Here is a 116,426-nt window from a genome sequence, read left to right as displayed (position 1 = left end):
CTAGGTACCCTGCACTTCCATTTGCCAACTCTGGCAACCTTGTTCCTAAGGAATTGAAGGTTGCTGTCTGCCCAGAAAGTAAACACTAGAGAAACCTGCTGGGTTTGGCTGGAGAAGGCTCACATATCTGACCCAAAAAGATGAAATCATTCTACCAATGTTCGAGAGGTTATTTTTAATTGCTTCTCATAGTTTACAAGGGAAAAGATCAGAGTTGCTGCTGTAGGGGAAGAAAAAAAAATCTTTTACCCTTCTAGGTCCTCAGCTGGGGCTGAGTAACAAAACAGATGAACGAGAAAAACGGAAGTCGGTTAGCATGTACATCTCATATATGCATGGGAGAAACTCTGGGATGAGTAACTCAAAAGGGTGGTTACAACTTGGGTTTAAAATGATAACGATTGACGAATTTGGGCAGGCAGCATTCATAGACAGAAAATGGAAGTGAGGTACTGTCTCACGGTCTGATCAGTTGGCAGCTTGTGATTGGCTGACACTCAGCTGCTGTGATTGGCTGAGACTCAGCTATTTGTTACAGGTATATTCCTAAATTAGACTTTTGGTTCATTTACTTATCAAGCTAAATTGCAGTTCATTGCAAAAGGACTCAAGGTACAGGGACAGCCTCAGGCCAAATTTAGTTTAACAATATACCAACTTGGCCTAAAACAAAAGAAAGACGATTTGGGGCTTCTGGGCTGGGAAGATAACTAGAAAAAATATGGTAAGAAAGAGTAAGATTTATTAGGCAGATTTAAGCCAGTGTCTTCTCTATTGACAACCTTGTGATTTATAATCATCCTTCTCTTTCTGGTACAGAGAAGAAGTCTTACAAATGGACATTCCCTTTATCAATGTAAATCCGCCTTACAAAAGAGAAACTTACATTCTGTTCTCCGAACTTCTCCTGTGTCGTTTCTCAAAATGATCAGCTCAAATAATCCTTATGCTAAAAAGGCATATTTGGAGGTAGCATATTCTGGTCTCAATAACATTGCCAATACTATAGTGTGACATTAATGGAGATTTCACAACACTGGCACATCGAGACATCCATCCTAACGTGTAAAGACTATGTTACATTTCTGTGACCTCTGTTCCCACTCCAAGTGGCACAAGGAAGCAACTTTCGATTGATCTCTGCAGACCATATTCCAATCACCAATACATCAAAATGTATTCAATAAGTAATGTTGCTGATCAAGCATCACCCAGAGAGGAGGTTTTTCAGATAATTAAATCTTACTTTAACACACCAAAATTTCTTATTCTCATTATTTTAGTGCAGTTCAGATTCTCTATATCGTTGCTAATTTTTTAGTCTACTTTTACAATTAATTTCAAAGAGAGGGGTTTACAATCTCCTACTGATTGTGGCTTTGCCAATTTTCCCCTTTAATTCTTCCTACTTTTGCTTCCTGTATTTTGAAATTTTACATCTGCATTATTAAGTACAAACACATTTAGGATTATTGTGTGTTCCTGGAGAAATGACCCTTTTGTCATTATGAAATGTCTCTTTTTATCTGTTTATAATTGTTAAATGAAGTTTCGCCGAAAGCTGCCTCCTTACATATTTTAACTTGGCCTAAAGGTTTCTTTCTACAGAGTGAACTGTAAACTAACTGGTTGTGTAAACAGTCTGTAACCTACTCTTGCAACAAATAGCCGAGTCTCAGCCAAGCAGAGCATCTGTACTTCAACCACTCACAGGCGGCCAACTGTTCAAACCATGTTCAAAGAGGGCAAATGTGGAGATGTAACCAATCCAGCCGCATCTGTGCCTCACTTCCGTGTTCTGTACATCACTTTCCTTTTTCTGTCCATAAACCCTCTCCCACCATGCAGCATTGCAGAGTCACTCTGAATCTATTCTGGTTTAGGGAGGCTGCCCAATTCTCCAATCATTCTTTGCTCAATTAAATTCTGTTAAATTTAATTTGTCTGAAGTTTTTCTTTTAACATATTCTTTGTCTTGAAATCTACTTTGCTTAATGTATACACAGCCACACCAGCTTTCTTAGGCTTAGTGTCCCCATAATATAGCTTTTGGATCCTTTACTCTCTACCTGTCTTGTAGACAGCATATGGGTAGGTCGTGCCTCCTTATCCATTTTGACAATTTGACTTTTAATGGAAGGTTTTGCAGCAATTACTCAGATGGGTAAGTTTAAGCCTTCCATCTTGGTATTTGGTTTCTCTCTGTCCCATTTGTTTTTTCATTTCTCTGCTCTCTCTTTCTTGCCTTCTTTTGTGTAGTGTGTGTTTTAGGATTTCCCTATAGCTCCTCTGTTGATTAATTGAGACCTGAAGCTGAGACCATTAGAAGAAAACTTTGGGGAAACACTCCAAGACACTGGTCCAGGCAAAGATTTCTTGAGCAATACCGTCAAAGCACAGGCATCCAAAACAAAAATGGACAAATGGGATCACATCTAGCTAAAAAGCTCCTGCACAGCAAAGGAAGCAATCAACAAAATGAAGAGACAACCCACTGAATGGGAGAAAATATTTGCAAACTACCCATCTAACAAGGGATTAAGAATCAGAATGTATAAAGAGTTCAAACAGTTTCATGTTTAGGTTTAAGTATTTTATCCATTTTGATTTGACTTTTGTATATGGTGAGAGATATGGATCTAATTTCATTCTTATACATATGGATATCCAGTTTCCCAGCACCATTTATTGAAGAGACTGTCCTTGCCCCAGTGTATGATCTTGGTACCTTTATAAAAAATGAGTTCACTGTAAATATGTGGATTTATTTCTGAGTTCTCTACATTGATCTATGTGTCAGTTTTTATGCCAGTACCATGCTGCTTTGGTTACTATAATTTTGTAGCATAATTTGAAGTCAGGTAATCTGATTCCTCCAGTTTTGTTCTTTTTTCTCAAGATGGCTTTGGGGATTCCATATAAATTTTAGGTTTATTTAGAAAACAGTTTGATTATTGAATAAGCATTACGCCAGAATATAATACACATATCACAGGCAACCCATAAAGAAATTGCAAAGACAGAAAAATTCTCACCTTTTTATGGAGCCAGTCAGAACATACGTGTTCACAAGATAAATGATAACTTGTCCTCAAGTAGGGTGGCAATTGTGTTTGCTAAGTTCCTTTATCCAAAGGATAATAAAACTTCTTAGCACTCTGTGACAGGTAGCTAGGTACAATTTGGAGCCAGGCACCCATCGTGATGGGGAAACAGGGGTGCTATCTTCTGTGTTTACATTTCAAAGAGATGGTCCCAAGTCCTTCAGAAAGACATTTCTGATTATAAAGCTTTTAAAGGATCATTTACTTTTTAAAAGGTTTGTATGTCAAAGACAGAGGAGGAATTAACAGTGACAAGTTGTAAAGTAAATGCTCAAGGAAAGGGGAGAAGGGAGAGAAAGTCTCTTTCCCTTTTTGCACCAGAGAAAATTCAACTTTTTAAGACGCACATGTTTCTCCATGTGGAGATCCTCTGGAATACAAAAATAAGATGGAATAGCAGAAGCACAATTATCTAATCTTGTGCACACCCAAAACACCATTCCTCAGCATTAGAGTAACTGTAAGTGTTATATGCTCCATGGCCACAAGATGGCACAATGCATGCAGTGAAAGAGGTAAAGTCAATCAGTATCAAAGATAGAAGGAAAAAAAATAAAGCAATTTAATAAATTTATGAGCAATGCAAACTCACAAAGGCCAATACCTTCCTTCACAGCTGTGCTCCTCCCAGATAAAGTGTGATAGGCTTCAGGGCAGCCTGGGAAACGAGGCCCAGATTGTGGAAGTCTAATAAAACCTGTACTGCTCTTTGGTGGCGAAATACAAAATGTCTTTCTTGAAGGTCATTATTGAGCCTGTGGTTCCATTAAAAGTGCTGCACTTTGGAGGAAATGACACTGGCCGATGAGTTTACAAATAACACACTGAGCCTGGCGTGGGCCAATCTTAAGAATAGATGTTGACTTTTTCCACAAAATTGATTCAGTGAAACAAAGATTTGTTGAATTCTCACTATGTGCAGAACACCGTTTAATAGCTTTAAATTTATTCAAAGATGAGTAAGACAGACCCAGCCCTTGCCCTCATGATATAGTGGAGGAAGTAGTTACAAATAGCTTATTCTGAAAACCGAGCTGGCCTGTAATAAACAAGGCATCAAAGATAGAAAGAAAATGCCAAGGTTGATTGGAGAGATTCAGTCCTCTCTTGATTAATTCCTTCTTGCCATTCCCAATCCCTGCAAGTTAAAGGGGAGAGGGAATATCTAGGAGGTGTTCTGAGAGGGGTGGGCTTTTAGGAAAAATTGAAGATTAGTAAACAGAAAGATCAGCTAGATCACAGGCTCATCTCACACAGATGAGGATGGCTGGGGTATAAGGAATTAGAGACAGTGACCCCTGCAGAAGGCATGGATGAAGAAGTAGGGACAGGCCACCCCGTGGAAGACTTGGAAAAGCAGGCTAAGGCCATAGGACCAGACTATGCAGTAGAGAGCCCCAGAACATTCTGAGCAGGACAATCGTAGGTGCAGAGTTTAGAAAGAACCCTCAGCTGGAGCTAGGAGATTCTGAAGGAAGAGGGTGGGGGAAAATTGAAGATAACTCCAACCAATGTGAGCGTTAAATATTAACCTCTTTTTTTTCCCCTCTGACTTTCATTGATTTTTCCATGTGGTCTCAGTACCTTTTTCCTTGCTAAAAAGTAAATTTTAAATGTTATGTCAACAAGGTCGCGGAACCAGCAGAGAGGCAAGCTATGATTACGGCAGAAGTATTCCACCGAACAAAACTGGAAGACAGCATTTGACAAAACGATTTTTTTTCCTGACTTGTGAAAACTCTTACAAAGTCATTGAAATAAAATGGAGTTGTTTACTTCATGAATACGTTACATGTAAAAGTACTTGAAATTAGACTATTCCAGAAAACGGTTGACATGTTTGTTCCCATAATATTAGTAATTTGGTATCACTTTGGTCTCTTTTATGAAATTGTGAGTTCTCTGAGCCAAGAGCTTTACCTTTATTCATTCTTGTATCCTCAGTACATAACACAACGCTTTATATGTGGCAGGTGCATAATTATTTTTTGTTATTGTTGAAATGCCCTGAAATTAAACTGAATAGTATTGAAATTGATTGAATGGCATATGACATTTTCCCCAACAACCTACTGGGAAACTTTTAACACACAGCAAATTTGAAAGCATTTTCAGTGAACACTTATATTCCCACCACCAAGATTACACCATTAATATCTTACTATTCTTGTTTTATTACATTTCTATTTATCTATCCATGTCTTTATCCATCCATCAATCCATCTTATTTCTTTTGATGAATTTCTTTTTTTTTTTTTTTTTTTTTGAGAGAGTCTTGCTCTGTCACCTGGGCTAGAGTGCTGTGGCGTCAGCCTAGCTCACAGCAACCTCAAACTCCTGGGCTCAAGCGATTCTCGTTGCCTCAGCCTCCTAAATAGCTGGGACTACAGGCATTCGCCACCACACCCAGCTAATTTTTCTATTTTTAGTGGAGACTAGGTCTCACTCTTGCTCAGGCTGGTCTCGAACTCCTGAGCTCAAGTGATCCTCCCACTTCAGCCTCCCAGAGTGCCAGAATTACAGGCATGAACCACCTCGCCTGGCCTCTTTATGAATTTCAAATTAAATTATAGCCACAAGTATACATCTCCCTAAATACATCAGTCTGCATATCATTAACTAGAGTTCAAGATTTGTCTAAATTTTTTTCTTCTGAGGTAAAATTACATACCATGAAATGCATCAATTTTAAGTGTACATTTGCTAAATTTTGACAAATGTCGGTATAGCCCAAACCCCTTTTAAGATGTGGAAATTACCATGACCCCAGAAAATACTAATGCTTCTTCCTGCTCAGACTTCACCCCCACCCCCCCAGAGACAAAAAAAAATTTTATTTTTAAAATGTTTTTAGGTTTGCCTCTCCTAGAACTTCATATAAATGAAGTTGTATTTCTTTCACACAGCACAATGTTTCTGAGATTCACCTGGGTTGTGTGTACAAGTAATACATTTCTTTTTGTCAGTTGTATAACTATGTCAAAGTTACTTGTCCATTTTCATTCTGACAGACACTGTGGCTATCTCCAGTTTTGTCTTATGAAAAATAAAGCTACTATGAATATTCCTCTTCAAGTATTGGTGGCTATATGTTTTCATTTCTCTTGGGAAAATACCTAAATTGCTTGGTCCCAGGGTAAATGTGTGTTTAGATATTTTTAGAAGCTCTTTTTCACAAAATGCCATCCTCACCATGCTTGTTCTCCCCCAGTTTGGCAATTTAAGAGAAATCCCTGGGTAAGAGCACCCAAGGGTCCATTGGATGCCATTCACCTCACTCAAAATGCTAGAGCGTCAGAGAGGCCTTTCCATTCCACATGATACACACTCAACCAATAGCTGATTAGATGAGAGAGGGGTGCCCAGCCCAAGAGTCACCATCTATAGTTGTCTAGAAGCCCAAGAGATAGACTGGTTCAAAGATCTGCCCACAATGGGAGGATGGTGAAAATTGGTCCAGTTAATTCCTTTACCTAAGAATTTGAAATAGAGACACTGGAAAGAGGCATTTAGTTAGAAGTGAACACAGAAGGAAAAAGACACAAACAAAGCATTCTTCACATTTCTTTGACAGCAGCTAAGTTAGTGGTTAAAGAGATAGATAGAGATCCATGCTTTTCTAAGGAATGAGCTTTTCCATCTAGGAGTTTCTCTTGCAAATGAAGAGAAATAAAATTTCCACATAATCTAGAGCATTCTAAGGAAGGGTCGTGAAATCCGCTAGGTTGTTGCTAGTACAGGACTTAAAGTCTTGAGGATTAGAAGAATCCTCCTACTCAGTCTACAGCCAAAAGCTGGAATGAAATGAAAATAAAGACAACAATTAAAAGGAATATTCTCTCTTTCTCTCTCGCTCTCTCGCTCTCTCACACACTCCAGTAATAGTCCCTAAGCACAAATCAGGGGATTAGAAAAAGAAGTAGAGTAAACCAAGAGAAACTATAAAGGAACTAAAAAGAACATAGAGGGAAACAAATTCTCTAGCCTGTCTGCCACCAGGTGCATCCTGTGGTCATTCTAATGCTCCATGGAAAGATAACCAGATTCTTTAGCCCAGCTTCTAGGATTTTGCCTCAGGATGTAGTCTTACAATTATAAAACATCTATGTATGAAGATGTTTATTACAGTGTCATCATATCAAAATTGTAAGCAGCAGGTTATTGATAGGGTTCATTCAAAACCAGCTCTGTGCAATGTTACATGTGGATTAATGAGATGCTTTCAAGTTACAAGTCAGAGATACTCTCAAACTATTTTTGGTAATTTCAAGGATACAAGGGAACATGGATTCAATCCACCTACCTGCCCACGTGACCTTTCTAAACTTGTGTGTCACTTACAAGGTTTATTGACCCACTTTTCAGATGAGCAAACCAAAGATGAAGCTCACGGGACTATAGCACACCTGTGCACAGGAAAAGCTTTCAGACACAGTGGACTTTGTCACTCAGGGGTTCTCACCCTGATCAAAAAATACGGCACTGCAGGCAATCATTAAGAGAGGAAAATAAATGTGCATTTCCCTTTGGAATAATAACACTCTGAAGCCTAGAGACAATCTGACACATGATAATGGTGGTGGTGATAATACTACTACTAGCAGTATCCAATATGCACCGGGTTCTTTCTATGGACAGGCACAGTGTTAAGCACCATTTTATTATTGGATTTTATCCTCACAACAATCCCAGGGATCAATCCTATTATTTTCTCCCACTTTATGGAGGAGTGAGTGAGGGTTAGAGAAGTTAAGCAATAGATAAAGCTGGTGGTTTGCCTCATGGCTTTTGCATGACCAGGCAGTTACCTCTAGCTAAAGAAATGATGACATGAACAAGAAAAAGCCAGCATTGAGGGCACTTGGGAACCTCAGAAAACTGTCTTGTTCGTTGCCTTTTCCAATCCTTGCATTTGTCGTGACAGAGAAGAGCTCTTTAAAAACAGTTCAAGAGCCAAAGACATAGAAGTGAGTTTCTTTCTTCCAATGCCCTAAACTATTTTTCATCACTAAACAAAAGCACAGGGTAGAAATTTCCATTCACCTATGGCCAGCTAATCTTGAGCTGTCACTTAGCAACCGGATAACAAATGGAGGTCAGCAAAGCCCGGCTGATTAGCATTCTTTTTTAGTCGAAAGATCACAGTTATTTCAAGGTCCAGCCAACAGCTCTGAGGCTTACAGGGGCTGGAAAGGTCAGGCAAAGTTGCTGTTGGTTTTGGTTTGTTTTTGTTCTTTTTTTTTTCCTTCATAGCAAAACAAGTTTTCTTTGTTCATTTGGTTTATAAAAACTCATACGATCTTTGAAAGAGAACAGATCTCAGACTGTGGGGAGCGGGGGAGTCCCCAGTTTGAATCACAGCGAGACCTTGAACCCTTTGCTCAGCCTCAGCAGCTTCTGGGTTTTCCACCTACACAGAAATCCACACCAGCCCATGGTAATGAAGAGATCTATAAAATGCTTTGAAATCTCCAAAAAAAAAAACAAAAAGAAAGAAAGAAAATTGTCAAGGCTAACTTTCAACAGTGGAGAATTCAACAGCGATGATTTGAAATAAGTGAGGAAAACATAGTCTCAAAGACAGGTGAAGCAAGATTGGAAGGTCAACTAGTCCTGTCCTCCCACTGAAAGGCAACTAGCCCTCTGCAGTTTCGCTGAAAAAATCAACTCACAAAAGGTAGATTAACTGGAGAAAAGGCAGCCAAATTTATTTAATGTGTATACCCGGGAGCCTTCAGAATGAAGACCCAAAGATACAGAGGAAATTGTCCACTTTTATGCTTAGCTTTAACAAAATATGGAAAGCCTTGTAGAAATATGATTGGACAAAAAGGGTATGATCTAGGCCGGGCGCGGTGGCTCACGCCTGTAATCCTAGCCCTCTGGGAGGCCGAGGCAGGAAGATTGCTTGAGCTCAGGAGTTCGAGACCAGCCTGAGCAAGAGCAAGACCCCGCCTCTACTATAAATAGAAAGAAATTAGCCAAACAACTGAAAATAGAAAAAATTAGCCGGGCATGGTGGCACGTGTCTGTAGTCCCAGCTACCCGGGAGGCTGAGGCAGGAGGATTGCTTGAGCCCAGGAGTTTGAGGTTGCTGTGAGCTAGGCTGATGCCACGGCACTCTAGCCCAGGCAACAGAGTGAGACTCAGTCTCCAAAAAAAAATTAAAAAAATTAAAAAAAATTTAAAAATAAAAGGGTATGATCTAATGCTAATAGACCAAGTGGAGAAGCCCAGCAAGGCCTGTCTGTCTAGATTCTTCTTGGCCTCTCCGAGCAGCATTCCTATGGGGGTCTTATCACCTACAATCAAACAGGGTAGGTCAGATAATTTCCTTATGACCATTTGTACACAGGGCAGAGGGAAAGCCAGAGTAGTATTTTTACGTTTTATGGATGGCTTTAGGGAAAAGGGATTCTGCTTTCTATGATGCACCTTGGGGAGGAAGGATTAGTTTCTATGGCTCGCCTTGGGGGAGAATGGGACTGAGAGACAGGAGTGCAAGAGGAGGTCAGAGAAAAACTTTTGCTTCTGCAGCCTTCATTTTGGGGTACTATTTTCTGAGCCCCAACAGGAGGCACCTTCCAACAAATGAAAGTTGGGGGGACGCCACTATTGTCTTTGATTATCCACTCTCAGGATTCACAGCTTTTGTGTCAGGAAGTTCTACCTTAAATCTCACTGGAATCCCTCTTGCTACTGTTTCAAGCTAATCTCTTGTGCTCTTCATAAAGGAGGCATCAATCTTTCTGAAGATTTGTCTTAGTCTTTTATTTACTTAACATGCATAATGAATTTGCAAGGACATTTCTCTTCTCCAGGTTCAATTTTTATTTTTATTTTTTTATTTTATTATTATTTTTTTTTTTAGAGACAGAGTCTTGCTCTTTTGCCCAGGCTAAGGTGCCGTGGCATCAGCCTAGCTCACAGCAACCTCAAACTCTTGGGCTCAAGTAATCCTCCTGCCTCAGCCTCCCAAGTAGCTGAGACTACAGGCATGCGCCACCATGCCTGGCTAATTTTTTCTATATATTTTTAGTTGTCCAGATAATTTCTTTCTATTTTTTAGTAGAGACGGGGTCTCGCTCTTGCTCAGGCTGGTCTCGAACTCGTGACCTCCAGTGATCCTCCCACCTTGGCCTCCCAGAGTGCTAGGATTACAGGCGTGAGCCACCGCGCCCAGCCACAGGTTCAATTTTTAAATCGCTCACTAGAAAGATGTTCACTGGGCCTGGCATTAGGCTAAGTCCCGGACAGAGAAAGACTGGCAACACGGTCCTGGCCTGCAAGGAGCTTATGTTCTCATGGGGTGAAGTAGCTATTTAAAGAAATAATGGCAGCAGAATGTATTGTGTAAAGTTCCGATATTCTCAGTTTTTGAAACTTTGCATTTTGACTATCAGTCCATTCAAAATTACCTTAATTTTTTTTTCCACTTCCAAGTTTCAGCTGTACTTTTATCACTGAAATCCAATTATTGTTTTGTTTCCGCTGATGGGTGCGGCGGTACCGCAATAACAGAGTGAGCATGCCACCTAGGGGCAGAGCGAGATAAAAGGGACACCAAAAACTGGCCCCTGCCTACCTGTGTGCCTACCTGGAGCGGATGCGAAGAGTGTATATTTCCTAGCTTCATGGTACCATAAATTATGAGATGTGCCATTGGTTTAACAAGAGGAAAAAAAGACCAAAAAAGGGAACAAGTACAACAGATGTATGAATCATCTGAATTTTAAAATGCAAGGGGAAGTGGGGGGGGGGCAACTTAAGGAAATACGGAAGTTGGTTTTTAACCACTTTCCTTTCTAACAGTTGGCAGCTGATGGTGAATGATGCCTACAGCTAATGTCGGTGACTTCCACACACCAGTTCCCTGCTATCTGCTGAATATTTCACAATTGTCCTGAGAAGGGGATGTCATTTTCCCCCATTTAACACCTGCAGAAAGCAAAGCTTAAGGAAGGATCTAGATACCTTTGACCTTAGATGCAGGATTTAAACTCAAGAAGTTGACTTACAATGCCTACAATTGTTCACTCTCCTAAGCTTCCTTCTGGATTTCCCCAAACCCTGGGGCTTCCCAGATGCCTTCCTTGAACTTGCTCCCAAGCACAGGGACAAGGTGAGATTACTCTAATTATTGGCCTTTCCTGTGTATTCCATTTCTGCTCCTTACTCCTGGGCCATACCCTTGAGCCTGTCACTCCTGGAACTATTCTACTTCAGAAACTTCCGTGTTAAGTCCCTGTTTTCCCAGGGTACGGCTCCATTCTCACCACTTCTGCTCTTTAACTTTCTGGTGACTTCTAGAAACCTTTTCCTCCCTGCTGGTAGAAGCCCTCTAGGTCGGTCTGGGATAGCACCCTCACAGCATTGGCATGGAATTCACGAAGCCAGGATAGCTTCAGAGGGGGACATGGAGATGCTGAGAGGACAGGTGGACCAGCAAAGACCTAGGGTCAGGAGATGAGGCCAGAGACAGTGGCCATCTCATGGACGGAGGCAAAGGTCAGGGGCCTTGGAATTTAGCAGGTCCCAGCACACTGGCCCAAAGGACCATGTAGAATTAGCCACACCTCAAGGGAGAGCAGCACAGGGCACCCAGGGACAGCAGGAGTAGGGGGTAGATCTCCCTGAACCCAGGGACATTTTAGGAGGAAGAGGAGGGAAGTGCAAAACACCTTAAGTCAACCCAGAAACGATGGCTTTAAACCCGAAGAGACAGTTTCCTTGCTTTGACAAGTTGAAGCAGTGGTAGAGGCGGGGCTCCAAACATCAGTTACAGAAAACAAATGCCCATGAAGGCCAACTTTGTGTACATTTGAGTAGCAGCATGTATCAGTCAAGTTCTATCCAGGAAAGTAGAGCCACCACGAATATCATGGAATAAGAGATTTAGTGCAGGGATTAGACCTGATGCAATTGTGGAAGAAGCTGGAAGGCCAAAATCTGGCAGAGGGAGTGAGCGTGCTGGAGAAGACTCACCATTCAGTCCTCCTGAAGCACTGGCCAGGTGGGCTGATCAGAGCTTGCTGGGGACCAGGGCAGAAGGGCCAAGTGCTGCTCGGCCCCTGAGATGGGCAGGAATGGGGGGCTTGGCTGTGGGGGTAGGGGGCGTTGGCCACTGCAGCTCCACGGCCAGGAAGAGCTGGACACTGAGAGGAATGGAGTGAGGACGGGCTGGGACCCCCTGGGCATCGCTCATCTGTCTGGCACGCTATCAGCCTGCAAACAGCCCCAGAGAAAAATGGCCACTACCTCCCTTCTGCCTCTCCAATCTCATGCCAGTGTCTCTTCTGGTGGACTCTGATTAGGATCCATAGAGGGATGAGGATTCTGAAAAACCTAGCTCTTAATGTGGCCAGAGCTGACTATAGAACAATCCAGCACACTGTGTATAAATTTCAATCCTGCTACAGGATGCATAGCTTTAAAGTTATTAGACATATGAACACATAGCAATGTCACTAGCATTGGTTGAATTCAGAGAAAGCCGTGGGAAATGTGGACTCTGAGAGTGGACCTGATATATTTTCTATCTAAGATTCATTTTGAGGATTGAACATTTGCCACGTGGTAGCTGGCAGGTGACAGATTCTCTGATGAGCAATGTCACTCATAACCTACATGTGCTCCATTACTAATACCAACATTTCCCCCCAACCTTTGTTCTTCCTTAGCAGAGAGTTCTCACCCAGGTCCTGCCACCTCCACTTACAAACTGTGCCAGGAAAGGAAATACCAGCTTCCTGTTGGCCTCACATTTAGGGTTTTCAAGAATAGTTCTGGTGAGTCAATAACGTTTCTTTCAATCAGGATGGAGAGCAATTGAAAAGGTTGGCTGTGATGTGAAATTGCAGCGTGGTTGCAATTTCTTTATATTTTCCAAACAAGACCTGAAAGGCTCCCGAGAGTTAAAATGCTGCGGCTGGTGCTGGCCTTCGCCCTCACGACTGCCACAGGGGACCTTCTGGCTGATAAAAGCGGAAAATGCCAGACACTGGCTTTCCTACCCTCGCTTGTGGCCAGGACCTGGCTTATGGCCCAATGTGGCCTCACAGGATCAGAGGGAAAGTCATGAAAATGTGTCCCTGATAAAAAGAGATGTCCTTTTCCTGCCTCAGGTTGCTACAGAAGGTATGATAGGGACAGCTATGTTGGCCATCTTGAGAGAGGCAGAAAAAGCCAAGAGAATCCCAGGGAAGCTGACCCCAGACCTGTGACACCTCTGCCAGGCTGAGAAAACCTGCAACCGCCACCTCTTGGCTCCTTTCATGCGAGGTGACAAGCACCTGTTGGTCAAGCCCCACTGGGGCAGGCGTTCCGTTAGATGCACACTCACACTTTCAACATTCCCAGTTTTGCAAGGAATGCACTGCCCTTCCCCAGGCCCTTGAACTTAGCTAGGACATCCGAGCAAAACCCACTCAGGGCCACATAAAACCCCAGATGTCCGGCATCTCCATGCTTTCCTCCAGCCTCCTGTGATTCTCAATTCCGGATTCTGCCGCCTCCTGGCTTTGCTGCTTTCTCTCGCCAGAGATTTAGCTCTGAACTTTGGCTTCTGCTAACTGTTGATCATCAGGCTTTGGATATATTAACATAACTTGGAGCTTTGTTCTCCTTCAGAATATGAGGTTACATTTCCTGCCCAGTGTGTCCTCACACCCCAGCCCTGACACTGCCCACCAAGCCTGTCCCACCCCACTCCTCAAATGGGCACAGAAAGCATGAAGGAGGCCCTGTGGGGTTTAGTCCATGAGACTGTGGGTAACAAAGCTTCAGGAGAATTTTTCTAGAGTTACAATATATTTTCCCCTGTGGAATTGCTTAGAGTTGAATGTATACACATCAAAAACGGGGAAGTTTAGGCCAGGCGCCGTGGCTCGCGCCTGTAATCCTAGCACTCTGGGAGGATCACTCAAGCTCAGGAGTTTGAGACCAGCCTGAGCAAGAGCGAGACCCGGTCTCTACTAAAAAATAGAAAGAAATTAACCAGACAACTAAAAATATATATAGAAAAAATTAGCTGGGCATGGTGGCGCATGCCTGTAGTCCCAGCTACTTGGGAGGCTGAGGCAGGAGGATCCCTTGAGCCCAGGAGTTTGAGGTTGCTGTGAGCTAGGCTGATGCCATGGCACTCCAGTCCAGGCAACAGAGTGAGACTCTGTCTCAAAAAATAAAATAAAATAAAACAAAACAAAACAAAACAGGGAAGTTTGAAAATCAGATGTAGTCCTAAGAAGAAATCAATGCTCAAAGAGGGAATAATGTCAAATTCATTAGAGTCCTAGACTCCTTCTGTATCATCTCCAGGCAGGTATTTGTTTATGTGGCAGTCCTCTGCAGTAATTATTGCAGCACTACTGATACCTGCCAATGGATAGGGCATTTGATGAATAATTTTTATCCCACACATGCTAGATGTTGTCATTATCAATATAGAGAATGTAATTAAATTTCCACAATAAGCACAGGTGAGAATTTCACTGCCATCTATCTCAAAGCTAAACCCTAATCTCAGTCATTATTTTTAATATCTAGGAGTTGTAATTAAGGTATCCAATTGGCCTTGACTTTTCATTTAACTATGCTTCACACTAAAAAGTAAGCAGGACCTTGGTGCATGAATTCTGTTAATCAACCTTCTTGGTTGGGGACCTCAGTCTTGCGTTCAGCTCTGACATTAAATACACTTGCACACAAATTATTCTGACAGCCTTATTCAGGCAGAGAAGAATGGGGCCTGGACATGAAACATTTCCCCATCACCTGCATCTGCGCCAGTCCCTGATATAGAGTCAGGGCTCCTTCGTCTATACCACTAGGAAAGAAAAGTGTCTGCTACATTTTATTTTTGCCTTTGCTTACTTCCATTTCTTTCTTTATTTCCACTATTAGCAACTGAAGAAAGGAGTATTTTGATTTGATCGCCCAGGAAAATCATTCCCAAATGGCCTCAAGACCATATTTTTATTTTCATTTAAAGTTAACTAAGATTATTGAAAAGAATGGAAAATAATAGGAAAAGGAAAAACCTAATGGCTTGGAACAAAACGTATTGCCATTGCTAATACGACTATCTGGGGGAGTTCTTTCTAGAAAGGTTCTTTTTTATTGAGGCAAATAAAAGTTAAATCTTAGACGAGAGAAGAAATGGCTGTGTAAAAATAGGAGCAAACAGAAAATGAGAATCTTGCCCATCTCAGCCCTCACATAAAGGAAAGGGGCAAGACTGAGCCAGCCGAGCTATTGGGAAACAGTGACGGATTCCACAGCCTGGCTGCCTGAATAGCCAGGGCCACACATTAACATTCAGATGTTTCCCTCTTGGTCCGCATGTGGATTAAGTCCCCTGTCCTCTCCCCAACCCCAAATCAAAAGTCTTTCCTAACAGTTCTCACCGCTGTGCTCCTACACCTGGCGGCGCCCTGCAGAGCACTGGCTGTTGAGAAGCTGTCCTTTCCAGAGCCAGCTTTAGGGGAAGGAACAATGGAACTGAAAGTCACTAAGAAGCTAGCCCGTGGCCAAAGTGCCATGAATGGCCTGCCATGTTCCAGAACCCTCCATTCGAGACTTTTCTCGAGGTTAAGGCTTTGTGGTTGCTGATGGCTCTGAGGGCAATCAGGCTCCTTGAAGCCTAATCAAGTCTGGGGAGCCCATGGGGACATTGTATGGACTTGGGCCCTGAGAGGTCCCGAAGCCCCAGACTTCTGCCAGTTATATGACATGGATTATTCCTCGTAAATGAAGAAGTATGTGCTCAGAGAACTGAGAGGTCCCTGTGCATGGTAGGTGAAGCAAACCAGAGTCTGCCAAAATGAATGAACAAGTGTAATTGGAGAAGTAGAGATTATTCTTAAAGCTGAGTCAGTCATTCTAGCTGCCAATCAAAAACCATTTCTACCACACAAAACTCTGCACACAAATATTGATAGTAGCTTTATTTCTACTTTGACATAGTTGATGCCAAAACTTGGAAGCAACAAAGATGTCCTTTGAGAGATGACTGGGTAAACAAATTGTTGGTGCATCCGTACAGTGGAATACTACTCAGCAATAAAAAGAAATAAAGCCAATCTGAAAAGGCTACAGACTGTATGATTTCAACTCCATGCCATTCTACAAGAGGCAAAACTATGGAGACAGTAAAAAATGAGTGGTTGCCAAAGATTGGGAGGTGGAAGGGTCAGAGGGAGGGGTGAATAGGTGAAGCACGGTGGGGGTTAGGGCAGTGGGACTACTCTGTATGACACTGTCAAGGTGGATACATGTCATCATACATTTGTCAAAACCCCACACCACACAGAGTGAATGCTAATGTAAACTGTGGACTTCAGTTGATAATAATGTATCAATACAGGCTCATCAATTATAACAGATGTGCCACACTAACTAACACAAGATGTTAGTAACGGGGGAAGCTATGGGGTGGGGGGTTGAGGGGATATATGGGGATAAATGGTGTATAGGAGATTAAAAACCAGGGGCTATATGGGATGTAGCACGTAAAGAATAAGACCAGGGTGAAAGAAGGCAACACACTGAAAAGAGGTTTTATGAGAAGGTGTCCAAGCGAAGACAGGAAAGGACAGACTGAGAGCTGGTTCTTTTCACTGCTTTCCACACTCTGTTTCCTCCAATCTATACTTACTTCTGTATATTCTGCTCATTTTTTTTTTGTAATCCTTAACCTATTCTTTAAAAAAAGTAAGATCTACCATTTAAAAAAAAAAAAAAATCTAAAAGTGTCTCTGTTGATGGTGCTCTCATGGATTTATTTAGTTAAGGACCTTTCTTGACCTCAAAGAAAGTATAACGACCTTGAGGTGGTGTCCTTGAGGTAGTGATCCCTTCATGGTGTGGGAAAGGCATCCGTGAGCAGAGAAAAGATGAACTTGGGAGAATGTATTCTAGTTGTAGCCCTAGTTTTCTCGCTGAAGGTTTGTGTGGCCTTGAGTGTATAGTGTAGGTTCATTGCTCCAACCTGGAGTCTCCATTTCTCATCCACAAAACACAGGTTAGAAGAGTAACCATCTCACAATCTTTGCAGGTCGTTGCAAAGATTAAATGTGCAATGCCAAGCAAAATAGCAAGCCCTCGATAAATGCCTGCTAGGTAGGTGTTGCTCTAGGCAAACCACTCACTTCCCCGAACCTGTTTTTAATCTGCAAAGTGGTATTTGGTGACTGCTAAGGCGCCTTCCAGACCAGACATTCTAGATTTCCACAATTCTGCAGCTAAAAAACAGGGCCTGGCTGAAAGAAGACAATACACTGAAAAGAGGTTTTAGGAGAAGCATTTCTATTGAGAAAAGGAAACAACAGACTGAAAGTTGGTTCTTTTTGTTAAATTCCAGACCTTGTTTCCTCCAATCCTTACCAATCTTCAACCATGTGGAAGAGGAATCGGAAACTCTGGAAGACCAGAAGCTTGTCCACACACCAAGAGGGTGGTAAAGGCAGGATTTGGATCCTTCCTCTACACTACTTCCTTATTCAGGCACAGGACACCCCAGCTTGTCTTCCACATGGAACAGGGGAGCTGTGGAAATGCTGGGAACAACTTAATACGATACAGCTAAGATTTTCCCCGCAAGAACAGAGAACACTGAATTCTGCTAATGAATGAGAAAAACCCCGGAGGTAAACAGAGATACAAACATCCAAAAAGGTTCACAGTCACAATGACAGCCCAGCAAGACAGCCCTGAACGAGGAGTCTGCTCTGCATTTTAGAAGAGGAGTGTTTTCTGAGAGCCTCTCACTCCGGGTTCCCTGCCCATCCGACAGTTCCAGCCGTAGAGCTCACGGGAAGCCACAACGAGAGGACAATTTTCCGGAGCCCTAATGGAAAGACACGTCCCCTCCTGTGTATACATCATTCTCTTGTATGCACTGTTTTCACCTTCCCGGTCTGGCCCCCTGCAGCCCACAGAAGACTTGAAATTGCAACCCTTATACATTCAAGTCCAGATTATCCTTCTTAAAGGGAATCAACCATTGTTGAAATCCCCAGATAATCTCTCAACCTCATTTGCACCATTTTTTTAAATACAGCTTTTTCAGAAAGTCCAAGCCCTAGACTGAAAGAACAAGCAAAGTAAACTCAATGGCTTTGAATGTCAAATCCCAGCCAAAAATCCAACTGAACATGGTGTACCAGGGCCCCAAGAATGCTTCCTGTTTCCCACTGGCTCCCAGCTCCCAAGCCCATTCCTCTTCAGAAAGTCATGGGCCTGTGCACACAGCCCTGGTGGAAGGAAGGAGGCCCCCTTCCAGGCTGGAGGACATCTCGGCGAGGGCAGCGGGCACAGTGCAGCCTCCTCCCACGAGCCTAGCTCAGAGCACAGGCTGGCTGCCTCAGAGGTTTGGATCTTAATCTCTGATTTGGCTCCAAAAGCTGCTTGGGCAACACCTAGTGCAATAACTACAGTGCAAAATCAGGAAGTACCTAGCAGGAGAGAGCCAGAATGGGTTTCCCGAACAATTATACCTGTGAACTTTAGGCCCTGGATAGTCAAGAGGGCCCAGGATCCCACCTTCATCTGTTCTCCCAGCTAAAGCAGGAGCAAATCCCATTGGACTCAATATACGCTTTTGTGGAAGAGCTCCCTGCTCAGTGCTTCCCCCCAGTGCCTGCTAGAAGTACTAGCAAGCCACAGGAGGCAGCAAGCTAGCAGGGTGGACAAGGGGGAGGGGTGAGAGAGAAGAGGGAAAGGGAAGAGAGAGAGAGAAGGAAGGTGAAGGAGTGAAAATAGGTTCTATTAATAGATAGGCAGAGTCATGAACATTTCAGTGATGGAACTCCCCTCTTCTTCTCCCTCCTTCATTTCTGTGTCTTTGAATCTTATCGTTTATTTTGGGTCCCCCTAAAAACTCTCCTCCATGAAGTCTTCTTCAATGCAGCCTAACACGGACATCTCTCCACTTCCCAGGTGTATAGGGCAATTTCCGTCTGAATCACCAACCAAGTGCTCTATTATGTGCTTCTGATCTCAAGTGTATAAACCCAGTTTCTGACACACTCTCCCAACAGGAGGGTTCACTTGCTCGAGGACAAGGTTATGCTAGAAACTTCTCCCAGCCAAGATTGCACTTCCCCCTCCAGATAGGCACTGACTCACGGATTGAACTCCCCCCCTCCCGCCCACACACTCTCATAGATGCAGGCCCTGGCAGGACATCCCTGCCAAAGCTCCCCTTTAGGACCAAGGGGACACTGTGCTCTTGTTCACCATCTCTTGGGCCTCCAGAGTCTGAGGGCACAAAGGTATGGCAGAGGGCCTGCCAATTGTTGGCCTAAGCATTTAAGGTGATCTGAAGTTGATATTCTTCCAGAAATGTGTTAATACTTTTCTAACACACAAGTACACACTTCATTTATAAAATACAAAGTTATTTCAAGGCATAGCTGACTTTTTATTAACTTTTTGTCATAGATTTTTTTTTAAATGGATAGATGTTAGAAATTCAGGTCCCAGAATTTTTTTTTTTTTTTTTTTTTTTTTTTTTTGAGACAGAGTCTTGCTCTTTTGCCCTGGCTAGAGTGCCGTGGTGTCAGCCTAGCTCACAGCAACCTCAAACTCCTGGGCTCAAGCAATCCTCTTGCCTCAGCCTCCCGAATAGCTGGGACTACAGGCATGCGCCACCATGCCCGGCTAATTTTTTCTCTATATATTTTTAGTTGTCCAGCTAATTTCTTTCTATTTTAGTAGAGACGGGGTCTCACTCTTGCTCAGGCTGGTCTCGAACTCCTGAGCTCAAACAATCCACCTACCTCGGCCTCCCAGAGTGTTAGGATTACAGGCGTGAGCCACCTCGCCCGGCCCCCAGAAATTTTTTGTCATTAAAAAAAAAAAGAATTTCTATGTCATAATAGAAAATTTCGTAACTACTGATCCAGGCACCAGATGTTATTCTCTGCCTGATTCACACAGCTGGGCAGTACAGTGCTAGCTGCAGCCCGGAATCCAGGCTCTGCATTCATGAACACACAGTCCTCGAGTCTGCTAAAAATGAGCTTCGTGGCCGGGCGTGGTGGCTCACGCCTGTAATCCTAGCACTCTGGGAGGCCGAGGCAGGTGGATTATTTGAGCTCAGGAGTTGGAGCCCAGCCTGAGCAAGAGCGAGACCCCGTCTCTACTAAAAATACAAAGAAATTATCTGGCCAACTAAAAATATATAGAGAAAAATTAGCCGGGCATGGTGGCGCATGCCTGTAGTCCCAGCTACTCGGGAGGCTGAGGCAAGAGGATTGCTTGAGCCCAGGAGTTTGAGGTTGCTGTGAGCTAGGCTGATTCCACGGCACTCACTCTAGCCTGGGCAAAAGAGCAAGATTCTGTCTCAAAAAAAAAAAAAAAAAAAAAAAGCTCTTCTGAATTCACAGAAGCTCAAAGATTAGGGCGAAGTTTAAAGGCTGCTGATGCAACCGTCAGCCTTGACCAATTTGCTGGGATCTGCAATCAGACACAATCTAGAAATATGATTTAAACAGTTCTATCTCAGTTTAAAATAAATACCAAAGCCCAGTTCCAATCCTTCTTTCTCCCCAGTGAGGATTATTCAGTCTCACCCTTGCATGGCTAGGAAAAGGTGAGAACCAACCTTCATTACATTTCACAGCATTAAGAGACACAACCAAACTCCCCTTCCCCCTTGACCCAATTCACTACCTTTATTTTCACAAACTACCCGGTGTGAGTGACAGCCATCCAACAAAGTGAGTCCCACTGAAATAAATGGGGGCATCATTTGAATGCCATACTAATTTCTTACATTTCTATATGCTTTGTAAACCAAGAGGCAAACTACCAAGTTAACTAATAAATATCCAAATTCCGATAAACTTACTTATTTTATTTTGACAGTATTTGCCTTCAAAAAATGAAATAAGTCTTACACTGAGTTATGATAAAGTGATTGCTATCCAAGAGGCTGGAAGCTGGAACCAGACTGCCATGAGCTTGCAACTTTCTCTGTAAAGTGTCCACAACAAACAGAGCCAAAGATTAAATTGCTTAAATAAAACTTAGGGCAGGTCTGCCGACCTCCCCCATCACCTCTACCTGACTGGAGCAAAGTTTATGAACCACTGTAGGCCACAAACTGTGTTGTGCTTCTTATCCGTCGTTGCACTCAATCCTCCCTGATAGGCAGATGCTATTCTTGTCACTGTTTAACAGATAAGGACACTAAGCCTCATAGATTGTGTAAGAAAACCCAGGTAAATCGGCCAGTACAAGTTTTACTCAGGCAGATTTGGACTCAGAGCAAGATTTTCTGAAAAATCCAAAGCCCATGCATTTTCAACTATACTACATTGCCTATCAAGTGAAATATTATTTCTTTGCCCGCCAGCCCTCATTACAGTCAGGGTGCATGTGGACAGATTTGGGTATGGCCCTAGTGTAAGAAAGTGGGGAGATCCTTGGAAGGCATAAAAAAATGGTGGCACCAAAAATTCAAACTGCCCGCTTTACACAGGAGTCTCAGCTGGGTTTTTTAATCCACATTTCCTCAGCTGACCCTGCTAACAAAGAGATTTCAAAAGTCAAATATGCACAGACGTGTTCCACTTACTCGTGTATGTAAACTTTTAAAAAACTGGGCGCTAAGTCACCATATGGAGCTGCAAGTACAGATGCTGCGTCTACCGCCGTGGAGGTCTCCAGATGGAGGCCGGCAGTGAAGGAAGGACCCCAGGGGATGGGCACAGTGCGAGATGAGGCAGGTTGCCTGTCTCAGGAGCTGGCTTCAGCCCCACAGCACCCACAGGAATGGAGATAAGAGATTGCAAAAGCTGTGGGCTGCCTGCAACTGGCTGTCAGGAAAACTGCTAATCCAAGTCAGCCAGCAACAGCACTAATCTTCGTGATCACTTTAGAGCAGTTCTCAGAACTACGCAGCGGGGAGAGGGCCAAGTGGGGTTATACGTGACTCAAATGAAGCTATGGATAAATTAATTTTGGTTTTGTATGCAAACATTTGTCCCAACTGAAGAATTAGAGTGTTGGCATGAATATGCATTAAAAGAATAGAAGGGAATTGTATTGACTACACACAAGCAGCTAATGACATAGTTTACTTCTCTGGAAGAATCAGCACTCATTTTCAGGGTGACCTTGTAGTTTAAACTCTTCAAATTGAGAGCACAATGAACAAGCTCCTCTAGTAACTAAAACATGGCAGCACTAAGTCACTGTCTGGGCAATTCTTTTGCCTGTTGAAATCTGGGTTGATCATTGTTTGTGCACCAGCCTTCCTAAGCTACTAATATCTGCAAACAATTCTTTCTATGCAAGTTAAAGAGAAACCACATGACATAGCTCATTCGCTTTGCCTCTCTCAACACAGAACTTTGGCACCCGATTAATGGAGGCAAGGAGGTTCCTGTTTGCCTCATAGACACCTGGCCAAATGGACTTGTTCCTGAGAAAGGTTAGAGGAAACCAAGAGTTGCCATGCACAATGTCACAAGTCAGCCTAGCTCATTTAATGAGCTGAGTCATCCCTGAAGCTCTGCCCTGCTAACTAATACCATGAAAATTTGCTCTTGTTGTCTTTAGAGGTGTTCAGGGTGCCATGGGATAATATGACTACAGTTTGAGATCAACTGACCCCAAAATTTTATCTTCTAGAGGAAAAAATAAAAAGGTCCAGAGAGGTTAAGTGGCTAAGCCAAGGTTACCCAGCTAAAAAGGTGACAAAGCTTTTAAAGAAACCAGACGCTAGATTCCACAACCCAACCTCACTCCTGAGCATTAGCTGCATCTAAGACAATGGTTTTCAAACTTTTACATCAGAATCACCTGGAAGGCTTGTTAAAACACAGATTGCCAGGCCCCAGCTTCAGAGTTTCAGCAGATTCAGTGAGTATGGAGGGGCATCCTAGAAATTACATTTCTAGCAAGTTCCCAGGGAATGCTCTTGGTCTGGGGCACACACTTGGAGAAATACTGATGTACGACGTGTTGTAAGGAAGGAGAAGAAAGTTGCTCATCTGATCCCAAAAATACAAAAATTTCATCTAAAAACTCAGAATTGGCCAGAGTGCAGTGGCTTATGCCTATAATGCCAGCAATTTGGGAGGCCAAGACAGGAGGATCATTTGAGGCCAGGAGTTTGAGATCAGTCTGGGCAAAATAGTGAGATCCTGCCTCTACAAAAAATAAAAAAAATAGCTGGGCATGGTGGCACATGTCTATAGTAACAGCTACTGGCGAGGCTGAGGTAGGAGGATCACTTGAGCCCAGGAATTCAAGGCTACAGTGAGCTATATGATCATGTCACTGCTCCAGCTTAAGCCACAGAGCAAAACCCTATCTGTTAAAAAAAAAAAAAAAAAAAAAAAACCCTCAGGATAAAGAAATTTGTTCTAGTTTCTAAATCTGTTTTAAGCTATGTAAGTTAGGCAAATATATCTTCTAGGATGCACATTTTAGAGACAATTAAATATCAGGGGAAAAGGTTTCTGCCCGTCTTGCTGAACCATAATAAAGGAACTTTAAACTTGATTCTGAAATCAAAGATGAAGAAATGAATCCTCAGGCAAATACAGAAGCCCGTGGCGAATGACTTGGGTGGCAATGGAAGTTCGGCACAGAGAGTGGGCAGGGCAACAAGGGCATGGTCAAGGGATGGAACGAGGAGTGCCAGGGCTCAGTCAGTCTGGCTCAGTCTGGCACATGAGATCAGGAACACAGGAAGATGGCACTTGGATTGTCGAGCTGTAATCAGAAATGCCGGAAGTCAGCTATAGAGAGCAATGCAAGTGTTGGTTCACGAAGAAAGAAAGCAAGACCTGGCCAGATGCGGTGGCTCACGCCTGTAATCCTAAGCACTCTGGGAGGCCGAGGCGGTGGATTGTTTGAGCTCACGAGTTCAAGACCAGCCTGAGCAGAGCAAGACCCCGTCTCTACTAAAAAAATAGAAAGAAATTATATGGACAGCTAAAAAATATATATATAGAAAAACTTAGCTGGGCATGGTGGCACATGCCTGTAGTTCCAGCTACTCGGGAGGCTGAGGCAGTAGTATCGCTTGAGCCCAGGAGTTGGAGGTTGCTGTGAGTGAGGCTGATGCCATGGCACTCTAGCGCAGGCCACAGAGATTCTGTCTAAACAAAAAAAAAAAAAGGCCGGGCGCGGTGGCTCACGCCTGTAATCCTAGCACTCTGGGAGGCCGAGGTGGGTGGATCATTTGAGCTCAGGAGTTCGAGACCAGCCTGAGCAAGAGGGAGACCCCACCTCTACTAAAAATAGAAAGAAATTATATGGACAGCTGAAAATATATATAGAAAAAATTAGCCGGGCATGGTGGTGCATGCCTATAGTCCCAGCTACTCGGGAGGCTGAGACAGGAGGATCGCTTGAGCTCAGGAGTTTGAGGTTGCTGTGAGCTAGGCTGACGCCACGGCACTCACTCTAGCCTGGGCAACAGAGTGAGACTCTGTCTCAAAAAAAAAAAAAAAAAAAAGAAAGAAAGAAAGAAAGACCTGGCTGCAACTGGAGGTGACTCCATTCATTTATTATTAAATTATTCATTAAGCATTTACTGGCCATTTCCTGAGTGCCAGGCCCTGCACTAGGTACTGGGACATAAATGATAAGATGTTTCGCTTAAGAAAGAGAAATTGTGAACACAAACTATGGATGGAGCGGCATAAATGTTTAAGACAGGTATAAAGCACTTCACAGGAAAGTAGGAGAGTTAACTTCTGCCTGGGGAAACCTCTACTTGAGGTTTCTCTTGCTTTTATTACTGGCTAATGGTTGGTTTACCCCACAGCTCTATCCTTGGACTTCTTGTTGTTAAAGTCTACTTACTGGTGACTTCCAATGCCATAATCCAACTCTCATGCTCATGATCTTGATCTCCATCTCCAGCCTGGTCCCTTCCAAACTACATCTCCCAGGCTGTCATGTCCAGCTGCCCTCTGGGCATGGATGCCTGCGTATCCACCTCTCCACCTCAACATGTCCAAAACTAGATTAATTTTCTTTCATATTTCTAACTATATAAGCTAATGGTTTTACTATCTCAGCACTCTTCTGAGCTAAATAAAATACTTGAGTCATTCTTGGCTCTTCTCTCTCACTAACTTTCCATTCCTGATGTCAACAGAATCTTTTATTTCCACCTCCATAACTGTCTCTCTTCTGGACTTTTCTCTCTACAGCCACTGCCCTCATCGACACTTTGCTGGTGTTTTCTCCTCTGGACAGTTAGCAGTGTGAGGGGGAATGGATGAGGAAATGGATAAGGGTATAGGGTGGCAGATCTCAGGATCTGTCCAGAACTCAGCTGGGTTTTGAAGGACCATAGCAATAAATAAGGATGGAGTAGAACCAAGTCACAGCCATCCTGAATGTCAGGCAAAGGACATCAGACTTTATTTGGCTGGCCACAGGGAGTGAAAAAAAGCTTTAGAAGAGAGAATGTGATATAATGAGAGGTATGCATTAAGAAGATTAATTTGGCAGTAGCTTATAGAAAAGATTATATGGAAAATAGATTAGCAGTAAGAAGATCAGCTGGAATATAATTGCAAAAGTCTATATGATTAGCACTGAAATTTTGAACTCAGTTGGGAGTTGTGGAAGCAGAAACTAAGAAATGGGGGAGGGGGGATAGGGAAGATCCATAGGAAATAGGACATCTCCAAAACACATAGTAATCAATCTGGCCAAAGTCAAAATGAAGGAGAAACTTCTACAAGCAGCTAAATGTAAGCAACAACTGACCTACAAAGGAAAGTCCATCAGGCTAACAGCATATTTCTCAGTGGAAACCTTACAAGCCATCTTAAATCTTCTTAAACAGAACAACTGCCAGCCCAAACTCTTACATCCTACAAAACTTAGTTTTACGTATGATGGAGAAAGTAGGTCTTTTCCAGACAAGCAAACACTGAGGAAATTTGTCATGACCAGACCTGCCCCGAAGGAAATACTCAGAACTATGGATTAGCACAATAGATACTCACCAGTGTAAAATCACCCACAAAGGCTAAGCTCATGACTCTTATAAAACAATAACACAAGAGGGGAAACAAAGGAACAAGGTACTACCCAGCATGACAAACGGAACAGCATTCCATATATCAATTCTGTCTCTTAACATTAATGGTTTAAATGCATCACTCAAAAGACATAGACTCGCTGAATGAATAAAAAAAACACAACCTAAACATCTGCTGTCTCCAGGAAAAATGTCTAAACCACAAGGACACACATAGACTCAATGTAAAAGGATGGAAAAAAATTCCACGCAAATGGAAACCAAAAGAGAGCAGGTGTAGCCATTCTCATATAAGATAAAATTGACTTTAAATCAACAAAGGTAAGGAAAGACAAAAAGGGTCAATTATATAATGATAAAGGGAGTAATTCAACAAGAAAGCATAACAATCCTAAATATATATGCACCTAACACATCAGCTCCCAGATATGTTAAGCAAATGTTACTAGAGCTAAGCAAAGAAATAAATGCAGCATCATAATAGACATGACATCCCACTGTCAGAGCTGGACAAATCATCAAAGCAGAAAATAAAGAAACACTGGACCTGAACCAAACTCTAAATCAAACAGACACCTATAGAACATTCTACCCAAAAACTATTGAATATACATTCCTCTCAGCAGTAAATGGGACATTCTCCAAGATTGATCATACCTTAGGTCATAAAACAGGTCTCAACAAATTCAAAGAAAAAAATCAATATCATACCATGTATCTTCTCAGACCACAGTGAAATAAAAGTAGAAATCAATCACAAAAGAAACACTCAAACCTACACAAACTCATGAAAATTAAACAACCTGATGCTGAATGATTATTGGGTGGAGCAGGAAATTAGGACAGAAATCAAAAGATTCTTTGAAATGACTGACAGGAAGAACATGAGCTATCAAAAATCTATGGGACTCACCAAAAGATTCCTCAGGGGAAAATTCATAGCCTTAAATGCATACATCAAAAAGACAGAAAGATTGCAAATTGGAAACCTAATGTCACATCTCAATGAACTGAAAAAGACTTTCCTTTTTAGCAAACTAAACCCTAAGCCAGCAGAAGGAAAGAAATAACAAAGTTAAGGGCAGAAACAAATGAAATGGAAAACAAAGAAGTAATACAGAAGATCAACAAAACAAAAAGTTGGTTCTTTGAAAAGATAAACAAAGTCAACATACAGCTTGCTAGATTAAACAGGAATAGAAGAGAAAGCACGTAATTAACCTCAATTAGAAATGAGAAAGGAGACATTACAACTGATACCACAAAAATACAAAACATCCATGCTACAAAAAAAAAAAAAATAAAAAAAAATCCATGAATACTATGAAAATCTCCATGCACATAAACTAGAAAACATACAGGGAATGGACTAATTCCTAGAAACACACAACCTCCCAAGACTCAATCAGGAAGAAATAGACTTCCTGAACAGACTGACAATGAACAATGAAATCCAAGCAGTAATAAAAAAATCTTCCAACAACAGCAAAAAAAGCCCTAGACCAGATGGATTCACAGGCGAATTCTACCAGACTTATAAAGAAGAGGTGGTACCCATACTACAGAAATTATTCCATAGCATAGTGAAAGAGAGAATTCTTCCCAACTTATTCTATAAAACCAGGATACATTGATACCAAAGCCAGGAAAGGACACAACAGACCAATATCCCTTATGAATAAAATATGAATTCAGCAGCACATCTAAAAAAAAATCTACCATGACAAAGTGAGCTTCATCCCAGGGATGCAATGATGGTTCAACATATGGAAATCGGCCGGGCGCGGTGGCTCACGCCTGTAATCCTAGCACTCTGGGAGGCTGAGGCGGGTGGATCGCTCGAGGTCAGGAGTTCAAGACCAGCCTGAGCAATGAGCGAGACCTCGTCTCTACTAAAAATAGAAAGAAATTATCTGGCCAACTAAAATATATATAGGAAAAAAAATTAGCCGGGCATGGTGGCGCATGCCTGTAGTCCCAGCTACTCGGGAGGCTGAGGCAGTAGGATTGCTTAAGCCCAGGCGTTTGAGGTTGCTGTGAGCTAGGCTGACGCCACAGCACTCACTCTAGCCTGGGCAACAAAGCGACACTCTGTCTCAAAAAAAAAAAAAAAAAAAAAAAACATATGGAAATCAATAAATGTGATTTACCACATAAACAGAAGCAAAACCAAAGACCCTATGATCATCTCAATAGATGAAGAAAAAGCATTCGACAAAATTCAGCACACTTTCATGATAAAAACCCTCAACAAACTAGGCATAGAAGGAACATATCTAAAAATTATAAAAGCCACATATGACAAACCCACAGCCATAATGTTGAATGGGGAAAAATTGAAAACATTCCCTATAAGAACTGGAACAAGACAATGAAGCCCACTGCTACCACTTCTATTCAATATAGTACTGAAAGTCCTAACTAGAGCAATCAGGCAACAGAAAGAAAGAAAGGATATCCAAATAGAAAAAGAGGAGGTCAAACTGTCACTCTTCACTGACGACATGATCTTGTACTTAATAAACCACAAAGACTCCACCAAGAAGTCAGACTCACAAGTCCATTTACTATATGATTCAACATTGCAGAACAGGCAAAGCTACAGGGACAGAAAGCAAGTCAGTAGTTGCCAGGGGCTGGGAAGGGAGAAGGAAATTCATTACATAAGTGTGCGAGGGAACTTCTTGGATGAAAATATTCTTTTGTTTGGGGGGTGGTTTTGTTGTTGTTGTTGTTACCAGACATGGTCTCACTCTATTGCTGGAGCTAGAGTGTGGTGGCATCATGATAGCTCACTGCAGCCTCAAACTCCTGGGCTCAACTCCTCCTCCCGCCTCGGCCTCCCAAAGTGCTACGATTATAGCCTCCATGCCCGGCTGGATGTAAATATTCTAACTCTTGATTCCAGTGGTAGTTACACGACTGCATACGTTTGTCAAAATTCATATAACTGTAACCTTAAAAAGAGAATTTTACTGTATATAAATTATAGTGCAATGTATCTTTGAAAGTATGAGATAATATAGGCAGACCTTTACATAATAGAAATTGTACTTTTAATAATCATTTGTTGAGAAAATACATGTGTGCCTGTAGACTCCAGGGTCAGCAATAACTCCAGAAGGACAGGGATGCGGGTAACCTTGACCCACAGGCTGGACCCTACAGATTACACAACTACATTAGCGTCCTGAGTGGCCATTCAGCCTGTCTATTTTCCTCCTCCAACCTACATCTTTCTCTGGGCTCGGTCTATCTAGATTCCATCCTGTTGCTTCATCACTCAGAATTCTCAGTAATCCCTTTAATACTCATTATTGGGAAGGACTTTGAAGGTGGTGAATTCCCAGCTCCAACCTACTGTGGAGCCCCTGACTGAGGGTCAGTGATCTTCTACAAGGACATGCTGGTAACCATGTGCTCACCCTACTCATGAGGCAGAGTCCTCCATCCCTAAATAACCAGAAAGGTTTATGTTCTGGCTTATAGGAAAAACTCAGACTTCTCGGAAGAGCATCAAAGGGCCTCCACAATCAAACTCCAAACTGTATCTCTGGTGCATCTCCTTTTGAGGGTTTCAAATGTTTCCCCACTCATATGGAAGAGGAATTACACTGTTCCTTTTCTCCTATGTAGATTGTATTTATCCTGGATGGTCAAGTTCAAATCCCATCTCTTCGAAGAAGCTTTCCGTAAGCCTAAAGTCACTTCCTCCTTCTGTGAATTATTGTCCACCTCGTCAGCTGTTGCCTGTTGAATGGGAAAATATGTTTTCCTAATAATTAAAGTATAAGCAACTTTAAGGCATATGCTTCTTGATAACTCCCACGGGGATGGCTAGGAGTTAGTGACCTACATCAGGAAGCTACTCAATAGTTCTTTCTTTTTAATTAGTTGATGAACTTAAAATATCTCTTTAGTCATATTTCCAAGGTCAAAAGAGAAAAGAAGTGGCCAAAATCTAGATCTTGAACCATGAACCTGGGTCTGGATTATGGCCACAGAACCAGCGCAGCTGATTCTGAGGGAGGTGTGGGTACAGGGATAGGATCAACCAAATAAAACCTCTTTAATCCCAGTTGGTGCTTCTGACCCAAAACCCAGTGCAGCCTCCTGGTAAACTGGGCTAAGCTACAGAGCATCATGAAGATGTGTCTGGAGAGGAAAGTGGTCTGTTCCGAACCACCTGTCCATCAGGCCACACCTGCTTCCTCCTTTCTTTCACAGACCATGGCAGGATGGGCCATCTGAGTGGCCCACAACCTCAGGCCTGTCCTGCTACACTAGCTGCATGAGAGCTGCAGGAGAAAACAAAGAGAAACCCAAAGAAAAGCAGCCAACTAGATAAAAGTCCCTTAAACTTCCTCTTCTGTCCTTATCTCTCCTCCTCATAGGTGGGGGTGGGTGAGCTTTGAGTGACTCTAGAAGCCAGAACTCTAACTTCGTCTAATGACTCTGTATGGATAGACTCCTTAACACATGCGTGACCACTGAGACAGATATGAACCCAGACCAATGCTAGAGTGTCTTGACTTTGAATCATCAGAGATACTGACGTTCAGCAAATTATGATAGATTCTGCCAGATAGAGACAGGGTGGGGCTGAGGTTGCCGTTCTTGATGGTATAGTCCCCAAATACAGAGTACGGCAAGCATGCAGGGTAAGAGTTGTGAAAGATTCTTTTACTGGGGAATTCTCAATTGTTGCTCCCAACTAGGTTGGCCCCTAAAATTCAACCACGAAACTAAAACTACAATTAATAATTGTAGTCTAATCAATATATCCTAGATAATGTTTGCCTTTATGTGGATGATTATGTACATGGACAAGGAACCAGGGGGAGACAAAGGCTTTTTCAGTGTTTATTCAACGGTCCCTGGAGGAAGAGAGGCTTGCTAGATTAGGCAGACACAGCAGTCCAAGCACGAGAAAACTATATGCTCCAGTGAAGCACAAAAACTTTTCTAGGTTTTCCCGCAGTCTGGATAAAATATTCTCAAAAAAATTAGCCAAGTCCCTTAGCTCCAGTTTCTTGCTTACCCAGCCACCATCTGACTATTAATTAAATTGGTATTATGGTTTTAAAATGAGTCTTTTATGATTTGCTTACCATTAATCAAACCCCCAGGGCTTATTCACTTCAGGGGGAGCTGACAAAATTGAATTCTTTAACCTGCAAAGATCCAGGGCCCCAAAATACTATTATTCCCTCTCACCCCCAACCAGGAGGCCCAGCCCAAGGGCTTGGCCAGCCAACTCTCCACTTGGGCTAATCAGCTTCTCACAATAATATCAGTGGGAATTTCAGTGTCAATAGACCACGGGCTAGCGGTTGACATGCATCCTCAGAAAATCAATGAAGAAGAAATACTTTATCTATTTATATAAAAATTTTTAATACGCTGAGCAAGAGCAAGATCCCATCTCTACTTAAAAAAATAGAAAAAATTAGCCAGCTGTTGTGGCATGCCTGTAGTCCCAGCTGCTTGGGAGGCTGAGGCAGGAGGATCGCTTGAGCCCAGGAGTTGGAGGTTGCAGTGAACTATGATAACCCCACTGCACTCTAGGTGGGATAACAGAGTGAGACTCTGTCTCAAAAAAAAAATTTTTTTTTTAAATAGATAATCCTGTCCATTATAAAGGAGAGGGCAGAAGAACCATAAACTAAAAGCTGGGCTGAGTTGTTCATTAACCACTGCACATTCTGTAGTAGGAGGAAGAATGTTGCCATTAAATTAGTATTCTTCACCCCAATTAAACATCTAAGCTATAGCCGCGAGGTCAGATCATGAAGAAAAAAACACTACAAGGCTAAGAAAAGACGTAAACGAGTAGCTTAAATGTTTCTCTGATGCTCCTTTTGTTTTATGGCCTTGGGTCCTCACTGCTGCTGCTATAGCCAGAGAGCACACAGTATCTATAGCAACCACTTAGGTCTCCAGGAATGCGGTGACCCTTGACCTTAATTCATCCCTCTTCATGGATCCCATGTAACCATCTTCTGAAAAGAGCTTTCCGGAACTCAAGTAAACACCGGAAAGGAAGACCTTCTTATCTTTGGGCGTGTGTGTTTAGCCCTATAACCCTCTCTCATCCCTCAGACAAGAAACACTGGACTTTTCTTGTATTTGTCATTGACATTTGTTACATGTAAGCATTCCTTCCACAAAGAATGCATTCCCTCTCTCTTTTTTGTTTTTTCCTTCGTGTTTCAGCCTTTCTCTTCTCTCGTCTAAAACACAGCAAGCCTCTTCTCCTGGAGCTGTCTCACTTCAACTCCAGACTACCTACATTTGATCTTTAAGCCTCTGCCCAAAGGTTTGCTTCTTTTTATATTAAAAAATAATCTCTGTCTCTGTAAGGTTTATCCATGACTTTCCAATCAGATTCATGATGCTCCCTGTCCTTGAAATTGCCTCACTTTCTCCTCACCCCCTCGTCTTGTTCAGATGCAAATTGTGTTAATGATTTCCAGAAGATGAGAGTTCAGAAAGCAGGCAAGTCACAATGGCCAAGGTCATGAGGCTTGGAGGATGCTCTAGGACAGCGACTTACAGAATCAACCATGAAACGATGTCAATAGGATGGAGTAGTGGGTAGGAACTAACAGGATGAGATGTAGCAGAGATAAACATACAAAAAGGACTTTGACAATGAAAAAAAAAAAAACAGAGATAAACTGGTTCCCATATTTAGGTTAAAATTCCTAAATGATCAAAGGACAGGATGTTGGCTAACACGTGATGATTTTAGATCATTGCGACCAATCGATCACAATGGGTAGTGTTATGATGAAGGAAGCGTCACAGCTGCTACAGTGACGAATGCACTCAGGGGACAACATTTGCAGCAGATTGCCTTTGGGAAGGGAGGCAACAGTGTCCATGTCCTGGGGGTTGACCTGATTTCATCTGGACGATGTGTGTGGTTCCGAGCACCACACTTGAGGAGGAACGTTGACCAATGGGAGTATGCCAGGAGAAGAAGGTCAAGGTGGTGAGGATTCCAGGAACTATGTCTGAAGAGGATTCAGAGAAGTGGGAATGTTTATTTGGCAAAAAGAAAATAAGCTGTCATTCACTATTTAGATGGCTGTCAGAAGATCACAAACTTTCAAGAGGCTGGGAAGGAATACAGATGAGAGAAACAGGACTTGTGTAAGAAAAGAAAAAAACCTCAAGCATGAAAGGCCTCTAGAAATGTTGCGTAGCCTCAGACTGGGAAGGGAGGCCCTGGGAGCTGTGATGTCTGCGAGTGACCTCCCGCTGAGCGTTGTCTCGTATGAATGTGGGCCTAGTCCTGCCATCTTTTCTGATTTCTCAAGAGAAGCCAGAAATCCAAATTTTTATGCAACATGTCTTGCTTTTTAAGTTTAGCCACTATTTCAACATGTTTAAAGCCCATGGTTGCCCGTTCACAAGGTCTATGGAGACGATGCTTGGTTTCAACAGAGTATAGTGCTAAAATGCATGGGTGGGTGATTTTGCTTGGGTTATGAAAGAACTTTCAAATATTTCGGATTCATAGTCAGAGAAAAGTCTCTCTATCCTGGTTTTAAGCAGTAGGAAATAGTCAAGAGAATATTGGATGGCGATATAGGAGAGGATTTTCTCAAATCCTTAAGCATAGATGTTGAAGCAAATTATATTAATGTTATGTTTTCACACCAGAATCGTGGTTTACAGTTTACAAAATGTTTTAATATCATCTCATATTAAAAGTTATTAGAACAGTCCTTTGAAGTAGAAAAGTAGATATTTCTATTTTATAAATGGATAAGCTGAGATATTAAATACCTCCTAAAAGGTCACCCAGGAAATTGGGCAGCAGAACTAAGATTGGGTGACTCAGGTCATCTAACTACAAATTCAAAACTCTCCCCACAACTCCCCAAAACTCTCTTACTTCCTAGTTAGACTCCAAGGCTATAAGATTGCATTCCTAGGTACGCTTTCAACTGGGTTTGCTTATTGTTGCTTTCCTGTGGTTGACCCACTCTCTCCAAGTCTTCTGCGCATTTCCATATTCCTGGAAGGCCTTTCTGTCCCTTCTACTACTCCCTGAAAGGCCTTACCCTTCATTATTTCTTGTTGAGTTTCCTCCAACCTGACTGTCACTTATGGGTATGTTCCTCCAATTCTCAGTGCTCCAAACTAGACTCACCCTTGACATGTATTTGTCCCAAATGTTCGTCTTCTCTACATCTTCTACATATTTGTCTTATGAGGACAACACACTGTCTTAATTTATTCATGAACAAAGCCACACATGCATGTGCACATATGCACACACACACACACACACACACACACACAGGAGTTGGTACTTGATCAATTAATCATAAAGTTAGTATAGTTTCTAGACTTGTAGGTTGAACAGGTGGAAAGGAATCTGTTGCCAACCATGGCCTGTAGTTCTCATAGGCATCTCCACTTCCTTCCAGAAATTCTGATTCTTACAAAAGCCAGCCGATAGTCATGTCCCTGCATGCCCAATGCAGAAGAGACAGTAAAAAAAAGACTTGTTTCTCCACATTTCAGGCTCATTCATACCAGTTTGAAATATGTCATCATTCCTTGGGTTAAGATGAACCTTATCTGGGCAGAACACATACTCCAAAAAAAGGGGGGGTAAAAAATTGCTAAGAAATCGCTGACTAAGCAAAGCTTCCAAATGACTTAGTTTGGCTAAAACACAGGCTTTTAAAACTGTGAGCACTGCCAAGGGTTTTTCCTTGTTGACCCATCGGCCATACATCAAGTGCAAGGACATTTTCTAATGCACTGTAGTTAAGCCTGTGCAGCCCAATGTCTCACATGAAATAAATTATTACAACTTGCATTTGTCATCTAGAATAAAAGACAAAAGTGTATACAAAATGGAAAACATACATAGAAATAGGTAAGGGGGGGGGGGGAAATCCCAAGAATGTTGCTGCATGAAGCCAAGCAGGGAGAAAACTATTTTTGTTTTGTTTTGTTTTGGTGATCTAGCGGGTCAGATGACCTAGTAAGAATATTTCGTAGAGCTAATGTTCTGATGCTCTAATCTCTCTAGACAAGGTTCATATTTGTGTGGGTTACTTATTCTCTCTTTGTTGACTAAGTCAATAATCAGAATCAGCAGGTTTGGAGTCAGATTGGCAGGGATAATGCGGTGTGGCTCAGGAGAAGTGAGTATAAAAGCCCCAAGCTGGGAGCAGCCCTCACAGAAGTCCACTGGTTCGTGGCAAGATGGCTTCTCATGGTCTGCTCCTCCTTTGCCTTGCTGGACTGGTGTTTGTGTCTGAGGCTGGCCCTGCGGTGAGTGTTTGATTCTGTAAAGTCTCTTTCATATATTTAAGGGGAACACTAGACAAAGTAGACGTGACTCCTTCTAGTTTTGCCAACCAGCTTTTGTTACTAGGGCAAGGGTACCCGGCCTTTATTTTTATCATTAATTCAAACCTCAAAAAGAAGGCAGTTCTGCAGAGCTTACTGAACCGGGGCTTGGGCTCTAGGCACTCTCCTTCATTGCTTTGGTGCACTGGGTTTGCAATGCCTGGTACCTCAATTACCTCAAATAGATGATACAAATAAAGATATGATATTAATTAAGCTGTTAATATTGAATTTTCAGAAAAGCATCCCTTTATAAAATTTATTTCAGGGTAAAACTGCATGAGATTATATTCTGGCCCTTTAGCTAATGAAAATGTATTTATTGATTCATCTTTGAAAGGCTTGGGGGACAACATTCTAGGCAGACATCTAATTCTTAAATCCTCTAGAAGAATTAACTAATACTATAAAATAAGTCAGAAAGTACTCTAATGTTATTTTACAACAACTAGTAAGAGGGAATTACTATAGCAACAACTGACTAAAATGATCTCAGGAAAAACTATTTGGTCCTATGTATGGAACATTACATCTTTTCAGTAATTCCACTCAAATGGAGAAGTTAACAGAGCAACTGTTCTCAGAGGGCCTATTTTCTCCCTCAAAATTCATTATCCACGTCCCCGGTCAAATGACTGGAGGCAGAAACCATTCTTGCTTTGGAAACAATTATGTCTGTGTTATACTGAGTAGGGAAGCTCATTAATTGTCAACACTTAGGTTCCCGGTAATGGGATCAGTGTATACTCTCTGTTTTGCTCCAGATTTCTGACACCATAGAGACTAAATCCTTTCCCACTGACCAATGTTGTTAACTTCTCACTTGTCTTCTCTACGGCCAGGGCGCTGGTGAATCCAAGTGTCCTCTGATGGTCAAAGTCCTAGATGCCGTCAGAGGCAGTCCTGCCATCAACGTGGATGTGAAAGTGTTCAAAAAGGCCGCTGATGAGACCTGGGAGCCATTCGCCTCTGGGTGAGCTGCCAAAGGACCCTGCCATGGGCCTTGGTTTTATTTTCCCATTCACCCCTCCACTTGCTAGAGAGAGGCTCACACCATCTGCTAAAGAATCTATTATACAAGTAGATCAAAAATGTGGGCAGAGGTCCAGTGTGCCCTTAGAAGGATGCCCCCTTCTTGCTTTGCTTAGCTGGGAGGCAACCAGGAAGTTGAACATCATTTAGGGCAATTGGTAGGAATTGGAGTCAGTAGCTTCTCTCCTCTTAATAGTGGTTTGCATCCCTTTTGGATCAAAGACCTCCTTTAAATAGGTGATGAAATACAGACTCCATGCCCAGAAAAATGCACATATACATAGACATACAAAAACATATGCGTAATATCAGGAGTTTCACAGATTCCCTGGTGCCCCTAGGCAACACTCAAGGTGAGAGTCTTTATCTTAGAATTTTAGGAAAGATGTACAATGTGTATCAACTTATTAATGAAAGGAAAGGAATTGAAGGACAACACTGACAAGGCACCTGTCTGTAGTATATTTGGATCACCCAGAAGCCAGGGCTTTTGTCTAATGAACACTTTAGCGCACCTACTATGTGCAAGTCTGTGGGCTGTCAAGCTCAGTTAAAAAAAAAAAAATAGAAGAGAGGGACACATGAGTCAAAGTACAGCCACAGACGAATCTCATAGTCACCCAACATCATGTGCAAAAATGACTTCTCACCTGCATTAGCCACTTCACAATTTTCATGGAATCTCTCTACCTCCACTAGCAAGAATTTCAAAGAAAATACGTATTGATCAACCTAAGCAAACTAACCGACAGTAAGAGCAACCAGGAAACCCTCACCAGCAAGCAGAAGAGGAACTGCTAAGAATCTATGTCTCTTGGGAGAAGAATTTCTGTTGGGTTTTAATTGAACCCCAAGAACCACATTACGAACCATCATTGGGAAGATCATTTTCTTTGGTGTGGTTTTAATTGAACTTGTATTTGTTAATTCATTTATGTTTATATATAACGCCAAGCATAACATGGAAAGAGACTGTTCTAAGTGAGAGATCAACTGGATACCAAAAATATTCAGATGTTGTGAATCTTTTTCCTTGTGCCATCCAAAAAAAAAAGGAAGTGAAAAGAAGGGGGCAGGGACATGAACAGAGTTAGTAACGACAACTTCTATTTTTGGCTATGTCAATTTTTGCAGTCTAACAGGGATCAATTTCTAACATTCAACTATTGAGCTGGTACTTATGTGGAAAAGGAAGTTGCCTAGTATTTGTTATTGGCAAAAAGGTATCAAAGAGGTTAAATATGTGAAAGCGAAAAGAGTCAGATACAGAGGTTCTTTTCCTACTTTAGATATCCCACTATGTGCACAGACGATACTATCTCTGCAAGGTACCCTCATATCACAGGGGCAAGGAGTGAGACCCCGCAGTCCTGGGGAACTGCAGAGTTAGAACAGCTATGGCCACTGCCAGGAGTAGTCATGAACTTCTATCCAATCACCAACCCTGAATCCCAAGGACTTTTTCTTTAAGTAAACATTATACCTATATTTTATTCTCATAAAAGAAAAAATCTACAGTGAGCTTTTTAAGATGTTTTTTACAAATTTCTTGCCATTTAACTTCAGACAGTTACTAGAGTTTTCCCCCTCCTGACTTGGTTGAGGAAAAATATATATAACACATACACACAAACGTGCACGTGTGTGGTGTCATTTTGCCAGGCCATTAATTTCGTTCATGCCTAACTTAACCCAGACTTTTACACCTTGTAGGAAAACCAGTGAGACTGGGGAGCTCCACGGGCTGACGACTGTTGAGAAATTTGTAGAAGGGGTATACAAAGTGGAATTAGACACCAAATCCTACTGGAAGGGACTTGGCATCTCCCCGTTCCATGAATATGCAGAGGTGAGTGTATAGACCTTTGAGTTGTTTTGGGTTTTATTTTTAATTCCAGGAAATGCAGTTGGCACTTAGCATGCCATGGCAATGTCATAAGGAAAGTGCTGAATGACAACAGGTTCCCTTTCCTGTTCTACAATCGGAAATCCACGACACTCCGAGAAGCAAACTTTTTTCTGAGTTGTTGAAAACTCACTTAGTACCATGACCTCAACTTGCATGACACTATTTATAGTCTATTCATTCCATTTCATCTGAATATTTATTTGTTTTCTGAATAAATAATATGTTTGAATATGAGGCAGCCCTCCGGGCCCAACTTAGGATATTATGTAACAAAAGAGAGATGAGCCATTCTATTTCTCTAAAACCTGAAAAATTCTTCATTCCAAAATACATCTGTCTCCCCAGAGGTTTGGATAAGCAATTCTTGGCAATGCACACAGAGATAATAAATTTAAAATAATGATGACAACACAATAGATACCATTTACCAAGCACACGTCATGTGCCAGACAGTATTATAAATGTTTTCTATATTTGACCTAGTTAATCCTCATGAACAACCCACTGAGAGCAGTCCTATTATTATCCCCATTTTACAGATGAAGAAAGTGAGGCACAGGGAAGTTAAATAACTTGTCAAAGTTCACATGGCTCTTAAGTAGAGGAGTAGAAATGTTTACAAACAGGGTCCAGGCTGGGTTTAGCCTCAATTCTGGTTTCTAACACAGTGTGCCTCGGGAAGCTTTTTCCCTGTGAGAAGCCAAGCTAAAAAAAATAATAATAACCCACATTAGTAACACACTCTCTTCTTCCACTTATGAGGCGTAAGGATCCTCAGACAGGGATACATGGGCCCAATCTCCCCATCTCTCCTTTGTCTTAATTTCTTAAAGCATTTAAAACAGATGGCTGTCAAGGAAATAGAATCCAGACATGTTGGTCAGAGTTAAAGATCAACTAATTCCATCAAAAATAGCTCAGCATGAAAGGGAACTATTCTCTCTGGCTTAGTCACGGATGAGACTCAATTGACATAAAACCGTTCTCTTAGTAGACGGTGTTACCAGGGAAACTATAGGGGCCTGTTTGACTTCTGGGGCCCACAAGTCACCAAGAGAGCCCTATCTCTCAAGAAGCACATCTCTGGCTAGTCCTCAGCCAGGCACCAAGGCAGTGAGCCCAGTCGGGGCAGGTGTAGAGTTTAAGTGGCACCCACCACGAGACATTTGTCCCTAGAGTCTCAGCCCCTACCCTTGAGCACCGGATCCGCCCCCTGGGACCCTTGTTCTCCCTGGGCCTCAGTCCAATGAGACCATCTGAAAAGATTCACTGTCTATACTGCCCACAGCGTGTTGCTCCTGTTCATTAGATCTTAGCTCCCTTGTCTGCTATTCACTCTTTTAGTATTCATTCAACAAACATTTTAAAAATAAAAACCTTCCATGTGTTGAGCACTCTGCTAGATGCCAGAGATTCAGAAGGGAAAACTCATCCCTGCCCCTGGAATGAAGCAGGCAGGGACTGACACAAGACAGATTGAACAGGACCACGAGCCCAACTCAGGACCTGAATGGATACGGGGAACATGTGGTGGATAGAACACCCTGTATTTCATCGTTTGTTATACACACGCAAACATACTTCTTCTTCATGTTAGCATATACGTGGAACAATGGGAGAGAAATCTCTGTGCTTGGAGACAGGAGGCTGGCCTTCCTAATGTGGTTCTGTCACTATGTAGACTGGGGCAACGCAACAATTCAAAAAGATGGTCTGAAAAATGGGAAGAATGTTCCTTTCCAGCTCCAAAATCCTAGGTCTCCAAGTCTGCAGTGGGATTCGTAGTCACCATTCTCAGCAGGTCTTTGATCACTGAATGCCAGTTCTGACCTTTTCCTCAACTTTTTCTAAAACCAAGAAAATAGATGAGAGCCTTTAGGCTCACTGAGATTTATTTCCCTCTGTCAGGCTAGGGCCACCCTGACTTTTGGTGTGAATTTGCAAAACAAGAGACCTGATCCTACAGGCAAAAGTGAAGAACTCTTGTTTTAAGGACTGCACAAGGCTCCAAAGGTTTAGCTCGCCAGCAGATTTGGATTTTTGCTTTTTGTTCAAACTGTTTTTAAGAAATGAGAGGAATACAATAGAAACTATTAATTTGGCATTGGACGTCCAGTGGTCGGTCCGTCTGCAGCTCACATTTTCCATGCTGAGTTGGAAACAATCTGTCTGTCTCCTCCCCTAGGTGGTGTTTACTGCAAATGACTCTGGCCTCCGCAGCTACACCATCGCCGCCCTGCTCAGCCCGTACTCCTACTCCACCACAGCCGTGGTCACCACCCCCGAGCAATGAGGGACTTCTCTTCCAGTGGATCTGAAGGAGGGGCGACAGGATTCTGTATAACCAATTTTTACTAAAGCAGTGTTTTCACTTCAAAAGCTATGTTAGAAACTTGGGCAGAGACAATAAAACATTCCTGTGAAAAGCACTTCTCATTTCATTTTAATTTGATTTCTTTTTTAATTTCCTCATTGTTTTCTCCAAAAAAAAAATCCAAATTTTACAGAGAAGCCAAGGAGTTCTAAAAAGTCTCAGGGCAGCACTCTGGGCGAAATCCAAATTTCCAATGTCTTGCAAGCAAAGCGCGTATTGAACATGATCTGCAGCCATTAAAAATACACATTTTGAAGATGAGAGTGCTTTATTTTCCTCTAACCTTCAGTGAACAGCAAAAGACAAATTCTAAGGGCCAACTTCTTTACTCTGGGCATTTCTTTTAAGTGCTTTACTGATTTCAAGAGCAGGGCAGCTCCAAAAGGACATCCCTGCAGCAACTCAGGCCCTCTGGTTCGGCTCAGACCGGCTTCATCCTGTGCTCAGCTAAGTGAGAATCACAAAGAACCCTCCCACACCCGTTTACTTACACTCATCCCAAACCCATATATGGACAACCAATATGTGCCAGGCACTATCTTAGGTGCTCTGATCATAAAGAATAGGACCTAGTGCCTGAATTTTTTTTAAGAGCTCACAATCTTTTGAGAAGGTAACTATCTCATCATGGTTTGACAGAGGTGATGGGTCAAGGCACACAGAGGGTTTGAAGGAGGAAGAAGCCAATAGCCTGGAGAAGTCTGAGAAGGACTCAGATTAGGTGTCACTTAATCTGAGTCTTGGTAGGTTGTCAGGTACAAAAGGTGAAGGTATTCCAGGTAGAGAGACTAGAGTTTGCAAGGCCATGCCAAGTGGAGCAATTTGATAAGTTAAGGGAAGAGCGCTTCAGAATGTTGAAAGGTAAGGGTATTGAGGTGGGCTAGATTGGGCCACTATAACAAAAACCCCAAATCTCAGTGGCTACATGAAGTCAAGGTTTATTTCTCACTTGTGCCAGGTCCAACATAAACATTCTTGTTCTGGGGACTCTTCAGGGTGGCTTTCCTTCTCATGGTGACTCTGTGACCCAGTTTGATTTAGTCTTGTGGCTTCAAGGTCACCCTGGTGACATCTAGCCAGTGGACTAAAAGAAGAGAGAAAATGTGGTATTAGCTTTCTAATGAAAATGTGTGGTACAGTGTCACATGAGTCCCACTGACATCTCACTGGCCAGAGCTAGTTACGTGCTCCCCATCTGGCTGCACTGAGAGATGTGGTCCCTGGCTGGGAGTCATTTTCCAGAGCAACTTGGCATTCTGGAAGAGAAGCACTAATCTGAGTTGGTCAACAGCCAAGTTTGAGGGTGGTGGGAAATGAGGCTGGAGTGAGGGCTGCCTTCATCTGCCACCCATGAGAGCTGTGAATTTATTTTAAAGGGAACAAGGATCCCTTGAGGGGAGTCTTGACATCAGTCATGCCCCACGTGTCTGAGGCAAGGACAGTGTCTGCTTGCCCAGCATCTCCAACCAGGATTCTCCAGCAAAACCTGAGTCAGGCCAGGTGCAGTCGGCTTGCAGTTGCATCCCGGCATTCTCTGTCTTCACATGGCCTTCCTGCCTGTGTGTCTGTGTCCAAATTCTCCTCTTATAAGGACAGCAGTCATGCTGGATCAGGGCCCACCCTAATCACCTCATCTTAACTAATTGCATCTGCAAAGACTACTTTTAAATAAAGTCACATTCCCAGGTGCCAGGGGTAAGGACTTCTACATGCCTTTTTTAGGGGACACAATGCCACCCATAGCAACGGCCATGAAAGGACATAAGCAGAAATACTAACATATAGCAAAGACAAAGGGAGAAAAAAACCATTTCAATAGAAGCAGCCTGGACAGAGGGCAATCAGGGACCAGACAATAGATTCCCCTTATGCCAACATGCTACATAGCCTCCAGTAGGCAACATAATCCAGGGAGAAAGGAAGAAGACTGAGCATTAAACTGGAAGTCAAACTGAGTTGGTTTCAATAGATAAGATTAAGTTTGCTGATACCATGAGGAGTTGCGGGCAGGAAAGCTACATTCAATTCAGATATACATATATACAAGATAACTGTCAAATACACACACACACACACACACACACACACACACACGATATTGTTGCTGCAGTATTGTAGGCTGGTGATTGTCGGAGTGGAAAGGCTAGGAGGTGCACGGCACAGGTGGAGAAAGATTTCTCACACAGAGGTTAAGATATGTAAAAGTAAAACCTATTTTATCCTTTAGAAGGACACAGAGAATGAGAGAGAGAGAGAGAGAGAGAGAGAGGGGAAGGAGGGGGTGGGGAGAGAGCAGAGAGACCACATGGCATCCCAAAGAAAGAAAAGGGAGATGCCAGCAGCGAGGCCAGGTGGCTTGCTGCTTTTATGGGGACAAAGAGAAAAATAGTAATTGCTGTGGAGTACTTAGCAGGCAGTCATAAGACCGACAAGTTGTCCATCTTTCTTGTTTCTTGTGTTCCTGTAGACTTGGTTATCTCTGAGATGTAGTCAGGCCTGTCACGGGGGATGTGATTTTTGCCTCTGATGGTTTTGGGCAGGAAAGTAAGACCTAGAGTCTATCCCCTTGCTGTCTGCCTGGGAGCTTCTCAGGAACACCTTACGCCATAGAAACAAATTCTAAAGGCGGAGAAAGATTGACACATCCTTTCTGGCCTCTTTTTGGATGTTTGTGGAAACAGAGTCCCAGCAGGGGGCCTACTAGTTTGGGACAGAAACAGCAAAGAATAGGGAGAGCTCAAGATTGATCTCTAACTGTTATTAGAAAATTGGGAGAGTCAAGGCCATCCTAACAGTGATGACAGAGGGTGGGGTTCAGCCAGACGTGGAGAGGAGAGAATTGTGTCCACACACCACAACTCGAGTCCCCCAAGGAACACGTCTATGCAGTTGAATCAATTGAGTTTATTACTCTTTCCAGCAAGACGAAACATAAACCATAGGAAACCACAAGGCATCTCATCAAGAAGACGTTAGAAATAATCTACCACAGGATTTGGGCTTTGGTTGGGTAGTTATAGAGAAGAGTCTGAGGAAGTGGAGGTTCACTCTAGATTGGATGTTGTCAGAAAGTGGGGGCAATTCTATGATTGTGTGGGGGCGAGAGGACACTTCCCTTTTCCCCCAAAAGTTCGCTGAAAGATCAACTCACAATTAAGGCCAATATATAAGAGAAATAGGTTTATTTACTGTGCGCATGGGGACAATCACAGAGTGGTTACCCAATATCCAATGTGGTACAGAAATTTTTATACCCTCCTTTTAGAGGGGAGGGGGAGCTGAGGAATATAGGTAATTCTGTTTAGGGAAAATAAATTGTTGTTAAGGAGAATAAATGGATAGGGGAAAGAGATTGACTTGTAAATGATTTTCTTTGCAAATTAAATTAACCTGAGAGACAGGTGTTATATTTAGAATGATTTGGGCCAGGTCTGGTTGCATTCTTGCCCTTCTTTCTTGCAATATATATTGAGACAACAGGGACGGAAAGGGACTTCAATTGTTCTTTTGATGGGTTTGTCTGGTTTATGCAGACAGAGAAAAAGCCCCTTCCAATGCCTGTTGATCTCTAAGGGCCTTTAATTCAAAATACTCTTTATACCAAGGCGTCATATTTTGGGGTAAAATTTCCCGAGCTCCTTCATTCAGGTACCTCAAATGCTTACCTGCAGGAAGAGCAGGCCAGAGCAGAGAGAAAGGGGATTGGTAAAGCAGCCACACTTACTCACTTTAGTGACAGAGAGATGTTTGGTATCTTGTGGGTTTCACAGGGATGTTGTCTTTGTCTTACTTTGTCACGGTCTCAGAGCACCCTTGTTTGATGCTGATGTTCTGTGAGATTATGTCCAAGGGAACAACACAGCTCAGCTATAAGAGCCAGATTAGCTTGTAATAACACCGAGGCCAGTTCTCAGATGTCAGGATGTTTTGTATTTTCCTCTATTCCTCTATGTCTAAAGAGGATTTAGAATAGAAAATCAGCAGATAACTGGCAATAGCTTTGCTGTGGGCTGTGAGAGAATTAGAGGAGTCTGTGGAGTCTCAGGCTTCTATCCCGGCTAACAGTTTGAATGGATGAGCCGGCAACTGAGCTCAGGAAAATGGGCAGAACAGATTTGTAGTAAGAGATAATGAGTCCAATTTTAGCCACACTGAGCTTGAAGTAATCAGGCCAGTTTTTAATCTCATCACTTCAAAGTTGGCATTGTGTGCACACATGGCCAGAAAACAAAAATCACTAATATCAAGTTATCTCCCGAAAACAAGGATTCGCAAACATTAAAATACCTCCTGAAACACTTTGATAACATCTGACAAACAAGAAAATTCAGGGTATTTATGCTTCAAACTCTATTTTGTCCACCAAGAAACAGCAGAGGCAGCACTTCCTGAGAACTTTTATTTCTCACCCAAACCCTCAGTTTGACAGCTAATTCCTTCCTTTGACTTCACGGTTCATACAACACACCCACCCTGAGCCCCACTACTTCTTACTGCCTTTCAAAATGGAAATAAGCTTAGAATGAATTCCCTTTTCCTGGCTCCCCATTCTCTCTGGGTTAGAACTGCCCCAGTTAATTTAAAAGCAAGGCAGATGGTAATTCATCTTGGGCAATCAGTGCAAATGCTGAAGGTCTGTTCTGGAATGACTATTAGCTAGCAAGGAGAGATGGCCACACGCAGGCTTTCTTAAATAAACACTGGAGGTGTGGCGCTTTCCTCCTGGGCTCAGCAGTCACCCACCTGCTGTTGCTGCCACTAATGCCACTCCCCAGGAGGCTGAGGGCTGTGAATCTGGGTCTAAGGCATGATGTGGAAGTGCAATAGTGGGGTTCAAAGAGAATCCTGAGGCTGGCAGGAGAGCCCCGGGCAGCTGCATGGACACGCACTTGTGCTGAGTTGAATGACTACTACTCTACAGGCGTCACCTGGAAAATGCATTTGGAAAAGATATTGGACTATATTCCCAAGTATCTGGAGAACAGTGCCTAGCACACAGTCAGCGCTCAATAAATATTTGAGCAGGATGGAGCAGCCTTCCTTCCAAATATTGGGAAGGTGTAGGCCGGGCGCGGTGGCTCACGCCTGTAATCCTAGCACTCTGGGAGGCCGAGGTGGGCGGATCGTTTGAGCTCAGGAGTTCGAGACCAGCCTGAGCAAGAGCGAGACCCCATCTCTACTAAAAATAGAAAGAAATTATATGGACAGCTAAAAATATATATAGAAAAAATTAGCCGGGCATGGTGGTGCATGCCTGTAGTCCCAGCTACTCGGGAGGCTGAGACAGGAGGATCGCTTGAGCTCAGGAGTTTGAGGTTGCTGTGAGCTAGGCTGACGCCACGGCACTCACTCTAGCCTGGGCAACAGAGTGAGACTCTGTCTCAAAAAAAAAAAAAAAAAAAAAACAAATATTGGGAAGGAATGAATGAAAGGCTTGACTCCTGGTTGGCAAATAGTTCTCATCTCATCTCTTACCGACTCCACGGGCTTTACCAGGGTGTGTTTTCCTCTCATATAAACCATGACCCACTAGTATATGAGAAACAGACCAATTTTTGGGGGAACACTAGAAATACCAGCTCATGAGGGTTACCTCGTTCAAACATCGAGCACCAGGTTCTGCATCCTTGGATTGATTTCAACACCTTAGTCACTCAGAATATTTAAAAATAGAGCCACTCTATTTAAAGGGTCCTTCTTACAAGGGCCAGAACCAAAAGGATAAACATCTCTTCCTGCAAAATGATTAGAGCCTATTGGAAGGGTTTTGATTCAGGGTCTTGAAAGGCAGAGACCCTCTGCTGTTCCTGGCCTCCCTACAGAGAGGCAGCAAGGGACTGCTGGGGTAGTTGGGGCCTGCACACGGAGTAGGGGTCCGACTTGGGGATTTGGGGCCCTCACGGGGAGTCAGGTCTTGTTTAGGGAATTGAGGCTTTGCCAGGAGTCAGGACCTTGCCTGGCATTCCTCTGTAAAGAGGCAAAGCGCAGGAAAATTCAGCAATGCTCCAAAATGAGTATTATAGCCACATCACCATCAGCCATTCCATTCATTCTTCTCCCATTGAGTAGCAATGAAAACGATCTCACCCTAGCTCCAGGACGAGGGGAGTGGGAGTAAGGAGCTCACTGGTCTAAAGTGATCAGTGAAATATCATCTTGGCCACGGCATTTAGTTAAGGGGTGGGCAGGGGACCTACAATGGCCCAATCAGAGGGAAACCCAGGACTTCTGTCTTATGCCTAGACTGGACAAACGCAGCCCTGGCAGGTGCGGGCAGCCATCCTATGACCATGAGGCTCGTGATCCTCGGGAGGGAGCCAGTTCCAGGAAAGTAGAAGGTGACTCTTGGTGACACCGCTGAGCAGCTGAAGCATTTAATATTTCTGGAATTTTCACTGGCATTAATCAATTTAATTAATCCTTTTTTAAGTGAGTTTGATTCAGTTATTTTGTTACTTGTGACCAAGAATGTCTCAAATGATACAGCTGTAAAAATATTCATTGTCTCTTGGTAAGATAAAAGAAAGTACCAAAAAAAATCAGTAATGCATCTAAAGTGGGCTTGCTCCTCACACATAATATTGAATTGAAAGACTCAATCCTATGATTTGTTGAGAATAAAATTGTCAGAATTTTTTCAAAGGTAATTATTTTATTGAAAGAACTTTAATAATGTTTAAGAAATTAAAATTATAGTAACCCACAGCTTTACCACAATAGAATGTTTTTATTAATACAATATTATAAAAATATTTATAGAAAGTTGCAATCACAATGGGAAATTATTTTTTATGCTTTAATGCTTTTATCATGAACAAGTTCCCATGTTTGTAATCTTTATAATTTTTACTTTTTGAAAAAATTATTGTTTACTGCAACTTAATTATACCACCCCCATAATGTGATATATATACTTAGTTTCAACTTAGTTTTTTGTACTTGTAGTTAGCATTGCAATTAACATATTTATGAAGCATATAGCTTTTTGCTTCTGTTGAATTTGAATTAAGTGAATGACGTAACATTTCTAGGAGTCTATAACTCCTAGATTAAGTGAGGCCTTGGGGTATCAAAACACCTGTGAAGCCCTATCTCCATTAGCACAAACTGTAGTATTTTAGACAGATTACATAAGCTTTCTTTGCCTTATTGTTGTGTTTTGCTTTTTCATTTGTGAAATGGAAATAATCACAGCGCCTACTCCAGACAACCCTACACACCAGTTGTCATAATACATGTAAAGGGAATTAAAACAATGCATGGCACATAATAAGCTCTCGAGAACTACAGCTATTACTATTTGGAGTAATATTAATGCATCAGCACATTAATGTATTAAGTTCTATGACACTGCAGTCTTCCCACTTCCACTTATTAACCATGTTTTGTCCCTTTAATAGATATACCATTTATCTCATGATTGCTTTAATTTTTATTTCTTTTATTACTGAGGGTGACCATTTCTTCATGTATTTATTTTTGTATGTATTGTCTATGTCCTTTAATAGACAATTTTATAAAGTATGTCAAATAGTCTAAAGAGCCTGTGACTTACTAATTTATATAGACACATGTGCTACTATAACACATTACCACAAATTCAGTAGTTTAAAACAACAAAATTATTCTCTTACTCCTCTGGAAGTCAGAAATCTAAAATCATAGTCTTGGCAGGGCTGTGTTCCTTCTGGATGCTTCAGGGAGGATCAATATTCTTTCCTTTTTCTGCTTCTTGAGGCCACTTGCATTCCTTGGTTTGTGGCCTCTCCTTATAAGGACGCTTGTGATTACACTGGGTCACCCAAATAACCCAAGATGATCTCCCCATTTTAAGATCCTTAATTTAATTACATCTGCAAAGTTCCTTTCATCACGGAAGGTAACATTCACAGGTCCTGAGAATTAGCATGTGGACATCTCTGAGGGGCCATTATTTAGCCTTCAACAGCACATGTGTATTGATTCATTTGACACATATTTATTAAGCACCTACTCTGTGCTCAGGTGCCGGAGCTATAAAGGTGTATGAAGACACAGGGTCTGTTTACAAGGAACATTCTTAGCAATGGAAAGGGGGAGGGTAGGAAGGGAAGAAGGAAGGAAGGAAGGAGGGAGGGAAGGAGGAAAGAAAGTGAGTATTGCCACAGAAATATTTAAAATCCTATGTGATCATAATAGGAAAATGTGCTCTGATTCCTGGGGGGCCTGGAGGCTTCACAGAGGAGGGGACAATTGTGTTAGTCCCTAGAAGCTAAGTAGGAGGCACCAGGCAAATAAGTAGGAAACAGCCATTCCTAGATGGAAGACTAAATTGCAGAGGGACAAATTTGAGACAGAGAATGGCAATATTGAGAAAAAGGCAAGCAATTCGGTTTCGTTAGAGGCTGGGGCATTTCCCAGTGATTGGCAGAAGATGGAATGGCTATGTCAAGAAATGAAAGAACCTGTGGGCCACGGGGAAGCTAGTGAAGGTGAGAAGGGTAATGAATGAATTGATCTGATCAATATTTTCTAAAGCCCGGTCTTGTGGCTTGCGGACACTGAACGAAGGAGCCGGAAGGTTGCTAGAATTGCCCAGCGGAGGGGTGGTAATTCCACTTACATTTTTTTTTAAATTGATATCTAATAAAAAGTAAAGGAAACGAACTAGATGACTTTAAAGTTCCCTTCCTGATCTAAAATGGTATGTTTCCTGATTCTTATTCAATTTGTTCCCCTAATGGGATTAGGAATTATGATATTTTAGCTTCTTGGCCTAGAGGGAAAAAAATTACATTTACTTCCAGGAAATGATTTTTAAAAGAAGGTTTTGGATAAGTAGCTACTAAAAATCATTATTAAAAAATTATTTCCTACGATGAATCCCATTATGCATTTGGATAGCTTTTATTTCCTTACAAAAGTACACTATAGGAGAAATGCCTCGTACTTTTTACTTAGAAGCAGTAAAACCCTTCAGAGTGCAGACTTAGAACAATGTGGTTTTTTTAAAAGTTCAATAAAAAAAAATCCTCCTTTATATGGCTGCAGAGTGCTCCATTGTGTGGGTGACCAGAGCTCCAACCAGTCCCCTCTGGACAGACATTCAGGTGCTTCCAATGTTTTGCTACCCTCAATAATGCCTCCAGAAACGTGATCCTATGTTGTTTGATACCCATAAGACGTGCCCAAAAGATGATTTCTGGGACAAGAGGTAAATGTTTTTAGTTACTTTTTTGGATATTGCTAACTGGCCCTCCGCAGAGGTGGTGACATTTTGCACCCTACCAGCATCATTTGAGAGTGCCTGGCTCGCCACAGCCTACCCAACAGTGTTTGTGAAACATTTGGATTTTTGCTAACAGGTCAGAATTGATACTTAGGAATAATTTCAATCTGCATCTCTCTTATTGTGAGTGGAGTTGATCATCTGTCATATAAGACATTAACCTCTTTTTTAATTAAATTTTTAATTTTGAGATGATTGTAGATACACATGCAGCCGTAAGAAACAATTCAGAGAGACCCGTGTGCATCCTGTACCCAACTTTATCCTCCTCCCTATGGTAACAGCCTTGAAAATTATAGTATGATGTCACAGCTGTGATATTAACATTAGTCCAGTCAAGATACAGAACAGTCCCTTACCCTTCTTGTTATGTTACACTTTTATGTAAATTGGATAAGGTGGGGTAAATTCCATTTACTCTTCCCACTGATGACGAAAAAAACAAAAACAAAACCAAAAAAAAAAAACGCGAGTAACCTACCAGAAGACTCTGAAAAAGGTGAAGATGCCACACTGACTAGTGTCATCGGGACTTAAGGAACAGCCCAGCTGTGAGTTCCATGAGCCTCTTCAATATCCCAGCCTCGGTGCTAGAAACGTCTGCACCCCAGAAATGCCAATAAAAACGTTTTTTAAAAGCTTCCAAGAAAAACGTGTTCTCTGTGGCATAAGAACCTAGAAAGGAGCGGCCCTTTTAACCACACCTGTCTGTTCTCCGGAAGCGCCGCTGGAAAGAAGTCACACCCCGCCCTGCCTCGACCTGTCCCCGATTCCTACACCCTCTCCTGCACGCAGCCTCAAGTGGAACTCTGGGAACTTCTCTTCTTTTTATTTGACCTGTCCAAGGCATTTGCTCATTTTTTTAATCGGGTTTTCAAATAGGTGATAAAATATTTAGAGGGAAGAGGGGGTTGGCCCTTTTGAGAAGCGCTGGGCAAGCATCTCCCTTCTTGGCTGTGGGCTACAGGGGGTGGGGAGTAGGGAGAACTGCCTCTCAAGCCCCCGAATGCCCCAGCACTAAGCACAATGCCTGAGATATAGCGGGTGTTAATATTAACAAATGCCAAAAAAATACTGGGGTTGGAGAGGCTAAAGGCAAGGCTGCCAGAGTTGCTAGACAGCCTAAAACACTGTATAATCACCCTATGCAAAATGACATTTATATCAAGGTCAACGGATAAGAATACACTGAAGGGGAAATCTGGTTACCATAGTGACCCTGTTCTGCTGGAACAAAAGCATTCACAGGGTTTCATGAAGCCTCTAGGGAAATTAATAGCTGTCATGATTTTTCTTGATCCTAACAAAGATGGCGGTGAAGAAAAGAAAAGAGAAGGAAGAGCAGGCGATGGAGGCGACAAGGGAGGGGCACTGTGTAAAGAACCATAGAATAATCCTTGGAAATTAGATACATTTTAGAAGCTTCCAGGGATCGAAATTATGTTCCAGGCATAAATTCTTTGAAGCGCCAAACAGGTGTTTTCAGCATCTGCTCTCGAAGACAATCAAAATATTAGTGTTGTGAACACTGTTTATTTTGTGGGAAGCATGACTTCACTTTTCTTTGATTCTTTTCAATTTAATAAAAATTAACTTGCAGTGAATCTTTGCTACTTTTTCTTACTCAATTCTATTAATTTTTAAACGTGGTAAATATTTTTAAAGTTTAAAAATATGCTGAATAAAAAAGATACATTCGTAGGCGAGTCACACATTTTGACGATGGCCCTTGGTAGTTACAATTAAGGCATTGATCCTACTTAACACAATCCAGTGGGTACGAGGTACCTGTATTAATGGGGCAGTAATGAAGAATGCTGTGAAGGTCGTCCCTATTAGCTGGCAAACAGTGTTCCCTTGACAGAATCATTTATTCATTGAACACTGCGCTAAATGCTAGGAGTACAAAAAAAAAAAAAAAAAAAAAAGACTAATTGCTACTCTCAGAAAGTTTACAGTCTTTGAAAGAAGAGAAAATTTGTTAATCAAATAAATGCAATAGTGCATGTTAATAGAGTTTATGTACTGTAGGCAGGGGTACAAGAAAGGGAGTGGCAAATTTTACTTGGGTTGGTCAGGGAAGTCTTCCAGAGGAGCTTATTAAATGAGTCGTAAGAGCTATAGAGTATTTATACATCCTCTGGTAGGTAAGGTAGAAAAGATGGTGTGCAAAGGCAAGGGGCATGATGCAGGCCACTGTGAGCAGTGCACAGGTGGCTTGGGGATGAAAAGGCTGGAACATGAACAAAAGGTGAGGTGTCATCCTGGAGAGGCAAACAGAAGTCAGAGCATGAAGGGCCTGGTATAGAAACAGATACTTGGCTGGACCTTATCCATAGACAATAGGCAGCCACTGGAAGATCTTAAGCAAAGTAGTATTTCAGAAAAGACACAATTTCTGGAAGATGGATTCAAAGAAGATATAATCTTGAAGTAAGAAAAAATTAACTGAAGTGGGAGGATCGCTTGAGCCCAGGAGTTTGAGTCCACCTTGGGCAACATGGTCAGACTGTCTCTCTCTAAAAAAAAAAAAAAAAGGAAAGAAAGAAAAGAAAGGAAGGCAAGGAAGGAGGAAGGAAGGAAGGAAGGGAGAGAGAGAGAGAAAGAGGGAGGGAGGGAGGAAGGAAAAGACTAGGAAGGATCTGGGCAGTTGTTGAGGAAACAAAAGACCAGAAGGACTGGCGAGAGGATTAGGAGGTGGAGTTAACGGTGACTGCGCAGAGGAGAAAAAGGGGGCCTGAGTCATAGATTTGTCCCTTGCATTACTAAGTGGATGGGAATACAGAAGGAAGACTAGGGTTTGAAGGGGGGTTTAATAAATTCAGGTAAGGACCTGTAAGTTTTAAGTTTCTGTGAACAAACAGGTGGGGATGACCAATAAATTGATAATATGGGTCAGGTGCTAAGAATAATTCTGAGCTGAAGATAAGGGCTTGGGAGTTTCCTGCACATATCTAGGGGGTCCATGTAGCTAAAGCTTTGGAAGTACAAGAGATCACCTGCTGCAATTGACTATTTCATTAAAATTCAAAAAATAAACAAATCTGGTTCCCTTCACAAGTCACATTTCAAGTTCTTAAGAGTCATACGTAGCTACTGACTACTACATCAGACAGCACGGATGTGGAACACCTCCATCATCAGAGAACATCCTACTGGACGCTGTTAGAAAGTGAGTGTTGATCCAAAGAGAGGAGGAGGGAAAATGGAAGGCAGAGGAAAAAGGATCTTCCAAAAAAAACCTGAGAAGAGGATAGGTGAAAAGCCAAACTCAAAGCCAAGACAGGAGAGAGTAAGCAGGAGCTCAGGCACATGGAGGACATTTGACTTCTTGGGGCATGAAACTGAGTTACTGAATGCCTTCCATGAGCTACTGATACATACTGCAATCAGTGCTTTCCATGTTGTCTACTTGAAATCACACTGTCCTCTGAGGAAGGGGACCCTGATTCCTAATTGCTACGTTTCTTCTCATGACTACCCCTGACAAATTTCAATTGTGCACTTTTGCCAGTTTTACTAATTATTTACATATATTATCATGTATAGGGTAATCACTGACTTCATTTCCTAGTAGAATTAAATGCATCATTCTTTAAATGTGATCCAAGACAATTTGCATGGAAGAAAAGCTTGTTAAACTAAAGCTGAAAAACTGACAGTACAAGCCAACGTTAGTTCAGTTTGTCAGGCACTGTGTAAGTGCTCCATGTGCTCTGTTAGGGTGAGGTGATCATTTCAGTGATGCTTGGATAGCTACTATCATCCTCAATTGAGAGATCAGGAAACTGAGGACCACAGAGGTTAGACATTTTGCTAATGTTTCACAGGTAACAATAGGGGACCCCTGAATTCAAACTCAGATCAGTCTGATTCCAGAGTATTTGCTCATAACCCCCACCTTCCACAGAGCCCTCCTTAAGCAAAATCTTTAAGCAAATCCTTAAGGTCCATTGTAGAAGAACAACCATCTCAACTACCCTTCTGAAGTGTTTTATGTTTACAGCTGGGAAATATGTGGAGAAAAACTGCTCTCACAAAAATGCTCATGTAACCTAACATTACATTAGTGAAATAGAAAACCAATGTTTGCGGAGGACACAAACGAACACCTCATTTGATAGCATATGGTTCTTCAGGTGTTTCCATGACATCATTTTACATGCAGAGATGTAAACTCCTTGAAGGTTGGTAATGTCTGATAACTCGAGATCTTTCAGAGCACAAACTGATAAAATTGGTAAGACTAAATTAGCAATGGTATTCAAATCCACCAAAATATGTTATAGGAATGTGTTGAGAAGAATGCAAGTTTTATTTTTCAAATTGTACATTTTTCTTTTAATTGTAAAGTGATGAATCACTTTTTTCTGATGTCACTTAAAGAGCAATACAGTATATGAACCTAAGAGCAGCCTCCTCTAAATAAAACAATTCTGGTCCAGAATAGATCCATAATCTTAAATCCATGTGTTTAAAAATAGTGCAAACAATATATATATATATATATATATATATATATATAAAAAATTAAAACATTGCACACACTAGAAAAAAAACTTTTCCTTGGGGCCATGGTGTTTTAGTATGAAAACAGAATAAAAATTTCAAAAACAATATGATCTTAATTTGTTTTTTTTTATTGTTTTCTGTTTGTGAGTTATATGCAACTTGAAAAATAGTCCTCATGGCTCCCAAAGTGAAGAGATGTGTGAGTTACATATGCTTCACGAGTCCCCAGGCTCAAAACTAGTGTGAGTTAAATACAACTCACAGGGCAGTTAATCCGTTAAGTTAGCATGTTTCACCAGAGGACACATTAATACCATAGGTAGAAACTTGGGGCAAACTAAGTTAAATTTTACAGCTTTAAATGACTTAAATGATTATGATTGAATAACTGGTTCATTTGTGATCTATAGTGACAATATCTCTATAAATCATACTATGCATAAATCAATTAATACTTAAAATTCATTACACAAATAATAAGTTGATAAGTCATGATCTCATAATCTAGTCCTGAATACAAATCTAGTCTGTAGGTATTTTTGAGATTGGAATCTTTGCCTTAGAGATTGTCACTACTACTTGACACCTGAAAAACAGGAAGTGAATTGACCATAACAGCCTAGACTAGTTTATTATAGTTGTGCAGAGAGAAAAAAATTTATGCTAAAAATGAATTCTTAAATATTCATTTTGATACAATGGATACTAATTGTACTAATGAAAAATATTTAAATATTGCTTTTTTCAGGTAAAAGGTATGAGGTGATCTCTAAATCTATGTAAGCTGTGGTTTCCTTATGCTTATGTTGCAACTCTAGCATCAACCAACCAATAATTCACTTAAAATTTAGGGTAACAATTAAAAACAGGGAGGACAAGTAACCCAAAAAAGTTCCTGAGAGAAAATAATTACATCTTCACACAAGGTCTTTAGAACATTATATTTCATAAAAGACAATGATAAAAAAGTACAAACATTTCCATGAGAAGCAAAAAAAAAAAAAAAAAAAAATGAAAGTACAAGAAATTACTAGCACTTATTTTAGTGCATTTAATGTAGAAGCCTTTCATATCTTAATAAATAAAATAATCTTAAGTACACTTCCTCTTTCTGATAAACACAATGATCATATTAGTTCTCTCAATTGGCATACTTGCAAGGCCAAGGCAATAAATCTAGAGTACTATTCATCTTGAAAATATATAAAGAAATATAATAGAGACAAGCAAAGGCCAAGTAAAACGATACAAAATCTGCTTTCACTTTTAGGGAGCCTCCAGAAGGAGAATATGTCTGTATTAGATACTTTTCAATTTTGTTTTAAAATGGTTACTAATATCTTGGCTAGGAAACGAGTACAGGCAAGTTTTTATACATGATTTTGAATTTATATAATATTATAAATAAGGTTTTCTTACTGAACACCTTGTCACAAAATACAAACAAAAAATTTAGATTTAAAAAAATACTCACTAAACCCGAATTTTGGCAAAGAATGACTATCTCCACTGTGAGTTAGACTTAATGTTACAACAAATGTATGTACTTTTCCTGTTTTCTTTTCTACAAACGGGCCCATTAATCATTACTTCTTTCTCTAGTTGAAAGGCACTATATAATTTTCCCAGTAGGGCCATAGGGAACTCCTAATAGCTCTAGGTCCACATATATAGGTTTCTTGACTTTGAGACTAAGAAATACAACAGATAAGTTATCAGAAAATGTCCTCATAATTTTAGAAAGGTTTCAATTTGCTTGACTTGATTTGTTTAGAAATGAAATAATGCTCTTTCCATACACATACTTAGCATTGCACCTGATCCAGAACAGGCAATCAACACATGTTCATTAATAAATCCACCAAACATACTATAAGAAAATAGTTTGTATTGGCAACGTATTTGTTAATCTTTATGGAATAGATTTATTGTCATACAATGAAGACAACTAGGCAAAGCTCTGTCACTCTTATGGGAACATAGTAAGGGTCACTGTTTATGGGTGAAAATAATTTTAGGTTTATACTTAAAAAGCAAAACCAAACGAAACAAAAAGCAAACTAGTGAGGTGGTTTTCACATGATAACATACTATATTCAAAACTGAAAAAAAGCAAAATGTTTGCATCTCATTCCTAAAACAAAAATTAATGTCAGACATAACTCAAGAAAATAAGGCAGACACCAGTAGTGCTGCGTTTTCTTGAAGCTGTAAAATGTACATCTAAATCAAAAGATACTAAATGCAGACAGCTCCACATTAAAAAGAGAAAAATGTTTCTCTTATAATAAGACTCAGAAACAGCCCTAATTTTGCCCCACCACTAAGACATTTTAAGTATTATTGGGTTAATTATGCTCCTATGCCCCTACTACCTTATTAGTGATCAACAAATGTTAACATTCCCAATCTCATCAACTTAAAAAACTACATTGGTATGAGAGACAGAAAATGAACAGATACACAAATTAAGTACAAATATCTTAATTTTCAGAAGGTTTGATTTTTCATTATTTTGAGTACCACAAGAAAAACTGACAGATAAATATTTTGGAAATATTTCTAAAAAATAAATATGGAAAAATTCTGTTTGGTATCATAATAGAGAGGCTATCAGTTCTCTCAAAGCATAAGAATTTCAATTATTTTATGATTTGGTTTGTGGTCATTTGTATTATCAATATATTGCCATAAAAAATGACACTTCGATATCAAACTTACAACCTGAGATAAATGATCATATTTCTATTTTAGGAGAACAATCCATGAGGCATATGTTATTTAAACATCTCTCATATATAGCTTTCTATCGTTCTTCATGTTGAAGATTCACTTCATATACAGTTTTTTTAAGTTTGTAAAAATATCTTAAGATATTTTAAGGAATCTTTTATAATTGATAATTTTCAAAGTAAGAATATTGTTTTGTTTGCCTATGGAAAACTTCAAGCAAATTTAAGATAAATGTACTTGACATCAGGTAATATGAAATGTTTTCACAGAAGTGTCGTAATATCAGTGCACTTAAACAACTGATAAGGTATTTTAAGATAATTCTACTAATTATACTTTTAATGAGGAAATTTTAATAATTAACACTAGAGATGTAATTTCTTAAAAGTGAAAAAAATATAGTTTGAATGAAACTGGTTGACATTTAAGGGTCCCTTCCCAAAGTGAAATTCTATCTCTGAGAATTAAAATTTGCTTTTATCTACTAAGCATTTATCTTCATAAAAATAGAACATTTAATTTCTTATCTAATAGTATAATTCATTTGTATATTATAAGCACTACTGGGTTTTCCATAGATCATTCTTTTTAAAAAAAAAATGACTTGATTTCTTTTTAAATGAAGATACTTTTTTTGGCTCTTCTGAACTGGAAATAATAAAAGTGCTGTTGATTGTGAATTTAAAAAAAAATACAGCATATAAACACACAACCTTGGGAACATTTTTTGAGGCACAAAATCCCTGACACTTACACCAGAGGTACATGAAAGACATTTAACATAAAGAGGTCCTTTATATCATGTCACATCACAACTTTTAAGATTTTCTTGGTAATACTCATGCAATATGCATAAACAATATGGTTGTGATTTATAGCAAAATCTGATGAGGCTGCAAGCAAGGAAAAAAACAGGTAATCCTGGCAGGAAGAAAAGCTGTTTAAGTCCTTTCTTCTTTCCCTTTAAAGCCCTAAGAAAGCTGTGACTTCTTCCACACGAAAGGCAGAGTTCTAAAGCTCAAAACTAGTATAACAGTTTACTGTATTAGTTGGCTGTCAATTATTGACAGTTCCTTCATTTCACACAAGGATTAACCTTTGTTTAGTGATATAAGTTTACAGTGTTTTTTCCCATGCAAATAAAAAAATGTCTATAAAAGTCCAATAAAGGCATAACCAATGACATGCAAAACTGCAACACATCTTATTTTTCAACAACTTGAACACCTTAATTTATATCACATATGTACAAAATATGTCTAAATGGAAATAAAAGCATTCTCTTGAATTAAATTATAGATTTTAGTATAAAAATTTTCTCTTTGTAGGGAGCTCTCAACTTCCAATCTTCAGCAATGGCTTCCAGTTTCTGCAGTGCTCGCCATGGAGTGTGTCTCAAAGCAGAGAGGATGGGTGGAAGAAGGGTGATTGGACATAGTCCCACGCTGTAAACATTGAGGACTGCTGGCTCTTCTCCTTCTCAGAGAACAGGGCACCGTGACACATCCAATCACTGACCTCCGTTAAGAGTGCACTCCAAGTTTATGATCCAGCATGGTGGTCTATCTTGCCATGAGAGCTACTTCTTTTAATAGTCTTCAATTGGAGCTAACTCTGGCGTGAGGTTTACAGATACATTTGTATACAACCTATCAACCAGTATTTTTGGCCTATATATTAAATTGTTCAACCCATCGATGTACTGACGCTCTTTAGAATACCTTAGTAATTTATACCTATAGTGTTAGAGGAAAAAAACAAAAAAGTAAGAGAAACATATTCAAAAGGAAAATTGATGAGGAATATGCTCAAGGTCATCTTCTAATTAAAGCATTTAAAGCTCTTTACAATTTCTGGTTCTTGTGCATAACTAGAAATGTCTAAACCATTATTCTAAATTAGCAATTTTACTAGTCAAAAAATGCCACCTGAAAAAATTATTTTGCACCATTACAACTTAGATACCCTTAAGAAATAAAGTGTGTTATGGTTTATATTAAGGAAACACTTTCTAGATAAATAGTTAACTGGATTCTTTAATATAAATATATGTGTGTGTATGCCATGTCTTCAAAACAAGCACCAAAAAAGTGCTTCCCTTCCATAAAGAAGATTCTCTTCAGCAAAAAATGCTTTCCTTGCATAATGAAAATTCCCTTCAGCAGATATTTTTGGGTGCAATACAGTTTTATTTCTCTTTCATATATTCAACAGCTCTGAAGCCTTGGTATCTGAAGATGATATTAAACTTACCGTCCTAAAAACTGGACTTCACCTCGATGGTGATGAGGAATAGACTTGTATTTTCCTATGTCTCCCTCTGGTCTGGTTACATTATATCCAGCATAGTGAACTCTAAAATACAACATATGGAAATGAAAATATAAAGAAATAAAATCTCACATACAGGCCGGGCACGGTGGCTCATGCCTGTAATCCTAGCACTCTGGGAGGCTGAGGCAGGAGGTTCACTTGAGGTCAGGAGTTTGAGACCAGCCTGAGCAAGAGTGAGACCCCATCTTTACTAAAAATAGAAAGAAATTATATGGATATAAAAAAATATATAGAAAAAAATTAGCTGGGCATAGTGGCACATGGCTGTAGTCCCAGCTACTCGGGAGGCTGAGGCAGGAGGATTGCTTAAGCCTAGGAGATTGAGGTTGCTGTGAGCTAGGCTGATGCCACAGCACTCGCTCTAGCCTGGGCAACAGAGCAAGACTCTGTCTCAAAAAAAAAAAAAAATCTCACATATAAATGGATTACGTGGGTTCAATTTTAAAGTGCAAAAGACTGCTCTAACCTCTATGTTGCCAATAATTTCAGAAGGCAGTCTTAATGAAAAAAAAGAGAAACACAAATAGGATTTAGAAACCTCAAAAACTTCCCATCCCAAAGAATGCTTTCTTCAAATAGACAAGACTAAGATTTACCAAATAGAAATAAGATTTATAAAAATTCTATTATTAAGCAATTTGTACTTCAACATACCTGTTCCAAAGGTCATCATCTTCTCCTCCCCATCCCCAGAAGGCATTAGGAAAACCATTGATCTTTCTAAATTGTTCCACTGTCAGTCCACTTACACCACCAAAAAACTCTTTATATGGAAGACTAAAAAAGAAAGCAGGAGATAGCATTCTAAGAATGAAATCATAACAGTTTGCCTTGTGAAATCAGTTTTCTTTCAAGTGCTTTGCAAAACATACCCATTTCCCATATAAACAATTATGTTAATTAAACAGTATTCTGGAAAATGGAAAGTACACCAAGAAACAAAACATTTTTATATTCTACTGAAACAGTATATGTAAATGTGTTATGTCACCCACATAATAAAACATTTGTGGTAATTGAAATTTAATATTTAATATATAAAGAAGACTCAAAACTCAAAACCCAGTGTTCAAAAATTGTATATTTTCACAAAAGTAAACTTAATTAAATACATCAATAACTGTCAATGCATGTCAAATGTTGCTAAACTAGTAACATTTAAAAATTTTTTAATTATAAATGCATTATTTATTATATAGAGCAGGATAAATATAAACTACAAAGGACAACTCTTAGCATTTAATTTTGAAATGACTAGCTGCCTATTCCCATAATGATCTTATCTGTCAGGATTATACTCCCCAAATACTCATGGATATTTACAAATATATTTATTTTTAATGTACTAATATTTAGAGAAATTACTGTATTTTTAATTTGGATTTTCCTTACCCTTCCCTAACTCATTGTCTAAGGAATTTGTCACACCATACAATGTTTCTAAACTAGACTTTTAATTATTTTAGTTGCTAGTCTAGATATAGACTGGTTTTCCTACGTTGAGGTAGCATTTCTAGATCTATAGTCCTGAATAAATTCCCATGTCCTGAAATGTTCCTGCCTCTCCACCTCCCCCATCTCTGGATCTAATTTGACTCTAGTAGGCTGACCAAAGCCAAGTTTCCAGAGGGGTTAAGAACCAGATCATGAACCTTGATGGCTTCCTCCAAGGTAACCTCAGACGTGGGGTACAGATAGGCAGATAAAAGGAAAAAGGTTTTCTAATGATGACAATTTCTAGTGAGAAAAAAAACATTCTTTTCTTTTTTTCCTGTTTTTTTTTTTTTTTTTTTTTTGAGACAGAGTCTCACTCTGTTGCCCGGGCTAGAGTGAGTGCCGTGGCATCAGTCTAGCTCACAGCAACCTCAAACTCCTGGGCTTAAGCGATCCTACTGCCTCAGCCTCCCGAGTAGCTGGGACTACAGGCATGTGCCACCATGCCCGGCTAATTTTTTGTATATATATATATTTTAGTTGTCCATATAATTTCTTTCTATTTTTAGTAGAGACGGGGTCTCACTCTTGCTCAGGCTGGTCTCGAACTCCTGACCTCGAGCGATCCACCCGCCTCGGCCTCCCAGAGTGCTAGGATTACAGGCGTGAGCCACCGCGCCCGGCCTTTTTTTTCCTGTTTTAATGCTGATTCTTTTGCTCATGTCCTTGAGACTTTTTGTCTCTCTCTACTTTGCAGGGCAGCACCAGGCAAAACTGTGATGTGGGCACCATCTTCCTGTCCCAGGCAACAAAACAGTTTTCTCTTCGTGCTCTCTCTTCCATTAGCCAGTGAAAACTGGGATCTCTTTCCCAGATCAGACCTGCATTTTTCATGTCAACCTAAGTTACTATCTCAGCTCTGATGACTGCTTACATTTTAAGATATCTCCAGTTGGAGAATGAAAAGATTTATTATTAAGGGGAAGCTCAAGAATGCATAGTTTAGGAAGATACACAGCAGAAGAGAGGGCTTCCCGGCCCTGAACCATCACTAGAGGGACGAAGGAGCCAATATGAGTCTCGCACCTACCACACGGCAGGCAGGGGGCACACATGACCTCACAGCAAGCCTGTCAACGGATTCCATTATTCCAGTGAAGGAGGAAACCAGCCTTCAGAGATACAAGTAACCAACCAAGTCCTGTAAGTGTGAGAACCCAAATTTAAATCCGCATGTGCCTGACTGCAGAAACCATGCTCTCTTTTCCACCACACTACACTCAAATCTGTGTGTAAAGAAGTGCCCAGCAGGATGACAAGCCACGCTGCATCCCACCTCTCTAGGAAGATGGGTTGAAGTTGAAGATGATATTCTTGAGGCTCTTGAGCTCTCGCAGATTTAGGCATATAATACGACTACCAATTCAATGCTATGATTGTGCAAGTATGTCGTATGATTTCAGGAATGGTGCCCACTACTCACATATACATGTATTTATCCAGCTTTGCTGCAAAATGACGGGGCATTTCTCCACATCCGTAATAGTTACGGTCGTTTTCAGGCAGATGATCCACATCATGGAAGATGACGCAGTCCCAGATACTGTCTTTCATGGCCTCCTGGAAGCCCACGTTGAAGAGCATCGCACGGTTAAAAGGTTGTGTGCCAGTCTTCACAGAGCGAAGCCCAGAGCGAAAAACAGAAATGTACTCATGCTTTGTCATCTGACTTTTTCTATATGTTTCTAACTTCATGCATCATGGTCAAATAATAATAATGATAATTATACCCAAATCAGACAGACAAGTAATAAACATACTTTAAGATTTTCCAACATACTATTTAAATTTACTTACTGTATTATTTTATACTTTGCTAACATAGAAGAAAACATTATCATCTAGTCCATTGGTACGTCATCACATTTATATAATAATATATTTCTGTTTGGCCGGGCAAGGTGGCTTATGCCTATAATCCTAGCACTCTGGGAAGCCAAGGCAGGAGGGTCGCTTGAAGTCAGAAGTTCAAGACCAGCCCGAGCAAGAGCAAGACCTTGTCTCTACTAAAAATAGAAAAATTAGCCAGGTGTGGTGGGATGTGCCTGTAGTCCCAGCTACTCGGGAGGCTGAGGCAAGAAGATCGCTTGAGCCCAGGAATTTGAGGTTGCCGTGAGCGAGGTTGACACCACAGCATTCTAGCCCAGGCAACAGAGTGAGACTGTCTCCAAACAAAAACAAAAACCCCCGCAACCTTCCTATTAAGGGAGTTAGCTATGCTCCCAGCAAAAAATCGGGTCCCTTAGGCACGGGTCGTCGTAAAGGATAAGGAAATAGAAAATAGAAAATAACAGAATATAGAAATGAAAGAATACACAGAGACAAAAAGTACAGTTCTATGAAATATAGATTTATGAAGGGCGGGGGGACATCAGGAGACCCCACAATATGCCTGTGAGCTGTGAGGCCACGAGTGAAGTTTCACATCAGTATTTACAGGTACAGAAATCGGTTGCCAGGGGTAACAATTTACATAATAACAGGTAGTTCGTTTTAGGTTAAAAGTCTCCCAAAAGGCTTCTATAGATCCCTTAATTAACTCTATCTACAAACGATTACAAAATCTTTCGAAGACAAACTTCTAAGTTCTAAGATACAGCTATCACTTAACAGAAGGGTTAAACAGAGATATAGTGGCTCCATATTTCTTTATCTAGTTCTTGTGGATGGAGACACGTAGTCAGGAGTCAAGCAGGAACTGTCCCTTGGGCTAACTGCTTTTAGCCGCAGGCACTCTTTGATCAGCTCTCATCCCCTGGCTACATGCAAACGTGCTTTGTCGTACAAAGCAGGCGAAAACCACAGGTTTGAGGACTGCAGCGTCACCTTGGAAAGCAGCTGCCACTGATCTTTGTTTGAGATGCCCTCCTGAGGCGAGGCAGCTTTTGACATGCGAACTAACACGTTCACATATTCCTTCAGGGCAAAGCCCTGCAAAACTCCTGAAGTCATTTCTGTCTCTAATATAGCAATATTAATCTATAGAGCAACATCCTATATTACAACCATTTTACTTTATTTACTAGTAAAACTATATTAAGGTGAACCGGCAATAAACAAGTTTCATTCTGTATCTTAAAAAATTAAAGAGCATTTATTGATGTCTTAGCCAACAGTTCTCAAAATCATTTCCAAAATATGAAACAAGAAAGGATTACGACAGAAGTGGATGACACACAAGGTGCAGTCACCAGAGTGCTGTCTTAAGAGTGAAAAATTACTAAGTTTTAGTCCTGGATCTTACACTAACTTGAGGTAACGGAAATCACTTTACTTTTTTACAGCCTCTTTTTACACCAGTGAAATGGAGAGAATAAAAAGGAAAGACAATTTAATTATTATGTTATTACTGATACATCAACATCAGCTTTAAAAAACTACTTTCCTTTATGGTTTTAAAAATTGTTTTATTAAATGTGGACATAATACTCAAAGGCTTATAATAAAAATAAGAAGTTACGGCCGGGCATGGTGGCTCACGCCTATAATCCTAGCACTCTGGGAGGCCGAGGCAGGAGGATCACTTGAGCTCAGCAGTTCGAGACCAGGCTGAGCAAGAGCGAGACCCCGCCTCTACTAAAAATAGAAAGAAATTAGAGAAACAACTAAAAAAAATGGAAAAAATTAGCCGAGCACAGTGGCACATGCCTGTAGTCCCAGCTACTCAGGAGGCTGAGGCAAGAGGATTGCTTGAGCCCAGGAGTTTGAGGTTGCTGTGAGCTAGGCTGATGCCACAGCACTCTGGCCCAAGCAAGAGAGTGAAACTATGTCTCAAAAAAAAATAATAATAATTCCATGTCTAACCCAACTTCATGCCCCAAGAGCAATACATTTCAACTCTTTCAGCTGTTTATTCTGGTATTTATCTCCATATTTTGAGGTAATGAGAGTTCTGGTATTTCTTGCTTCATTGACTTTAGACTCTTGACTTCTTATCACAGTAGTGGACAACTTAAACCACCATACCCACTGCCCATACCTCCACTCTCCCAATACAGTTATATTATAATTCTTGGTTAAATCAATAGATTTATATGATTTGGACTACATAAATAATTCCTCAGTGCTGAGTGAATTGATTCTGTTTTCTTTCTCAAACTGGGATTAGCTATGGTTTTCTATGTAACTATTATCACTTTGTACAAAAGGCCCAAGAGATATGCCCTATACCTATTAATAATTGATGTAATCATCCAAACACATCAAATCATCTATCAATTCTTTCTCCATCTCCTAAGCCCCACTTCTCCTTGCCCTCTCCAGACCATGTGTGACTATCACCTGGGACTTCTCTGACATTCCCTAAATCCTCCATGTCTTTAACTTGGCTTTCTCAATTTGCTGAGGCCCATCCTTCAGTACCTTCCTAAGGGTCCACAGAAAATACATGTTCTTAGTCAATGAATGATTGAAAATGTCACTCGTCTACCCTCTCACTTGATTGACATTTTGACTGAATAAGAAATTCTAGGCTGAAAATAACTTTTCCCTAGAATTTTAAAGGCATGCCTCTACAATCTTCTAGCTATCAGCCTTGTTGAGAAGGTTCCTACCTTTCTGATTCATAATCATTCGTCATTTTTCTTACAGAATGTTTTTAATATCTTTTCTTTTTCATCTGTATTCTAAAATTTCAAAATAGTATGTTTCATAGTGGATCTATATTTTATTCATGTGTACATGTGAGAGGCCCCTTTAATCTTAAAGACTCATGCTTTTATTTCTGGAAAATTTTCTCATAGTCTTTCTTTGGTCGTTTTCCTCCTACTCCCCGCAAATTTTTTTCTGCTATATTTTCTCCACATCCAGTGCATTAGTTATCTATTGATGCATAAGAAATCACAGCAAAACTTAGAGGCTTATAAATAAGCAATAGTCATTTATTATGCTGATGACTTCTATGGAGAGGGAATTCTGGGAGCAGAATAGAAATGCCTCATTTCTGTTCCAGCATGTCCGGAGCCTCAGCTGGAAATACTGGAAGGCTTGACTGGGGCAGGAGGATTCACTTCCAAGGTGGCTCACTCACATGGCTGGAAAGATGGTGCTGGCAAGTTGGTTCCTCTCCACACGGCTGCTTGAGCATTCACATGACATGGCAGCTGGCCTCCCCAAGAGTGAGTGACCCAAGATGCCAAGGCAGAAGCAGCAATGTCTTTTATGACCTAGCCTCAAAAGTTTCATATTGTCCCTCTCACAGTATTTGGTTCACCATGCCAGTTAGCCCTTGATCATTGTGGGAACAGATTCCACAGGGGTCTGATTGCAAGGAGGCAAAGACCCTTGGAGTCCATCTTGTACAATAGTTACTCCCATGACATACTGGGTGCTCTTAGCTCTATCTCCTTATTTTCTTAGTTTTGGTTCTATTTCAGCAGTTATTTTAAATCTTCCAGCCATTCTATTGAAAGTTTTGTTTCACTTAATCACATTTTCATTTTCTTTTCTTTCCTATCTGATTGTCTTTATGATGTCCTCATTTTGTTTCACAGATTCATTATCTTTCCTTTACTTTCTGTGGATCCTGATTATGAGTTTTTGTTTCTTTCTATTGTTTAAAGTTCCCTCCATTGTCTCTATTTTCTACATTCTCTCTCTCTCTTTTTTTTTTTTTTACTTGGTTTTGTCTCCTTGTTGGAGGCATTCTTCAAAATCTGGGGATCCCTGGCTGCCCATTCATGTTTGAGAATAAGCACTAAACAGCTGAGGGGAATTTCCACGTATCTATGCAAGAATTGCTGCAAACCATTCTTGACTCACATACACCACATACATATACACACACACAAATTAAAACAACAAAAAAAGGCACGTCCCTCTTCCTCCAGTACTCTATGTGTCCACAGCTCAGGGACAGGCAATGCCCTTCCTTGTTCAGGACAAAAGCTTTGGCATCATGTGTGCCTGTTCTCCATCACTCATACTACATATCCAATTCATCAGCACATACCACTTTAAAACCCAGTGTAGTCCAAACCCAATCCCTCCTTACCACCTCCTCCTCGACCACAGGAGCCCAAGTCATCACCATCTCCTCCCTAGGCAACTTCCAAAAGCTTTCTAGTGGCTCTCCTTGTTTCAGCCCCGACCGTTACAGCTTATTCTCAACACAGCAGCCAGAGTCATTCTGTAAACATAATTAGACCAACTCATCCCTCTACTTAAAATCCTCCAGTGTCTTCTGACCTCACACAGGATAATCCAAGTCCTCACCGAGACTGTTAGGTCCTTCCTCATTTGCTTTTGCTTTCCTTCCCAGCATGCTCCTCCAGTGACACCCACCTCTCTGCCCAAACACACCCAGCATCGTCCTGCCTTGCCTGGAATGCACTTCGCCCGCATTAGCATGGCGTGTTCCTTCATCTCCTCAGCGAGGCCTTCCGAATACTCTGTGAAAAAGAGCACCTCTGCCTGTCCTCACCACACTCTGCCCTGAGCTCCACCTGGCATATCACATAATTATTTACTGCCTATCTTTCTGCACAAGCACAGGAGGGGGCCTTATCTAGTTTGTTCACTGCCATATCCCCTTTGTTGAAATGAATGCAAGTGGGCTACAGGGAAGTGATAACATGAGGAAGCTGGCCTTTCCCTTTGGAGATCTCCAACGTCAGATCTGTTGTCTGTTTCCTGAGGCTAATCTATTTCTCTAATGAAGACACTACTTATGCCCTGCCCCACTTGGAGGGGTGAAGGATTCATACCTGGCCACTGGCTTAAAAAAGCCAGACAGGGAAAAGGCCGGAGGGTCCCCAGTGTTGGGATGCAGACTTATTTAATCCCCTGTCTTTAGGCCCCGAAATGTAGCTGTGTCAGCACAGTCAGAGCTTCTTGAGTGTGGTTTTTCCAGAAGATAAACTTCTCCTTTTCTATAAGATACAACAAAGTAATCCCCTGGCAATACAAGCAAAGATGAGGAACTGGGGATTTGACTGTTTTGTAGTGTAACTTTTTCACAACCTGCTTATGTTAGCCCAGTGCTTCAGTCTACTTTCTGTGACATCTTTCGAGTGCCGAGATTCGCAGAGGTTTGTCCAGCAAACTGACTCCATTCTTGTCACAATAGCCTGCGACAAGCACGTGGGTTTGGACATTCACTGTTCTGCGGGGCAGCTATCAGCACTCCATCCGCTTCCTGACTTCCAGGAAGTGCTGAAATCTCTCGCTCACTACCATTTCTTTGTCCTGCAATTTAATAACTTTTTAAAAGTTTTCCTTCTTTCACTCTCATTTTAGGAGTTTGGAAAGAAGTGGTAAACCCGTGCTCCATCTTCGATATTTAAGCAGGATCTTTGAGCTGCTCTTCAATTACTTAGCATTTCTCCTGGGCACCCGGTCCAGCAGAAAAATTACTCTTCTACTTCATATGTGGTGAAGATGTTTCTAGCTTCAACCCACACACTATCAAATACACGGTCCTGAATTAATATTGATCAAAGCTGAGATTCAGACTTAAGAGGTTTGAAAATAAAAATGTGGAGCTCAGTTGCTTTGCAAAGATTTCTTCATCACATACACAAAATAATTCAATGGTGCTGAACTCTCAGGAGAATATGCCTTTGAAAACACAGAGACAGATATTTCATCTCTCAATACGTTGTGGGGACCTGATATTTTCAAAAAGGAAACTAGCAACTAGTAAAACAGACCTAGAAATCTATACCTGCTATCATAAAAGTAGCTAAAAATTTTGATTGGTTATCAGGTTTAAAAAAAAGTCAATTTTCATAGAATAGACTATTACATTAAAAAGTATATATGCACTATATACATCATAATATGCATAGGGCACAAAAAGCAGAGGCAAAAAGCTAAGAGAAATTTTTTTAAAAAGTAGATCCAGAATAAACCACAGGAGCTGGAGAAACTGTAACCATCTTAAGAATAAAAATCTGAATATTTCTACCAAATAAAAGTAATAATACAAGCCAGGTCACTTTGTCTATTATTTATCTATTGACAAATAAGGAAATAAATCCTAGCAGGCTTTTTGGGAGAAACTGACGAGCAGATTGAATAGAACAGAACAGAGAGACCAGATATAGACCCAAATATATGACACATATATGTTAACTGATTTTCAACAAAGGTGCCAGGGCAATTCAGTGGGGAAAAGATTATCTTTTTAACAAATGGTGATGAATCTTTTTAACTAAATAGCCATAGGCCAAAAAAATGAACCTTCACCCTTACCTCATATCATATATAAAGATTAACTTAAAATGGATTAGTCTAAGCGTAAGAGCTAACTGCATCAAAGAAAACAGAAAATCTTAGAGAACAATTTCTCAAATACAGCACAAAAAGCACGAGCTATATTAAAAAAAATCAGTAAATTGGACTTCATCAAAATTAAAAACTTTTGCTTTCAAAACACACTGTCAAGAAAATAAAAAGTCAAGCCACAGACTGGGGGTAAATATTTGCCAAACTCATGTCTTACAAGAGACTTGTATCTATAATACAAAAAGAATTCTTATAACTCAGTAAAAAGAAGACAACCCAATTAAAGAATGGGCAAAATATCTGAACAGAAACTTCACCAAAGAAGGTACATCGATAGCAAATAAGTGCATGAGAAAATGATCAACATCCTTAGTCATCAGGGAAATAAAAATTAAAATTGCTATAAGATATCATCTCTTACAAACCCACTAAAATGGCTAAAATTAAAAAGACTGACCATACCAAGTGTTGGCAACAACGTGAAGCAATTGGAAAGGTCAGTATATGTTAATATAAAACTACTATGTATCAAACATTTTAATGTGAAATACAAGGTGACAATACTAAGAGTGGTATAAGCTGGCATGGAGATCTGGTCTTCTAGTGTTATCACACATTTTTGGCTTCTGAAATATCACTTTATCCATGCTTAAAAAGAATGTAGAAAAGATTCTTTATGCTTATACTTTACAGACTACAAAAAGTCAGGGTCATTTCAACTCTATTTGAATAGACTATGTTGAAGAATTATGATTTACTCAGCTTTGATAATATCTGTTCAGAAACAAATGAAGCTTTTTTTTGTTTTTTTGTTTTTTTTTTTTTTTTGCTTTGCCTATATTTTTTAATTCTATTCTCTTCTTGGTCATCTCTATTTCTAAAAGAATCACAGAATCTCAGATTTGAAAGAGATCTTGGGCATGACACAGTTTAGTGCTCTGTTTTTCCTGACCTGTCAGTTCATTAGATGTATGTTTGCTTACCAGCTACAGAGCCTGGTCTATATCCTGGAAAGGCTAGTATGCCATTACTAATGTCAGGCTCGGTATGGCCAGCAAAATACATGCGTGTGGCCACAACAAAAACAAAATTCCTCTACCAACAGACATGACTTTGAAAATGAAAAACTATGAAAACACGACAGCAAATGTTCATTGATTCTCAGGACTAGCCAGCAACTACCCCACAGTTCAAAGAAATCTGCAATCAAGAATTACCTACTCTTTGCTGTTGTGTTTAAAAAAAAAAAAAAATCTTATCCTCCACTCTCTGTACTTAAATTCATGGGTCATAAACTAAAATTCTCTTTCGAAATTAAACACTGTGAATATAAAGGAGGTAATTCTAGGGTGCTTCAGTATTATCTAGAATAGGACTTTGACTTGTACTCCCAAGTACACTGGTCATGAGTCCAGATGGCAGCACATGAGTCTACACTCCCAAATACTCTGAATTAACAAAATCACCAGTTTCTCAATTAGATGAAACTTTATAGAGGTTTTCAAGAATAAACAAAGATCACAAGCCTAATGAAAGCATAAAAATGAGCAATACTATAAGTCAAAGTAATATTTAATTCTATAAGGTAAAATCAGCTATACAGTTATTTTAAAAAATCATACTTTGACAATCCAATGTTTAGAATGTAATTTAAATATATCAAGCCTATCATGTGAAAGTTGAACATAACTGCTGATCAACTCTCTTGACCAAATTACAATTAGTACAAGGAAATTACATTATTACAAGGGAAAAAAATACAAGCTCAATCTAAAGTCTAACTTTATTCAACTATAAAAACAAGGATTTGAGTTACCTGCTTAACCTTAAGCCAAACATTTTTAATCAAACCATATCTAAGAGCTTAAGTTCTAGAATACTTGGTGACCATTTTGAAAAATATCCTTACCTGTTCAATGACATAAAAGGCAAACTCTAGCCGCTGTTTCTGGAGCATCGGAATCAGGTGCAAGAAAAAAATTGGAAGATGTTCATGGCGATTACGGAAAGGAATGAGAACTGCCACCTTCAAAACAAAATAGTCACACATGTAAATAAATGCAGCGGCAAATCCTAGAGGTAAAGATAAAAACTGATCCTTGAAAACATCTGATGGCTTTAAAGTCACACTGTTGTGAATTTTCTCACCAGAGATACAACAGTGAGCAAACACAGACATGCCCTTGCCTTCATGCTGCTTGTGGTCTTGTGGAACTGGGAGGTGTGAGTGGGCTCTGAAGGCTATTCTAAGGATTGTGGTCTTTAACCTATGAACACCATGGGAAATTGTTTAAAAGAGACATAAATCAGATTTGGCAACTCCAGGGACTACTTTGGTGGCAGCATGGAGAGTAGATTGGAGAGGACCACGAGGCTGTCGCAGCAACACCAACCCCACATCCAAGACTCCCTTCCTAGTCACAAGGGTGCTAGGGACTCCCTGCCAATGGGCTTCCGTACCAACGGCTGGCATAGTCAAGGAACTCCCAAATCAACCCACTGCCAAACCAGCTCAGAGGCCCCTAGGTTTACATTTAGGATCAGAAACTGCTATGAAAAGTAAAAGGAGGGAAAGGAGTCAGATGGTGAGTACATATCCTTACCGCTGACCTTATGTAAAGGGCATCAGTGTGATACCTTCTAGCCTGGTTTTGCATTTGGCCACAAGTTGGCTGCTTATGACATAACATAAATAGACTGTAAAAGTAGTTAAGGCAAATTATAGATATTTAAAGGAGGAAGTTATTAAATGGCTCCAGAGTCCATATTAAAGATAGTCTATATTAATTAAACACAACTAAGCCAAGTGATGAGTTGAACGTATAAGGTTTCATTTTAGTCTTATAAGAAAACTGAAAATGATATAAAAGAAAGAAATTACCAGTGTCTTGGCAATTTCAAATAAGCTAAAGTGACATTTTAATAGCAAATAAATGTCCAAATTCTAATGAGACAGTTATCAAAGACTGTGAATGATATGCCTAAAGCAAAGTTTTTATTAAAATAAAGCTAAACAATATCTTAAAAATTCATTTGGCATGTTCTTTCTCGTGGCTGTGGAACAACATTCTCATTAGTTCACAATTTATTACCTAGAAAAAAAAGATCTCAGTGTTCTGTGATCATTTATTTTGAGGTTTAATAGCCTTTGTTTCAGGACATTCTTTCTTCTATCTGCCCTAATTTGCTGTTAAGCCACTCCCCTGTCGATACATCTCCAGAGCAGATAGAGAACATCTGCTAATTATCTTCTGAGAAAACAACACTTCATCTTCCTGAATCTATCCTCACCCCATCTTGCTCAAGTAAAATTATCCCATTCAGTTTGCTCCCACTTTAAAACCACTAATCTTACTGAATTCATGCACCTTTTTTCCTTGCTTATTTCCTCCAATACACACCATGAGGAAAGCATCAAGAAAAATGTTTACCACATCAATTTCTCCCACCAAGTTTTTGTTCCATTTTCAAACTTCAAGCATACCACTTAGCTACAGTGTCCCTAAATAACATGGCTTTGGACTTGGTTACTTTAAGGTGAATACAGCTATTCGCAACTGACTAGAACTAAAGGAAGTAGAAGCTACCAAGCCCTCATTCTCCTTTAGTGTTTTTAGTTCCCTCTTCCTCTTCCTCTTCCTCATTTCCAGTGCCTACACACAGGAGCAATTCTCAAACTGGAATCACTTGATACAACAATGCAAGTCCTCTTCCACCGACAGAATCAGAATGTCCGAGAACCAAGTCAAGCATCTGCATTTTTACCAAACACCCCAGGTAGTTCTGAAACAAGTAGCTAAGACCCATCTTTGAGGACCTTGGACGAGAAACGGAACTCTAGGCCCCTGAGCAGATTTTACATCAAACAGCTGTCTGGTTTTTAAGCCTGGAGGGTAGGCCAAAATTGTCCAAGCCCTCTACCACCTGAACTCTAAATGGAAAGGCAATGTCACAGGTAAGCACTTCATTTTTAATTACCTGAAAAGCATCACCATATTCCTCTTCCAACCTCCCTTAAGCTTGCCTCTATAAGGTGCCCAACCTGTGCTGAAATCTTCCACTCAAACCTGCAGCATTCAGGAATACCTAGGAATTGCTTAAATCGCTAGTTTTGAAAGATCTCGATTCTAATTAGTTGGCCATCAATTCACTTGGTTGGTGTATATATATATTTTTTAATTAAAAAGAGAAGGAGGCCAGGTGCAGTGGCTCATGCCTATAATCCTAGCACTCTGTGAGGCTGAGGCCATAAGCAAACTCCTGCTTAAGGTCAGGAGTTTGAGACCAGCCTGAGCAAGAGCAAGACCCCCTTCTCTACAAAAAATAGAAAAATCAGCTGGGTGTGGTGGCGCGCATGCCTGTAGTCCTAGCTACTTGGGAGGTTGAGGCAGGAGAATTGCTTTATCCCAGGAGTTTGAGGTTGCAGTGAGCTATGAAGACACCATGACCTTCTAGCCCAAGTGACAGACCCTGTTTCAAAAAAAAAAAAAAAAGAAAGAAAGAAAGAAAAGAAGAATCAAAGTAATGGCACATGTTTAACATAAATCTAGTTACTTCTTTTTTCTCTCTCTGAACTCTGTTCCAATATGAAAAGGGAACATTATTAGTAAACAGGCAGGGAGGGGAAGGGGGGAATTTATTTAATTAAATATTTGGTGAGTTTATAATTATATAATATTTATGAGTATAGCTCCCATCTGAATAATCTCCAAAATCCCTCTCACACGTTTAGTGCATAACTCAGAACTAGAGACTATATTGAAAAGGGTTTGCTAAAAGCTGAAATAAAAGTAGCATTATCATACAGTTCCTAAATAAAATACGCTAATTGTTAGATCCCCAAATTAGTTTGTTCCTAGGAACTCCTTTCAATAATGTTATCTACTGATTCAAGTGGCGTTTACAGTCTACTAATATTTTTAAGTAGGAACTACACGTGTGATATATTTTTGTCTCCCAGAAAATAAGAAAACTATAAAATTTAAAATGCATCAAGTACAAACCACTGGAAAAAGGACAAGAATAGTGAATTTTTCCTACCCAAAATTATTCTACTACTAATGATATGCAACCCAATGCACACCTGAGGGCACATTGTATCCTATATCCTATATACGTCTGAGCATCAAACTCCATGCTACCTCCTGGCCTTCGTGGCTGAGTGTGCTATTTATTCCATTAGGATTCAACACATACACTCATCACCCAAGGGTGAAAAATAATTATTTGTCCAGGCCATTTTTAAAAAGTGGAATATACATAAATTGGGCCACATTTTATACAGATACAAATGTCAGGAAAATCAAGAAATATGAAGAGATTCACCTAGTAAATGAATCTGATGTGGGAAACAGCATAAGGCAATTGTAAAATAGAACCTTTTGCTAAAATTTGTACTAGAATCCATTTGAGTAGCTTTACAACTTAAGGCAATAACAAAGCTAACCGTCTATTTAATCATTTGTAACAAGGCCAAAAAGGCATTATTTGTCTTATAAACTCAATTCAACAAAATTGTGTTTCGTGCTTACCTTATACAAGACAATATGCTCTGCATTAGGGACACACAAAATAACACACATCCCCAAACACAAACTTCAAGGTCAATGAAGTCAGAGGGTCTTTTTCATGAGTATAACAGCATACACTTCTTCCTCCTACCAGTGATTTTTTTGTACTAAAATATGAATATTCTAGAAGAATATTAATATTTTAAAACAGAAATTACAAACTGTTTCCAGATCAAGGTTATAGCACAATCCTTTAGGAAAGAACATTTGATTTAATCAGTTGTAGTTTTCACTTGTGTTACATAAATGCTATTTCTTAACATTACATGAATATGTACTTATTAATCAATTTCATAGTACTGAGAGCAACTCTGGTCTAAATCACGGCTTTCCATCTTTTTAAAGCAGCAGAGGCAGACCCACCCCCTTACCGTTTTTCAAACAAAACATTAAATAGAATTCTGACATATCAAAAAAATCAAAAGCTTGTGCTGTGCCTTCTGAAACACAGGTGAAAAGCCCAAAGTCCTCCCTTTCAAATCCCGCAGTGACCTCTGAACGGCGTCTTTAGAAATTCTTAAACCCTGAGAAACAGAGCTTAAAAACCCCAGTGCTAGATCCAGCTGAAAATCAGGATATGAGTATCCTCCCATTGAGTTCTCACGGGTCCCGAAATTGGTGGGCCCACAGGTGTCATTAATCTTGAGGCAACGCTGTGGGAGGCAGAGAAACCACAGCCTCTCTCCAAACAGAACCAAAAAAAAAAAAATATCTGTTTTCCAAGCCAAATTCAAGTCACAGTTATTACCAGGAATTCCAAGAGACTGAACACATGAGCATATATTTTGTATAGGCAGAGGTGCATGTGCAGTCTCCAAAATAACGCTATGAAATCACATTGGAACTCTAAGTACTATGCATTAAATACAAAAATGTTGATGTCTTAGTTTTATCAATACTTAAAGGCATTTGACTCTATTTTGAATAAGGCATATTTTTTCTCAAATGCATAGTAATAGTCAAATTACTTATGAAAAGAATTTACCTCACCTTCCACCTGGGTTTACAGTCCTTAGGCCTCCAATGACCTCCTGGCTCAATATCTAAATCCTTGGAGAAGAGTTGATGAATTTCATCAAAACTGACTTCACTTACATTGACATTGAGGAATCCCCCTATAAGTCAAAAATGTGAAAAGCGATTTTAATATTTTTTGCCTCAAAAATGTTAGTAGGACAAACAACACTCAGTAGTATGACAGTATAGCACAGCTGCCAGGGCAGTACAGTTTATTCCTGTTATCACCACATAATTATGAATAGCACCCCCTTTTACTTTGACTTTTGATGGTAATTTATGTGGTCATTCTACTATGTTTGGCAAATCAGCCAAAGACAATCTATTTCTTTTTTTTAAACTATTTGCTGTTGAGTAATATACTGAATATTATAATATCCTTTGGAAAATGTTGGCACGTCATTATCACTTAGCATATTGTTGCAATTTAACAACTATTCAAGTATTTTAAAACTATTTTCATTTCAACATTTCAATATAGGAGACACGATGGCACAGTACTTAAGAATTAAATAAGCAGTTAGACTTACTGGAAGTTTTAACCCCAGCTTCTGTCTACAGGGGAAATTATTTAACCTCTCTGTGCCTCAGCTTCCTCCTCTGTAAGAGAGGACAGTGATGCCTGCCTCTGAAGGTGGTTGTACGCCACGGACTTCTAAAACGTTCCTGGTCTAATAGGCACTCACCATCCAAATTAACAAATATACCATATTACCGGAGGTGTTTTTACTAATAGCTTTTCTAATGAACACCACACTTTGAAATAGGAATGAATCTTGAATGGAAAACCACTTCCATTAACACAGTCAAAAACAGAGCTAAGAGTGAGGAAGCCTCAGTATCTTCCCCTGAGAAGTAAAACAGCTGCGCGATCACTAGCATTCCCTTCAAAGCAATGCTATCCTCAATGTTTTCAATGTCACCGAGAATGGCATATAAAATGCCAGGAGAATGAAACTATGATCATCTTATAGCAGTTTTAATGTCACCTGTTAACTTCCAAATAGGTACAAATTGCTCTGGAATGCCCTTGGGCCAAATTCTTCTCTCTGACCTCCTCCTCTCATATTAATGAAATACAAACCAACAGATGTTGAGGTTTTCCATTTCAAGTCTTCTGAGCCTCTTGTGGCCACAATTTCACACACACACAAAACACTCAGTTCCTCTCTAGAAAGCCTCCTTCCTCCTGCTATTCTATATTCTAGAAGGTCTTCACAATGGCCTCTCTTCCCATGCCCACTTTATCCTAACCAGGCAGGACTGTCGTAGACTCTACTCAGCACTGAGGTATGCTAGAGAGAAGTATTAATATTTTAAATGCAAATTCCTGTTTCCCGGAGTAAGCTAGGAAAAAATCTGTAATCTTCTAATGTCCGCCCATTCTACTGACATCTGTGGTCTTTTATAACCAAACACCCACCCTTTCCTGTGACAAGATATGCAAACTAGCTAACCTTAGAAAGGTCAGGTTCAATTAAAGGAAAGAGAAACCTATGAACTTGCAGAGAAGGGGAAAGTCAAATGTAAGACTGATCAGTCAACATAAGTACAGACTATCATGACTCAGCTGACAAAAACAGAATCTAGCACTGTAATCAAATAAATTTCACACAAATAAATCTGATGCATTTAATAGTATGCATGATTGCTAAAATGATAGTAATTAGGCTAAATAATAAGCAGTTCGCATAAGTAACTGAAGTTGGTATTCTTTATGCACTGTTAAACCAAATTTTTTTTGTCTTTTTTTCAGCTTTATTGCTTCAACAGCTATAATCATCATTATTGTCAGCAGTTTTCTCCAGCTTCGTTTGCAGTTTAATTTCCATTTCGAACACATATGCGCTGGCGAATGAAGAGACAGGCTTTGTATCTTTCTCCTCATTAGAGAGGGCTTCCTGTGTCTGCCACTGTCTCCCACGTCTGAGGCATCCTAAATTCACCTTCCTCCAGACTGCCTCCCCTCAGAGTCCCTTAGCAGCTTTCCCTTGTGCTTAATTGTTCCTTGCTCTGAAATCCTACTATGTTGCTGGCTGAAGGCCAAAGATGACCCAGTGGCATGACGTTGTCCTACCAGTGGTAACAGCAATGTCACTATGCTGGGGGCAGGTGGAGGGCAGAGAACAGGCCTCCCACCTAGGACAGGCACTGCCACCACTGGGAACAGGGAAAAGTGTGATCAGAGAGAGAGAGAGAGAGAGAGAAAGATATGAATAAATGCTAATTACTGCTGGGCAGGGTAATGGTGTTAGGAAGACCCTGTAAACAGGAAAAGGAAGGGAAAAGAGCGGCCAGGAGGAAACACTCAACAGATTAACTAGTGGCATGTGGTTCCCAAACTGTCCTGAGTGGAAGGAACCTCGCTCAGGGAACCTGTGGCTGGGTACGGAGGACTCTGGGTCCCAAACATGGTCACTTTCATCTCTTTTATGTACTGGGTATCCCCTTCAGGTTTCACTCAAGAAAGTATTCCAGTGCTTTAAAAAAAGCATTTGAGCCAGGCACAGTGGCTCACACCTGTAATTCCAGCACTTTGGGAGGTCGAGGTGGGAGGCTCGCTTGAAACCAGGAGTTCAAGACCAGCCTGGCAATATAGCAAGACCCTGTCTCTACGAAAAAATGAAAAAAAAAAAAAAAAAAAATATTAGCTGGGCCGTGGTGGTGGGCATCTGTGGTCCCAGCTACTCTGGAAGCTTGAGGTAAGAGGATCACTTGAGCCCAGGAGTTCGAGGTTACAGTGAGCTATATGATTGCATCACTGCACTCCAGCCTGGGTGACAGACCAAGACACTGTCTCTAAAAAAAAAAAAAAGAAAAAAGAAAAGAAAAAAGATAATAAATAAAAGCATTTGAAAACCACCTGCCATAAGTGAAGTCAGGCGAGGACACAGCCTTCTTTACTTGTAAAGAAGTTAAGCAATAAGCCAGGCCAGCCCCCTTTACTTCTTAAACTTGCTGAGATTTCAAGGGCAAGTGAAGAGAAAGAATCCACTGAGCTCCACGGAGAACTCCCAATCTTCACTCCCCGCCTGTGCTAAATCTGAGATTTTCAACTGGGAACAAGTGCTTCCTTTTCCCCATTTAGAGATTTCAAGGTCGAGAAAATAAACATACTGACTGAAATCCATTTACCCAGTAATGTAACAACAATCAGCAAACAAATGTAAATTATATAATTTACCAAATAATGAATTTCACTCTGTTGACATGAGGCTGGCGCTAGAAAGGAAAGAGCCAGAGAACTGAGTGCCTGAAGGGAGGAGAGGCAACCAGTTACCTAGAGGATCAAGGTGAGAAGCCGGGAACTCACGTGGCATTAAGCTCCCTCTCAGTCTCGTGTGCCAAACTGCTTCTAACATGTGTGAGAATAACTGAGTTGCACCACTGGTTATGTAGGACGTTTACTATAATTTCCTAATGCTGAATTTGCAAGATATGCAACAATGACTCCCATTTTGCAAAGCTGGACCTGAACGGGCCTGCAGTCTGTTAGGCACACGTGGGCCCAAATGACAGGCTTACTGTGATGTGGGTTATAATATATCACATGACATGATTTAGGATATTATTTTTTCTATTAAAATATAATTCTTAAAACAACATTCGATGCATATGAATTACCTGTATTTGCATTTTTCTTACATTTCAAGTAAAATTTAAGGCATATCCCTAGGCAGAGAGTTGTTTTCTCTATACATTAACAGTTTAAGTGATTACTTCACTTAGTTTGGGGCCTATATCTATTTTCTGGCATTTAAAGCCTAATTCTGGATACTTCAGCTTTTGTCTCTGTTTTATCCTCAGGGTTTTAAATGTGCACAGCCCAAAGCTCTCGATGACAGTGTTAGAGAAAGATCTCAATTTTTCCTAGAAATGTCCTTAGGGTGAATTCCTCCTCAAAGCCAGAAAAGAATCTTCATGATAAGACGGGACACTCCCTCCCCCCATCCTCTATGCTGCTTTCCGAGTACAGCTCTAGGCTGAAGTTATGAGTCATCCAGCCATTGGTCACCTACTGTCCCCTTTGAAGCCAACATTAGACACTGCCTATCTCAAATGCTTTACTTAAGCTTCTCAACTTCTAGAATAACTTAACACATGATTTCTTACTTAACTATTCTTGAAGCAACCAAACCTGAGCATTCTAAACGTTAAGACAGAGTGTTTGTCACACATCCCCAATGCCAAGGGCAACGTCTGGACACAGGATGAATGAATGAATGACTAGGAAGGCAAAGCTGGCTGTCCACTACCTGTCTCACCCCTACTTCCCTCCTACCTGCATTTCCACTCTCTGGCTCCAGCAGGAGCTAAAATATGTGTGTGAGCACTCTGACATTGCTCCCTCTCATCAAAGCCTCCTTCTCTTTCACCTTCCCACCCCTCCCTTTCCCTCCTCAATCTCATGGAGATTTAAAGTTCTCTCTACTATATCCCCATTTTTCCTGTCTGCCTCCTTATGAAGTGGTTTGCTAATTTTGGTGATGTGCCTAAGAATTACCAGGTGTGCTTGTTTAGAAGCACACCCGGCCCCAACATCAAGGTTTCTGTGTTAGTCCTTGCCAGTGGGTCATGGTTATGGCCACTGGCTTTATCTGAACACATTTTAGCTGCGTGAACTGCCCGCCATTGAGTCCTGCCTCCCAAAGGAAGAAGTTAGAACCCACTCTCCAAACCAGTTGAGCAGGTAGGAGCAGTCCTGTGACCAGATGCACCCGCAGGAGGCTAGGGTGCAGTAGATGCCACAGAAAGTGGTCTGGGCCCTGTTTTGGCTGCTCAACCTTTGACCCTGACTCTCTGGACACCTAGGCTTTCTCTGGGCTCCTTAGTTTCTTTTCATGGATTCCTTTTCCTCTTAAGCCAGGTAAAGCATATTCTGTGGTTCGCAACCAAGAACGTTTTGATTTGGTTTTTGCCATAGGTCTGGGGTGTGGCTCAGAGGTCTGCAAAGTATCCCAGCTGATACTGGTACCAGTCATCCCTGAACCACACTTAGAGAAACAGAGCTCTATGACCTTCACCTGATCCCAGTATCCATACACTCACAAACGCCCTATTCCACCAACTTCCCAACCTGCCACACGTGGGTCGCCAATCCCAACCTTGGAGCAACAATTGTCCATGCTCAAATTCTCCACCCAATAAATAGCACTGAAGAAAACCACATAAGCACATAGATTAATCCCATCACATTTAGGTGACAATACCTAATATACTGCCTGAAACATAGGAAGCTTTCAACAAAACTAAGTGTCACATGATTTGTGCGTTTTGACCAGGTGGGGGCGCTCTCTAGGCTAACCATCAGTCACCTTTTATGATTAGCTGACTCCGCTTTTCAGTCCCTAAAACAACTTTCTAAATATTCACTTCTCCCTTTCAAGCTGCGCAGGCCTTCTTGGCCACCCCCTGATATGCAAGTGGCCTCCTGCTCTAACTGGAAGGAAGAAACAATGGCATGAACCCCTTACCTTTCTTCACCTCAACTCCAAATGAACTGCGGTCTGGCCTGGGGAGGAGGTGCTCCTCCAGCTCTCCAAGGTTCACTGTTCAACCCAAGGACGCAAGTCTCCTTTCACTCTCTGACCTGGCTCTGCAGAGCCCCTTCTGCCTGCTTCTCTCTCCTCTTCCATGGTGCCTAGGACACACTCTCGTCCGTTCCTTCCTAAAGAGTTCTTCCTTAACCCCGCGTCCTCCGGAGATTCTTTACCGCTATTCTCCTTCCCTTTCCCACAAAACATTTGTTTTTTAACCAACTGGTCTTCACACACTTCAGACTCACTTCTCAGGACAGTCTAACATTGCTTTATAATTACCTTGCCGCTCTACTGAAGTCGAGCTTGCTGTGGTCCCCATCAGTTCTACATGCTGAATTCAACAGCCTTTTCACAGTTCCTCATTCTACCTGTTTTCTTTGACAGTCTCTCCTTGCAATGCTCTCCTCGCTGGCCCTTGGGATGCCATCCTTCAACTCTTCCAGGTCCCTGACTGCTTCCCTTCTTCTACTGACCCCGGCTCTCCTGTGTGAGTGCTGATCTTGGGACCTGCTCTCAGCTGTCTTCCCGCTCACCTGCCCCTATGTCCAGTCCAGATCTCATATGACATTCAGACCCTAAATGACTCTGCTGAACTTCAAATGACACATGCTCAAACTGAACGCATGAACTCCCCCATTCTCCAAATGTGAGGTTTATCCTGCATTGCTTGTTTCAGTTAACAGTCACCAGGTTTTTTTCAGAAACCTGGAAATTAACCCCGATCCCTCAGTTGGTTGCTGCATGGGCCTCAGCCTGTTTCCAATACCATAGCCCTGGCCCCTGCTCTTGTCTTTTCCTCTGGCCCAATGCAGTTAGTGCCTCACTGGTCTCCCTTATTCCAAGATTTCCCCATTCTCACCCATCTTTCAGCTTCTCATCTGAGTAATCTTTCTCAAGTATTATACAATCCTAGTCCAACATTCATCTGCCCAAAGCCTTCAATGGTTCTCCATTTCCCTAAAGCAGGGTTTTTTGTTTCTGCTTTGGGTTTACCCTTTTTTGTCCCTAGACCCTTTGAAAATCACGCACTCTCACCTGAGAGAAATGTGCACAGGCTTATAAACGAACTCTCTGCAGACAAGTTCAGGGGCTCCGCTCCCTCCAAAACCCATCTCATGGACACCTAGGGATTCATGGAACCCGTGCAGACCTCAGATCCCTTAGTCCTTTCGGTGAAACCCTTCTTCCCCTGTCCAGCTTCACTTCCCACAAGCCCCACTTACACACCCTCTCCAGCAGGAGCCGACCACTCTCCATTCTCAGAATACACAACTCCTGTGCCCGGATGCTGCTCTTTCTCAGCTACCTACTGAAGTATCTTCAAGACCCAGTTCCAATGTTCCTTCTCTCTGATTCCTGCTTTTCCTTCCAGAATGAACTGCTATCTCCGTTTCGTCACATTTATATCCCTTTCACAGCATGCCTTTCTCTGAGTGTGTGACCTGCTCCTAGCCGGTACACACATGACCGTATTCAGCTTTGCTTCTCCCCTACCTGCCCCTATGACACAGGGCCCGCTGCACAGCTGCTACTCAAGCAACAACGGCTTGCTGGCTCTAAAATGGCTCCCATAGCTCTTTTTTAAATAAACATATACATGACGGTTTGGTATACTAACTATTATTTGAGCTTTTCTGAAGTCTATTTGCTTATCTTTTCCCTCCTTGCTGATTTTCATGTGAATTATTTAAATCCATCTCAAAAAGTCCTTGTAGCTTTTGTTATATTCATAAGGTTAGCAACTATAGAAACTACCAGGGTTAAACCATACAGGAAACTATTCCACAAACAGTAAGGACAGAATATATAAAGGTCACTGCAGACGTATTCTATTTGAATAAGAATTAAAAGATAGGAAAACTAAAGGTGAAGCCTATTCTTATTTTAATGCAGAGTACACAATTGACATTTTCCATTTCTGCCTCACCCAGAAAAATCAAAATCAAAACATCCATGCTAAGCACTTATTATTTTTTAGCTAGAGATAAGGTGAAACTTCTATTTTACTTTGTTAGCGCAAAGAATCTTACATAAATTCAATAAAGCTGAAAATGAGTTTGCCTTATGGAGAATCTATAAATACTAACAATAACAAAGAAATATTCACTCATACTCTTCATATAAATAATACACATCAAAATAGATTTTATAGTGTCATTTGACCACTATTGAAGATGAAACATTACTGAAATTCATGAAATGCATTTTATCTGAATTTTAATTTGAAAAATTCACACTTTATGGAAATCTTGTGCCAGTGGTTCCATTGTTACACCAGGGAAAAATCAAAAAGCATTTACCGCTAGATAACCAAACAACAATTTTAAGCCTTGACTTCACTTTTGGTGACTATAAATAAATATTACTCACACTTGAATGGTTTTCATCCAAGTAGGTCTTATTCTTACACAGATCCCTCCTAACTATTATTTGGGGAAGTATGATATTCAATTATTTTGTGTGATATAACATGTTACACTTAGGTATTTTATTATATTGTTCTCTATCATCAATGGGAAATATCCTGTTAATTAAAAAAATTCAGGATGCATAGCTAAGCATAAACTTCTTAACTCCACCCATTTCTCCTAGGTTTCTCATTTCCTTAATCATTGTAAAGTCTGGCTCCATCATTCAAAGAAGTAGGGAGAATCAAATTAACACAATCAGGCTTCAAGTGTTGTGCTCCATCCTATTCTCACAACACTGTGAATGAAGGTGATACGATAACTCCAGGTTTTACAGACAGGTAAACTGAGGCTCCACTTTGCAGAGGTTGCATGACTAGTGAAGGGGCTCTGCTGGGCAGCTCTTGCAAGGCCCTCTTGGCAGAAGCCTTGTTATGTTGGCTGTAGCCCCAGCTCCTTTCTAAAGCATTATCTGAAGTGGCTATATTTTCTATCAAATAGCCCTGCACCCTGGCCACCAGTCACTGGACACAGGATTGGAGCTGGACCCTAAGCTGGCAGATGATACAGCGTCCTGCTGGGAAAAGACGGCTGGCCACATCCTTGTGATCCTCTCTTATAAAAGAATGCAAGACTCTGAGGGAAGCAGAGAGAAGGAACAGTAGCCCCACGACCCCCGTGCAGCAGCCACACACGACAGAGGTTACGTGCGATGAGCTATGGGACCGGAGGAGAGGAGTGCCAGCACGAGGGCCTGGCAGTAAGACGCTTTCAAACAGAGTCCAATTAAAACTCATAAAGCACTCATTAAGAAAATGGCAACTAAACCAAGAACAAAAAGATTTCCTAAAACTATAAACCCTTGAATATAAACATTAGGAAGATGAAATTATGGTAAGCAATATTTCAACAGAACATTATCCAGTGGTTTCAGGATTACACAGACAAAAATATTCATTTTTAGGAGAACAAGGCTGCAATAACAAAGTAAGGACAAAGAGCCACAAAAATCACTGAGCTTTATTCTCTATTATGGGACAGCAAAGGACACCAAGATAAGAATCACCTGAGAATTTGTTTTACATGCCAGTGCCCAGGCCCAGGTGAAACCAATCAAGTCAGAAACTTAGGGGTTGGACCCAAGAATTATAAAAGCCTCCCAGGTGTTTCTGTTGTACAGCCGGGGATGAGACCCACACTTTCAATCAGTAGGTCTCCAAGTGTGGCCCAAGAATCATCAGCATTAGCATCACCTCAAAGAACTTGTCAGAAATGACGAGTCTCAGGCCTACTCCAGAGCTACTGAATCTGAAACTCTGAGGGTGAGGCCAGAAATCTGTGTTTTACGGGACCATCCAGGTGATCCTGATATACCCTCAAGTTTGAAAGCAGTGGCCTTACATAATATTGAAAGGTCAATCTTTTTATTATAAATATATAATATCTATCAACAATAAACTGAAAAAATTCTACACATATGATAGGCAAAGGCCAATATCCTCAATAAAAAGCCATGTAAAGACATAGAAAACATATTCAGATACTAAAGACATTAGAATACAGGGATACACAAGCAATTTAAAAATGTTTATTTAAATCTTTAATTATATAAAAATCAAGATACAAACTTGTATGTACAGAGTATGTTTAAATCATGGGGTGGGGCAGAGAGGACATACAAAGAAAAAAATCCCAAATAATAGTCGTGGTGGCTTCTGAGAGCTGGGAGTACAGTATAGTGGTTTTGTAAAAATAATGATAATATATCATCTTTATAAATTTTAAAAATCACATGTTTAAAGTACGATAGTTTGATCACTATCACATCTTATGCACAAAAATTAAAAACAAAATAGTAAAATTATTAGAAGGAAATAAAGGTATTTGTATGGCCTTGGGGCAAGAAAAGCTTTCTTAAGACAAAAAAAAGCAAAAACCTTAAATGAATTGATTGATACGACTTAAAATATTACAATTGTTAACTTCTGTAAAATAAAGACTCCATAAACAAAATAAAAAGACAAGCCAAGGACTGTGAAAAGATACCTACAACACACACAGCAGACAACAGGTCACTGCCAGAATATAAAGGATTCCTACAGGTCAATACAAACACCTAACACCCCACACAAAGAAGTGATAAAAGCCATGACAGAGCAAGTCACAGGAGAGAAAATTTAAAAATACTAACATATGAGAAATTATTTAAACCCACTGGTAATGAGGAAGGTGAAAATTGTTTAGTGTTTTTTTTTTTTTTTTTTTTTGAGACAGAGTCTTGCTCTGTTGCCTGGGCTAGAGTGCTGTGGCGTCAGCCTAGCTCACAGCAACCTCAAACTCCTGGGCTCAAGTGATCCTCCTGCTTCGACTTCCCAAGTAGCTGGTACTACAGGTGCATGCCACCACGCCTGGCTAATTTTTCTATTTTTAGTTGCCCGGCTAATTTTTTTTCTATTTTTAGTAGAGAAAGGGTCTCGCTCTTGCTCAGGCTCTTCTTGAATTCATGAGCTGAAGCAATCCTTCCGCCTCAGCCACCAGAGTGCTAGGATTACAGGCGTGAGCCACCGTGCCCGGTCGGAATGTGAAAATTCAACCAATGAGATACCATTTATTAAGCTATCAGATTAGCAAAAATCAAAAAGTCCATCGATATCAAAGTGTTACATTCATGCTTTGCTGTCAGGGATGTAAATTTAGAGAGCAATTCGAGAAAATATGGAAAAACTGAGCCAATTTACCCAGCAATTCCACCACTAGGCATCAACCCTCAAGTATACATGCATATATGCAACAAGATGGTCTGTACACTATGTTGCTCTTTATAGCAAAAAAGAAAAAAAAATTGCTATTTTGTGAGAGCAAAAAAAGTAGAAACGACCTAAATGTCCATCAGCAAGGAAAGCGGTAAACAAAATGTTATAGACTTATACAAAGAAATACTGTGCAATAACAGGGATCTATAGGTAACAACATGGATAGTTCTCCAAAAAAATTAAGTAAAAAAAGTCACAAAATAAAATGTAATTTATAAGACCATTTACATAAATTATTAGAACCTTTGTAGCAATATCTATTTTCTATGCATACGTCTATCTGTAAAAAATAATTTTTGTAACCTGTAAGAATACACAGCAAACTCATGACAGAGGTGAGGTTACTTCTGAGGAAGGTCAAAAAGGACTTTGGCTTAATCTGTAATGTTCTAATATATTCAAAAGGAGACAACACATTAATTACTCTACTAAACACTGTTTTAAGAGAATTTGGAAGAAAGCCAAAGTATGAATTTTTAAATCCTGGTGGGAGAAATATGGGTATTTGTCATTTTCTCTTTTGTATTTTTCTTCAACTTTTCAATCATTTCCTTACAAAAAGTGCTTTGCCAAAAAAAAAAAAAATTCAAATAACATGCTGCATAATATGAACATTTGCACCCATAGTAATGATCTGATCCTGATGTACTCAAATCATGTGGTTTTTATGATTTTATTACAACACAAGTAAACAGTTAAGTCAAAATTAGACCACACTTACGCATGTAAGGCAGCTTTTCTGGGCAGGGGAGGTATGGTGAATATGTGAAGTTTTCCGGAAGATACGTCGTTGTTTGAACAAGGTAATCACTTGAATTATTGCCTTCAGGATAATCTTAGAGAGAGAGAAAAAAGTTACATCAAAAAACTGCCTTTTGCTTTGCCCCTAGTATGAAATATGTCAGTGTCACTGTGAGAAAACTGTAATATGCAATCTATAAAAGTCCTTACAAGCAATTATCTATAAAGAACTAGAGAAAAGCAAACCTCTGCTGGAATGGACCTCACAGCATGATTTCCCAAGAGAAGTCTAAAGTCTAGAGAGCAGCAGGCTCTTGTCCTTGCATGCAAACATAGCAGTCCCATTTGCAGCAGTATGAGAACACCTGCTCCCATCCCTTCCCTGGCTGAGCCAGATCTAAAAGGAGTGTGAAAGTACAATGGGAATCTACTCCCCTATCACACAGCCAAGGGTGTTCCTAATCATCACAGAGCCATATGACTGCCACTAGTATCCACAGAGCAGGGGGGTGGGAGTAATGTTTTCTCACCACCTCACACTTAAGAAACTGAGAATTACCCACTCTACTTATTTCTGTCACACAGCCCATTCTAAACATTTAAATTAGTCATTCCCAGCCCATGGGCTGCAGCCCCTGGGGAGCCCTGGAGCTATTATTACATTAGGGCCATTACCTTTAGGGTCAGCAAGTTATACCACATATAGAGCAGTGATTTAGAGCATCAAAGTGAAATGCCTGAGTGCAAATCCTTGCTCCTGCACTTACTAGCTGTGTGATACAGGGCAGGGCACAGCATTGCTTCCCATCTATGCCTACATCATATCGTCATTTCCAGATTTCAATAAGATAAAATGTATAAAGTGCTTGGAACAATCGCTGGCCCATATAAATATTCAATAACTGTAGCCATTAGTGATTGGTTTAGAGATGAGCACCTGACCCATGAGGCAGTCACAGGCTTAGGATTTTTGAACATGGAACTGGAGAGATTACATTTCAGTCCCTTTCTAGGGCAAAGTTCTGAGATGCAAATCTGGGAACTATGACATGCGGGTTTCCTGCTATGCAGCAGAAGCCGGCCTAAGAAAACGGGATCAACATACAGTCAGAAACAAGAGGTGGAAAGAGCTAATTAAACTACTGGCTGTCTCCTGAATCACAAACCATGCATCACAGAAAATGAAACTCTAGCAGACACTTTAGGAAAATGTGAAGATATTCTTTCTATCTTCAGTAATCTGCCCCAGTGAGAGAGACTGTAAAAGCTAAAGCCTCTGACACATGGAAAAATGGCACAATCCTGCAAACTGGATATGAAGTATGTGAGAAGAGCCAAAGAAAACTAAGCGCCTCACCTGCACACCTTTACCTAATGTCAATATTCACTCATTATCAAAATGGAGTTGATGGGTATGCAGCCTGGGAGCCAGGACAGTCCTTCAGGGCAGAGAGACGCACCCCACCTCCAAGCCCAGCTAATGGAAGAAGGCCCTGCCAAGGCTGCTGAGTAGAGGTTGCGTGGGGGGAGGGGAGGGACGCCAGGCCTGGCTGGTATCAAGGAAGAGACAAAAGTGATGTGACAAGGTCCAATTCCAAAGGACTGCATGGAAACCACCGTTATGAATTTTACAGGGCATCAGTAAGGAGTTGAGGTAATCGTATTGCCAGAAAACCCCAACATGATAAACAAAGACTGATGATGGTACAACTGCTAAGGCCTATTCCACCAGGGAGTGGGAAAGCGCCAGTGAGAGAATCCTCCCCAATGCCTCTCTCTGGAGGATCCCTGGAAAGCATCTGACAGGGAATATCCTTCACGCACAGGGCATGGGAGCGGATTCAGTGGGCAATACTAATTGTTTTGTATGCCCAGCGACGGACCAAGATCACAGAAAGTCCTCTAGTAGCCCAGGCTCTATGTCTCACCCATGTGTATCTGGAAGATTTAAAGGTACTAAACAAAAGTAAGTGTAGGCTGGTCCAAAGGTAGTGAGTTATCTCAGTTGACTGTTCACAGACAGTTACAGATTGAACTCCTTGTTCTACTACTTTCCCCCTGCTCACTACTGCACTTGACTAGTCAAAAAAAAAAAAAAAAAAAAAGTCGAGTGTAAGGAAATCCTATAAAGTTCTGATTCTTTTTTCAAGATACTTTTTAAAAACATGTCCAGATATATACCAAATTTCAAGTTATATTTTAATTTTTTTACATGTACAACAAGGGATGCAATTTTTTAAATTAATTTTTTCCAAGTCATAGTTTAAAGGAAAGGTTTCTTCTTTTACAGGGACTCCTTTGCTAGTGGCAGGAGTGAGTGCTCCAAGCATAAATTAGGTTTCTGTCACTCCCACCAGAAATGGTTAAGATTACTATTATTATGAGTTTTGTGACAGCTTTTGGTCAAACTCATTGATTTTACACCTTGGAGTTGTTTATTTATCTTCAATAAATAGATTTTTGCTGCTTAATAATTACATAACATACTGGGTTTTTTTTGGTTTTTTTTTTTGTTTTTTTCATTTAAAAGGAAGATAAGGCATTCTGATTTCAGGGATATAGTAAGAAAAGAAAAAAATCAAAAACAAAAAGAGCTTTTAAAAATTATAAAAATAAGTTTGTCAAAATTTAAGAAAGCAAAAGATTATAATAAAGTCAAAGCAATCTCCCAGAAGGTAGAAAGAAAAGAACTAGAAAACAGAAGAGAAAAGATAATAAAATTGGAAGGTTCTTTCAGGAGTCACAAAATCTAAACAATAGGAGTTCCAAAAAGAAAGAAAGCAAAATAGCAGGAAGACAAATGATCAAAGAAATAATAGAGCAATATTTTGTAGAACTGAAGGATAAGAATTTCCATAATGATAGGCCCAACTGTACCGAGCAAGAGAAGAAAAACAAAGCTCTAAGATGCTTTTTGTAAAATTTCACAATACAAAAAGAGCCTACAAGTCTCCAGAAAGAAAAAACTGGTCCAGGTACAGCAACTGCAATCAGAATGGCCATCAGATTTCTCAAAAGCAACACTGGAAGACAGAAGACAATAGCATGGAAATTTCAAAATCCCTCAATTTATGTGCTTAAAGGGCTCAGGAAAAAAATCAATGATAAATATGTAGAAGGCTCAGCAAAAGGGAAAAAAAGAGTTAACAAGTAACATTAATAAAAATTAAAAAATCCACAAAACAATTATGACAATGACTACTTGACTCAGGAAAACCAACCAACCAACCATTATCTACATACTCTTCACAACATAAACAATACTGATTTGAGTTTAAATCATGATGTAATTATATTGGGGAGTAAGGGTACGTAAAATTGGGGTGTGCTATAAAGTACTAACTGCCTTTCTTCCATAACAGGAATAGTTACAATCGATACATCAAAAGACAGCAGAACAGAAACATGAAGATAAATACCGAATAAGCTGTTAACAATTAAGAGTTTCTCTGTTTTCTCTGAGGATTGAGACTCAGAGAAGAGATAGGCTGTTTTTTTTTTTAATAACCCTTTTCTACAATTAAAATATGAAAGTACTACTTAAGAATATAAGAAAGCTATTCACACAGTTTGCTTTTCAATATGAATAAATGAAAGGTTAACACAATAAATTCTGAACAGCAAGTTCTTCTCAAGTTAGATACTCTCTCTCTCACACACACAGTTCATCTTACAGCTTTCTTTGCACATGCCACTGGAAAGAACACATGGGCTGGCTATATAAGGACAATGACTTTCCTTAATCTCTTCATTCCATCAATTTTTATTAACCACCTACTATACACTACACATTTGTAGGAACTGGAAATAGAAGATAAATAGGGTTGTCCCTGAATGTGCAACTATGATATGAAGTTAAAAAAAAAATTTTTTTTTAGAGAATAAGGTTGTCCCTGGGGGTCAACTGCCTTTACTGGGTTCCAAAGACTCATTTTCTTATAATCCTGAGGCAGAAAAATATTTACATTCTCATGCAATCTTCAAGTACTTTCTCAATGTCATGTGTTAACTTCCAATAACAGTATTTTCTTACCCTGCATAATTTATTCTTATTGTTAGTGCTTTGGCCCCTCCTCTTATAGCCACATGCTATGGTTCTATAAAGCCACATCCAACTTACAGAAACGTTAAGCTCTCTAGACATTTCTGCAAAACAAACTGATAATTCCCCCTGGGCAGTCTGGTGGCACCAGGAGGATCAGAGAGAACTGTTTTTACTTTTTATTTTAGTATTAGAAGGACTAAATCACAAAAGAACACATTCATCACTCTTACAAGTTTTTAAAGAACCAAATTAAAAAAAAAAAAAACAACACCTTAGAGTCATGCAATACCAATATATTCACTTCCTTTGAATACAGAGTTTTGGAGCTACATGTGTTATTCTTGGCCACATCATTATCAATGATCGTAGGGAGCTCAACTCACTGCCAGACTTAGAGAAACGCCTACACACTCCTTGAAGGAGTACTTTGTCCAGTGGTATTTATGTCATTCCAATGTGTTATGTTTACATAAGCCTACCCACCACCCCAGCTGCTAGTCTGAATATCTCTTTTAATTAAAATCACATTGTCTTTGATTTCTAGCATCTAATAAGGTACCTACAACACAGTAGGAACATACTGTAAATAAACACTTCGTAAGTGATAATACAGCCAATGATGACTTAAGCTTTTGGAGACTATCCTGTAATAAACCCACAAAATCCTTATTCCTACAAAAGTGGTTAGGTGAGCAATGTCCATCGAGCATGACCACTGCTTTGTAACAGTTTTAAAAGGTTATGCATGACAGATGCATTTGAGAGATCCACCACAGCCACTATAAAAAGTAGCCATTATTTCATCTAATGAATGGATAAGAACAAAATGAGCTCTGGGCCCCCTGCTTCATTCCTCCCTTCCAGAACCACAGCCAAGCCTGGGCACAGTGGCTCACACCTATGATCCCAGCACTTTGAAAGTCCAAAGTGGGCGGATTGATTGAGGTCAAAAGTTCAAGACCAACCTGGGCAACACAGCAAGACCCCATCACTACAAAAAATTTAAAAAGTAGCTGAGTGTGGTGGTGCATGCCTAAAGTCCCAGCTACTTGGGAGGCTGAGGTGGGAGGATCGCTTTCACCCTAGAGTCTGAGGTTACAGTGAGCTACTGCCACTGCACTTTAGCTTGAGCAACAGAGTGAGATCCCATCTCTAAAAAAATAAAAATAAAAAATAAAAAGCAAAACCACAGCCAAAGGAAAGGTAAACACAGAATGAAAACATCTAGACAGATCCCCCACTAAACTCTCACTGGATCTTATCACTTAAAGAAAAGGAAAACAGGACCAAAGCACACCTCTCAATGGCTTTATTTTTCCTGCAAAAGGGCAGCTTAAAACAGGTGGTAGAAACTTGATGAGAGTTCTAGTCTGCTTACCACTAACTCATCATGTCAGGCTGGCAGTGTCTGAGGGCCTCACTTTATAATACGAAGTGTGCAGGGTTATTTCTAACAAACCCACCAACTCTAACACTGCATGACCTTATCATTTTCTTCACTAATTATGCACTGAATGCATCTTGTTTTCCTAATGTGATCGGCTCAGTAGGTTACAACGAAAGGCTCATTTGATTACAAAAGTATGTAATTTCTTTACAAAAATATTATATATCTATTAACCACAGCAAGCCAGGTGTAGGGTTAAAAAACCCTTTTTGAAATCAAATGTACTTATAAATTGACCTAGTTACTATTTAGTGTTCAATTTTAAACAAGCCACTACACATTAATCAAGTCTCCCCTAGAGCTCAATTAGCTCTTTGTACATCTTATAAGCCATTATCTCCTTTTTGGCAGATTATATCTATATAAGTCTGTGCAGAAATAACCAGTTGCATTGTAAATATGTTTATGTTAGCATCTCTCCCAGCAGTCTAGAGATCCTCATATAAAGGGAGAATGTTGTTCTTAATGTTGCATCTCCAATATCTAGTTAAATATACTAACTATAATAATTCGATAAATGCTGGAAATGAACATGGCAGAGCCTCATAGTTGCCAACCCTAATGCCATTTACCATTTTCCCTTAGAAAACAGAACCCCAGTTTCAGTCAGAGTTTCAGTGCGCCCAGCTCAAAGATAGTATTTCCCAGCGCCACCCCATGTGGCCATGTGATTAAGTTCTGGCCAACGAGATGTATGAAGAAACACTTTGGGACCTTTGGGAAAGCTCCTTGAAAGGGGGCACCCTATTTATCCTTCCCTGTTACTTTCCTCCTTCCTACTGATCCAAGTACAAACAAAGACTAGAGCCCGAGCATCATCTTAGATTACAAGTTAACTGTGAAGCTACATGACAAAGCAGAAAAAGACAAGCACGTGGTAACTTACTTTCAGGAGCCTCTAGGACACTCACAGATATCCAACTTCTAGACTTCTTTTACATAAGAACCAAAAGCCTCTGCAGTTAGGTCTCCATTATAACCAAACCCAAACTCTAACTGATAAGATGACTGTTTGCTGAGAATGGTTTTACTATTAATATCAGTAAAGAAACCACATGAAAAGTGTTCAAAGGTTCATAGAAGCCAACTTTTTTTTTGAGACAGGGTCTCATCTCACTCTGTCGCCCAGTCTGGAGGACAGCAGTGGCATGATCATAGCTCACTGTAACCTCCAACTCCTGGACTTAAGCGATTCTCCTGCCTTAGCATCCCAAAGCAGCTAGGCCCACAGGCACACACCAACACACCCAGCTAATTTGTTTTAAATTTTTTTCAGAGACAGCGTGTTACTATGTTGCCCAGGCTGGTCTTGAACTGATGACCCTCTGGCATTAGCCTCCCTTACAGGCATGAGCCACCACGTCCGGCAAAGTAAGCAAACTCCAATCAAAGTATGCATTGGTTCTTTGGTTTTTATTGAAACTATGACTTGGTGAAAGGAAGAAACGATTTCTGTTTTTTTTGGTTGCAGGGTGCTAGAGGTAAAGTTTGACTTGTCCGAGTAATGGTTTCTCCTAATCAAGCTCAACATCCACACATATTATTTATTTATACCCCAGGAAAAACCTGATATGCACAAAGTTTTAGTACTCACACAAATACACTAACCTAAAGACGCTTATTTCTTTTCAGTTCAACAAACTTTCAATGAACATATTCACAATCAACTTATCCAACCAGCACAAGTCCTACAGAAGCATTTAAAATGTTTAAACTTGTGAAACTGACCTACTGTTCAGAAGATTCATTAATGCAAAAGACCAGTTAATGAGACTTTAACTGTAGTATTAAAATATGAACTATGTTGAGACAGTTCTTCTAAAAGAAATTCCTTTAAAGTTAAAAGATTAAAAGAAAAGAGCGTTTGATGTGTGGCATCATAAACAAATTAGGCAAGTGACTAAAACGGATTTTGTTAAAGCACATGTGACATTAAATTGAGAATCACTATGTTACAGTCCTGAATTTTAAGAAGGGTCTAAAACTGTTACCCACCTTAACATATGTTTAAGAAATAACACTTAGGGTGGGAGATAGAGACTTCCTATTAGTAGAGAGTACGTGTAGGTTTACAGTGGCACAAAGAAGTGTTCACAGCAATTAAATCTTTAATTGTTTAAAATGAGAATATAGAAAGTGTAACAACTGTCAATCACACTGAACCCTTTAAAATAACACCTAATAATACTTAGGGGAGACACTGCAGGAACACTGCCATAAAGCAGCATTAGCATTCTTCCACAGTAGTTAAATCCATTTACAACAATTCTACCATCATTGAATCATTAGTTTGGCCTATTAGATTTTAATCATAAGTGTTCTCTAACAGACCGTCTACAACATTTACAAAGACAAGAGCAGCTACTGATTTCTAATGTTATAGAATTTCTCCTTTAGCCCCTTAAAAAAGCCATAAAACCATCAAGAATCTTCCATAATTAAAAACAAGTATTTTCTAGACCTAACTGGAAAAACATCTTAGGAAACAGAATGAGTATAAAGAGATGGTAGTATGGCTAAGATGAATAAATTATTCTCTTTGTGGTTAATTTCCCTTAAATACAATAGGTGAATTGAAAAAGTTGTTCCTTTTGTTTAATTTATATTTGCAAGAATTAATTATCTTTGTACAAAACCCCATCACTTTTGTGACCACACCTTTACACATCCTAAAATAGGCGACAGTCCTGATTTGCATGGTAAAATAACCCACCAGTACACTTAGGAGAAGACACCTTCATCTACAATAGGGAATTACTTAAAGGCAAAACCGGGGTTTAAAAGATCTGGTTTACTGCTTTGTGACTACAAGGGTAAGAAGCAGAAGCAAAGCAAGATTAAGCAAAAAGTAATCTTACCTGTACCGTTGAGTGTACTGTTTTTATTTGTGTACAGCCTGATCATATGTCCTATTGTTTTCACATTTTCTCTCAACATTATACCTCGAGCTTGTACCATAAAGAGATACGTGTTGGCTATAAAAAAGAGAGAGAGACAGAGAATACTGTGACTCAATAAACCTTTTTATTTAATAAAATAACATTCAGAATTAGTGAAGTACCCAATAAACACAAACTGACTCAATTAGCATGTCCAAAGGGAAAACAGAAATATAAAAATGACTATTTTCCACTATAAAACCTTACAAACTGATTTTTTGAAACAATAAAAATGAAAAAATTAAAGTGACAACATCCATCTAATAGAATAAGACTAAATGAGCAAACTGAAATATCATAATGAACCCCTTTACCCATAAATGAGTTTCTACCATAAAATATGCTTAGAAATTTCAAAAAGGCATTTTATTACAACTACTCAATCCTACAGTTATAAAATTCATTTTCTCCAATTATATATTAATTTCTCTAACCAAAAACTTCACAAAGGCAAGGATTCCCTGTCTCACAGTTAACATATCATAAATCACCACAATATCTAGTATGGATGAAGACCTTACTATGGATCCTGCAAATTCTCAAGGTGTTTGGGGGGTAGGGGTGATCTAGAATCAGTGTGTTTTGGTGATTTCTACCAGTTAATTACTTAAACTTTTACACTCCCTTTCAATCACAAATCTACCCACCAGGACTGTAAAGGCAAATGAAATCAAAACCAATGTGCATTTTAAAAGTGGGTCAATTTAATTCTTTGTGGTAAGTGCTTCAAAAATAGGTCCCCAATTTCTTCCGTTGGGAGAAACACATAAATTGATAAACATTACACAAATGCCTGACTTTTGAGATGCCAAGCCTTCTCAAAGGTACAGAACTAAAGTCAGAAGATCCTTTCCCAGCCTGGATTCTGCTAATGTAGTGCCTAACTCTGGACAGAGCACTGGATCTGTTTCCTCATTTTAACAAGGCAGTACTGCATCAGTAGTGCACTTTGCTACTCTACATTCTCTAAACGCAAAGCCAAAAAAATCATAAACTGCATTCAGATGAGAGCGGCAGAAGCTCATTATCACGGCAAAACCGAGAAACTGCAAGGCTCAGTTAATGACTCTTCCAATTCTAAGATAAGCTGTCTCTGAACACAGTAATGACACTCTCGCAAAATGAATGCTGAATGAAAAAAATTAAGAATGCCAGCTCATTTTCTGAGTCCTGGTCTACTTTCTCAAGATGGTACAAGAGATGAGAGGAATGTAATGTTTACTACCTCCTTTCCCATTTTTTATGTAAATTTAAACTTCAAAGTACAAACGAGCAGAGCATAAATAAAACTAGTACAGAAGCAGAGTAAAATAACACTTTTGCTTTCACCTTCAATCCACAAAAGAGAGATAAACAGATATCCAGGTTACGTATAAGCTTTACTGAAATCATGTTTAAGAGCACGTCTACAGGCTTTCTAGAAAGCAGTCCTATAATTAGATTTAACTTGCTTATGCCTGAATTTATTATACTGGGTTACTGATACCACATTTTTTTTTTATATTTTTGCACTTGAGTGGACTTTAAAAAATGAAGAAAAAAGACAAAGAGAAAAAAGAAAACCAAAAGAACAGCCAACCAAAAATATGGGAAAATGTTCAAGAAAAGACAAGCTAACTAATATTAACAATTTTACCTAAACCAAGATCTAAAGTTCAATTGGAATGATGAGGGTGGGGAACATCTAATAGATTACTAATACCAATTGGTTTACAGCACCTTGGATTATTTAATCCTAAAGTTATATATGACATTTGTTGTTAATGATATAAATATCTTATAATATTTGTTCTACACCAAACTGTAAAAAGACCTGCCACAGAGTAGCAGAACTGAGCCATGAGTAAAAAACTCAGACTTCCAGAAATGACTCTGGCCTAAGCAAGGAGACGCTAGCTAAGAGTATTATGTGCATTACTGGGTGTCCTGGAAACAATTTTTAAAAATTATATAGCCTATAGTTATACGTAACTATTAAGAAAAAAATGATTACTGATAATACCTGTGACAAAAGTGAAATATTTATCAAAAGAATGCATTTACTTATTCATTAGATGGATAGAGAAAAATTCCAAGAAAAGCTAGACACCAATCTCTCTAAATAAAAAATCTATTAGTTTATTTTAAATCATTTACAGCTAATTGAGTTACATTCCTTAGGTTAATGGTCCTCGTGGGTTTAATCCCTAAAGAACAAAGCCCATTAGAGAATGAAGCTGTGTTTAAATGGAGACTGGTTGTTAACAGGAAGAAAGTGATGTGTCAAAGTGTTGCGAGACATGCTAAACCAGCAAGAGAATGGTTCCAATTGTTTGATTTCCAAACATCATAAAACTACATTAACACACTCAACTAAATACTTGCTAATTATCATTAATATAAACCATAATGTCTCATTGGCAAGCCTTTAAAGAAAATCCTTGTCTAAAATTTCTATTCCAATTTATAAGAAACTACATTTCAGAAAACAAACAGGGAAATTTACCACTCCTTAATGAAAACCATGCCATGTGTTCCCTAATTTCATTCTTTTTTTTTTTTTTTTTTTACACCTCTGCATTGTAAGACATAAATCTAACTTATTTCCCAGTTCTGCTTCCCAGGGGGAAAAAAAAAAAACTACATCTAAAAAAAAACAACCTTCAAAAATCAACATTTTATGAAAGCTTCTAGGCACCTACCCTGGGTTTGTGAGGAAAGATTTATGAACTTGTCTCACTCTTCACTTAAGAAAATTAAGGAGTGCACCTGCTATAAAACTGTGCCTCCCAGCCCCTTTCCACACCCAGCTTTGTTCACTGGCTGTGCTATAAGTATTCAAGACAAGAAGAATGTTCCTGTCTGCAGGGATCTAGAAATGCTTCCTGGACTTTGAAGGACTCCAACACAACAGCCCTCTGGTCCTGATATCCCTATTCCTGACTGCTATGACCCACAGCCGCAATGTCCAGGTCTTTGCACAAAGGAAAGTGAAGTGAAGAGCTGATTTTGAGAGGGAGATGATGATGTTGGTCAGGCAATCTGACATGCAGTTATAAATTACAGGACTGGAGCTAAAAAGAGGGGCTAGAAATATAATTTGGGAAGACAATTGTATAAATGTAAAAGCTGGAACTATCACGGTGAATTACCAGAGAAGAAATTATCTGGTTAGGAGATAAGCAGGTGAAGATCCGATGTATGAATTCAGACCACAAATAGGAAGCACAGAGATAAAAGGCACCAAGATGAATTAATCTCAGCTTGAACACAGTGAAGAAGCTAACAGACTAAAGAAGACGGAGAGGTCAACCATGTCAAATGCAGCAGAGGCTAAGAAGGAGGACTTAAAAACATCAGCTTAAAAAAATTATTAAAAACTGTCCAGGCCAGGTGGCTCATGCCTATAATCCCAGCACTTTGGAAAGCCAAGGCAGCAGGATTGCTTGAGACCAGGAGGTTGTGACCAGCCTGGGCAACATACCAAGATCCCATCTCTACCAAAAAATTTTTAAAAATTAGCCTGGCATGGTGGCATGCACCTGTAGTCCCAGCTACTCGGGAGGCTGTGGTGGGAAGATCACTTGAGCCCAGGAGTTTGAGGCTGCAGTGAACTGTGATTGTGCCACTGCCCTCCAGCCTGGGTGACAGTGAGACCCTGCCTCCAAAAAAAAAAAAAAAAAAAACCCACAACGAATACATAGCATACACTCTTTGCCAGGCATCCTTAGATGTACTTTACATATACTAACCTATTTAATCCTCACAAGCAACGCTATTAGGAAGGTACTATTATTATTCATATTTTATAGATAAAGATATGGAGGCATGAAGTCAAGTAATTTACCCAAAGTCACATAGCTATTAGCAAGTAGTGAAGGGAGCTAGAATTCAAACCAAGTAGTCTGGCTCCAGGGAGCTAGCTCTTGACCTTCACACCATGTAGCCTCTTAAAAATGCTAGCAGGAGATCACTGTAAGCCTTCAAGAGAGCAGTTTCATGAAAGCATTGGAAACAAAAGGAAAATAGTAAAGGACTGAGTGGACACTGAAAAAGTGAAAGCAGTAAGTTTCAGAAAAGGAAACTAAGTGATTAGCAAGGTCAAGGGAAGGTTTTTTGGAAGAGGAGAGACGTGAACATGACTGAGTGGAAGAAGCCAGCAGAAACAGTTAACTAATTTAAGGCACTAAAAGAAGCAGACGAAGGAGGGAAAAGAACATGTCCATTGATGGTACAGTTTAAGCAGAGGCTCTGAGGTGCACAGGTGCAGAGCATACCCAGGGAATGACAATCCAACTTCAGTAGAGTTTGGTAGTACTAGAAAATAAGTTAGAAAGGTCCAAGTGGACGGACAGTTTGAAAAAACAAGAAGGAGGGTGAGAGGATTAGAGATCACTGTTTTTTTTTTTTTTTGCTCTGAACTTTTCTGGGAGAGGTCACTGTTGAGAATGAGACACAGCATTAACAAAGGTGAGAATGGCCAAAAGTGGAAGGTTAAGAAGGCTGTGGTCTAGAGAGATGCCAGGAGAGCAGGCCACAGCTATGCGGATACCCAAAGCATGGCCCAGACAAAAGACAAGGGCTGGACATCCTAATGGCCACCAACAGGGATGTCAGTGGGAAATTAAAGTGGAGCAGGAACGTTCAGAATTCAGTACTAACTGCTGAAATCTTCAGGGATAAGGAATCTTGGAGGGCACAGGTTTCTAAAGAGAAGGAGATGAATTAACATTTACTGAGTACCTACTTTAGTCAGACACTAAGCTAAAGGCCATAGGTATAAATATATGTAAATATACATATATTAAATATATTTCATTGACTTCTTAAAACCACCTGCAGTTGGTTGGATGGAGACCCCCCAAAAGATATGTCCATATCCTAATTCCTAGAACCTGCGAATGGGACATCTGGAAAGGGATCTTTGCAGGTATAATTAAGTTAAGGATCTTCAGGTAAGGAGACCATCCTGGATTATCTAGGTGGGCCCTAAATCCAATGGCAAGTACTCTCAGAAAGGCAGAGGGAGATGTTACATACACAGACACATGTGCACACAAACAAGCATGCACACAAGAGAAGGCAATGTGAAGACAGAGAATGGAGTGATATGGCCACAAGCCAAAGAAGACAACAAGCACCGTAGCCGGAAGAGGCAAGGAAGGATTCTCCCGTAGAGCCTCCAAAAGGAGTGTCCTGCCAACACCTTAACTGCAGACTTCTGACCTCCAGAACTCTGAGAAAATAAATTTCTGTGGTTTTACGCCACTGTGTGGTAATGAGTTATGGCAGCCCTAGGAAACTAATACGCCACCCATCAAAGGTACAACTCTCCCCATCACAAGATCAGAAAACAGACACAGAAGCAAGTTATAGATGTGAAATTAAAACCTCAAGATTCAAGTGTAGGCCTGAGTGACGCTGGGGGCAGGGATTTAGAAGCAGCAAAGGTTCAAAGCTGTAGAGCAGAGAGAGGGACAAGGAAAAAGAGAATCTTTAATGTAAAAGTTATGCGGGAAGTGACAAAATGAGAAAAGGCCAGATTTCCATTAATTCGAGGAGGAGGAGGAAGCCAAAAGGGACACTTAAAAGTTACAGAAGAGAAAATAATTTCCCACAGTATCTACAGAACATCTAATGAAATAAACAGTATGGAAAAAAGCAAAATACTTCTACATATGCCCCTTGATATTAGCTACACATATGTGAATCGGGTATCTCTTAATTTCTAAGAATTCACAATAATCTTCTAAATATCTGTTTCAGATGCTAAAAAGTTGTCTTCTTTCCACATCTAGCCCCTTGTTCTATATATCTCCAGAAAATACTCATCCATGTTGGTAAAGGAAAAATTAATATTATCTCCAATAATAATGGTATATAACCCCCCAGGATTAAGCTAGACTATACATGAAATATTGTTCATACTATGAACTATGCCTAGGACCAAAGTATTATTTGAATTAAAAATAAAAAAATAACAAATTTTGAGGCTGTGCCAGGCTGTTAAACCAACAATTCTTTTATGTCAAAGTACTATTTCAACAGATATCTTACCAGGATGATAATAATTCAAAGCCAAGCATGGGCTCAAGGAAATCCGTAGTGCAAATAATTACCAATCTATAATTTACTCCTTTTTACCTTTCAAGTAAGTTATGGGTCAACTAATGAATACAGAGAATGAAAGAATTCTGTGCTTGGAGTCCCATTTTATCAAACAATAACAAATATAATGATCATATACAATACAGATCTATTTCAGATCTTAGCCAAAAGCTCAAACTTTGCAGATGTAACACTAAAAATTAAGAAATTCTTTAAAAACAGGTGTCTTCACCACTTCCACTCTGCAATTTAACAGTCTTAAGTTATTTTTGGCGATTATCTGTGTTTGAATACTGATCACATATTTTAAAATAAAAATCAACTTTTCCAATGATTTTATTAAAGAAGTACAGGATGAAGATGTGTTTATCTACATGTGTTTATTGAGTGCCTACCATTTATCAAATGGTGCCAGGAACTAAGGGGACATTTGGTTTCCTCTGTAAAGAACCAAGATTCTAAGAGGCACAAACTACCTAAAATATCAGAAGAACTTTTGTAGCATTCAGATCATAAGTTCAGCCTGGTTTAAACATAATTCAAAGAGTAGACTCAGAACCTAATGATATGAAAACACTAACAAAAGATAGAGACATCAGCCCTATCATTCGTTAATGCACTATTTTTCTTTCTTTCTTTTTTCTTTTCTTTTTTTTTTTTTTTTTGAGACAGAGTCTTGCTCTGTTGCCCGGGCTAGAGTGCCATGGTGTCAGCCTAGCTCACAGCAACCTCAAACTCCTGGGCTCAAGCGATCCTTCTGCCTCACCTCCTAAGTAGCTGGGACCACAGGCATGCACCACCATGCCCAGCTAATTTTTTTTTAATATATATATTTTTAGCTGTCCAGATCATTTCTTTCTATTTTTTTTTAGTAGAGATAGGGTCTTGCTCTTGTTCAGGCTGGTCTCAAACTCCTGACCTCAAGCGATCCTCCTGCTTCGGCCTCCCAAAGTGCTAGGATTACAGGCATGAGCCACCGCGCTCGGTCTAATTCACTATATTTCACTTGAAATAACTACATGGCTTCTTTAAAGCATGACAGGAGCCCTAAGAGAGTTATGAACAACATTGGGGAAAGGAGATGAGGGAATCGGGGAAGGAAGAACAGGCAATTAAACAGATTTTAAAAATCTAATCAGGAAACTCACTTAATGACATTATGGAAAAAAAGAACAAACTCCAAATAAGCATGCCCAGGAAACATATGAAATTTTTGAAAATTAGTGATTTCAGAGTACATAAGGTGAACATGAAATAAATCTCTATCCACTTAAGAATTCTATTAAACAGAGAAAAATTAAAGTGTGAACTCTTTGTACTGTAAGCTTAATCATCATCTCTGATTTCCTTGTGTTTTCACAATTAAAATACCTTTCAGAATTCCAACTGACTTATTCATCAAAAGAAAATGACTCTAAAACAGGAAACAAAGAAGGGGACACTGGATGGGAAATAAGTTTCAAAAACTTCCAAAGCCAGAGTATATTTTCAAATCAGTAAACAAGACATCTTTTAATTATCTACCTTCGGTCTCTTGATTCAAATGAAAACAAAGTCCAATTTCTCTGCCTATGAGTCAAACTGAAAATTATACTATAATTAGAAGTCATAATTTCTGAGTGATTAACCTAATTATCAGGAAGGCAATATATGTAACGTGATTTCAGAAAATCTTATTAACACGGCAAGCCTCAAATATATAAAAACAAAACAGGCCATAATATTTCAATTAAGATGTCATGTTATAGTAACAAAGTTCACATAGCTGTTCAAATATACTACTGTAAAGATACTATAAAAACACTTTCCTAGCCAAATGCCAGGAAATGTTTTGAAACTAGTTCCATTAGGTAATCTATAATGCTATATACTTTAATAACTTTTATTGATCTTGTTAAGTGAATTATAATGTATCTTTCTAATAATTAAAATGACCCAATCACCTAGTCACTACAGACTCATAAAGGAACAAATGATCCTGGTTGTCAGAAACAATGTATCTGTCCATTTCTCTTTTGAAGAAAAAAATTCATCACCATCATAGCTACCTCTATCTATCTCCGGTAAAACATGGTGTTATAAACAAGTTAATCTGGTTTTCAAAAAGTAAGATTTGTGCTACGAAAATTCAAATGATTTAATATGATCAATTGAGAACAGCAAACCTATCTATCACTTAATTTTTTTCCCCACCATTTAGGGTGTTTGTCAGGAACATAATTCCCAGGCTGCAGAATGACCTGGGTATGTGTCAAAAATGAATCATAATCAAAATCTCTGGTGATAAGACCTGTGAAATAAGCTTATTAAATCAGACCACCTTAATAAGGCTTAAGCACATTCGTCTTTGGAAACCATTGCTTACAGTAATTCTCTAAACATAATTAATAACATTTGTAACAAGCAAAATAGCAGAATCTTCCTTCCCTATTAGTTTAACTTACATTAAATACCATCTTTTACATAGCTTTCTAATGCATCCACAATTCATTCAGACATAGGAGAATCTGTGTTTCATCCTTAATAAACATATAATACGACGATTTAGTGGAGCCAAAGACTTTCAGAAACTCTAGTATTAATAATTAACTATGAAAACAAGGATGCAAACAAAAAGCCATATTTATTACAAATTTAAGATTTAAAATTACTAAGTATATTTTCCTAAACATTTTGCTGTGCCTGACAGCCAACAATATAACTACTGACATAAATATCCTTTAAGCAACTCTCCTATTTCAACTGAGGAGGGCTTGCTGCAGCTTAACCCAAATTCTGCTAGGACCAAAACCAAGTATGTCCACAGGCAATCTGACCATGAAACATAACAAATCAAACTGGCCCAACATAGGATGTACGTAGTAAAGAAAAATAAAATTGGGATGCTCCCTGAAATTCTCCAGTGGGCCCAAGATATGAGATAAAAATATTGAGTTAAAATTGGAGTAAATGCTTTATTTTCCAAAGGAATTTTAAAGGCATTATATGTATCCTCAGAAACCTTACTGTCAGCCTTCAGTAGAACTGATTTTCAACTCGAATCACACTATTACCTGTATATTATTCTCTTTCTTTTTATTTTTTTATTTTTTATTTTTTTTTAGACAGAGTCTCACTCTGTTGCCCGGGCTAGAGTGCCGTGGCATCAGCCTAGCTCACAGTAACCTCCAAATCCTGGGCTCAAGCGATCCTGCTGCCTCAGCCTCCAGAGTAGCTGGGACTACAGGCATGTGCCACCATGCCCGGATAATTTTTTCTATATATTTTTAGTTGTCCAGCTAATTTCTTTCTATTTTTAGTAGAGACGGGGTCTCGCTCTTGCTCAGGCTGCTCTCAAACTCCTGAGCTCAAAGGATCCGCCCGCCTCGACCTCCCAAATGCTAGGATTACAGGCGTGAGCCACCACACCGGGCCCTACTCTCTTTGCTTTTATCCTGACAAAAGGCAGAAACAGAAAGAAAAGATCTTTTAAATATTAAATCACCGTGTCCTCCAGAAATTAAAAAGAAAATTAGAAAGAACAGATTCAGAGTGACAAGGGGGGAAAAGAGGACTTGAAAGAGGTGGGCACAGGTGCTCTGCTTAAACTGGCAAGGCCCAGGCAGTGGTGTCAAAAGCCAGAGTGGTCCAGGGTGGCCGAGCAAATGGACCAACAGGAGAATACTGCAAGCACGCAAAGCCTGAGGAACTCCCAAATACAACCAAGGAAACCCAAGCTCTGGAAAAATCACTCCTCCCACTCTTCTCACCTCAGCCTCCCCTCCCACCTTCACATTTCTACTTAAGACAAACATCAAAGGCAGGCTTGAAAGGAAAAAGTAGTCACAAAAGGCCATGTGGGTGGAGGGGGAGCTGGAAGAGAAGCAGGTCTGACCCTGTGCAGGGTGAGCCAGGGTGCTGCAGAGTGTAAGCACACACTGTAAACACATCACAGCACAACAGCAGTTTAAGGGAATATTAGAGGTCTGTCCAGTTTCCCAAGCAAAGCATCCTCTCCAGCCTTAACAGGTCATCTACCCTGGCTTGAAAATGTATATGGGAAAAAAACACTCATAAGGCCACTTATTTCACTGATTGCAGGTCAATTAGAAGGTTGAGGTGGGTGGGTATGTGTGTGTGTGTTTTCTTTACAATAAGCCTAAAATCTGCCTCATTGTAATGACCCTTACTGCTGAGGCAATCCAAAAAAAGTTTCATCTCTCTTCTAGATGGCATTCCTTCAAACTTTGGAAGAAAGAGCTCGTTATTTCCCCCAAATCTTCAATTTTCCAGGGCAAAAATGATCAGTTCCTTCAACTCAGGCACAGAAGAAAGAGTCAGGTATCCTCAACCATATATTTCTGCTCTTTCAACGACAATGTGTGAGACTTTGGGCAAGTGACAATCTTCCAGAGCTTGTCCTTTCTTCTCCTTCTTCACAAACAAGGCCACCCTGCTGGCAGTGGGCTCAGGAGTGTGGCAGGGAGGACCCTGTGGAGCTCCAACAGTGGGCAAAGCAGTGGGCTACCTTTGTGATCTTCCTCCAGGGGCTTCTTTGCCCACAGCTTTGGCTCCAGAAACACCGATGCCTCTGTGTCCAAGGTTCCTGTGTCCTTAGTCCCTTGGACAGAGAAGCAAACACAGGTGTTCTGGTGGGGACAGAAGCTGCCACAGCTGGAACCACCAGAGCATGAGGCCTAGAAGCCCAAGTGCCCTGAGAAGCCTTGTAGTTCATCCTGAGATAAACAGGCTTTTCCTAGGATGGGTTAGGAAACTAACCACCGTAAATAACACTGCCTCACCAGGGAAATGCATTCTGTTCCCAGCCAAATTCCAGATAGGGTTTGGAATACCTATTATATACACAGACTACAAACCTAGAAGTTTCTCTTTTAAAAGTAACCAAAGACATGGCTATTTTTATCTTTAACAAACATTAAAAGGCAACAATGATAAACATTATGGCAGAATAAACACGTCAGTACCTCATTCTGCCACATTGTTTAATAGATCTCAAATTTATTCATAAAAGACTGAGGTGGACAATGGCATTTAGCATTGCCAGATTTCAAAGAATCAAATTTCCCTTCAAAATTACCTAATTTCCCACAAGGCCCTGGTTTAGATTAATTTACAGTGAAACTATACAGCTGAGTTACACATGCTACTCAAGAATGGCAATCTGACTGTGGCAGGCAGTCTCTAAGAGGGCCGACCCACCCCTTGAGTGTGGACAGGACCGACTGACTCCTGTCTAACAAAGACTAGGGAGGGAAAAGGGTAGCAGAACCTCATGGGATACCTGGTCCTCCTCCACATTCTGATTTAACCCCTAGGATTCCATGTTAAAAGTAACTAAGTCATTTTCACTTGCAGGAGTGAATTTATTCGCAGCTCTTTGGTCTCTTGGCCCTGGCCAGGTAAGCCTGGCTGTGTTCTTTTTGAGTTGATATAGTCCGCTTTGTGTTTCAAAGGCCTTTTTGGTTTTGTCCTCACCAAGTGCTCTGATCTACATGGCTCCTTTCAGCAGTTCTTGCAGGTATGCCGGGGGAGAAATAGAGAAATACCATTCACCTACACGCTGACCACACCCAAGCCTCTCTCCTGGGCTCCAAGCCCTTATTTCCACCTGTCTACCCACTGACAAATTCTTCCTGGATATTCCACAGGCACCCCAACTCAACTTTTCTAAAACCAAAATGGCTCCCTCAAAACATGTGCCTTTTTATACTTCCTATTAATAGTTACCTGGTTGTACAAGCTAGAATCCGAGCATCATCTTAAAGCTTCTCCCTTTCCTTCAAAACCACTGTTCACATCTGCTCAACTCTGCCCTGATACAAACTATCAACCTTGATCCAGTTCTAATCCATCGTCTCAGCTACTGCAATAAATTCTTACCTGGTCTTTCTGCCACTGGTTCTGAGCCCATACCATCCTTCATGCTAGAAGGATCACTCCAAAACAAAGGACCTCATCATTCCCCTTTTCAAAACTTCCAACTACTACTCACAGAACAAAAATAGCATGGGACATGTGGCCAGTAAGGGATGCCCAGAGGAAAGAGATTCCCAATACCATGGCCCAAATCAGGACGGCTACTGAAAGGGGCCATGTAGATGAGCACTTGGTGAGGAAAAAAACAAAAAGAACTTTGAAATACAAAGCAGACTGTAATAGCTAAAAGGAACACAGCCAGGCTCACCCAGCCACAGCCAGGAGGCCAAAGGGCTGTGATAAGAAAGCTGTAGGGCAACTAGCTACTTTCTGTGCCAGCCAAGGGAAAAATCCAGCCACATGTCAGGGGGACTTTGAGCCACATCTCCCACAACACACCTGCTTGCACATATACCCACACCAGGACCACCCATCCCCACCAACTCCACCATTCCCAACAAATAAAAATAACAAAGCACTTGGCCAGGTAATTCCTCAAAGGGCCCCTAGGAATCAGATCAAAGTGATCCGATCAGATTCCACCTCTACACAAAGGACAAAACAGCCTGTCAGTGTGTCTAGGAAAAGTCAGGGCTTCTGGTGAGTCAACTGGACAGTGAAGTCCCCACTCCCAGGGACGTTATGCAATCCCACCCCCCAATCATACTGCCCCACTGATTACAGGCACATCAATTTCTTTCGTAATAAGGACAGCTTTGATAAAGCTGTGTGAGCCAAGACCAGTTTCTCTCTGTCAGGAATTGTAGAGACCTCAAGTACCCGACCACCAGGGCTGGGCAAGCAGAGCCTGAGAGCCCTTTTACTATCTGGCCTATCTGCTACCCCATGTCCTAAATAGTAGCCAGATGAAACTACTCCCATTTTCTGGAACCTTTGCTCATGCAGTTCCCTCTGACCAGGATTCCTTTGCTCAGTCCTGATAAATCCTATCCATCTTCAGTGGCCCATTCCAACCAGTCTCCTCTGGAAATCCTTAACCGGCCCTCACCATCCCCGCCATCCCCCGCCCATGCCTTCCAGGGATCTGCTACAGCTCTTTTATGGGGCTCACACCATCACACTATGAGGGAAGGTACTGAGTCTTAGTCATCTCTCTAGCTTCCATACCTCAATGTCTAGCCTCTCTCGGGTGCACCATTTGTACTTGTTGAATGAACCTGTAAATTAATCAGCTCGTCGCCTTTGACATGACAGTAGGAAAATGATTATGCTGCGTTGGAAGTTGTATTGAAAACAGTTTCCTATTAAATAGAAGTCCATTCTCAAATCCAGCCAAGTCAAAACCTTGGAGGGAAACTGCACTTATCTTTTTGCAATCATGCACAAAGGTAGACACAGAATGAGAACCAATTCCTGGCTGCTGCCTCTGCTGGGTGGGCTACGGCAATCTGTCCATGGACTTCCTACGGTGTGGTGAGGGGGAGGTGTCTGCCCTCCAGCTTCCCTCGGTACTAAAGTTCTTATTGTAAAGACTAGCCCTGTGTTTCCTGCATGAATGAGAAATTTCAAGGCCATCATTTCAAGTCATTCTTAAAATAATGAACTCTGAGTTCTATGGAACTCATTGTAGATTAAGAAAGACATAAATAGCCCAGATCTGCAGTCTCCAACCTCCAAGCCAAGGGCCAGTCTGGTCCATGGTCTGTTAGCAACCTGGCCACACAGCAAGAGGTAGGCTGTGGTGGGCGAGCAAAGCTTCATCTGTATTTACAGCCACTCCCCATTGCTCACATCATCACCTGAGCTCCACCTCCTGTCAGATCAGTGGCAGCATTAAATTCTCACAGGAGCCCAAATCCTACTGTTAACTGCACATGCAAGGGATCTAGGTTGCACTCTCCTTATGAGAATTTGTCCGAAACCATCCCCTGACCCTGTCCATGGAAAAACTGTCTTCCATGAGACCATTCCCTGATGCCAAAAAGGTCGGGGACCACTGGCCCAGATAATGCTGAGCAACATCAGAAAACATTAGAAACTACATAGGTTATGCTGTCTACAACTGTATATTTACTGAGTAGGGTGTGAGGGAGGGACACAGGTGAAGGATCAGCAAAGAAAAATAACTAAAATGATAGAACCTGCCTGGAAGAAAGCCCATGACAAACGCCTCTGGACAGAAAAGGAGGGGAAATATCATTGAAGTCTACCAAACAGGTTGCTGTGATAGGATTAATAAGGGCTTCTTAACAGAAAAGATTTGAAATATTTATTTAGGACAAATAAAAAGTACTCTTAGACAACATATATTTTAGCCATAAAAACATTTTGTCCCAAGATGTAATTCAGGCTAAAATACGAATTACTGCAAGAAGTTTCTATGTCTAGCTGAAGAAAACTAGTTATAAGAACCTAATTCGCCTAGCACTCTGGGAGGCCGTGGCGAGAGGATCGTTTGAGCTCAGGAGTTCGAGACCAGCCTGAGCAAGAGCGAGATCCCATCTCTACTAAAGATAGAAAGAAATTAGCTGGACAACTAAAAATATATAGAAAAAATTAGCCGAGCATGGCGGCTCATGCTTGCAGTCCCAGGTACTCGGGAGGCTGAGGCAGGAGGATTGCTTGAGCCCAGAAGATTGAGGTTGCTGTGAGCTAGGCTGACGTCACAGCACTCTAGCCCAGGCAACAGAGTGAGACTTTGTCTCAAAAAACAAAAACAAAAACAAAAAAAAACAAAACCTAATTCATTTTGGATATATCTCATAAATAAGAAATCTATGATGAAATGGGAAGTATGCATAAAGCACTTCTTCTCTTCTGCCTCCTTCTGGCATCTTTCTGTGCGGCCATAATGGTGCGCATGAATGTTCTGGCAGATGCTCTTAAGAGCATCAATGATGCCAAAAGGAGAGGCAAATGCAGGTTCTTACAAGGAAGTGCTCCAAAGTCATCGTCCAGTTTCTAACTGTGATGATGAAGCATGGTTACACTGGAGAATTTGAAATCATCGATGATCACAGCTGAGAAAATTGTTGTGAACCTCACAGGCAGGTTAAACAAGTGTGGAGTGATCAGCCTCAGGTTTGATGAGCAACTCAAAAGATCTAGAAAAACGGCAAGAATAATCTGCTCCCACCCCACCAGCTTGGTTTCATTGTACTGACAACTTCAGCTGGCATCATGGACCACGAAGAAGCAAGAAGAAAACACACAGGAGGGAAAATCCTGGGATTCTTTTTCTAGTGATGTAATATATACTTACAAATAAAATGTCTCAATGGACCAAAAAAAAAAGCATTTCTTCTGCATAACAAAGTACCATGGTTATCTCCAGAAAAAGCATTTGAGCAATTGCTGCACTATAAAGTAGTCACATATTTCATGGAACATGATTTTTACTTGAGAGAACAACTGAAAAACTATGGTATTTAAACTTGTATTTCTGACCTACATTTTCTCAAAAATGAATAAAGTGAGCCTGACACCTCAAGAAAAACTGACAGTATTGGTTGCCAATGATAAAATTCAGGCTTTCAAGCAAAAATCGGAATTCTAGAAAACTGCTTCCCAATGCTTAAAGATACAAAATAAGGAAGTTTTTTTTTTTTTTATTGCTAAATGGTACACAGTTTTGGAAATAGATTCTGCTTAATAAATTCATAGCATTTTATAAGTTTTGGTTTCGCTTTTCTTTACTGGTTTTAATGACTTTGTAAGATTATAAATTCTAAGACCCACAAAAGCTGAGTAGTTTAAACCACGTCAATCTAACGCCTAGAAGACAGACATTTGCCAAAATTTTTATGACGTATCAGTGATTGTTCTATGGTAAACATTAAGCATTCAAATAAGAAAAATATATCAGTATTTCAGATCAATTAAATTTTAAGAATCTATAGATAATATACTAATGCCCTTAACAAAAATTTTTTTAAAAAGATGACTATCAAGTAAAATCTGGAACTCTGATTTCATTTGGTTAACTTTTTGAGTAACAAAACTATTAATAACACGTTACTCAAAATACTAAGTAGGAAAATTTTTATGTAAGCGCATAAAACTTTTTCTCCAAACTCTTTCAAAGTTAAATGTCTAGCAAAACAACATTCCCCAAAGATGTACATCTTTTAAAAAGTTACATGAGCAAGTAAAAATTGCTACAGAATGAATAGTTAATTTATAAGACTTCTAAAATGGCAAAACTTTTGAGAAAAGCCTTTGCTGAATATCTTGGATAATATCAAACCCACTAAGCTACCACTGTCATTAGCACTACAGGCTTTAAGAGGTGATTTTGTTTGGGGTTTTTGTCGCTGTTGTGTTTTTGGTCTAAAGAAAAAACTGCAATAATGTTAAAACATTCTTCAAACTTTACCCTAAAACTTCTGTTTGGGGATACATTAAGGTTCCAACAATTCATGTCCTTTCAAGCATCATCTGAGCTTATACATCTTCCTTGAATCCAAAAATTTAATATAGAAAAAGTCTTGTAGTAATTCTGTTTTAAGAAATGAAGCAGTCTAGATCAGGTTTGCTCTTCCTTCCCCCCTGCAATTCATTACAATAATCCATTACACCCAAGGCAATATCTGGATGATAATTTCATCTCAGAATTCGGCAGGTGCTTTCACTCTGTAGGAGGTTATTACATTTTTAGCTAACTCTGGGAAGAAACACCACTGGCTCAAAAGACTACTAGTGACTAACAACAAATGACAGGAGATGTACACTGTCAGTAGGCAATTTAACATTAAATAAACAATAATCAGGAAAAACTCCAAAAAGTTTTGGGAATATGATGTACATTAATATCCACGTGAAGTTCTTGTTTTTCATTCACTGCAATAATGCCACACTGGCTCCTTTTCAACAGAAGGGAGATGAGGAATTAGGATATTTAATAAAGAAGCTAATTTAAGTAGATTATACAAAAGTGTATTTTGGACCAAAGGTCAAAAAATAGAAGGTAAAAATTTTAAACTACAAATTGCCTTACATAATTGTTATTTTAATCACTATTTTACCTCAGAAGTCATCCTAACAGGTAGCAGACCCAAGCGGATTAAAATAATGGAGCATTGTTTTTATAAGACAACTCATCGCCTAAAAATTCCTGAAGTATGGCACAAATGTTAATTGACCCCATTCTAAAAAAGCGACCTAGAACACTAAAATATGTACATTCTTGAACTCAAATCACATTCCCTGCTGTTGGTTTCTCCATTTTTTTTACAACCAGTTCATACATCTGAGAGTGTTTGAATAAATCTACAATTAAGCACTGAGCTTAAGCTTAAAGATGTGATATTAAATAGCTAAAGCTGTCAGGAATACTAAAGAAAGTGACCAGGGCATCCCGGGCCATCACACTTAATTTTGCTATTCAATGCATGTAAGGCAATTTTTTTAAGTTATTCATACATGTATTAACAAAATTCACATACCAAAGCCATGCCCCGAAGCAGTTAATTTGACACGTCTGAAATAACATTTCAAATAAAATGCTTTCTGCGGGGCCCCTGTTTAAACAGCTCCCAAATTCCAGAAGTAACATCCTTAACATCCTGCGTTTCCTTCGGTGTGACCAGGGGAAGTGAGGGTGTGTCTCGGTGCTTACCGATGCCCGGAGCCACATAGATGAAGTAGAGACAAGACGTGGAAAGGGAGAAGAAGAAGATGAAGGCGAGGAGGGAGCGATTGGAGATCCGCATCACCCGCCTGAGCACAGACATCTTCCTCTTCCCGGCCAGCAGCTCGGGCTGCGCTCTCAGGCCGGACTCGGGGCCACTGTCCAGGCCCTAAACTTCCATGAATGTGCTAAGAACCCCGAGACTGCAGCGGGGTCCGCGCGAGGAGGCTCTGGAGAGAGGGCCCGAGCGGGAAAGAGGAAATGGGAGGGAGCGGACGGAATGAATGGGAGGCCGGAGAGTCGGGGAAGGGGAGGCGCGGGAGGACTAGGGGGAAGGGGTGGAGGGAGGAGAGGGGACCAGGGGCGGGGGGCCGGGGGACCGGAGGACCTGAGGAGGCCGAAGAAGGCCGAGGACGCGCGTTCTCTCCCCCAGGCAGCGACAGGAGGAGGGGCTGGCTGCAGGTGGGGAGAGGCGCAGGCTGCACGCCGCGGCGCCCCTGCGGAGAGGGGCAGCGAACTGCAGCACGCGCGGCTCCCTAGCGGCTCCCGCAGCCGGCGCCCAGCGGCGTCCAGTAGGCGAAGCCCCAGCGCTCAGGGTCCGGCCCGCCCGCGTTCGCTCGCCAGGCCCGCACCGCCTCCCCCTGCGGGCCGCGGCGTCTCGTGCCTGCGCGGGGCTAGCGTGGGCACCGGGGCCGCAGCTGGCGCGCGCGACGCGCGGGGGTCCGCGGGGGCCCTGGGGGCCGTGGAGCTGGGCGCTCGCCGGCAAGCAGCTTCCTCTTCATGCCGCGCCGGACCCCGGCGCCCCGCGGCCGCCGCGGGAGCCCAGCGCAGGCCAGGGCGGCGTCCCAGCCAGCTGCAAGCGCGCTCCAGCTCCGACTCCAGCCGCCGCCAGCTGCCTGCCCGGCCGCAAGGGCGGCAGCGGCATTACCGCCGCCAGTCCGGGTGAGGCGCCCCCGCCGGCGCCGCCCCCGCCGCCCCCGCACGGCCCGCGGACACCACGCGCAACCGGGCGCCTCGCGCTGCGGTCGGAGCCGAGGAGCCAGAAGAGGAGGAGGCCAAGCGCTGTCGGAGCCGCGTCTGGGTCGGAGAAGGGGGCGGACGTGAAAGGGCGGGCGCGCCGGAGACCCCAGCGGGCTCCGCGCGCTCGCTCGGAACTCTGCAGGCGGCGCTGCGCCGGGACCCGAGGAAACCTGGAGGACCCCGGCCCTCCCCTCGCCAGAACATCGCGCGTCCTGATAGGCCCGCGCCGCTGCGCGCCGAGCAACCCCCTCTTCCCGCGGTCTCTACGTCACCACGGTCCCCGGCCACCTGGGGTCCCCGCGCTCGCCGCGCTACTGGGTGCTGAGGGACGCGTTTCGAGCCTCGGATGCGTTCCACTCTGGGGATCGGTAATGAAGGATGATGTACCTGAAAAGAAAGAGGTACCTCGAAGAGGCGATTTTTATGGTGTCATTTCCTCCCAAAATAGTCGCTTGGGGAACTAGGTGTATTTCCGACCTGGATTAATGAAAATCCCCATGCAGCCCTTCCTGTAGAAACATACTGTCAGGATATGATGTGGGCCTACGTATATCCTTTATACTAGGACTTGCCTTCACATCTGGAGGGGAACACGGGGTAGCCGCGCTGTAGCTCTGTCTATGCAGGCGGGGCTGAAAAGACCTCTCTGTGCAGGCAATAGACCCTTGAGCGCTGCAGCCGCATCAAGCTTCTGTAGCCAAACCATCCAGTGGTTTAAGCCACCTCCTGGGCTGTGGTCTCCCCTTTATCCAGATGCTTCTTCCTGCTAGCTAAATTAGTCCGGGTCCTTAGCTATATCGCATTTTTCCAACGGGTGTGTGCAGGTGTTTCTTTTTCAACTAATCATGCAGAACGTGGCTGCATGCCCTACTGCCATTATTTGCTGAGTATTTCCAGATCGAACAATCATTGACAGCCAGCAAAGTTGGTACCTTCTTACCAAGATACCCAGGCCTTAGATGTCTCTGAGATACTGCTGTGCAATGTAGAACTTGAAACTCCTAGTTTATAAACCCAGGCCTTTGATTAACTGTGAGACCCATGACAAGCTTCTACCCTCTGTGAGCCTGCTTTCTCAACCCTCAAGTGGTGGATGTAATACCACCTTGCAAAGCTGTAAGATAAATGGTATAACTGTGCAAAATGCTAAGCACGATGTCTGGCACATAAGAGGTTTTCTTATATCCCACTAGTTCACTGGATGGAATCACCAAGTTCAAATTCATTTTTTAATATTTTGCTTTTTGGAGTACTTAAAGTTACTCAATTTCTCTAGCTACTTTGATATTTAAAGTGAGAGACACTATTTTGTAATATTTTTAGATGCTTAAGGAAGGAATTTGATATGCAAAGTGGAACAACTTATTAAAGAAAACTCACCTGTAAAAAAAAAATAACAACAAAAACCTATGCAAGCAAAAGAAATGAATAGTGAGGAAACAAAAATTGTATTTCCCTCTCCAACTCCACTCACTTTTCATCTCTCTTTCTTTGCACCGGTTCAACTGGTTGTCTACAAAGCTAATAACCATCAAGCCACTAATATAAAGAGAACTCCATACCTTTGCTGGCCTTAGTAATGGACAGTTCTTCTCAGATAAGGCAGGCTTTTTTTTTTTTAAAGGAAAGTTTACTATAAGATTGCGGGAAGTATTAACATCATAGAAATTGATGGTTAATCTTATTTTAAGAAATTTGAAGTGTGCGTGCAGATGTACCTGGCTGGCAGAGATGACTGCCATTGGTCTCTTAATTTTAACCCCAACTCTTTTGAGTTTTGTTCAGCAAATACACCAGGGTACCTGTTGAGACTTACTAGTTCTCCCCTAGAGTAGACTTCATATATTGCACCAGAAAAGAAGCTCAATCAGTGCAGCCATTATTGGAAGGATTAAGTTAAATGAGT

General features: G+C 40.6%; 2 protein-coding genes and 1 pseudogene across 3 annotated transcripts; 2 read left to right on the top strand and 1 right to left on the bottom strand.

Moving 5' to 3' along the window:
• Nucleotides 1-35,326: 35,326 nt before the first annotated feature.
• On the top strand, nt 35,327-40,875 carry TTR (transthyretin). The gene is made up of 4 exons (XM_069468501.1): nt 35,327-35,427; nt 36,348-36,478; nt 38,251-38,386; nt 40,632-40,875. Exons 1-4 carry the CDS (start codon nt 35,359-35,361, stop codon nt 40,737-40,739), a joined length of 444 nt encoding a protein of 147 aa, XP_069324602.1. The 5' UTR covers nt 35,327-35,358; the 3' UTR covers nt 40,740-40,875.
• Nucleotides 40,876-58,020: 17,145 nt separating this feature from the next.
• B4GALT6 (beta-1,4-galactosyltransferase 6) lies at nt 58,021-114,083 on the bottom strand. 2 transcript variants are annotated; one of them, XM_069468142.1, is made up of 9 exons: nt 113,489-114,083; nt 95,827-95,943; nt 87,457-87,570; nt 75,948-76,072; nt 71,297-71,413; nt 62,585-62,772; nt 60,322-60,444; nt 59,587-59,688; nt 58,021-59,069 (listed from the first exon to the last, which is right to left on the bottom strand). In XM_069468142.1, exons 1-9 carry the CDS (start codon nt 113,601-113,603, stop codon nt 58,922-58,924), a joined length of 1,149 nt encoding a protein of 382 aa, XP_069324243.1. In that variant the 5' UTR covers nt 113,604-114,083; the 3' UTR covers nt 58,021-58,921. The 2 variants fall into 2 exon arrangements, with proteins under 2 accessions (XP_069324243.1, XP_069324244.1); XM_069468143.1 differs by lacking the exon at nt 95,827-95,943.
• LOC138383339 (small ribosomal subunit protein uS8-like) lies at nt 110,720-111,114 on the top strand (annotated as a pseudogene).
• Nucleotides 114,084-116,426: the final 2,343 nt, after the last annotated feature.

Source organism: Eulemur rufifrons, chromosome 5, assembly GCF_041146395.1.
Source record: "Eulemur rufifrons isolate Redbay chromosome 5, OSU_ERuf_1, whole genome shotgun sequence".
NCBI classification, from domain to species: domain Eukaryota; kingdom Metazoa; phylum Chordata; class Mammalia; order Primates; family Lemuridae; genus Eulemur; species Eulemur rufifrons.
This window is presented reverse-complemented; position numbering and strand designations above follow the sequence as displayed.

Excerpts from the sequence above, each read along its gene's own strand:
- TTR (XM_069468501.1), top strand. The coding sequence starts at position 35,359 with ATGGCTTCTCATGGTCTGCTCCTCCTTTGCCTTGCTGGACTGGTGTTT. Across the intron at positions 36,479-38,250 it reads TGGGAGCCATTCGCCTCTGG|GAAAACCAGTGAGACTGGGG; the intron begins GTGAGCTGCCAA and ends TACACCTTGTAG. Across the intron at positions 38,387-40,631 it reads CGTTCCATGAATATGCAGAG|GTGGTGTTTACTGCAAATGA; the intron begins GTGAGTGTATAG and ends CTCCTCCCCTAG.
- B4GALT6 (XM_069468142.1), bottom strand. The coding sequence starts at position 113,603 with ATGTCTGTGCTCAGGCGGGTGATGCGGATCTCCAATCGCTCCCTCCTC. Across the intron at positions 71,414-75,947 it reads ACTGTAAACCCAGGTGGAAG|GTGGCAGTTCTCATTCCTTT; the intron begins GTGAGGTAAATT and ends TTTGTTTTGAAG. Across the intron at positions 62,773-71,296 it reads CCTTTTATGTCATTGAACAG|ACTGGCACACAACCTTTTAA; the intron begins GTAAGGATATTT and ends CGCTCTGTGAAG.